At 34.8% G+C, this 144,179-nt stretch overlaps 7 protein-coding genes and 1 long non-coding RNA gene across 56 annotated transcripts in view; 3 read left to right on the top strand and 5 right to left on the bottom strand.

The window, feature by feature from the left end:
* gaa (alpha glucosidase) overlaps positions 1-18,498 on the bottom strand; it is a 23,362-nt gene extending 4,864 nt beyond the window's left edge. The window contains exons 1-16 of one of the 6 annotated variants that reach the window (XR_223280.6): positions 17,748-18,498; positions 14,299-14,450; positions 12,012-12,177; positions 11,843-11,939; positions 11,650-11,769; positions 10,065-10,183; positions 9,630-9,761; positions 9,167-9,277; positions 8,904-9,017; positions 7,369-7,453; positions 7,172-7,289; positions 6,208-6,341; positions 5,780-5,931; positions 3,286-3,434; positions 3,086-3,211; positions 1,992-2,090 (exon numbers count right to left, since the gene is read on the bottom strand). Coding sequence is in view for 4 of the 6 variants with exons in the window: in XM_001921922.6 (XP_001921957.2) it covers positions 1,992-2,090; positions 3,070-3,211; positions 3,286-3,434; positions 5,780-5,931; positions 6,208-6,341; positions 7,172-7,289; positions 7,369-7,453; positions 8,904-9,017; positions 9,167-9,277; positions 9,630-9,761; positions 10,065-10,183; positions 11,650-11,769; positions 11,843-11,939; positions 12,012-12,177; positions 14,299-14,450; positions 17,748-18,233 (2,376 nt within the window). In the remaining 2 variants the exon portion in view is untranslated. Of the gene's footprint in view, positions 1-1,991; positions 2,091-3,069; positions 3,212-3,285; positions 3,435-4,059; positions 4,210-5,779; positions 5,932-6,207; positions 6,342-7,171; positions 7,290-7,368; positions 7,454-8,903; positions 9,018-9,166; positions 9,278-9,629; positions 9,762-10,064; positions 10,184-11,649; positions 11,770-11,842; positions 11,940-12,011; positions 12,178-14,298; positions 14,451-17,122 lie in introns of those variants that run through there. The other 5 variants (XM_073944281.1, XM_001921922.6, XR_012400911.1 and 2 more) reach the window with 5 other exon arrangements.
* Positions 18,499-20,736: 2,238 nt separating this feature from the next.
* On the top strand, positions 20,737-26,509 carry ndufb10 (NADH:ubiquinone oxidoreductase subunit B10). Of its 2 annotated transcripts, none has more exons than XR_012398145.1 (4): positions 20,737-20,964; positions 22,071-22,209; positions 24,393-24,920; positions 25,291-26,509. XR_012398145.1 is itself a non-coding variant. In NM_200730.1 (4 exon segments), coding segments are annotated over 4 exon segments (513 nt in total). In that variant the 5' UTR covers positions 20,740-20,816; the 3' UTR covers positions 26,430-26,509.
* On the bottom strand, positions 22,336-26,725 carry LOC141381170 (uncharacterized). Its single transcript, XR_012400910.1, has 2 exons — positions 24,349-26,725; positions 22,336-24,254 (listed from the first exon to the last, which is right to left on the bottom strand). It is a non-coding gene; the product is annotated as an uncharacterized lncRNA (long non-coding RNA).
* A 1,791-nt stretch (positions 26,726-28,516) lies between these two features.
* rps2 (ribosomal protein S2) lies at positions 28,517-32,820 on the bottom strand. Of its 2 annotated transcripts, XM_005163871.6 has the most exons (8): positions 32,791-32,820; positions 32,240-32,377; positions 31,972-32,061; positions 31,001-31,108; positions 30,743-30,916; positions 28,899-29,058; positions 28,720-28,811; positions 28,517-28,643 (listed from the first exon to the last, which is right to left on the bottom strand). In XM_005163871.6, the coding sequence occupies exons 2-8, from the start codon at positions 32,372-32,374 to the stop codon at positions 28,560-28,562; spliced, it is 843 nt and encodes a 280-aa protein (XP_005163928.1). In that variant the 5' UTR covers positions 32,375-32,377; positions 32,791-32,820; the 3' UTR covers positions 28,517-28,559.
* A 48-nt stretch (positions 32,821-32,868) lies between these two features.
* kdelr2a (KDEL endoplasmic reticulum protein retention receptor 2a) lies at positions 32,869-55,547 on the top strand. 3 transcript variants are annotated; one of them, XM_073937351.1, is made up of 7 exons: positions 43,940-44,136; positions 44,269-44,370; positions 44,768-44,886; positions 48,551-48,651; positions 48,789-48,947; positions 51,980-52,232; positions 53,938-55,547. In XM_073937351.1, the coding sequence occupies exons 4-7, from the start codon at positions 48,646-48,648 to the stop codon at positions 53,970-53,972; spliced, it is 453 nt and encodes a 150-aa protein (XP_073793452.1). In that variant the 5' UTR covers positions 43,940-44,136; positions 44,269-44,370; positions 44,768-44,886; positions 48,551-48,645; the 3' UTR covers positions 53,973-55,547.
* Positions 35,195-47,210, bottom strand: si:ch211-139g16.8. Of its 2 annotated transcripts, XM_073944280.1 has the most exons (8): positions 45,666-47,210; positions 45,474-45,499; positions 42,190-42,342; positions 40,020-40,343; positions 37,743-37,840; positions 36,602-36,655; positions 36,010-36,117; positions 35,205-35,515 (listed from the first exon to the last, which is right to left on the bottom strand). In XM_073944280.1, exons 3-8 carry the CDS (start codon positions 42,314-42,316, stop codon positions 35,456-35,458), a joined length of 771 nt encoding a protein of 256 aa, XP_073800381.1. In that variant the 5' UTR covers positions 42,317-42,342; positions 45,474-45,499; positions 45,666-47,210; the 3' UTR covers positions 35,205-35,455. The 2 variants fall into 2 exon arrangements, with proteins under 2 accessions (XP_005163949.4, XP_073800381.1); XM_005163892.6 differs by lacking the exons at positions 45,474-45,499; positions 45,666-47,210 and having other exon boundaries at positions 35,195-35,515; positions 42,190-42,381.
* Positions 55,548-58,093: 2,546 nt separating the features above from the next.
* On the top strand, positions 58,094-128,668 carry spag9a (sperm associated antigen 9a). Of its 31 annotated transcripts, none has more exons than XM_068217131.2 (33): positions 58,094-58,590; positions 64,805-64,925; positions 70,786-70,856; positions 71,673-71,764; positions 74,218-74,368; positions 75,154-75,234; positions 81,178-81,337; positions 81,599-81,613; positions 81,763-81,853; positions 82,320-82,441; positions 86,844-86,873; positions 88,854-88,911; positions 89,009-89,161; positions 89,406-89,460; positions 90,411-90,541; positions 92,104-92,160; positions 92,252-92,416; positions 93,254-93,383; positions 93,753-93,842; positions 94,056-94,199; positions 98,239-98,404; positions 100,841-101,062; positions 104,728-104,911; positions 104,990-105,112; positions 106,327-106,407; positions 108,551-108,618; positions 108,711-108,859; positions 109,146-109,317; positions 112,021-112,134; positions 112,247-112,279; positions 117,031-117,207; positions 119,317-119,427; positions 128,175-128,635. In XM_068217131.2, exons 1-33 carry the CDS (start codon positions 58,291-58,293, stop codon positions 128,303-128,305), a joined length of 3,948 nt encoding a protein of 1,315 aa, XP_068073232.1. In that variant the 5' UTR covers positions 58,094-58,290; the 3' UTR covers positions 128,306-128,635. The 31 variants fall into 31 exon arrangements, with proteins under 31 accessions (XP_068073232.1, XP_068073229.1, XP_017209858.1 ...); XM_068217128.2 differs by having other exon boundaries at positions 117,028-117,207; XM_017354369.4 differs by lacking the exon at positions 86,844-86,873 and adding an exon at positions 84,738-84,749 and having other exon boundaries at positions 117,028-117,207.
* Positions 120,099-125,990, bottom strand: LOC108182811 (uncharacterized). 9 transcript variants are annotated; one of them, XM_068218848.2, is made up of 4 exons: positions 125,807-125,990; positions 124,962-125,649; positions 124,765-124,859; positions 121,006-121,581 (listed from the first exon to the last, which is right to left on the bottom strand). In XM_068218848.2, exons 2-3 carry the CDS (start codon positions 125,636-125,638, stop codon positions 124,772-124,774), a joined length of 765 nt encoding a protein of 254 aa, XP_068074949.1. In that variant the 5' UTR covers positions 125,639-125,649; positions 125,807-125,990; the 3' UTR covers positions 121,006-121,581; positions 124,765-124,771. The 9 variants fall into 9 exon arrangements, with proteins under 9 accessions (XP_068074947.1, XP_073800375.1, XP_073800377.1 ...); XM_068218846.2 differs by having other exon boundaries at positions 120,099-121,573; positions 124,765-125,649; XM_073944276.1 differs by having other exon boundaries at positions 120,980-121,581; positions 124,765-125,649.
* Positions 128,669-144,179: the final 15,511 nt, after the last annotated feature.

The following is a 144,179-nucleotide window of genomic DNA, read 5'->3' as shown; positions in this document are numbered from 1 at the left end:
TTCAATCATCTTCAGAACACAATATAAGATATTTTACATGAAATCTGAAAGCTCTCATCCTCCATATGAAGTCCCAAGATGTTCAAAGTCCAAAAAAAGAGGAACCAATCAAAACAACCCCTCTGACTTCAGGGTTTCAACTGTGAAGGCCCATTCACACCAATCATAATAACTAAAAACATGCCAAAAATATATTTGCATTTACACTAATGAACAATAATTCATTCATTCATTTTTTTTTCAGCTTAGTCCCTTTATAAATCAGAGGTCACCACAGCGGAATGAACCGCCAAACTTATCCAACATATGTTTTACGCAGCGGATGCCCTTCCACCCCCTTGTAACCAGCAGATGTCCTCAGTTTGCCACTAGTGCCTCTAACCAGTGAATCCAGGTCATGTAATCAGTAAAATCAAACCGTGAATTTAGCGATTACAGTCAGAGTAGTAACGGAATAAAAAAGACAAATTCTTTTTCACAATGTCTACAAAAGAGGCAACACAAAGACTCAGAAACTAGCACTGTGGATGTGGGTGGTTGGGTACTGAGGGTGCTTTTGATTTTTACTTCCCTGGCTTGCATAACTTCCGTGTATTTTTTAACGACTATTTCCCGGGCTTATAATCAATCGATTTTGCATTTAATGCAGAGGAACACTGAAAACCTGATGTCATCACTGTGTACTGGCGCCCATTTACCACCCAGACATTGCATGTTTACCTCATGGTTGTGACGTTGCTTCAAAATTTCTTGTTTTTTCAGAAGGAATTTGCTCTAAACAACAAAAAAATTAAAAAATTTCGCTCGATAGTGAAATATATGTGTCCGAACAATAATGTCTTAAGCAACATGCCACAGATATATATGATATAAATGTGTTTTAGGGTTTCATGACTCTTTAACATCAAGCATGGTCATACCACCCAAATGTTATCCTCTTTATACTGGCTACCTGCTAAGTTTCATATTGAATTTAAAATATTGCTTCTTACCAATAAAGCTTTAAATAATCTAGCTTCTGTTTATCTAACCAACCTTCTGTATCGCTACAATCAAAACTAGATTGAAGACCTATCTTTTTTAGTAAAGCATACACTCAATGCATCATATAGTAGTACAATTCATGAATGTGCTCCATGCATCTTGTTTAAATACACTATGAACAGCAGCTACGCTAATTATTCTCTTTATTCTCTATTTCCACCTGGGGATACTCATCTCGAAGCCCCCAGAGAGTATGCAGTGCCATAGATGCGATCCAAGGCCTGTGAAGAGTTGATCTCAAGTATTCCATACTCCCAGACCAGGCCGTATCCTGAGCACTGACACTGTTCCAATTCACTATAATCTTCAATGTGAAGCTGCTCTGACATAATCTACATTGTGAAAGCGCTATAGAAATAAAGATGAACTTAACAGAATTGAGTCTACCTCTTTATCAATACAGTTGTGGTCTGATCTCTGGTGTTATTTTACATTCAGAGCAATATTTAGATCTCTTTCTCTATTGTAATTGTTATGTCTAGGGGCGTTTTGTATTTTTTAATAATCCTGATTATGTTGTGTGAATGTGCTTTGTATAGTTATCATCATGCTATGTGTAAATGGCCCCTAATCATATTTAAAGCTCATATTATCAGTGTTGTGGATTTGCACCATGATCTGTCATGGAAGACAAAAGAAGGCGATTATTTGTACAGTCTTTATGGTGAACAAATGTGTTCCAGAAGCTTCTTATAGTTACGGTTGAAGTCACATCAAATGTTTTGACAAAGTATTTGGTTCCTTTTCTGGACTTTGACGTTTTCTTGCTTATGAAGGCTCTCGCATTTCATCTAAAATATCTTAGTTTGTGTTCTGAATTAGGAAGGAAGATCTCGGGGGATTGTAATGACTTGAGGATGAGCAATTATTAACATGTTTCATTTTAGGGTGAACTAACCCTTTAATTTGATTTACAAATATTGTTAGGTCATGTCTGGCCCCTTTACCTGCTGTGGGATGATGCTCCTCTCTCTCACGTGAACGATGATGGTGTCCAACGAAGCAGGAAACACAATGTATTGTCCTTTACTGTAATATGTTTGGCCCTAAAGAATATGACAACACAGAATATTTAATATCAGATGAAGAGTAATCATTTGAATGAAACTGTACTCAAATCACACACTATATGTATGTACACATGTAACAATGTGGAGCACGCTCTCTGAAAAAGGCTAGGAAATGTTTAGCTTCAGTAAACTAAAGGGACAGTTTGACTAAAAATGAAAATCCTTTTATTATTTACTCACCGTCTGCTTGTTACAAATGTTTCATTCTACTGTTGAACACAAATAATATATGTTAAAGAATGTTGGAAACCGGTAACCATTGACTTCTATGGTATTTGTTGTTCCTAATATGGATGTCAATGTTTACTGGTTTCCAACATTCTTTAACATATATTATTTGTGTTTAACAGGAAAACAAATCTCATAAAGTTTTGAAACCAGCTGAGGGTGAGTAAATAGTGACTCATTTATTTTGGGTGAACTATCACTTTTAACACATCATGTATGCATTTATTTGTCATAAAAGTAAATACAGTAATGTTCTAAAATATCATTCATACATCTTCTTTTCGGCTTAGTCCCTTTATTACTCAGGAGTCGCCACAGCGGGATGAACCGCCAACTTATCCAGCATAAGTTTTACGCGGCGGATGCCCTTCCAGGTGCATCCCATCAATGGGAAGCACACATGAACTCTCCCATTCACACACACTCTCATACACTACGATCACACCTGATTGTTATGTTGTTACACATACTGATTGGTTTGCATCAGTCATATTCACTAGATATTGTTTTATATGGTAAATATGCTCTGACTTTCTATGCGCATAAATGTATGATGAAGGTCAGGAGACCGAAACGTACATACACAATACTTTTATGAGCATTGACAGTATGCAGAATTATTGGTTCACTTAAAATGAAAAAGTCGGAGAAAACAGCTCTTTTAAATTGTAATGATATTTCATGCCAAGCTTATTCTGCTGGTATATAATATATGAGTAAGGATTACATTGTGCAGACTGTACCAAGTCCCCGGGGGGAGATACGCCATCACCTCCACTGCTCCCTGCTCCAGAACTGGACTGATGAGCAGTGAACTCCCCCACAGGAACTGTCTGTCAATGCTCCTGCAATCTGGATCAGTGGGGAACCTGAAAGAAATGAGCAAATGTCAGTAAAGAGATCACCGCTAGAATCAGATAAAGAGATATTGAACTGCATTTACTGAAGGAAGAGAGGGCGGGCCACGGTGCTGGCGGAGGTGTGCGCGTGATGGAAGAGTGTGTAGAGGAAGGGCAGGAGAGAATATCGAAGATTAATCACCATCCTCATGGCATCCTGGGCTCGCTGACTAAATACATATGGCTCCTGAGGCTGGAAGTATGAAATATGGCATGAATATGCGATGTGTTACTGATAATGTGGAGTATTTTTAATAATTAAAGTTGAAGATACAATTACAAGTCCCCCTGTTGAATTTTAATTATTCTATTAAATATTTCCCCTGTGATGTTTAACAGAGGAAAGAATTTTTTTACAGTAATGCAATACAGTTTTACAGAATTTCTAATGATATTTTTTCTTCTAGAGAAAGCCTTATTGCTTTTAGTTAGGCTTAAAAAAGCAGCTTTTCATTTTTTTAAATTCTCTTATATCCTGTGCAGAAGTATTCACAGCCTTTGCCATGAAGCTCTAAATTGAGCTCACTCAGGTACATTCAGCTGATTGGACATGATTTGAAAAGCCATACACCTGTCTATATAAGGTCCCAGGGTTGACAGTGCATGTCAAAACACAAACCAAGCATGAAGACAAAAGAACTGTCTGTAGACCTCCGAGACAGGATTGTCTTGAGGCACAAGGCTGGGGAAGGTTACAAAAAAATTTCTGCTGCTCTGAAAGTTCCAATGAGCACAGTGGCCTACAGTGCTCTTGACCTCAGACTGAGGCGACGGTTCATCTTCCAGCAGGACAGTGACCCAAAGTACACCACCAAAATATCAATGGAGTGGCTTCACAACAACTCTGTGAATGTCACTGAGTGGCCCAGCCAGAGCCCAGACCTAAATCCTATTGAACAACTCTGGAGATATCTGAAAATGGCTGTACACCGTTGCTTCCCCTCCAACCTAATAGAGCTTGAGAGGTACTGCAAAGAGGAATGGGCAAAAAGTCACAAAGACAGGTGTTCCAAGCTTGTGGCATCATATTTAAAGACTTCAGGCTGTAATTGCTGCTAAAGGTGCATCAACAAAGTATTGAGCAAAGGCTGTGAATACTTCTGTACACGTGATTTTTCATTATTTATTTATTTTTTTTAAATAAATTTGCAACAATTTCAAAAAATCTTTTTTCACACTTTATGGGGTATTGTGTGTAGAATTTTGAGGAAATAAATGAATTTAATCCATTTTGGAATAAGGCTGTAATATTAAAAAATGTGGAAAAAGTGAATCAATACTTTCCAGATGCACTGTAACTAGCAAAAACATTATGCGCTATTATCATGACAAATACAAAAAAAAAACAAGTTACAAATGAATTACTAAAACTATTAAGTTTAAAAATATGTTGAAAACAGTCTTCTCTCCATAAACAGCACTTGGGAAGTGAAGTTTTGTCTTCGACTGTGTCTATTGGCCACTTTATTAGGTTCTCTTTGCTAATACCCTTGTTACAACTTTTGCCTTCAGCAATATTTTAAATCTTTGTGGCATATGCAACAAGCTGCTGGAAGCATTACTCATATTGTTGTTTATTTGAGCTTTGTGACATGGTGCATTATCCTGTCATGAAATGAACACACTGAACTGAACATGGTCAGCAACGATACCAAAGTAGACTGCAGACTAGTTTTATTCATGCTCAATTGGCACTAACAGGCTAAAAGTGTGCCAAGAAAATCTCCCACACTCCATTACACCACCAGATACCTGAACTGTCAATAGAGTGTAGGGTTGATCCATGTTTTCTTATGCCACATTTGACCCTCCCATCTAAATATCACAGCAACAATAGAGACTCGTCCTTTATCCAGTCTTCTATTGTCCTGGTTTGATGATGGTTTTAGCCGTAGACAGGAGTGTCACATGTGTGCTTTTCAGCTGCTGCTGTAGCTCATCTGCTTCAAGGTTTGATATGTTTTGTGTCCGGAGATGATCTTCTGCAGACCTCAGATTAAATGAGTTACTGTTGCCATTCTATTAGCTTAAACCTCATCTGACCTCAGGCAGTTTTACCCACTTACTGGATGACCATTCTCTGTGAACCCTAAAGATGAGAGTGATGCAATCCCGGTAAATCAGCAGTTTCTGAAATACTCAGACGAGCCCAGTAAAACAGCAGCACAGTTGTAAATCATTTACAGTGCACTTGTAAATTTTACAGTATTATATGCAACTAAAATTGCCACTAATACTGTAAATTTACAGCAATTAGAGTGTTGCAAACCCTACAGTTTCAGCATATGTTGTCCTTTTTTCAAAGAGAAAGTCAAACTTTAAAGTTTCTATCTTCCTCATTCTGATGTTCGGTTTAAACTTCAGAAGATCATCCTGATCACATCTGCATGCCTAAATGCATTGAGCTGCTGCCATGTGATTAGACCTTAGATATTTGAATCAATAAGCAGTTGGACAGGTGTACCTAATAAAGTGGCCAATTAAAATACATATCATTTATTCCTTTAGAAAATTGTCAAAAGTTAAGCATTATCTCACAGCATTAGGTCTGTCATTGTGGTTTCTCATGAAGGGGTAAAAGGCTCCAAGTTGTGTCCAGCGCACACACAGCTCTTCGTTAGTGTCTCCACCAAATCCACAAACATCAGCTCCCACTAATGGAATGCCATACAGTCCAAACAGGAGCACAGCTGGTGCATACACACAAAAACACAGCATTACATCAGAGATAAAACATGCATTACTAATAGGAACCAAAAATAAATAAAGTCATTTTTCATCTTATTTTGCAGTAAAATTAAACTTCCAAAACAATTCATATTAAATTTTTTACATTGTGATCTGTATATTTTGTCATGCTTTTTTTCTTTAGCATAAGAAAATTCTGACAAGCTCTTTTCTTAGGGCAAAGAATAAGCTAAACTTTATTTTTATCCTCTTTGAAACCTTCGTTTATCGTCTCTCACCGGGTATTGAAAAGCGCAGTTGTTCCCAGTCACTTCGCACATCTCCTGTCCAGTGTGCAGAGAAACGACCCAGTCCCGGAAAAGATGATCGAGATAAAACAAACGGCCGAGTTTTCTTCACTTTTAGCAGTGCCCTGAAATATCAAACCACATTTAAATGCATCTTTCACTAAACATCTTAAATCTAAAAATAAAAATAATGTACGCGTCAGTCAAAAATATTTGTTCTACGATTATTTCATAAAGCATTTTAGCACAAAAACAAGTATTTTAGCAACAAAGTGTGCGAAACATTAGTAATGAAGAGGACTCCATTCATTCATTTTCTTGTCGGGTTAGTCCCTTTATTAATCTGGGGTCGCCACAGCGGAATGAACCGCCAACTTATCCAGCAAGTTTTTATGCAGCGAATGCCCTTCCACCCAAAACCCATCTCTGGGAAACATCCACACACACACACTCATACACTATGGACAATTTAGCCTACCCAATTCACCTGTACTGCATGTCTTTGGACTGTGGGGGAAACCGGAGCACCCGGAGGAAACCCACGCAAAGGCATGGAGAACATGCAAACTCCACACAGAAACACCAACTAAGTCGAGGTTCGAACCAGCGACCTTCTTGCTGTAAGGTGACAGCACTACCTACTGCGCCACTGCCTCGCCCTTTTGAAGTCCTTTAAGATTAAATAACATTCATTCATTCATTCATTCATTCATTCATTCATTCATTCATTCATTCATTCATTCATTCATTCATTCATTCATTCATTCATTCATTTTACTTCAGCCCAGTACTAGGAAACACCCACACACTCATTCACACACATACACCATGGACGAACTAGTTTATTCAATTTACCCATACTATTAGTGGTAAGATAAATTGCTTTCAACAAACTCTGCCCTGTTATTTGTGTTTTATAAAGTTTTTCTATGAACTGAAGTGGCATTTCTCTGACCTGTGAGTGGCGATGGCTTCGGTCAGCCCATAGAGGTTGTGTAGATTGTAATGATTGGACAGATACTGCTGTGCGGACACACACAGAGTTCCTGAGTTTAACTGGCCTCCAATCACACCTATGAATACAGATGCATGTCACATTAAATCACTAGAAAGAGTGATAGTATTCTACTAAAAAGACTTTAGTATTGTGACCTGGTGTATATGGTGGTTTCTCCAATTCAGAGTCAGGACATCCATCCACAGAGCCCTGGACAAAATTTGAAGGCTCATTCATGTCCTGTAAACAAGAAAATCACAGAAAAAAGTTGCAGTTATCTGTAAGTTATATACAGTGATCAACATAAATGAGATTTGAAAATGAATATCTCAGTGAATATATTTCGGTTCATACAAAACAGATTTATTAAATGGATATAATTATCAAAAAATGTTTTAGTCACCGAACATCTTCAGAAATAGAAAGATAATAGATTTAAATTCATGCAAAATATTGAAAGAAAATAACAATCTTAAACATTTTAACAAAATTGTATAATTTTTGTTTCACTTCATTTTGCTCTTTTTTTTATGTTTAATGAATATTTTACCCCAAACATATAAATTTAGGTGTACTAATTATGGACCGTTATTATGAGTTATTAGGTTACTAACAAAACAAAAATACAAATAAAATGACTGAAACATAATTGTATATTTTATAAATCCAGTTTTCCTAAAAGAACACCTAAAACCTGTTAAAACATAACAAAAATTAGGAAATAAAAAATAAATAACATTTAATAACAACAGTTTTATTTAATTTGTAAAATAAGATGAAAAACAACAACTATGTATATTTGCCAAGCGGCAACCTACCGCTCTCCCTCGTGAAGCTAATTCCGGCTGATTAGCCGCTGATTTCGACATGTACATCGTATTTTTGTTTTGTTCAATGTGGCTTTACACAGTCAGATGCTTTTTGAAAATATTTACTACAATTATCAGATGATATGGCATGTTGTGTGCACTTTAATGTGCACACAAACCCTTCATGAGGCCTCCATCTCCCAGGTGAGTGAAATGATATACCATCTCCATAAAAGTATTTGTTTTATTTAAGATAAATTATTAGCTTCATTTGCATCCTTCAGAAACATATGGGTGACATCACAGACACTATGTCCATATCTTTTACAGTCTATGATATTTGCATGTAAAATGTACATTTGTTTTATGTCTAATGACATTGAATGCAAAAATATTAGTAATATTTAATCAATAAAAATAAATTTTCTTTAAGTACTAAAATCTAATCTTATTATCGACAGCTTCAAAATACAGACAATTTTCCTAAATAATACATCCTTTCATGTGTTTTTATTTTGTGGCTTAATGGGTAGGACGATCAAATCCCAGCAAGAAGGTCGCTGATTCAATTACCGGTTGGGTCAGTTGGCATTTCAGTGTGGAGTTTGCATGTTCTCCCCGTGTTCACATAGGTTACCTCTGGGTGTTCCGTTTTTTTCCCACAGTCCGAAGACATGCGCTATAGGTGAATTGAATAAACTACTGGCCATAATGCATGTGAGTGTGTGCAATAGTGTGTGGGTGTTTCCCTGTGTTGGGGTGCGGCTGGAAAGGCATCCGCTGAGTAAAACATGTGCTGGATAAGTTGGCAGTTCATTCCACTGTGGTGATCCCTGATTAATAAAGGGACTAAGCCGAAAAGAAGATGAATGAATACTTACTATCCAAAGTCCATCCACAGGTACCTTGTTGTAAAAGTCTTTGATCCAGTCCATCCACCAGTCCTGTGTTGTAGGATTGGTGAAATCTGGGAATGCAGTCGGACCCGGCCATACCTGATTAAATTATGAACAAAATCGAAATGTTTTCCACCTTATGCCCTAAAGACTAAAATATTATAAATACTACACTGGAAGAAAATAGATCTTGTAATCTTGTGATCTGTTATAATGACAGTAATATTTCTTTCATGTGTGACACCAACCTTCCCAATAAGGATCTGTCCAGTGGAGTTGTTGATGAAAACTCCTTTCTTCAGTCCATCGTCAAACGGTTTGTATGAACCAGGAGGACTCGCGCTGCTGATGCCTGGATCCTAATGCATAACATCACAAGTTATTTAACATGCTGATTTGTGTCCTGTGGCTAATTTCCCTGCTGATAAAACAACAGAAACCTACAAAGGCTTTATAATGGTTTTAATGTACACTTGAAATCATATTGGTTTTAATGGAAACTATACTGGTTCTTTAACAAATAAACAAATCAATCCTAATGAGAAATGTCCCAAAACACATTAAAAAGGATTCAAATGTGCTGGTTTTGATGGTTTGTAATGTATTTGTAGATTTATTTATTCAATATGACACTGACGTTTTACCACATAACACAAGACAACAAGTTGATCATATTTAATATTTCCATGATAAAAAAAATCATCCACCTACAAGAATGAGCACATATTTCATCCCCAGCTGATGGAAATCTTCCACCATTTGAGGCAAATCTCCAAACCGCTGCGGGTCGAAAGTAAAGACTCTTCTTTGGTCTGCATAATCAAGGTCATTCCACTGTACATCCTACAGAAGCACATTTAAGGTTATTAAGGCTATATTGTAATGGTAGTAGCCAAAAGTGAAAACCATCCTTGCAGAAATAATATTAAGAATGATGACTATTTAGTCTATGAGTATATAATACGTAAAACAAAGTAATAATATTAATTGACTATAATCTATTTACTATATATGTCATTTCCATAGTTGTTGACTTTCTATTTAATATACATTTATATGTTTTGCAAAGTGGAGTAAACTCAGTTTCCGTCAGAAACATTTGCCATATATATGTTATGCAGCTATGTTTTATTTATATTTGCATACCAAAGGTATCTTGGCCTGCCGCATGAGCTGAACTACTGTCCTAGTGATGTTGGTGGAGGTATAACCCCAACGACACAGATGAAAACCCAGTGACCAGTAGGGAGGCATCATAGGATATCCTTAACAGAGAAGATACAACACAATAAGCTGAAGTTCCATTGGAGTTCCACAGATCTGTCCTTGTCAGAAAGAGATGCATGAATGAGAACACTAGTGAGCAGTTAATGAAGGCCATATCGCTAGTGTCAAGAAGACGAAAGACGAAACTAGTAGTCCATTATAATATCTATAAAGACACACAGCAAATTCATTAGTGTTAAGTTTCGAGTGTTGAGGTAATTCAGAGTAAAGTGTTGAAATTCTAGAGTTAGATAAAGATAAAATAACACTCTCAGTGTTGGAAGCTGATTTGCCTCCTTTTCGTACAGAGTTACATTTTCCTAACGCTAATACAGTGTTGACTACTACATCCGGGAATTTATGCAGCAATATCCCTGAAAGATTTTTTCAGATGCCATTTTCTTCTGCCACGAGGACCAATGAGAAGAAGCAACTGGTGAGTAAAAGTAATTAAAATGTTTGTATAAAGACATTTGACATCAAAATCGTTATGTACAGGCACGTGCACACATAGGGCTCAACATGTGCAGTGCACATGCCCTTTTTAGTCTTGGATAGAAAGTGCCCTTCCAAAATGCCCCCGCGCAATGTTCATGCTTTTATCAGCAGCAGGGTAAATTACTGTAATGGACTACCACCGTTCTTCCCAAGAAGACAGTTGCAGCTTATCCAGAACGCTGCAGCTAGGATTCTGACCAAAACCAGAAAATCTCACCTGTCCTCAGGTCTTTACACTGGTTTCCAGTTACATTCAGAAAAGATTTTCAAGTATTACTACTTGTCAATAAATCACTAAATGGCCTCAATACATAACAGGTATGCTCACTGAATACAAACCCAACAGATCACCCAGATCTTTAGGATCAAGTAAATTAGAAAATCCAAGAGTTCAGTCAAAGTTGCAGTGCTTCCAAGCAAAATAAAATAGCCTTCGTAATAGTTCATGTGAAGTGAACTGATTTCCTCCACACAGTAAAAAATATCTGTGTAAACTAGCATTTTTCGATATTTTGTGATTCATGTTTTTTTATTTTTCTCCATTTATTTATGCTTTTGAATTGCATCATGGCACTTGGATCGTTCTTCCAACAACTTTAAATCTTGAAAAGTTAAAAAGGTGACTTTTATGAACATTTTTATTATGGTGATATATTGTTTGGGTTTACATTACAGTACAAAATCTTCGTAATAAACTGCCAGTACAATTTTTGTTATTTTACAGATTTATTTTTTCTATATGTTATATTTTATACAGTAAATAATTTCAAACTACAAAAAGTCCCTTTGTTAAACTGTAGAGTTGAATTTTTAACATTAAATGTCAACAGAGCAGATATCAAGGTCTAAATAATTAATTTACGACTGCAAATAAAATAAAACACTTATTTTAACAATATGGAAACTATCTTAACAAATATTGGGATCAAAACATCAGGATCGCAAAATAATTCAGATTATTTAATACCTATAACCTCCTGATACTGTTGAATCACACTCTGAGGACTCGGGCCCAAGAAGATGAAGAAGTCCAGAATTCCTCCAATGGTCACCCATGTTAATGCTGGAGCAGGCTGCATAAACACTTCTGCAATTGTCAGGTGTTTAGAGTTATTAAACATGTTATATTACATCATGAAAGGAGAACAGGAAAACTGTACCCATTGCATTGCTGTTGAGAAGGAAGACTCCATGTGCCTGTCCATCACCTTCTTGGACCAGGAAGAAAGGGTGGGAGCCATACAGGTTGGCACTTCTCTAAAAAGAGTTATTTTAAAATATAAATAAAAGGAGGTTAAAGAAAAATGTGAAAAGATGTGACGGTCTTACATGTGGTGCCATGTCTCTGTTCCATAATGAAACAGAGCTCCAGTCGAGGTCCAGCGTGATGGGAGTGTAATGTTCACCCAGTCCCGAGACTGTAGAGGAAGCCAGGCTGGTAGAGAGCTGGAGATACTGATCTGCAAACAGCAGAGGGCCTATTGTAGTGTTCAGACTAGGAAAAGAAAGAATATGACGCATTTAGTAAAGTCACTGTCGCGGATTAAATATAACCACAGAATATACATATGCCAATCAAAAGGGTAAATGGTTGAAAAAGGCAACATTTCACTGTTAGCACGAGTGTCAAGCCAAAAATCATTAGTCTGTAAAGTCTGACAGTTATTGGTGCTGATTTAATTGTGCAGATTAATACTTCTATTTACCTTCATATATTATATTATATTATATTATATTATATTATATTATATTATATTATATTATATTATATTATATTATATTATATTATATTATATACAACAGTTCTGTCTGGTTCTCGAATCTCATTGGCTGATAGCTGTGCGATATTTAAGTAATATCAGCACCCATACAGCCTCTTTACCCTTTGTGTATTACTCCGCCCACATACAGCCAGCAACAAGCAGAGAGACACTACAGTTTGACAAATATTACTGCTGTTAGACAACAAAATGTACTTTTGAGGTTTTTTTTAGTCGAGAATGTAGTTGTTTAGATTGCAACTATGCAGTTTATTTTTAAGAATAGTGCCTATTTTAGAATATTTACAATTTCTGAGAGAGGGCATAAGCCTGCCATAGTATAAAAGACCAAAGACAGTTGACGTTTTCTATCCACAAGATGGCGACAGATCCACATAATAAGCCCTTACGCTTAGAACAGGGATCACCAAACTTGTTCCTGGAGGTCCGGTTACTCCGGTGTCCTGCATATTTTAGCTCCAACCCTAATCAAACACACCTGAACAAGCTAATCAAGGTCTTACTAGGTATACTTCACCCAGGCAGGTGTTTTGAGGCAAGTTGGAATATTACATATTCATTTATTTTCCCCCAGCTTTGTCCCTTCATCAGCTGTCGACACAGCGGAATGAACCGCCAATTATCCAGCATATGTTTTACGCAGCGGATGCCCTTCTAGCTGCAACCCAGTACTGGAAAAAATCCATACACACTCATTCACACCCACACAATTCACCTATAGCGCATGTATTTAAACTGTGGGGGAAACCAGAGAACCCAAAGGAAATATACGCGACAAGGGGAGAACATGCAAACTCCACAAAGAAACGCCAACTGACCCAGCAGAGGCTCGAACCAGCGACCTTGTTGCCTTGAGGCAATCGTGCTACCCACTGCACCATTGTGACGCCCCTGGTAAAAATAAATAAAAATCTAATACTAAAAAAAGTTATTTAAATAAATAATTTTTTGAAAATTAATAGTTTATCTGAAACTAATTAATTTGACTATTTATTTTAGGACTTATTTCATAAATTAGCAAAGTAACACTACCATTCAGCTATATGGACTGTTAGCTATAGTTTCAATCTATTTTTATGGAACTTTGGATAATGGGCTATATGCACACCTAGAGTTTTAAAGCCGACGATAATTGTCCCGTGAAAGCTTAATGCGACTATTTTTAATTTCACAAAGTTGTTTTTACAGCATCGATGTTGTAATGTAATTAGATTACATTCAGTTAAATAGACTTAAGCATTCATTCAGTTGTTCAAGCGTAAAACAAGATAAAAGACTGTTGCAACCACTAGCGCCATCAAGATCAGCAGGCAAGAGCAAAAAAATCCTTTGAAAATACTGGGGTAAAATAACCGTCATATTTTAAATACATAATATAATGAAATGAAATTTAATGCAGTGCTTCTTGTCCGATCTGAGACCCATTTCATATCGTATATCTATCAGGCAATGAAGATAGCAGGTTTTTAAAGAAATCAGGTTTTAAATGTGACAATTTTGTAATAAAAAGTCAGTTCACCGGAAGAACTTGGGCTGCCTGGCTGAAAATTTAAAGTCAGTGTGCATATAGGCCACTGCATTTAAATATAAAGTTAAAGCAACCATTTTTTGATTGATTGTTTGTGGCGGTTTCTTGGGTAGTGATGATTTTCTTGAACACATGACACAGAAACAGTGCTTTATACTCAAATATTTTTTATAAACTTGCAATATTTTAAGTTTAAATCACAATTCTGAATGAAAACATATAGGTATTTGAATGAAATAATGGCATTGGTAAAAGCTAAAAATGTACATATGCAATGGCAGAAAAAGTCAAAAGGAACTGCACTCACAGAACACGGCCATTGGATTTTCGCCGTACACTAAACCCAAATGGTTCTGGCTGGAAATCAACATCATAAAGTGGATTTTCCATGCTCTTGTGGCCTTTGGATTGGGACTTCACAAAGGGAACCTCATATCGTGGAGATGTAGGATCCTTCAACTGTGGTAAAGTGAAATTAAAGCAACAGTTCACCCACAAACAAAATTTGCTCTTCATTTACTTACACTCAAGTAGTTCTAAACTTATTTGTATCAATTTATTTCTTCTATTGAAAAGAAAACAAGATATTCTGCAAAAATGTTGGATGAAAGCAGCCAATGACATCAATAGTAAGAACTAAATGTGCTTTGCCTGTTTTTCCTCAACATTCTTCAATATATCTTATAACAGAAGAAAGAAACTCCCAGGAATCTGAAACAAGTGGAGAATGAGTAAATGGTAAATAATGACATACTTTTTGGGTGAACTACCACTTTAAGAAAGTAAAGTATTGGATAAGCAGGTATACTCTACACAGTTGTAAAAATAAACAGATTAGCCATACATAATAATGGTTTACACAAAAATAATGTTATATTGTAAGTAGGGCTCCATGATATTGGAAAATTCTGAAATTGAGGTATGTTGGATGTTTGGAAAGATTTCATTAATTTAGATTGACTGGGATGATCAAGTCATTTTCTATGAAGTGGATCTGTATTAATTATAATCTTTAATAAATAGACAAATAATAATATTTATTTGTATAGCACTTTTCCTACATACATATAACTCAAAGTGCTTCACAAATAACAAACAAGCATTGTAAAATAAACCAATTAAAAAATAAAGATAAAAACAAATGTATAGACAAATAAAGCAAGATAAACAACTATAAACTCAGATAAAAGCATATATGTACGCATATATGCATATAAAGTTAAGGTCAGAATTATTAGCCCCCTTTGATTTTTTTTTTTCTTTTTATAATATTTCCCAAATGATGTTTAACAGAGCAGGAAATTTTCACAGTATGTCTAATAATGTTTTTTCTTCTAAAAAAAGTCTTATTTGTTTTATTTCGGGTGGAATAAAAGCAGTTTTTAATAAAAATAAAAATAAACATTTTAAGGTCAAAATTATTAGCCCCTTTAAGCAATTTTTTTCAATAGTCTACAAAACAAACCCTGGTTATACAGTAACTTGCCTAATTACCCTAACCAGCCTAGTTAACCTAATTAACCCTGTTAAGCCTCTAAATGTCACGTTAAGCTGTATAGAAGTGTCTTGAAAAATATCTAGTCAAATATTATTTGCTGTCATCATGGCAAAGATAAAATAAATCAGTTAATTGAGATGGGTTATTAAAACTATTATGTTTAGAAATGTGTTGAAAAAAATCTTCTCTGTTAAAAAAAAATATTGTGGAAACAAATAAAGAGGGAGGCTAATAACTCTGACTTCAACTGTATATATATATAAAATGCAATATATAAAACTTCACATACTGTCATATTCATATGCAATTTTAAAAAAGTGTGTCTTAACATGTTTCTTGAAAACATGGATGCTGGGGGTTTCTTTCACTTAATTTGGGATATAATTCCACATTTTTGGAGCATAACAGCTAAAAAAGGTCAGATGGCATCAGATTTACAGAGTGAAATTCTAAAAGTCCAGCTCTAGAAAGAGCGTAGCAAAAGTCTTGGATTAAATCTTAATAAGCAGTCAAAAATGTAAGAAGGTGTCAGGTTGTGTGGTGCCTTGTAAACTAATAAAAGAATCTTAAAATCTATCCTTTGGTGCACTGGCAACCAGTGTAATTCTATTAATGCTGGTGTAAAAGGTCCTTGTTTCTTCAATTTTATTAAAACTCTGGCTGCTGCATTTAGAATCAGTTGCAAGTTCCTTATAGAACTCTTAGGTATACCAATATAAATAGCATTGCAGTAATCAAGCCAAGAGAAAATAAAAGCAGGAATTAATTTCTTGGTTATTTATAGTGGTTAAGGAGTCGTCTGATCGGTAAATCAGAGTTAGCTAATGTGGACCAGGTGCAATCAATCATAATGAGGGCGTGCTCCTCTCAAAATTAGTTTATAAATAAACTTCACTTAAAAACTTTCCCAGAGAGACCTTAAAAGTTTTTCCAGTCTGTTAATCAAAAATGATCAACCGTGTTAAATGCTGCACTTAAGTCCAGAAAAATTAAAACTGACGCTAATTAAACAGTGCTTCATGTTTTTTTTCGAGAGCACAACAGTATTAAAGTACAGAAAATGAACAATCAAAATAGCATGATTATCATTGTATAGTTAAAATATATTTAATAACATGGCAGCACGGTGGCCAAGTGAGTAGCACTGTGGGTTTCCTCCGGGTGCTCGGGTTTCCCCCACAGTCCAAAGACATGCAGTACAGGTGAACTGAATAAACTAAATTGACCACTGTGTATGTGAGTGTGTGCAAGAGTGTCTGGGTGTTTCCCAGTGTTGGGTTGTGGCTGGAAAAGCATTGGCTGCATAAAACATTTGCTGGATAAGTTGGCGGTTTACTCTGCGGTGGCGAACCCAGATTAATAATAGGACTAAGGCAAAAAAATGAATGAATGAATATTTAATAACATTTTTTAAGAAATAATATAATAATGTGATTTGATTATTGCAGATATACACATTAAAATATTGATGCTCAAATGATATATGATTGTTCAGACCTAATTGTAAGTGTAACGGAGGCCAGCTAGTAAGTGCTGTGCAGGTAAACCTCACTCCTCTGACCTCTAAAGAAGCTCTAGCGACAGATGCTAGAGGCCATGGTCTTTAGCCTCCTTGTTAGAGCAACCGACTCACATGCGGAAGGTCGCCAGTTCGATACCAGCTCGGAGCGGGTTGGGTGGCGTAGGACCGGCGGGGTTACATTGGTGCCATGACCTGGATGGGAGTGAGGTATAGGGGGGTGAGTGTAACGCAGGCCAGCATAAGTGCTGTGCAAGTAAACCTCACTCCTCTGACCTCTAAAGAAGCTCTAGCGACAGATGCTAGAGGCCATGGTCTTTAGCATCCTTGTTAGAGCAACCGACTCCCATGCGGAAGGCCACCGGTTTGATACCAGCTCGGAGTGGGTTGGGAGGTGTAGGACCGGTGGGGATACATAAGCATCATATAAAGCAGGGGTGTCCAAACTCAGCCCTAAAGAGCCGGTGTCTTTCAAAGTTTAGTTCCAATCAGACACACCTAATCAAGCTCTTACTAGGCTTTCTAGAAACACCCTTGCAGGTGTGTTGAGGCAGGTTGGAGCTAAACTCAGCAGGGACACCAGCCCTCCAGCAGAGAGTTTGAATACCCCTGATATATATAACATCAATATATAACTGCTTGATTAATGTTGATTTGCCATAATTGTATTGCATTACATATTTTGCCCCTATAAAACCACAGAGCTCATTTCATATAGAAGTCAAAAAGAATTGCTCACAGTGAGATGAAGACGATCCTGAGTCTCAGCCATCACATCTAGCTGCAGTGTGTGGATGTCCCGGGGCAGGTATGAAGGTGCTGAACGAGTGAGAATGGCCCTGTGGCCCCGTTCTGTAGGCAACATGGGCCCCATTTTGTATCCTGGGTAGAAGACTGTGTAGAAACACCACGGTGGTCCTCTTAATCCAGACTGAGGCAGGGGCAAATAACAGCATCCTCTGCTTTCACATTCAGCCCGACTCAAAGATCTGTCCCTAGCACAGTCAATGCGGCGCTCCACAGCTATGCCACACTGATCTCTAGGAACAGTTGATACATTATGACTGTACTTCTGTGCTTTAATGATCCTGTATGAGATATTTGAACTATGCTGCCTTTCTTTTGATGGTGAAAATGCAACACAAATAGTGTTGTCTTCATACACAATGATAAGAAGTACACAAGTCAGTACTGCAAATGTGTTTAAACATCTAATTATGGCCATTGAAAAGAGTTAGTTTGACACTTCATGTATTAAACACAGGGCTGTGAAGCACATATGTAGTCTGTGAGCAATGATAACAAGAAAGCTTGACATAAGTTAAGTGAGTAAACATTTTACTGTCAACAAAACAAACTCTCCCAAATCGAACTACACAATAACGTTTACAAATGACGAGTTTCCTTCACGACGACGTCCTTTAGCAGCATAAGTAACCTGCTGGTCGGTGCACAGCTCTCTGGACGCCGCCATTTTCCTGTGATGTCACGTTCGGGTGTTTCTTTTTTTCTTTCAATTTTCTTTTCGGAAATTTATTGCCTCATATATTATATTATATATTGTTATAATTTTTATATTCATTTGTAGCACGGTGAAGATATATTTTGGGTCATTGTGTCTAGAAAAAATCGTCCAGTTTTTGTAACAACACAAATAAAAGTCATACATTTTCAAGAGAAAGCATGTTTATAGTTAAGACAATCAAAAAATAAAATAAAATGAATGGGAAAATGTTTATTAAACATTTCTTTTAAAATTGTAATTTATTTTATTTGCAGCCTAACATTTCTTATTGAACATATAGTAATGTACAACAACTTATCAGTACATATTTGCATTAAAAAAAAGAAACAGGTGCAAATAAAGAACAAATCACCTACATAAGTAATACGTTACTTAAAATAATTATAAGCAAAATACTACACACAAATCAAAATATTTAAAGGTGAAACCAATGTTTTGTGCTTTCTATAATGAAAACAAATAAGATAAGGTAAACAAAAAGTGCAATAAATCTTCTGTCTTTGATAAAAACGTCTAAATTACAGGAGAACCCCTAGTCTTTTTTATTTATTTATTTATTATATTTAGTTATGTGTACATTTATTTAAGCATAAAGATGTTGTTGATTAGAAGGCATTTTCCTTTTTCTTTTTATTAACTCAATGCCACAAGAACGAGAGGTATTACATTTCATATAGTTTCTGAAAGATATATATATATATATATATTATATATTATATAAATATAAACATTAAAGTAAAATAACATTTACATGAAATTAAATTTTTTCAGAGCATTACATGTTGTCAGTGCTTTTTTGTTTCGTAATTGTTTTAAAAGATTTACATATACTTTGAAGTCATTCAGAAAATGGGTAAAGTTGGGTTTACATTGAGCCCACTTTTTCTTATGTATATGGTATTTTCCTAACAGCATAAACAAATTAAAAATATATTGTCCTTTACAGTTCAAGTTCCATTATCAGAATAAAACATCAAACAACCCAATTTCTATCTTATACTTATTATTTTTTTAACAATTCCAAATCTTTCCAAAATATTCTTGAGTAAATACAATGAAAAAAAAAAGATACAAAATTGTTTCATTTTCTTGACCACAAAATTTACACATTAATGAAATATTAAGTTTCAATCTTTCAGGGAGGCATCTTCCTTACTGTCCATTACAAGTCCATAAATAATGTCATTCACATTAAAGATCTTGAGGTGTGGAATCTTTGGGTAAAGCCAGACATAAACATCTGACCATAATGCATCCACAAACATCCAATGAAAAAACAAATGATCTGTTGTTTCACTTGCAAACAAACAATTTCAAGCGCATGCATATAACAACTGACAGAATATGGAGGATGAATCCTATTGAGGACTACACTTGATTTTGATTTTATTAAATATAAAATAAAACAAGTGAATGTGTTAAATGAGAATTTGACATATTTTATGGCGTACTTCAGAAAATAAAGAGGATTTAATAGTCAAAAATTCTTTATTTTGGTTATATCTTTAAATAAATTGGTCTTACATTTTATCCTTGCAGACATAACCGACAAAACCACAAACCAACATATCAAACATTTGGTAGAGGTTGATATTTTAGAAATTATTGGATGTATTGAAAACAAATGCATTGAGCGTGTTAACTATAGCGACATTAGGAGTTAAGAAATGCAACATTAGCTTCTTGCTTGGACAGTTAAAGGGTTAACATTTAAATTACAATAATGAAATAAATTAGATAAATGATTTATAAGAATTAAATCAATACAAAATGACAAGTTTCTATTACATAACTTTCAAGTACAATGTTTAAACGAATTTCTGTGAATACATGAATGGCAGAATTAACAAGAAGCCTTGTAATGACACTAGCTGCTTAAATAAACAATTCAAATATTATATTTGACGTGTTGTGTTTCGCTGTGTTGAAGTTTTATATTTTCGAGGACTTGTTCGTGCCTCGATGAATTAAAAAACGATGACATCTATTGGCAGAAAACAAAACTGCGTGCATAACCTTTCACCTTCAACCTCTCTGTTTAGCAAAGAACGAAGAGATAAAATAGGCAATTTTATACATTTTATACAGTTTTAAAGAATTGTATGTGTTAAAGTTTTGTGAGCATAACATTTTTACAAAGTAATGTTCTCTCGGTTTATTAATCGCAGCTCGGTGACCTTACGCCATGTTGTGAGAAGCGCGCATGCGCACAGTGGAGGAGAGAGACAGACTGAGGTCGACTAAAGGGTTTTAGAAAATTCACCTTTAAATTAAAGGCTGAAAATGCCGCAGGATTACAATAAAGATGCGTATCCAGAGCCTCCCTCTCGGACTCCGATGGAGAATAAACAAACGGCGGTACCGAATCCCGCTGTGCTGATTACAAAGGTCTTCTACTACACGGTGGATCTGCCAGTGAGCACATTCAGAGGTGAAGTACTGCACACTAGCGTACTCGAGGCGGTGTTTACCTCTGCTTATTCGTCTGCTGTCATTTACAGTTGCCTTTGTGGTGTTAAAATCGCACATATAATAATAGACATGGATTTGTGTGTTTATATAGCGCAATGCATTGTGTAAGGTTTGTATTGGTGCTGGTAAATCTTCGATTTCTACTTATATCTACTGTAATCTAATTTCTTAAATACTGTTTAGATTAGCTGGTGCAGGTTCCTAATTGACCATATTTGGATAACTTACAGTACCAGTTATTACGATAAGAATAAAGATTGGTACACAGTAAACCTCTAATACTTCTCACAGGTTACTAAAACGCTTTAATTTCATAATTGAATAAAGACATCTTTATAAGCAGTTAATCATATCGATTTATAAATGTTCTAAACAGTATTATTGGTAGTTTTTAACCTTTCAGATTAAATAAATGTAAATAAAAGCACAATGCCAAGCTGATGGGTTTGATTCTCAGGAAAGTGACCAAAGTACAAACTGATTAAAATGAGTCTTTAGAGCATGGTATGTGTCGTCTTATAAAAATCTTCGGTCAAATGCATACTCTAAATGCCTACAGAAAGGAGAAACTGACATTTTATTTAGTTTGTGCAGCCTCTTTTAAAGTTACTGTTCATCTAAAAATGTAAATTTACTTATGTACTCACCATCAGGCCATACAAGATTCAATTATTTTAATCAGTAGAATAATTTTGCTATCTTGTATTTAATGAATCATAAAGAACCATAGTTTCAGTTTTCTTCAACTGAAGAAGAAAAATAACCTGCATCTTGAAAGTTACATTTCAGAATGTGTGGGTCTGTATTTGAAGATTTGGTCTTTTTCCTCATAAGTGGGGTTTTTTTTTAATAAAAGAAGTGCTTTTTAGTTTACCTTCATTAGCTTTATAGTTGTAATTACAGCCTTAAACAATTAAATTCCTAAATACTTTAAAAGGCTAACATAATACACATCGATATAATAACAAAACACCATTTTGTACTGGTATAATAAATCTAAATATCTTCTTGTCTTTTCTTGTGTTTCTTGATCTTTATTTTATTGTCTGATTCATGTTCTACCAGGCATCGTTGAGAGCTTTCGTGGGGATAAAAAGGCCTACTACTACCACCAGAAGTTTCGCCGTGTTCCTGAACTGACCCAATGCCAGCAGGGAGATTTTCTGTGCTATTATGAGGCTGAAATGCAATGGAGGAGAGACTAGTATGTCAAATTCCTTTTTACAAAAATATTGCAATTATATTGCATAGGGATGCTCATTTCGGTTAATTTCGCCAACCAACAACTGCTGCTCATTAACCGAATATTAACCGTTGACTAGTCAGATTAATATTAAATACTTATTTAAAAAAAATAAGTATGTTTATTGACAATATACATAACATTATGTAGAATGTAAGAATACAAAGAATATCAGGACTTTAAAAAAAAAATTAGCAAAAGACAAATAATAATAACAATAAAAAAAAATACAAATACAACCCACCCCGCCACCCCACAAATTTTGTCAAAACATTTCTCCTTTTGATGTTACGTAAAGACAGTTGAAATGGTTGATGGTAAAAATAAATAAAAGCAATAATGTCCAGAAATGATGCACAAATAAATTACATTTACATATATGATAAAACATTAAATTAAAACAATAACATAAAATAAGAGAAAGTAAGAACAACAACAACAACAAAAAAAGACTAGCAAAACTAATAATAATTATACGAAACAATCAATTATTAAGGTTAGAGAGGTAATGTGTCAATAAAAGATCCCCAAATATAATCCCTAATTTGATGCTATAAGTCGGTGGGTTTTTGTCTGACAGAATACAGTCTTTTCTCAGGAGTACTATAAGATACAAGCTTATTGATCCAGAGTTTTTTCTCAGGGCGGTTCTCAGATTTCCATTTTTGAAGTATACATTTCTTAGCTGCAGTGCTTGCTAGCAAAAAAAAATGATGATAATAAACAATTTTTTAATAAAAAAAATTGACCTGTTTATTTTTTGTCTGACAAGTTAAATATTGCATTTTAAAATACTGATTTATTTTAACGTGAACAACAGCATACAGAACAGAACTACAGGACAACTGTAAGCACCTGCAGCGCTTCCGACAGCATAGAAAAACAGAAAAAACTAAATAAAAAGAATAAAATAAATGGTCCTGCCCTAGATATTTTTGTTTTAAATGACAATTTTAAATTACAAAATGAAAACACTGACAGAATAATTTTTAAAAACCGGCATATTCTGTTTGTCCAATCATATGTTTTTTTGGCAAATAAAAATAGCAGGTTTCCTCAAATCGATCGCTCCACAGAAAATATGCATTCAATCAATGAAAACTCGGCTTTCATTTGATTGTAGAATGAAAAAGACGCGACTGACCTCAACCGCTTTTTCCGCTCAGAGTTTACTTTATTTTAACTGTGAGCACGCAGCGCACAACGACATAAACGCGAGGTGCGCAGGGCGCCACAAAACACTTGCGGCCGTCAGTAAACCATTCAAAAGATTTCCCTCTCAATCCAAAAAGTGTATTCGTTGTGATTGATCCGTTATGCAGCCAAACTTTAAAAATATATAAAATAATATATTTTTTAATCATTTAATTGATACCATTAATCGGTTACAAACGCACCCTTTCGGATAACGGTTAATCGATTATTATGAGCACCCCTAATGTTGCAAAATTAAGCCACTTCAAGTCAACATGAAATCAATGTTTTATTGATTAATTCATTTAAAAAATTGTCAGTTATCAGTCAATATTTCAGCAAATACTAGGCCGTAAACATAAGTAAATAGTGCTATTCCACCTAGCTTGCTTTACTGAGGTGAAAATGGTTTATATATTGTCATTGGTTCTTTTTTAAACAATGACAGTCTGTGACGCGCTTCATATACTGTTTACCATGCTCCTCTGAATATTCATTCTGCATGCCACCGACCAACCACTAAGCATACAGTAGTCCCTTCAGAACAAAGTGTGAGACCAGCAATTCTGGCATGCATGAAATATTTCACATTGCACAAGTTTTGCTTGCTAACTACATAACTGTAAACGTGCAGTTTTCTGTTCAGAATTGTAGTATTATAAAGTACTGTAAAGTTTACTAACTGGCGAATGACATGATCTAGATGGGTTGTCTGCTGTCAGGTGTGCTTGTTCATGATTTCAGGAGGCGTGGCTTTGGACTGTGTTTCGAAGATATTATGCTAACCGGTTAGCATTTTTGCAGATCACCCACTGCACCTTTAAATAGAAGCCATTTATTTAAACATCACAACAGGGTTGAGAAGACAGCATTTTATTTAATGAAAATGTATACGTTTAACTTTACCTGCCTGTATTTTTGCTCACTGTTTGTTGTCTTTTCTTCTGCAGTAAGGTGGATCAGGAGATTGTGAAGGTGATGCAGAATCGCCTGAAGGCCTGTCAGCAGCGTGAGGGTCACAGCTACGTGCAGAACTGCCAAAAGGAAATTAAGCAGTTTAAAGAAACATCCCTGGCCTTTCAGTCACGCTGTGAGTATTTAGTGCAGTATTGATGTGTTATTGGTGACCAAACAGAGCATCTGTTTCCTTTTCCTTCATCTTCTTCTTCTGCTATGTCTATGAAAGGGCTTGCAGGAAAGTTACAAAATTTGGCTAGTAAACTTGCCTAGCTTAAATTATTGAATCGGATTAGACCGTTAGCATCTTGCTGATAAAGGATTGATAATTTGAAATTTTTTTATTTCAAGCTTGTTCAAGTGTAGTTATATTGTATACTAAGATCGATAACAAATGATATTACGCAGCACTGTTACCTACCTGGGGACTATTTTTCTGGTGCTGTGTAATATTGTGCTTTCTGAGACATGGTACGTTGATAATTACCCTAGAATGAGAAAACAAATTTCCATCAGTCTTAGTACGTAATGTAACTACAGAAGGGTCAAGCTACAAATAGGACAATTATCGACACTCTTTTGAGCGAGATGCTAATGTTCTAATACGATTCAGTGATCTATGCTAAGCTAACAGTGCTCCCGCCAGACCCTGAAGTCAACTTACTGGATTTAAAAATGGTACAACTTAACTGTTTAACCCTAGGGCACTTGTAAAATGAGCTTATTTCTAAAAAAACAAACAAAAAAAACAAAAACAAAGTGGAGTGTTCCTTAACTGGGGCAGTTCTGAATTCTCTTTCTCAATCACTCTGTCTGCTACCTGTCCTTACTTTTTTATAGTTGTTTATCCTATCCTTATCCTAACCTTTGTACTGGAAAAGCTGGAAACAGAATCGGTTTTCTCTCTTATTCTATGAATCAGGACAATGTCATTCAACTCAATGACATTTTTCATTATGACAAGTTTTCTCTGACGTTCTGAATTAAAACACGCACAAATCTTCGAGACTATTGGTCCAATATTCACAAACAATGAACCCAATCTTCTTCAGAAAGTGGCTTTACTTAAAGTAGTTATTAGGGTTGTCTTGATATTGGAATTCGATACCAATCGGTACTGAAATGTAAAAATCTTTCATTTGCAGCGCTTATTAGCCATTGTGTTCACGTGCTCAACAGAAGTGACTGTGATTGGGCGTGAAGGTCATCACTTTACCAAACTCACCGCTGATTACGGAGTGTAACCACAAGTATAGGGACACTGGAGCGTTTTAAAGTCACGTCTGGTTTGCTGGTTTGTCTATAAGCTGACATATGAGCAATCCACTGATGAATCGCAGCTTAAAAACGCTCTGCGAAATGGACGTTTTTAAAATTTCAGTACTGATTGGCGTCGAATTCCACTATCTTGACAACCCTAGTTGTTAATTAAATAAACACAACTAATAAAACAAATTGGACAAAGAGTTTACCTAATTGGTTATGACAACAAACATGTGTAGTTTCTTGCTCAGTGGGTGGACACGAGAAACATTGACATTTTTATGTTTAAGTGTGTTACTAAAGCATAAACATATTACTCTGGCCAACAATCATAAGACTGCTGTTTTTATATTTGATGCAGCATACCGATATGACTGAAATATTGTCTTCCTGTGTTCACAATTTTTAGATATTTATTCAGTGTATTTTATCAATGCAAAGTTGAAAGGTTACAAATCTCAATGTATCTTTTCAACATGAGCTAAAGATTTAAACAGTTTTTGGGCCAGCGTTTATCCTTAGACATTTCAAATCAATCCAAATAGCTTTTGACTAGAACGTTGATACCAATTTTGTCTAAACTGGAGGATGGAAAGAGCATTTCAGATGTAACTTTGTACTGAAACCATAACAATGTTCATAATTGTTTCTGTATTAATGGTGTGTCTGTATTTATGGTAGATGGGGACCTGGGTGCATACGGAAGCGCACGGAAGTGTTTGATGAAACAGAAGGAGAGAATGATGAAAGAGGCGCAGAAGGAATAAAACTCCTCTCCTATGGCTTTTCCACTTCAGTCTCTCTCATCTGTGCATCAAATTGTAAAATAAAGTTTATCGGAAAGTTACTTCTCAGTAGCTGTAGTTATTTAATAAAATCCTGTCCGTTTCAAAATACTTTTATACATGGTTCCTTTTATTACTTCTATACAGTGTAAGATTTCTCCTTTTAGTATTTACTTTTTACAGCTTATTTTATGTGCGTTTTATATTCCATTTCCTGCTTATAATCTGTTAGTGACACTATGGCCAGTTAGTAACACATTGTCACATTCATTTTATTTCTATTAAAATCACGAAGTTCAGAATTTTGCAATTAGATGCATGACCTCAGTGAACACTATGCTATTTATTAGGGATTTAAGATATATTGATAATGCAGGGGTGTCCACACTCGGCCCTCGGGGGGCCGGTATCCTGAAAAAAATTAGTTCCAAGTTTCAACCCCAATCAGACACACCTAGGCTTTCTAGAAAATCTTTGCAGGTATGTTGAGGTAAGTTGGGACCTAAAGTCTGAAGGACACCGGCCCTCCAGGACAGAGTTTGGACACCTCTGATTTAATGAGATTTTATCCAAGGTGACTTTACAAATTCATATAATAAAAGTTATTCAACCCGAAAACATTAATATTTTAGAATATGACTGCAATGAGCATTATTAGGATCCATAGTATGGAGTTTAAAATAATTTCTTAAAGTGGATTGGTCCACTAATGCATAAAAAAAAGCTTTGTTTTAATGCAAGTTTGACTGTATTTGACTTTACTCACTATAGTGCTAATTTTAAGTTCCTTCAACCAAGATAATGACAATTAAAATGCATTTTATTCCACATTAAATTGGACAAATATTTTACTCAACTATTTATGATTTAAACAAGATAAAGTTTAAAATGCTATGTAGGTGTAAAATAAAAAGGTCAGTAGTGCCAGTTATTAGATCAGACACAATGTGCATATTATAGGGCTCTCACATCTTGGTTAACTTCAAATTCAGGAATGTTTTTGCAAGAATGGAATTGAAGAGCTTATAGTTTCACATAACCAGAGGTTCAGATATAAATACTTTGTCTCTTTTGCTCTGTGGATTCACATGATCAAATTATTTAGCCAACAGATTAAGTTAAAATACGAGTCATGGCAACAAAGCTCCTAGTGAGAAACAATGTATTAAAAAAAAAAAAAAATTTTTTTACCTTATCAAAAAGCTCGTTTGCAGAGGCCAAAGTGTTAGCAAGACAATGGGTTAGCAAACCTAAGGGAATATGGAATTGTTTTCCAGAAAACATATGATGCATCCCAATTTGCCTACTTGTACTACACTCTAGAAGTGTTCACTTTCCGCATTTGTAAAAAAGTATATACTTGTGCGAGTAAGCTTTGGGACACACTACCTTGTTAACAGATCACCATGTTGTTAAGTTACGTCCAGTCTATCATCTTGACATTTCTTTCATATTTATCTACCTTATTGGAGAAGCAGCAGCAGGGTTATCTGCCATTCGAGTTAATGTCAAAACATCTTTATGAAAGTTCACATTGTTGCAGATGAAATGCAACTCTGAAAATGCAGTTTAAATGCTCCAGTTGGCTAGATATTAAGCCTTCAAACTACTTTACCGAAGCCTCTGTACTTGATGGTTGGTCTCACGTGTCCGCCATGTTTGTTCACTTTTCACCCGTGTTTGTAGTTCTAATAAATTTTAGATCCAATGTGCAGTGCACTGAGGGCATTATCAGCAATTGCTTCTGGATGCTTCTACACTTCTGAGTTTGGTAAACAATCTGGGAACCTTTGGCAAACTCTTTTCAACATACTATTCTTTGGGACATAATATACTATGTTTGAATACTATTTGGGATGGATAGCATGTGAATTGGGACGCAGCATTAAACAAATTCAAGCAAGGACCATTATTAATGCTTATTTTCCAACACTTTCCAGCATCTAATGTAATCAGAATCACAAACTTTAAAAAGATTAAGGAACCATGGGAAAGCCAGTAATATCAGGATATTATTTTGCACCTTTCACACAACTTTAACGCCCAAGAACAGACCATACACTCAAAGATGGTTTTACTTCTGGACTTTTATTTCAATCCGTTGTACAAAATTTAGGAGGTTCCCTGAGGAAGAGCTCCCTGAGTCCTCTGAACGGAGACCCTGGTGTGAGTCTTGGCCAGATGATCAGTGAATTCCTGAAAGACAAAACACACGTCAGCTTCAAGAACAACAAGACAAGTTAGCAGAAACAAACATATAAACAAGCATTACCTGGTAAGGAGACTTGGTGAACACTGTTTCCTTCCAGAGATCAGGGGTCAGGTAGCTGTAGGTCTTTGAGATCGCGTCAAAGGTGGCCTTGGCTACAGATGACAATGCGTCAGTTACTAACAGACTCATTCATTGATTACTGCATCCTGAAATGCTGGCATTCAAACTCAATCTCTTACCAAAGTTGCCCAGAGTAGCGGTGCAGCCCCTGGCAGAGGTGTAGCAGTCGTCAATACCAGCCATCATCAGCAGCTTCTTGGGCACAGGAGCAGACACGATACCAGTACCACGGGGAGCAGGAATGAGACGCACCAGGACTGAACCACAGCGACCGGTCACCTGAACAAACACATTTCAGCCATTAAAGAAGCTCGCTTTCAGAGTAGGACTCACCCTCATCATCCAAGATTTGTAGAGTAATTAAGGTTGAACACACACAGATTGCTCTGGTGGTTCTTCCAAATTGCAGCTTTAAAATGTCTCACAAAGATCTTACTTCGCCAAACTATTGGTTGATTTCATGACCCCCTAATAATGGTCATGCTACTTTTAGAGTTGACACTTAAATTCTAGGTGATGCACTGAGTTTGGCTTATCAAGAATAGTTGAGGTTTAGGCTATTTTTTAAGTATGTACTGAAAAGTCATGCACTTGTGTGAGGGGGATAGTTAATGCTGAAAAGAGTTAAAGAAATTGATAATTTAACTAGAAAAGCTGGTCTGGATATACATTAGTCAATGTTTGAAGTGGATATAAACCTTTTATTAAATTGGTCCTTAAACTACTGAACATCCATTCTTGTCTTTTTAAATCCATCTAAAATGTTGACTGCTGCTTATACAAACACGTTTGCCAGGTGGATTTTCAGTACAAATGTAATAACTCGCCTAAACCTAGACTCACCTTTATAAATATATAAAATGCATACCTAGAATCCACCTAAAATTTCCCTTTGACTATTAAGGGCATAAACCAGCAATAATTAGGCTGAGAGGGATGTTTTTTCCTCATCTGAGATCATGTAAAGCCATTTGTAGCTACAATTTGGAAGATTAAACCAATATGTCCAACAAGGGCTGCATGATTAATCTAAAAAAAAGATCAATCTCGATGTGACCCTACACACGATCTTAATTCAGCTTTTTTATGATTCAGCCAATTATATAAAGGCTGTCACAAATATTCACATTTTATTTTTGTTGCTTAGCAAATGGACAAATGATGTTAAAAGTGTCACATACTGTATTTATAAGGTATAATTCACCCCAAAATATAGTTTCTGTTTCTCTTAATGTAATGACTTATTTCTTGGCTGCGAAATCCCACACAAGCTGATGCACTGTTTACAATAGAGAAGACACGCGAATTCCCACTAATGACGTCTACTTTAGTGAACAGGTAATGAAGTCTGAATAAAGTTCAGTTTGTTGCACAAAGCGATTGTTAGGGAGGCGCGTGGGAAGTATGATTTGCATGCATTTTTTTTTACTTCCTGAAAGTGACGGTAGCTATAAATGCACTCGGCAATGAAAGTGAAACTAAAAGTTCAAACATTTAAATGATCATATCACATTTTACAGTAATGATTAAGACAAGCATTTGATATGGTCTTTTTTCTTTAACAGCAAACAATATATCTACAAAATCCTGAGAAAATCGACATCTTAAGCTAAAAGAAAATCATAATTCCTATTTTAGCAAGAATCGTGCAGCTCTACATCTAAATATAAAGAGAATTTTTTTTGGATGTCAATCAATTTCATTTCTTTTTGACTGGAGCAATAAACAGATTAACAAATGGGGCGATTTGACTTCTTCCAGAATCATAGTAATCCTTTAAAATAAAGATGTATTCCTATTTAATGCCATATCAGCAACAGAAGCTATTTTCATGGCAGAAACACTTCATTGATAAATATTCAATCAAATAAACTATGCATAAAAATAAAATGAGGGAAGATTTTCTTTAAGATTAAGTGCAGAACTCGTCATAATGTGCAGCAAATAGTCTCTGCAGACTGACCTTGCATGGCACGGTGTGTGGCTTTCCGATCTTGTTACCCCAGTATCCTCTTCTGACGGGAATGATGGACAGCTTGGCCAGGATGATGGCTCCTCGGATAGCGGTGGCCACTTCTTTAGAGCACTTCACCCCCAGACCAACATGGCCATTGTAGTCACCGATAGCAACAAAGGCCTGGAAGATGGAGATGCATCAATGATTAAATTAATGTGCATGCAATCGGGCTGCTGCGTGTCAGTAAGGACGAGGTCAAGTCACCTTAAACCTGGTGCGCTGACCGGCCCTGGTCTGTTTCTGGACAGGCATGATCTTCAGGACTTCATCCTTCAGCGCCGATCCCAAGAAGAAGTCAATGATCTCAGACTCCTGGAGAAACAGGCATTATTAAAGTAAGAGTGTGTAAGCTGCGTCTACAAATCTTTTCATACTGAGACATGCATCAGGTCAAAAGTGTGAACAAGTTTAAAAAACATTTTTATTTAATGTCATGGCAGCAACAATACCTATTATCGTGGCAAAAACAACTAATTTTTGGAGAATTTGTTTATTTTTTTTAATACATAAACTAAACTTTTAGCTTTATTGCATTTTAAAAATAATTTTTTTCCCCTTGTAAACCTTTGGTTTGAGAAACAAGTCTGACTTTTTAATAATTCAATTCTATGCCTTGGTTAATTACATTTAGCATATTTGGAGTTCAATCATGTTCACATTTGTTGGAAAATAACTTGCCCAACTTTAAAAATTGGGAAAACTTTATATTTTGATGCTATAGTATTACAATAAACTAGTCAAAACAAGCCTAAAGTAACTCACCAGCTAACAAATAAGAATTAAAACAATAGTTGGTGTCATTTAAAGTGTTACTTGACAATGCACAGAAAACTTTATTCCAATGATGCTTAAATGTTACCAGGGTTTGACAATTTGGCTTGGATATTGCATCAGATCTGATTGTTTACATTATCTACAATGAAAAAAAGCTTTTATAAGAATTAAACTATTGGTCAATGTGGCAAAATGTTCATTTTAGGCACTGAAAATAGTACCCAAAATATTCTATGCATTTATTTTTAATTATGGATGCATGTCAGTCTGGAAACAACCTAATAACATTATTCAATACAAAGTAAAGCTAGTAATGATTATAGTAGGTAAATAGAAAACACTGTAATATATACACCATATTATACATATATAATGGCCAGTTTTCATGTCAACTTCAATACCTTGATTGGCAGAGAATACAGATAGATCTCCTCCAGGGACTTGATCTTCATGTCCTTCACCAGACGACCAAGTTTGGTCACAGGCACCCACTATATACATGATAAGACAAATATAATTTAACACATAAAAACTGATGATAAGCTACACTTTATAGGATTTTACGGTTTCTAGAAGACATTTATTACAATTTGTGTTGCGTGTCTATAAATGTGAATCTTAAAGCATTAATTCGCATGCATTAAAGTATATAATAAAATAATGCTTTACCTCCTTATCTTCGGATTTTCCTCCCCGGGCACCGCGGCCTCTTCCACGGCCCCTGCCGCGGCCACGACCGCGACCCCGGCCGCCAGTGCCGAAACCTCCGCGAAAACCTCCTCTACCACCGGCGTCGTCCGCCATTTGCTTTGGAATAGAAATGTAAACATTTTCCGTTAATTAACACGTTATGAATATCGTTATAGTTATGACACATGCCGATTAACATGCGCTTGTTGCGTTACTATCGTTACATTAACTATCATGTAACTTACACTATAGCTGATAAAATAAAGCCGTACGCATTACTTATTTTAAACATGTTAACAATATCATCTATTTATACGACTGATCACCCGTGCCGCCATTTTTGCGCTCGTCTAGTCTAGTTACGATAAAAATAAAACATTTACACTAAAATCATATAATTAATTTCTTCATCATGTGGTTAAAAATCCACGCGCACACATGTCCTGAACACATTTTGATGTTTTTATTTTGCGATTGCAGGGATAGCAGCAGATGCAGATAATCAGAGCGAGAAACCCATGTTGACTTACGTGATGTGTATTCAGGAAGAAGAAGGCCGCACGAGAGTTCGCGCAGGATTTATACTACGCCAATCCTCGCGAGATTTCATGACAGCCGCTATGATGATGATGATGATGATGGTGACGACCTCTAGCGGCAATGGACAAGTCTGTCAGTTTTGGACCAAAGACAATATAAACTAAGTAAGGATTTTTTGGAAGATAAAAAGTATGTTGTCTGTTGTTTTGTGTCAGTTATGATGCTAATTAGATAAAAAAATAATAATAATAATTCGAGTCAATGTACTGTATGTTGAGTTGTTCAGGGAGCAAATGTGTGGTGTTTTGGAAATGAAAACACATGTTATCCTTGCTTAATTTTGTGATTTTGGCCTGTATTCCCCCTATATAACTCTTCTTTTTTCAATTTAGTGGGAAGAAAACAAACAAAATACGCGTTTAATTCATACATATTTGCATCTGTTGTTTTCGTGTACACGTCTTTAGTAGCCATTTTCTCAAATGTAATATTTTTCTTGTGCAGAGATTCAGAAATCATCACTTCAGTAGTTTTCAGATCATGATACACCAAACATTTACAGTTTTACAATAATTTAAGAAAACAAATCATTGAATATTTAATTAGATAATTGTGTGGTTTACAGTGCTGACAACAATGCAAAAAACAACAACAGTAAATCTACATGAATTACAGCTTTTGAGAACAATGAATACATTTTGTCAACCTATTTTTAAAAGTTATGATAGTTCAACAAAAAAAAAAATTATCTCTTCATTGACCATTAGTTTTTTTTTTCTATTGAACACAGAAGAAGATATCTTGAAGAATGTTGAAAAGCCCTTGACTATTTGTTTTTTTTACGGTCGCTGAGAGAGTCTAACATGCTGCAATTAAAGAAAAAAGGCAGCAAATTGAGAAAAAAAATCTTCATCTGTTAAATCCAAATTTTTAAAAAACACGCTACATTCACTCACAACGCAAACAAATTATGAAAACCCTCAGCATTTTCTCACAACACTTTCAAATAGCACAGAACAAAACAGAAATGTTTCAAGGGGACCGTAAAACATGATAGACCCGGCAATTTAGGTTATGGTTATTTAGGCCAATAAAATACAAAAGCAAAGAGAATCAGGATGTTAAAACAAATAAACAAAAAAAAAAAAATCACCTTTTAAATATCACCAACAACTTCACAGAGCAAAAGTCACGGCACAGTTTTAGGGTCCACTCGAAACATTTCCGTTGTGTTCTGTGTCATTTGAAAGTGTTGTGAGAAAATGCAGCATGTTTTCGTAAATTGTTTGCGCTGTCAGAAAATGCAGCACATTTTAATAATTTATTTGCGTTTTAAGAAAATGCAGCGTGTTTTCGTAAATTGTTTGTGTTGTGAGAAAATGCAGTATTCTGAAAAATGTAAAAAAAAAATTTGTGTGATAGTAATAACGGCAGCAAAAGAGAGAATAACATCAAATTCACTGTCCTGTCCATAAACACTGCATTACAAACCTCTCACATAAGCAGTTTTTTGATGCAAAGATGATATAATACATACGTAAATACACATACATACATTAAAAGAAAGAAAAAAACAAATATATATATATATATATATATATATATATATATATATATATATATATATATATATATATATATATATATATATATATATATTATTTATATATTTATATATATACAGTTCAAGTCAGAATTATTAGCCCCCCTCTGAATTATTAGCCTCCCTGTTTATTTTTTTCCCCCAATTTTTGTTTAACATTGAGCAGATTTTTTCAACACATTTCTAAGCATAACAGTTTTATTAACTCATTTCTAATAACTGATTTATTTTATCTTTACCATGATCACAATAAATAATATTTGACTATATATTTATAAGACACTTTTATACAGCTTAAAGTGGCATTTAAAGGCTTAACTAGGTTAATTAGGTAACTAGGCAGGTTAGGGTAATTAGGCAAGTTATTGTATAATGATGGTTTGTTCTGAAGACAGTCTGGAAAAAAATAGCTTAAAGGGGCTAATCATTTTGACCTTAAAATGGTTCCTAAAAAATTAAAACTTCTCTTATTCCAGCCGACATAATACAAATAAGACTTTCTCCAGAAGAAAAAAATATCAGACACACTGTGAAAATGTCCTTGCTCTGCTAAACATCATTTGGGAAATATTTTAAAAAGAAAAAAAAATCAAAGGGGGGCTATTAGATCTGACTTTAACTGTATGTATATATATATATATATATATATATATATATATATATATATATATATATATATATATATATATATATATATATATGTATATATGTATGTATGTATATACACTCAAGGATTTATGATGCTCATTTCACAGTCTTGTGAAAAGGGTCCAATATACACATGAATTGTTAAACACTTGTGACAGGAAGGTCATCATCAGACATGTTGCAATTTTGGGTAAGCCAACAGTCATATTATGTATTACATAATATTTCAGCAGTAAAAATAGCAATACAAACGTGAACTTGACAGATTTTTAAATAAGGCAGAAGTTTCTACGTTGAGGTTAAATTTACTTTCCCAAAACAGAAGCTTCCATCAGGTTTTCAGGAAGATGTAGGTTTTTCAGATGAGCAGGACAGGAAGGATTGATTAGGGCATTTGTTTTCTTTTACTCATCAAGATTTTGGTAAACATCTTCATTAGGCTGTACGTTTTCATGACCTTTCGGCTTTAGGGAAGATTGAAAATATAAGTTAGCAATTAGCATTTAAAAGAATTGATCAAACATGTCAGCAAAACTCCTCCGATAGGGAGGCAGATCAGTCTCAAAAGAATACATTTATGAAATAAAATTATACATGCACAGCACAGATTACATGTACAAAATCCAATTTTTAAATACAAATAAATACAAAAACACAATTTATAAATTCACAGGTAAAAATAATGGACATTTTTGCTTTGAACTTACAAATTGGATTTGTGTATTTTGGTATTGTGTTTTTAACTTACGAATTGGATTTGTGTATTTTTGAATCAGTTTTGAACTTATGAATTGGATTGGTGTATTTACGAATTTACGTGTTTTGTGACAATGTGTTGTGGATGTATGAATTATATTTTGTAAATGTATTATATTTTCCAATAGGATGCTCAGCACAAACAACCTATGCGCATTTGCTTAAAATCTGCGTGCGTTGTTTAAAGGAATAGTCTGCAAACCTTGTCTTGGGGATCTTTGTAGTGCGTCTGTATTTTGCCATGTTTTGGTAAGTTCCTCTTGTACAGTTCTTGCACCACTCCACTGAAAAGCACTTGCTTAGAAAAATCCTTTTTAAAAGACAAACACTTGTTAATATTAAGCAGTGCAGATGATTTTAACATTGAAAATGGTAGGAAATGTTTCTTGAGCAGCAAATCATGGTTATAGTGGATTTTTGAAAGATCACGTGTCATGATGCGAAAATGCGAATAATAATAATTTACATTTTCAAATGTACATGCATAGAACATTATGTTAATTCTGAATAATATTTCATAATTATACTGCATTTTTAGTTTCTTTTTTTTGCAGGGTTGTCAAACATTAGATTTTCAAAAGCATTATAAAATCAGATCAACCCCAAAGTTAAAAAAAAAAAAAAAAAAAAAAAAAAAAAAAAAAATATATATATATATATATATATATATATATATATATATATATATATATATATATATATATATATATATATATATATATATATATATATATATAATTTTTTGTTTCTTTTATATATTATTTTACTTTTATTTTACAGAACAAAATTAATACCTTGTTCTCATTTTTGCCCAATCTTCTTTTGAAGACTGATTTGAACTGTCCAGTCTGTGGATAAAAAAAATACATTTATACAAAAAATAATTTCATTTCTGTGAAACTTCATGACTGCAGCTGTGTTACAAAACTGACCAAATGTTTGGAAATATTATATTTTCAAAATGCTTTTCACAAAAACTGTGCTGCTTCATATATTTGTGAAAACGGATATTTTAATATTCAGAAATAAGTACATTTCCCAATTTCTTACAATAATATGAAGTAGAAAAAAAGTTTATCAACATTGATAACAAAAAGAATCAGTGTTAATAACAACACCAATGATTATTGATTTATTGACACTATTATGGTTGCTCATATTTGAGCGGCAAATCAACATATTAGAATGAGTTTTAAAGGATTGTGTGGCACTTGAAGACTATATAATAACCATGATAGGAAAAAATTACATTTTAATATTTATTAACATAGATTTCAGCTTTGGTAAGCCAAAGAGACGTCATTCAAAAACATTAACAAATCTTAATGTTTACAAACTTTTGACCAATCTCTTAGCAACTTAACAATCGCTACATGTTTTCAATACACAATTATATAAGCATTTATCAAACATAATTTTCAAATTTTAACTCAGGGTGGCACAGTGGCTCAGCGGTTAGCACTATTGCCTAACAGCAAGAAGGTCGTTGGTTCGTTTCTGTATATAGAGTTTGCATGGTCTCCCTGTGTTTGCGAAAGTTTCCTCCGGGTGCTTCGGCTTCCCCCACAGTCCAAATACATGTGTTATTGGTGAATTAAATAAACTTAATTGGCCGTTGTGTTTGAGTGTGTGTGTGTGTGTGCGTGTGTGTGTGTGTAAGAATGTGAGAGCTAAATTGGCCTTAGTGTGTGTGTGTGTGTGTGTGTGTGTGTGTGAGAATGTAAGAGTGTATGGGTGTTTCCCAGTACTGGGTTGCAGCTGGAAGGGCATCAGCTGTGTAAAACATATTCCGGAATAATTGGCGATTCATTGCTTTTGTGGCGACCCCTGATAAATAAGGGACTTAGGCAAAGGAAAATGAATGAATCTAAATCTGAAAGTTGAGTGTAAGTTAAGGGGGTTAAGAACAGGTGTGTATTGTAACTTGAACTGTACCTTTATGCAAATAAGGATTCCCAGGATGAGCAAACTGTACACCGATAACAGGACTAGCAGTGCAACCAGCAATACTTGACCAGTGGTAAAGCCTTGCTCTGGATAAAAAACACAGAATTTTAAGAACAAGAATATTCAAATAATGTGCTGATACCCTTTTCCTACGACCCATGAAGCTTTATGTGAATTATGGTAGTAACTTGTTTAAAACTGTAAACTTAAATGAAGTATTTAACAAAAACTGTTCTCATTTCCTTTATTAAAAGAAACTTAAAAACTTAAAAATGAATAAGCCCAGAAACTCAAAGCAAGTCTTTCTACAAACATATTATGGACTTGTTGTGTATTACTGAACTGTAAGGAAGACAATGCGAAAATAAACTGGAGGAAAAAAACACAGTGAACCAAAAAGAGCTTTGCCCATGCATCTCTAATACTAATTTCACATAAAATCACCAGCCATAAAGTTATTTCTTTAAAGCAGATTAAAATAACACACACATAAAAATGTATGCTCACTCAATTTTCACTACACTGTAAACAAATGTAATGACAAAAAGTCAACACAACAAATATTTTTATGTTGCTTTAACTTATTATAAGTTAATCAGGTTTCAACTAATTGTTTTTAAAGTTATACAAAGTTTGACTTAAGATTTTTAGTCAGTTTGATTGATGTAAGTTGAGATGACTAAAATTTGATTCAGCTAAAATATTTAAGGCAGCTAGAATTGTAGTTTACATACAGATATGGATTAATTGTAATTAGGGCTGGATGTTTAATCAAAATAAATTTGCAAAGCCATTCTACCAAAGCTGCGACTGTCCTGCACATATTGTCAGCGAAGATCAGTTCTATAATCAGTAGTAAATCTGCTCCGATAAGCCAAAGGGCGCTCTCACACTGAATCTACAAACACCTATAAAGAAAAAATCCAGGAAATCCCCATAGCTTTGCATTATAAACAGATGATTTAACTGCCTTCATTGATTCAGCATATAGGAAACACAGGACAGGACTAAGAATGAATTAAATGGATTTTTGATGTATGGCGCGTAGGGGATGACGTCAGTACGTAATAACCGGTTATGATCTATTACTGAACCGATATCAATAATTTTGTCTCCCCTAGTATCGAGTAACAATGCAGCACATAAAAAATCTATGGAGTAAGAGTCTTAAATTCATGGAAAATATGTACTGAAGTAAAAGTGGAAGTAGGAGAAAAAAACAATACTCCAGTAGAGTACAGATACAGCCTTTTAGTACTTGAGTACAGTAGTGAAGTAGTTCTACTTCGTTACTAAACATCTCTAAGCATGACTAATAAACACACAACATGACTAAGGAATCATCTTACAGAAGTATTTATTTCAGACACTCGACTCGACTCGACTGAAGTTCCGAAGTGTGTTTGGAGTAAAAACGTTATTATAAGTGGTCATCTCATGAGCTTTCAGATGTAGCAGCATTTACCCGCAGTTCACTGAGAAACTATGCAGACTCCTGTCATTATCACAAAATGATTCTCTCGATTTCAGTATTAAATCGATTTGATTTTGAACTTGATTTTGCCGAGCTTGTCAGTAAGCTATGATCCTGTAAATGCTGCTACATCTGTGTAACCTCGGGGAGTGACACTAACAACAGAAGTTTGGATCCACATGCAGGTTTATTCAAAGTCAGGCAAGCAAAGGTCAGCACAGGTGCAAACATATATACAAGGGAAGTCCAGAATCGTTGTCAAAGTATCAGGCGAGTGGTCAGAAGGCAGGCGGCAGACTAAGACGAAAAGGTTAACAAGGCAAGGTTGAAAACACAAGAAAACTAGGAAAACGCGTCATAGTGTTTCTATACAGATAACAAGACTCGGCAATGGGAGTGAGTGAGTGTGCTGCTTAAATAGTGTGTGCAATCAGTCTCTGACAATTCCTCAGGTGGTGCGAGTAATCAGTCTAGATGAGGAAGCATGTGTGAGTGTGACCGGAGTGCATGTATGAAAATGTAGTCCAGAAATGGCGAATTTGTAGTCCATAAGTTATAGTAAGTGAAATCCAGCGATCTTATGGAGTACGATCGCTGGTATCATGACAACCTGAAAGCACATGATGGAGGTTTACAATATCTGGCTTTACTGACAAAATGCACATGAAACCCACCTTCAATTATCTCGTGTAATCTTATACTTAGTTCCAGTTCTTTTAAAAGAAATTCCCCAAGCTGGACGTGCAACACAGAGTTTGAAACACGTTAGGAAACATTGGGACAGTTCTTACCTGAGACTTTGAGAGTGGTTCCCTTTCCGATGGCCTGCGCCCCTTCATTCGTGTGCCCCGACAGAGCCGCAGCACAATAATAAACCCCGCAGTCTGCTTTTGACAGAGACTGAATTGTCAGATCCCCCTGATGCAGGGTGAACTTCTGTGGCTGAATGATCAGATTGATTTGGTAGTGTGAATCTTTCTTGAACACAAACCAGGAGATTTGAGGGTTGAGATTCAGGCAGGATGTGTTGACGGAGCAGGGAATGGAGACGGATTGTTGCTCAGTTTTTCTTATCAGGCTCTTTGACTGTTGGACATCAACCCTACATTCGTTCGCTGTGGACATTCACAATTTAATGTTAACATTTACACCGAACATTTAAGATCAGGCAAAACACTTATAACTGTTATAAATTCACTGTAAACCAAGGCTTGACTTGGCTTATTGCCAAAATAAACCAAAGTAAAACATAAAGTCTCAGGCTGCGTCTGATTTTGCCTGCTGCTCGATTAGGTACTCTATTTGAATTGAATTACTACACGACTATTAGAAAAGTACAGTATGAATGTAAGTAGTATGAATTGATTGATGTCATTTAATTTGATTCAGCAAAAATATTTAAGGTAGCTAGAATTTTAGTTTACATTGTACAGATATGGATTATTTGTAATTAGGGCTGGGTTATTAAACGAAATATATTTGCAAATGGAAACATCATTGGCAAAAGTTATGATTGTCCTGTATATCTTGTCAGTAGCTATGTTTCCATCCACCAATTTTATGCGCATTTTGCAAAAAAAAAAAACATACACAATCTTATTTTAAAAACGTTGTGTCTTTCAAAAGTGCAAAATCAGCCATCTTCAGCAGTAACATGGCTGTAAGCGCTAACTTTTGGGAAATATAGTGAGAGGAAATAGTGAGCTCCCATTGCTGTTGGAAAAACGTTCTGTTGGAGTCAATGGAGTTGTCGCAACTCTTTCTCTCTCTCTCTCTCTCTCTCTATGGCTCTGTTATATAGTTACGTCCTAATTAACTCACTATGCATCCAAAATCTACTACTTAAAAAAAGTACAACTCGAGTAGGTACTACATATAAATTTGAATTTACTTCACGACCAACAGAAAAGTGTGCTCTATATAGTATGAACGAGAGTGTTATGAATGGGATTTGAACGTATATCCACCATTTATCATTGTTTTCAAATACTATGAATTCGGACATATTTCTCGGCACTTGTGATTGAACTATGTGATCAGTACTTATAATTGAGTGGTTGCCAAGCAACAATAACTCGTACAGTATATAGCAGAGCAAAGGAGAAAGAGTTGCGACAATTGAAGTCGTCCTGTGTCTCCCTCTACAGTTGCTTCGGGTTTCCCCCACAGTCCAAAGGCATGCGCTATAGGAGAACTGAATAAGCTAAATTGGCCGTAGTGTATGAGTGTGAGAGGCTATGGGTGTTTTCCAGTACTGGGTTGTGACTGGAAGGGTATCCGCTGCAAAAAACATGCGCTGCAACAGTTGGCGGTTCATTCCGCTGTGGCGACCTCTAAAATAGAGACTAAGCTGAATGAAAATGAATGAATAAACGAAAAAATGACTGCTATGATCATCACTTTAAACACCCTGAAATGATGAGCTGATTTCTGTCATGCTCACACTACAATGTATTGTCTGACTTCTTAAGCAAGGGTCTTCTTGTTTTAGGATTTATTACCATATTGTCTGCATAACTTCATCTTTTTTTTGGATAATGTGTTTTAAAATCTGCTGTGTATATTTACAATGAAGCAACAAAATCAGTGCATTCAATGGCTTCTTTAAAATAATTTCTTTTTAACTTGATTTTAGTCACTAAAGTATTTTATTTATTTTTTGCTCTGCTGCCTCAGTAAGCAGTGTAAGTTGCATTTTGTTTTTATGCTATTTAGAAAGCAACCTGCTTAATTATTCTAAACATAATCAATAATTGATTGTAAATAGATCTCTTTTTACGCGGTAAAAAGACATACTTATGAGGGATATACGATCAGGACGAGCATAACACTCATTTGTTAATTTGTTTTGCTTTTCTTGTCCTCATTTGCAAGTCGCTTTGCATAAAGCATCTGCCATAAGTAAATAAATGTAAAGATAAAGACGTGTGGTATTTCCCTAAAAGCTGAACCTCTGCTTACCTGAGTTGAAAGTGAAGAATATGATGATGATGATGATGGTAAAGGGGAAAGTGATGCCACAGGAATGTGTGACTCCTCTTCCTTTCATTAATGTCTGTTTTTGATTGTTTTTCATCTCGCTAGACATCGGAAACACAGTTATCTCGCCTGAAACTGAAATGACAAACCACATGCAAAAATGAGAAGTAAGACAGGCCCTCCCCTCACTTCTTCCTTCCTTGTGAGAAAGTGTTTGTCATCATTTACTGCAACACTGGTGTAATGGGCTTAATGTTCTACCATATATGGTTAATGTAAGGAAAATTATTTGTTTTAGCAAAGAAGTAAAAAGTAAATAAATAATAATATTTAATAACATGTGGCTGCACGATGGCGCAGTGGGTAGCACGATCACCTCACAGCAAGAAGGTCGCTGGTTCGAGCTTCGGCTGGGTCAGTTGGCGTTTTTATGTGAAGTTTGCATGTTCCAGTTTGCTCCAGTTTCCCCCACAAGTCTAAAGACATGCGGTAAGCTACAGGTGAATTGTGTAAGCTAAAATTGTCCGCAGTGTAAGAGTGTTAATGAGTGTGTATGGATGTTTCCCAGTGTTGGGTTGCAGCTGGAAGGGCATCCGCTGATTAAAACATATTATGGATAAGTTAGCAGATCATTCCTCAGTAGTGACCCCAGATTAATAAAGAGACTAAGCCGAAAAGAGAATAAAGGAATATAATAACATTTTTATAGATTTCTTTCTCATGAAAACCCATCCAGAGTAAAACAAAATCAGCCTGATCAGAAGTAATTTACGTTTTGTCAGTTTTGTGGCTAATTTGTAAGTTCAGTCTTACGAAAATATACAACCATCATTGGGTGATGAGCAAATCGTACTAAATTGTACGAATTAGATCATACGAATTAGCCACTAAATGAAAAAGTTACGAATTGCTGTTAGATTGCATTAGAATATCTAGAGTTCAAATATATTCAAATTTTGTTATTGCATTATTAATTCCATACAATTGCAACAGAAAAAAAATCTACATTTGCAGTTATTACCAAACTAATAACAAAATAATAATACATACCCCTTTTGTGCTGTTGGGGATGTTTTCATCTACTCTGGCTTGAGTTTGAGTCTTAATTTGGCCACAAATTTCTCTGTGTTTCAGCAAACTGATATGAAATATCAGTGTATGTAATGTGGATATGTAATTCCAACACATATTTTGGGAAAATGCTTTGAAATTTTTCAAAAATTCAATAATAGACTCTGCTGGTATGTTGGTGGCTGTTATTGCCCCATTAACTTTAATTATATCGACCTTTTTTTCAATAGAATCTGGATGCAGCCTTTATGATACAAGCTGAGATTGCACCTTGTGACATCATTGTGAGGGGTAGGGTTAAGGCTGGGGTAAGCAGAGCGCATTAAAAAGCATTGGATGCAGCTCAGATTGCATTTGCACCAAGTCTGCAGCCAGGCCCCTTTTACATTTTTAGATTAGAAAGCATGTACATAATCTTATGCTCTTGCCTGCTGCTGGGATTCCCTTTTGGGAAGAGGTAGAATGAGTCATTTGAATTAGTCATTTTACAGTTGCTGTATAAAAAAAGCTTACTTTCTTGACCTAAGATCATATATGTGTGTTTGTGTGTGTGTGTGTGAGAGAGAGAGAATGTGAGAGTGTTTGAGAAAATAAAAAATGACAAGCTAATCTTTTATTCATCCATTTTCTCTCGCCTTAGTCCCTTTATTCATCAAGGGTTGACTGGAATTAACCGTTAACTTATCCAGCATAGGTTTTACACAGCGGATGCCCTACTGGGAAAAATCCATATTCTAAGCTCTTTGCTTCCGCTATAGCAGCAGATCAGCTTTACAAACAATAACAAATCTCTCTTGTCTGTTAGCTTGTGCTTACCGTTGCTATGGTGATTCAGTGTTTGCAAGGGAATGCAGAGATGTAAGTTGTTATATTATGAACAGTAGAAAACTATTAGATTTATTTCTTTTAGTGTTTTAAATGCGTGTTAGCTGTGAAATATTACCATTAATAAGATGCTGAAATGATTTATATCATATATTTTCATTGAAGGATTGAGAGAAAAACAAGATTTGTATCTGAGAGTGAAATCTGCGCACGAGTGCCACCTGGAGTTTTCCTGGTTTTTTGCTTTGATTTTGAATGATTTCCTTGGTGAGTTCGTGTTTTTTTAAATTGTTTTCATTATAACAAGATTGAAACTAGTGACAAAAATGTGTTTCATTATTCCTTTGTTTGGTCTAGTAAAAATCACAACAATGTATATGAGAGTGAAATAAAAACAAAAACAGCAGTAATTATTGTGAAATGTTTGTGTGTTACACAGTATTATACAAGTGATTGTGTAAAGTTTAAGTGAGAGAATCTAAGTAAAATGATGTCATTTGTAAAAATTAATGCCAAATAAGAGTAAGAAATAGAAAAGACAGAAATTCAGCATAGAGAAGAATACATGGTTATTTATTGTTGCTGTTTAATTATAAATGTGTTAAGCTGAGATAATGCATCCACTGTAAAATGCTAATGGTTCATTTGGCCTTGTGTTTTCAAGGCCAGGTTTTTTGCTTGTTTGTTTGTTTAGTTTTGTTTGTTTGTGCATCTTCTTCTGGTGAGATGTTCTATTGACGTCAGTTGCTGAATGTGATCTGCTCTGGATTCGACTTGATTGAGGTGTGAACTCTTTTCCTGGATTGTGGATTGTCTCAACTTTCATCTGTGTGTGTCTAATTGTGGAGTTGGACTGGCGAGCCTCCCGTTAAGTGGATTCTTCGTATACACCTGTCTAAAAGATTCAAAGTAGAACTTATTCAGCGTCATGTTAGGAGTGTAAATTTTACAACACACTCACAAGTTCAACATCCTGGATTTCTGGAACTAAATTTGAAATCTAGTTGTGTTGCGAAGGAATCATTTTCAATGTTCATCACCTGTGCTCTATTTTTGGGACATTTTGAAATCTTTTAAGTAAATGTTTTACTTTCATTTTTATTTAATTTGTACATTGTTTCATTAGAGTGTTCATTCTTTGCAATTTTCGAAACTTTATTGAAAGAAGTTCATTGGTTTAAGAAGGAAAATTTTAAACATATGTTGAATGATAAAACAGTTTTAATATTATATTACTAACTTTCATAAACCTTTAAAATAATATTGTTATTAGTATATTAGTTTTATATTATTGTTTATAATAGTAACCAAAATATAATATTAGATCTTAACAATAGAAAAACTGAAAAATATAACATAATATTACTTACCTTATTAGTGATACAGCCATAAATCCCTGTGAAGAAAGAGAAAAGAGAGTGAAGAGAGTGTTATTAGAGAGTGTAAATAAGACTGAGGTCATTAGATAAGTGTGAAAAAAGCCTAGAACTTGTTTTATTTTTATTTATTTGATTTTATATTTCTGTAAAATTTTTACACTACAGTTATTATTCTTACCTTACCTCTGTGAGTCCTTCACTGTTGTCGTATCTTCTCTCTCTGGAGGAATTTAGACTTCTGAGCATCTGGTCTATTGATTTACAGCTTATAATACATTTGTGTATCGAGGTTATCATAGAGCTTCATAGGTGCACTATTTAATTCAACAAAACTTTTCTTTAAAAAAAACATTACATTTAAAAATATTTATTGTCATGTCTCTAAAATATATACAGTAATCTTTCCTGTCTAAAAGTCCCAGATCACTATAGTTAACTACACATAAACGTGGAGTAATCTAATATTAAAGCAATGTTGTAAAAAAATGATAATGAAACCACATTAACAAAAATAACTAAGCAAAAGAAAGCAGGTGAAACATACCGTGCACATGGTTAATGTTAGGGTGACGCAGTAGCACAGCAGGTAGTGCTATCGCCTCACAGCAAGAAGGTCGCTGGTTTGAGCCTCGGCTCAGTTGGCGTTTCTGTGTGGAGTTTGCATGTTCTCCCTGCGTTTGCGTGGGTTTCCTCCGTGTGCTCCGGTTTCCCCCACAGTCCAAAGACATGCGGTACAGGTGAATTGGCTAAATTGTCCGTAGTGTATGAGTGTGTGTGTGTGTGAATGAGTAAGTGTTGATGTTTCCCAGAGATGGGTTGCGGCTGGAAGGGCATTCGCCGCGTAAAAACATGCTGGATAAGTTGGCGGTTTATTCCGCTGTGGCAACCCTGGATTAATAAAGGGACTAAGCGACAAGAAAATGAATGAATGAATGAATGAATGAATGAATGAATGACGGTTAATGTTAGGCCTGTTAATAATCTCTTCTAAAAATAATTCAAATGAAAACAGTGACTGCTGCTGCTTACAAAAGAATATGTGTACTTTTTAAAATCTTGAGCTCTTGAAAGCAGCAGGACTGTGGGTGCACGATCATCGCTTTGTCCAGTCTATTTCTAAGGGAACCTATCGCACAGTTGCGCTTCCTCTAGGCACGGTTGCTTTGCGCAAGTAAACGGGAGCGCGCGCGCGCTTTTTAACAGTCACGCGTATCACATCAGCAGTTGGCGCGAGTGATCATGCTCTCATTCTGTATTCACCTGTATTCTTTTGCTTGCGCGAAGTTATTTTTGTCAGTTGTACTGCTTCTGGATTCTAATATCACATTTGCTCGAATATTGGGCCATGTTTATTGTCAAACCCTGCTCAAATCAAATCGAATCAAGTAGTTTTAATAAAACTACAATTTAAAAATGATTTCCAACCAGCCAAAGTGGCTGGTGGAGGTGTCTGTCCCCGCCAGAGCTGAAATCTACTAATTTGGCGGGTGTTAATGTAAAGCCCTGCTTACAACAATACATATATTTTTTCAAATAACAATTAAAGTGTATATTTATGCATAACATGTTACTTCTCCGCAAAAATATACACTTAATAATGTACAAAACACAAAACAAAAACTAGCATTTTAGGATTTTTCGTCAAATTTTAGCGGGAGTGGCCAGACTCGACGCGTCGGTCCCTGGTCGGTCCCAATGGTCCGCATACAACTACTCCTCCCAGCATTCATTGCGGGTTCGCAGTTGGCCACGTCACGTCCACCGGCCACGTCGCCCCTCGTTCGCCATATTTCGTGGAGGAATGATCTGGAGGAGAGCGGCACTGAGCCGGTTTACACATTTCACACTCACCGCGAGCTCTCTTCACCGCCACTGAAAGCCGCCCGAGAGGGAAAAAAACACCATGAATATCTTTCGGCTGACCGGGGATCTGTCTCATCTTGCCGCCATCATCATCCTGCTGCTCAAGATATGGAAAAGCAGGTCCTGCGCAGGTCAGAGCAACTCAACAGCTACAAAAATAACATTTCCTCGCGTTTCTCTGATTTAAAGTGTGTGTTTTAAAAAGAGAGAAAATACTGTAGCCTGAAATATGATGTCCTGAAAGCCCATGTTATCTTTTTTATGCAAACACGAAGCGATAAATGAAGTACAATTTGTGTAGCATGTAAGCTAGTGGGTTAGCTAGAGTTATAAGCTGATGAAGTCTTGTCAGTTGGTTCAATTGAAACGCAAATTTGAAGTCTAATAGACTAAATATGGATTTACGATATTAAATGTATCGTGTTTTGACTGCTAATGTTGTGCAAGTGTGTGACTGTATTCATGTTCTTGCTGAAGTGACAGAAATGGCTAAAAACTTTAGGCCTAGTTACTAATTGCAGATCAATTATCAGTGTAAGTTACATCAGATCAGATCAAACATCAGTATTTGTGCATCTATCTATCTATCTATCTATCTATCTATCTATCTATCTATCTATCTATCTATCTATCTATCTATCTATCTATCTACAATCTCGTCATCAACGTAACTAATTACGCTAAATTAGTATGCAGAAGACATGTTGCATCTAAAAAAATATTTGCATTGTGAGAAAAAAAGTGCATTTTATTGTGTTGGAAGTGAAATTCGTCCATGTCAAATTATTTATGCATATCCAAAGTGCATTGCGTTACTTGGATTGACGTGGCAGGTCGGTCGTCCTCATACACTGACATCAAACTTGCTCTGAGAACCTAAATGCAACTCTTTTGCTAAGTTTACTGTGAGTTTAAAGGGATAGTTCACCCCAAAATAAACCGTTTCCAAAATTTTGAGTTACTTTCACTAAAGCAGATATTGTGAGAAATGTTGGAAACCGAAAACTACTGACTTCCATTTTAGGAAAAACAATTACTTTGCAGCATTTTCTCTAGCATTCTTCAATATATTTTTATATTTGTGTGTTTTTAACTGAAGAAAGAATTTTGTAAATATTTGAAACAAGTAAAGCTTGAGTAAACAATGACAATTTTAGCTTTTGGGTGAACTATAACTCTTTAAGGCAATTACTTTGTGCCCTCAGGTATCTCTGGGAAGAGTCAGATACTCTTCGCCTTGGTGTTTACCACAAGATACCTGGATCTCCTGACGTCCTTTATTTCTCTTTATAACACTTGCATGAAGGTAAACCGACATTTACCTGCACACACAAACATATATTTGGTTGGTAAATCAATGATTTGCCACACGTGAGTAAGCAGTTTGTATTTACGCTGACCTTTTATGTGTAATCAATGTTTTGTGTCTGTTCTGTTAATCAGGTCATCTACATTGGATGTGCCTATGCCACAGTCTACCTGATCTATGCAAAGTTCAGGGCAACCTATGATGGGAACCACGACACTTTCAGAGCAGAGTTTCTGGTGGTTCCAGTGGGAGGTCTTGCCTTTTTGGTCAACCATGACTTCTCTCCACTGGAGGTGATTATTAGACTCTGGACATTTGGTGATTTGACTATCAGTATGTGTTTAGACTAGGGCTGCACAATATTGGTAATCTCAGATATTGTGATATTTTATCTATCTGCAATAAATATTGCGACATGAATACGGTTTCATAAGATTATTTGATGATTTTAAGTGTATTCAGGTACAGAAATTGAATATTCATAATGCAAATAGATGCTTTTCTTACTTTGTTACTTTACTTACTTTACTTTGCTTTTTAAAACAAGTACAGTTATTTGCCAGTGGGGTAAGTAAAAATATATATATATATTTTACTTAAAAATGTAGATATTTGGGCAAGAAACAAGAGAATTTTAAGAAAGAAACAGTAGTTAAATGCAGTTCTGTAGCTCCTGGTCAACTATAATCCAGACTCAACATTGCATGTCTTGCAATGTGACTATTGCAGATGCACACATTACGATATACATGCAGAAACGATATATTGTGCAGCCCTAGTTTAGCCTTTGTTTAATTTTTTTTAAATGTCATTAAATTATCAGGATTTTCTTGGACAGACACATTCATGCTAAGCAGAGCCTTCCCCCCCCATACATTAGAATGTTACACGTACAGTTGAAGTCAGAATTATCAGCCCCTCTGAATTATTATCCACCCTGTTTATTTTTTCCCCCTCATTTTCTGTTTAACAGAGAGAGAAAATTTTTTTTCAACACATAACTAAAAATAATTTTAATAACATTTCTAATAACTGATTTATTTTATCATTGCAGATTAGGGGAATTAGGCCAGTTATTGCATAATGATGGTTTGGTCTGTAGACTATCGAAAAAATATATAGCTTAAAGGGACTAATAATTTTGACCTTCAAATGGTGTTTAAGAAACAAAAAACTGCTTTTATTCTAGCCAAAATAAAACAATTAAGACTTTCTCCAGCAGAAAAATATCAGACATACTTTGAATATTTCCTTGCTCTGTTAAACATCATTTGGGAAATATTTAAAAAAGAAAAAAATAATTCAAAGGGGTTTAATAATTCTAACTTGAACTGTTTGTTTTATTTAACACATCCACAAAATGTGATTGACACCATCTCCTAACAACATGCAACATGACAAGATTCCAGCGACAAGCAATTTGTCTGTCGGCAGCAGACATGACATTACAGAAACATTTAAATACCCGTTACATAATGTGAGTGCAACAAAAGTTTAGATGGCAAACATTTTATCAGTCACATAAAAAGAATCAAGTAATGACACATGGATTTAAGATATTGAATTTAACATGTTTTGACAGCTAATGTTGTGCAAGCTTGTGACCGCTTTTATATTCATGCTGAAGTGACAGAAATGGTTAAAAACTTCAGGCCCAGTTAATTATTGCACATCAGTTATCAGGCTACATCAGATCAAATAGCAGTAATAATGTTTCTATGTAAATATAGTCTTGTCATTAACATAATTAGGCTAAATTAGTATGCAGAAAACGTGTAAACATTTAAACACCCGTTACACGGTGTGTGTGTGTGTGTGTGTGTGCAAGAAGTTTAGATGGCAAATATGTTGTCAGTCACATATAAATAATCATTTAATGACATAAAACGGTCTGTCCCAGTGCAGCTGTAAAATATTTAGTAATTGTCATTTAAAATGGTTTTATTTTGCTAGTGTGCATGAATCAAAAAATGCACACATATTAAATGATAATGGAGCAATATTTCACCCATCTTGATATTTTATTTTAACGTAAATTATATGAAATATTAAAGATGGTATAACTAAATAAAATGATTTTTATTATTTGTAAGTCAGTGTGATGCTGAAACCAACAAAATATTTTTGATGGACATGTATACATTTGTAAATAACTAAGGGTGTCATTTGTACGGATCACAACCCATAGTTCGGAACACACGTGACCTGCGGATTTTTATTTTTTTACTTGATTAATCCTAGATATGTAATGATTGAAAAGAGATCGCCTCTCGCATTACTCAATTTACATGTATGTAAGCATTTAGGCTTTCCTGTAAAATATAATGAAGATGGAAGAAGTTGTGGAAGGTTATTTAGGATGTGGTGGGTTTCTTAAGGTATTAAGTGTTTTCTGTCATTACTTAGCGATTCAGTTTTTAGTCTGAGTTAGTTATGAAATTACAAACAGTCAAAAACAGAAGTACTTTAATATCAGTTTACATTTTAATTAAAATCACTGATGTTTATGGTAAAGATTAAAATTAAACTTGACACTCAAATCAAAGTTGTATGCAGAAATGACATTATGTACCCAATGTATGGCAACAACCAGCCGTCAAAAATAATTCTTCAAAAATGATCCATCTATAAGTTTTATGAGTGAATAACAGAATCATTTATTGGAAATGAGACTAAAAATAAATATGGGTTGTACAAATTATTTTTTTAGATTTAGCATTGTCAGCAGGAGTAGTAGTAACAGTGAATTTTTCACAGTACTGAACATCTTCTTGCAGTGCTGTTTTTGTAATACATAGAAAGAAAAGAAAATTGGTGGTCTTCCTTTTTGGCTGATCCAAAAAAATTCCTGATCCATGACTAAAAAAAAAAAAAACAAAAAAAACAATGCGATCTGAACCTCAAGATTCATGATACGTTATAGCATTATAAATAAGGCATTAAATGAAATAATAAAAAAAGATAGCTATACACCTATTGTTCATGTTTTTCCTTCTAAAAATATTGCTGTGAAAAGGGGTGTTTAAGTGAAAGGTTTATTGAAATAATATTCATTATTTTGTGCACATTATTCCAAGCTAAATGATTTATGATAGATTTGTCCAAAATTTGCCAATGGTAAACATTCAAATAATAAATATGAAAAACAATAACATTAAAATAAGCTTATGGTGGTGTTAGCTAATGTAAAATGTTGCAGGTTATTCACCTTTTTGGATTATTTCTTTATATCGCAATAATGCGGTAACAAAAACAAAATATTAGTACACAAAAAAGAACCACCTTGGCCTGAAGTCAATGCATAATTTTCTGATTCTCACGGCAGATTCTGTGGACTTTCTCCATCTACCTGGAGTCGGTGGCCATCCTGCCTCAGCTCTTCATGATCAGTAAGACCGGCGAGGCCGAGACCATCACAACCCACTATCTGTTCTGCCTGGGGGTTTATCGCGCCCTCTACCTCTTCAACTGGATCTGGAGGTTCTACTTTGAGGGCTTCTTTGACATGATTGCCATCGTGGCTGGAGTCGTCCAGACGATTCTCTATTGTGACTTCTTCTACCTTTACGTCACAAAAGGTACATAAAATACACTTGCATCTTAGAAAGGCTGTGAAATACATTTTCTTTAGGGGTGATCTTAATCTGAAAATGAGGATGATATGAAAACTGATTCCGTTTACTTTCATAATACATATGTAACTGTTAAATCTGGACTTAAATAATGTATATACATTTTATAATTATTATTTTTAGATGGATTATTATTCAATTCCTTAGTTATTTATTAAAAGTGATTTAAGAGGCATACAATTAGGGTGTTGCACTAAAATAAATCGTTAAAGGTGCATTAGAATGCAAAAAAATGTCTGTTTTCTATGAAATGTTGGCTAAATTCTAGTTATATCTGACCCAAAATGTGTCGACAGATGTATTTAGAATAGTATTTTGTGGATTTAATGTGTATGACAACAAAAGCAGGAATTAAAATAAACCTCTGTCTAAAAAGATGAGTTTATCAAAGTCAGCTTTATTGTCAATTCATCCACATGTAAAGGTCATACAGAGAACCCAAATTAAATTGCATTACTTTCAGACTCTAGGTGGCAAGAAATGCAAACCAGATGCAAAACAGTATATAGTGCTAAAAAGCTTGTAAATATGATAGTGACAGTGCCTTTATAATATACAGGGAGGTAGTTTGAGGTAACTAGCAGTCCAATGTTACACAAAGTGACCGATGAAGACGTTCTTAAAATTATTGGTTTGCTCAGAAGTTTATAAAGTTATTGGCACCGTTTCACTCTAGAAAAATAACAGTAAGAGCAAAGTGATATGACACGATGCATAAATGTGCATTACATGCATATATTGCATAGTTTACATGTGTTTGTTGCCTCAAATGTACATTTTGCAAATTTTCGCAATATACATGTTAAACTAACCAAAGACATATTTAAACAGACCTTTTGCCTCTTCTGGGGTACTGAATAAACTTATTTGTCTTAGGATGAGCTGTAAACAGATAAGTCTCACAGCTTGGCAGGTCTGCCTTGCGCTTGGAAAGCCCATGCTGTCATGAATAATTAAGAAGCAGGGTTTTCTCATAGGATAAGAAATCTCCGCTATGAATAATATTGAGAAAACGACGCGTCCTCACTCCACGAGCAGATGAGCGCTACGTCACTGATTTTGATCCTATCCTAAAAATTATTTTAAGCCTGGAAGATGAAATTAGCAGACAAAAGCTCAAAATTATCCAGTCTTACACAATTAAAGCTAACAGGTGCTAACGTTGTCTTAAATGATGCTCAACACACACAAATCTGTTCATTAAAAAAAAAAAATACTCTTAAACATTTAAGTTGCCGTTTTTTGCAAACTTTTAAACTGAAATTACTAAAACTCATCTAAAATTTAAAACTAAAATCAAGATGAATTAAAATTTTTATATTTAAAATGATGTATAGTAAAAACTATGATGGATGCTGAAATCATGCTACATTTTACAAAGTAAAAATGACGTTATTAACCAAGAATTTAATTGATTTATTTTCCCGTTTCTATTTAGAATTTGAAACTAAAGATTTAAAAGATTTTGTTTTAATTGCAATGTAAATGTAGTCTTTTTTTTTTAACAGTGTGCTTTATTTACTAGGATACCATCAGTACATACATTATTTTAATTTTAAACACTTGTTAAGCTTCGGTTTGAAAGATTTGACTTTTTTTTTTTTAATTAATTTTTTTTTTTTTATTAAACATCTCTATATCTGTTCCACAGTGCTGAAAGGAAAGAAGCTGAGTCTACCAGCCTAAAGTGCCAAAGAACAGCGAGCTGTGTCTCAATCAGACTTATAGAGGGGGCAGAAACCAATGATGCCACTGCAAGATGCCCAAGACAAAGAACGCAGAACAACATGCCACATTTATTTCTCTCCGCCTGGACACCAACTATCCCCATACAGAAACCAGGACGTTTTCGAAAACTTTTCTTCTGTCTTTAAGCATCTTGCAATACATCTTTTTTTATTGCTTTCAAAATGAGAAAAAAAAGAAGAAATCTTTTCTATATGCAAGGTGTAATGAAATATTGAACGGTGTATTGTACACATTAACTCCTGTTAAATGCGCCATTTGTAAATTTTTCCATGATCGGTTCCCAGAGTGTCGAAAAAGTTTGTGGTTCGGGGGGGAAATGAAGTGCGTATGTTCAATACTTCAAATAATTATATCTCAGTCTTTCTTTTAACTTTTTTTTTTCTTTTCCCCTTAGCTTCAATGAGAGGTTTGGCTGCCACTTTATGCAGTCAGATTAGTCTAAAAAATAATTTATTTACAAAAAAGAATTGATACATGCACAGCACAATTCACATTTACAAAATCCAATTTATTAGTTCTAAACACGATTCAAAAATACACAAATCCAATTTGACATGATTCAGAAATGCACAAATCCAATTCGCTAATTTAAAACACGATTCAAAATTTAACAAATCCATATCGTAAATTAAAAACAATTCAGAAATATACAAATCCAATTCGACATAATTCAAAAATACACATCCAATTTGTAAATTCAAAACACGATTCATAAATACACAAATACAATTAGTCAATTCAAAACATGATTCATAATTTACAAATCTATTTGGCCAAAATATTTATGAGTTTTACTTGTGAATTCACAAATTGTGTGTTGTATTTATTTGTATTTACAAATTGGATTTTGTATGTGTGAATTGTGCTGTGCATGTATGAATCCTATTGCGTAAATGTATTATTTTTGAGACTGATCTAGCTCCATACCATTTTGTTTAAAAAAAAAAAGTCCTTGTCATCACATAAATGCCTTATTTTATTTCAGTTTCTGTACAGAACTACTTGTGTCAAAGCCCCCGTGATAAGAGTTGTAAATAAGAGGAACAATCCAGCACATTTCTCCTTGTGTGACCCACCTTTATTAATAACATGCTATTATTATTATTATAGTAAGGTTGTTTAAATATTCGGTTATTACCTGCAGACATCAGCTTGTTAAAATGCAGTAATTTATATATGGTATAAGAACATTAAATCTAGTGGTGTGGAAACTGTCAAAGCACATTTTGAAGTGAACATGAGTTTTGTAGCGTAGTTTTCATTTAATTTTTTTTTTTTTTTTTTTACGCACTACAATTTTTCTTTTAATTTCAGCATCCCCAATGTTATCCCCTCTCGAGTCATTCCTGTAGGGTTTACAGTTATTTTTCTAGTTTTTACATGTCTCCCAATAAATATTTTAAGGGACACTATTTTGAGTTTTTTTTTTTTTTTACATTTGTGTAGTCAGTTGTCTAGTTTATGTTGACAACAATAAACATTCAAGTTTTCTTACATAAACTATAAAACAAACACCTTTAGAGTATTATTTGCATAAATAAAACTTTTGCAAAGTTCAAAAGGCAAATCATGTAAATATGAAAAATGCTGGGAAACATAAATAAGGAAAAGCTAATGAATGAAAAGAAACCGTTCAACAGTCTAATCTTTAAAATAATGTTAATATTATCTCTTGGTAATTATAGTTTTAGAATCTTCATGAATTATAAATATGGAAAAGAAATGAATGTTTCAAATAACTTGAGTGAAAATATAAGTGAAATTATGGTCTGTCGTTCAGCATAATTACTATATTACAGTAAAATGAACTGTTTCTGATGTATTTACTCATATAAAATGAAGTATTAATTTTGATTTGACTTTAAATTTTTCTAAACTTCATGCAGGCAGGAGGGTAAAACCTAGCAGTTTAAAAGATGTCCTCAAAGGAAGAAGGTTTAAAATTACAATTATCAAATATAAATTTCATAAATATAGATATAAATCTTGTAAATGCAAAAGTTACATCTTCATTTTTATAATTATTATTTGAATACGCTATTCATTGACGTATTTCACACTGATTATTTCATTTAAAAATTCACGTGATTTAGGCACGAGTAAACATTTTGACTAATGCCAATATTCGGATAAAATTAAGATAATGTCAATTTCAACACTTACAACTATTTATTTTAGAGATCAATCACAAAACAAAAAAATGTAAAAACAATTAAATTTTAAAACAAGTTAAATTAGCTAAAGGTTATATATATAATACACACACACTCACCGGCCACTTTATTAGGTACACCTGTCTAACTGCTCGTTAACGTAAATTTCTAATCAGCCAATTACACTGCAGCAAATCAATGCCTTTAGGCATATAGACATGGTCAAGAGGATCTGCTGCAGTTCAAACTGAGCATCAGAATGGGGAAGAAAGGTGATTTAAGTGACTTTGTACATGGCATGGTTTTTGGTGCCAGATGGGCTGGTCTGAGTAATTTAGAAACTGCTGATCTACTGGGATTTTCACACACAATCATCTCTAGGGTTTAAAGAGAATGGTCTCAAAAAGAAAATACCCAGTGAGCTGCAGTTCTGTGGGCGCAAATGCCGTGTTGATGTCAGAGGAGAATAATTAGTCTGGTTCAAGCTGATAGAAAGGCAACAGACACTCAAACAACCACTCGTTACAATCGAGAAATGCAGGAGAGCATCTCTAAACACACAACATGTCCTACCTTGAGGCAGATGGGCTACAGCAGCAGAAGACCACACAGGGTGCCACTCCTGTAAGCTAAGAACAGAAAACTGACACTGCAATTCACAAGAGCTCACCAAAATTAGAAGATTGGAAAAACATTGCCTGGTCTGATGAGTCTCAATTTCTGCTGCAACATTCAAATGGTAGGGTCAGAATTTGGCGTCACCAACATGAAAGCATGGATTCATCCTGCCTTATATCAATACTTCAGACTGGTGCTGGTGGTGTAATGGTGTCGGGGATATTTTCTTGGCAAACTTTGGGCCCATTAGTACCAATTGAGCATTGTGTCAACGCCACAGCCTACCTGAGTTGTTGCTGACCATGTCCATCCCTTTATGACCACAGTGTATCCATCTTCTGATGGCTACTTCCAGCAGGATAATGCTCCATGTCATAAAGCACGAATCATCTCAGACTGGTTTCTTGAACATGACAATGAGTTTACTGTACTGAAATCGCCTCCACAGTCACCAGAACTCAATCCAATAGAGCACCTTTGGGATGTGGTGGGACAGGAGATTTTCATCTTGTATCGTAAATGTTTACGATTGTTTTTTTATAGATATTACACAAAATTATGCACAAAAAATACCATCAACAGACATAGCACACAGTGTTTGTACTTTGTCATTTTAAAGATTATCAGAAGAATAAAAACATTTGTTGTAATATTTTATACATATTTCAGATTTTGGGGTGACGCAGTGGTGCAGTAGGTAGTGCTGTCGCCTCACAGCAAGAAGGTCGCTGGTTCAAGCCTCGGCTGGGTCAGTTGGCGTTTATGTGTGGAGTTTGCATGTTCTCCCTGCGTTTGCGTGGGTTTCCTCCACAAGTCCAAAGACATGCAGTACAGATGAATTGGGTAGGCCAAATTGTCCGTAGTGTATGAGTGTAAAAATGTTTCCCAGAGATGGGTTGCAGCTGAGAGGGCATCCACTGCGTAAAACATTTGCTGGATAAGTTGGCGGTTCACACCGCTGTGGCGACCCCAGATTAATAAAGGTACTAAACAGAAAAGAAAATGAATAAATCTCAGCTTTTTTATTTTATTATTATTATTATTATTTTGCTAATAAACATGTGAACACAATATGCCAACACTACATTACAAATAGAGGAAAACAGCCAGGGGAATAAAAACTAATTCAAATGAAGACAAAACATGTTGTGATGCTACAGTTTACTTTTCAATTAGCAATTTACAGCTAACATGAGAGGTCCTGTGTTTTACGACGATTTTTAAGCGTGTTACGGTACCGAGCGTGACGTCACCGCGCGATTGTCTGGTCAACAACTCAGCTGCTGTGGGGCGACCGCGGGAAAAGATTCCACGTAACACATCGGCCGGTTCCAGGGAGGGACTCCGGGACTCTCTTTTTCGGCATCACCGTGGCTGTGTTTTCGGGGAACATAACGGGAACACGTCTCCGAAAACACGCCGAGACTCGTCTGTCCGGAATAAAGCGGAGGAGGTTTTTCTAAATCTAGGACAGAAGGGGGAAAATGGAGCTGGATGACGGAGTTGTGTACCAGGACGACCCGGGGACATCGGCGGTGATGTCGGAGCGGATCTCGGGCCTGGCCAACTCCATCTACCGCGAGTTCGAGAGACTCATCCGCAAATACGACGAGGACGTGGTGAAGGAGCTGATGCCGCTGGTGGTGGCGGTGCTGGAGAACCTGGACACGGTGTTCGCCGAAAACCAGGAGCACGAAGTGGAGCTCGAGCTGCTGAAGGAGGACAACGAGCAGCTCGTCACTCAGTACGAGCGCGAGAAAGCGCTGAGGAAACACACGGAGGAGGTGAGCTTTAAGATTTATCATCTTCATCATCAGGGGCAGAGCTGCTTTGTTTTGTTGCAGCAGACATGATCGTATGATGCACGTGCGTGAATGGCTTTGTCATCATCATCACCATCATCATCATCATCATCATCATGCCTGCCCTTTGATGATCAATCGGGCCCTGGGTAGATATAAATGCATTTAAGCATCCTCAGTGCGGCAGGCAGTCTTATGTCTTTCGATGATGTTTGTTTGCCCCTTGTCAAATGCTTCAACTTGCTTGCATTTAAAGGCTGCAGATTGTAAACAAGCACAAATACAGCAAGCCTGTTTCTTGTTTCAGCATGTAAACTACATGAGAGTCATGTGGGACAGTAAGTTGTCACAGTGGCTAACTGTAAGGTTTTATATAGAGGTAAAGTTGGCTTTATATTCGGATATTCAGACATTCTCCTTAATAATATAATTTCAGAAAAGTATTCTTCGCAAATTCTAAATAGGAAAATCATATCATCAGCCAATGATTATCAAAGTACGGTATGGTTTTGTTTACAGTCAATTTCGAGAGTTCACACTTACCGTAGCTGATGATTGATTATAAGCAAGTTTGGCATGCTGACCCAGGAGAGAGCCCTGGGCTTCCTCCCGTTTGTAGGGCAAGAGGGGAGCTTTGAGCTCAGAACTGTAGGATATGCATCTGTGGAAAAAAAAATCTTTTTAATAAATGTATGTATGATTACATTTTTTTAAACAAGAACAAAATGGAAAATAAAACAAATAATAATGCAAATAAATAACAGTACAAAATTGTAATTCAGAAACAAAGACCAAAGTTCAACCCACATATTGTACAATAAACAATATATGTAGTAGGTAAAAATTCAGGCAAGTAAAGAGTGGCAGCATGATGCATATAGTAATAAAGGTATAAATAGTGAAAAAAGGATAAAATTATTTGGTTGGAGGGGGGGTTAATTAATAATTATTAATTAAAAAAAATTAAATAAAAATGATCTGGGTAGATTAAAAAATCTGACATGAAATTTTACTTCATTAAACGGAGCATTTGATGAAACAGTCTCCTGATATGCATGATTATTAAGCAGTTTTTCATTTGAATCGCTGTGTAGTATTAATTTTCGCTGTGTCGCTGGTTTTGAATGACATATTCAACCTTTCTTTGTTGGTAACGTGCATGAGTTAATTGTTTAACGCGACTTTAATCTGTTTTAGAAATAAGATTACAGTGTATTGTACAGTTCTGGCCGTGTGTAAGCCTGAGTTTGGACAGATTAATGCTGCTCAGTGGCTTTGTGTGTGGCTGATATACAGTGACGGATGCTTAACTGGGATTATGAGCAATATGCCTGAAACATTCAACTATCAAAACATAAGTGAGCATTGAGCTGCATTAATCTCTCTATTTGTGTGTGTGTGTGTGTGTGTGTGTGTGTGTGTGTGTGTGTGTGTGTGTGTGTGTGTGTGTGTGTGTGTGTGTGTGTGTGTGTGTGATCTGCTGTCATCTCATTCTGACAGACTGTGTGTGACAGACTTCTGCGGTCATTATTCACTGCTCAACATTGATCTACTACTCACATTTCAGATCATTGATAAACTAGAGAAACTTTTAAGATGGTTTAAGGTGACTGTTTCAGACCTGATGCGTTAAACTTTTATGCTGTGTTAAATAATATATTGAAAATTAATTACTGCCTTATTGTATTTTAGAATTTTATTTTTTATATTATAAAAATAGCATAGCTTTTATTAATATGGTGAAGTTAGTTTTATAATTTCTTTATTCTTTTTTTGTCGTCAGTTTTGTCATTTGCATTTTTTAAAATATTCTATTAAGTGTTTTCAGGTTTTAGATTATTTTATTTAAGCTTTATTTTATTTTATTTACATTTGCTTTATTTTATATAAGCCTTATTTGTTTAAGCTTTATTTTATTTTTATTTTATTTTTATTAAAAATTTATTTTATTTGATTATTTGAAAATGTATTTATTATTAATTAAGCCTTATTTTATTATTTTTACATTTATTTTTTATTTTATTTAAGCCTTATTTTAATTTACTTTATTTGATCTAGTTTAAGCCTTATTTTATTTTAATTTACTTATTTTTATTTAAGCCTTATTTTATTTCATTTTATTTTATTTTAATTTATTTTGTTTTATTTTGTTATGTTATTTTATGATTTTAAAATTTATTTTATTTTATTTAAGCCTTATTTTATTTTAACAAGTTAATATTTATCATTTAGCATAGTTAATCTTAACTTGATGTATTAAAATGACTAATAGTTAACCAAAATAAATAATAAAATCTGCATAGACATTAAATAATTGAATATATTTTAAGTCTTTTCCCAAGAAAGAGTTTTTCATCTTCATTTAAGTTCATAAGATAACTAAAACGCTGTGGCACAGTTGGTAGTGCTGTTGCCTCACAGCAAGAAGGTCGCTGGTTCGAGCGTCGGTTGGGTCAGTTTTTGTTTCTGTGTGGAGTTTGCATGTTCTCCCTGTGTTCGTGTGGGTTTCCTCTGGGTACTCCGGTTTCCCCCACAGGTCAAAGACATGTGGCATAGGCAAATTGAGTAGGCTAAATTTTCTTTAGTGTATGTGTGTAAATGAGTGTGTATGGATGTTTCCCAGAGATGGGTTGCAGCTGAAAGGGCATTTGCTGCGTAAAACATGTGCTGGATAAGTTGGCGATTCATTCTGCTATGGCAATCCCAGAATAATAAAGGGACTAAGCCGAAAAAGAAAATGAATGAATGAATTTAGAAATGAATAAAACTAAATGACACTAAAATGAAACCAATGCCAGCAGTGTGTTTGGTTTAATTTCCACCTATTTTTGTAATATATGTTCTGTGCAGATACAATTTTTTTAGCTTTATTTCAATTAGTTGTTATAATTTTAGTTTGTTTATACTTGTTTATTATTATCTCCATAATGGATGTCAAATCAATATGAGATCAAAGTTTAAATTAATATATAGCCTTATCTAAAAATATTTGAGTCCATATATATTTATATTTGGACAGCATATTGTGTGATAATAATGCAGTAGAGTTTAATTTGATGAACTTACTTGCGTCACAGAATATTCACAGTTAAAATAATATAACTGATTTACTATAATGTTAGACTATTTTAAAGTTCATAAACTTTAAATCTCAGACCACGTGTTTATAAGAGTTTGGCATAGCACTGAAAATGAAAGTGAATCGAAAGTGACATGAGCCTTATGTTTGTTGATGTCTGAGCTCTGGGGGGTTGCTGAATGAGTTTTGTGTGCCAGTATGATGGAAACCTAAAGTGACACCGAAACGGCTCCTTTTTATAAGATACTTGCACTGCACCGGGCTCTCCGGGAGACCCCTGTACTCCAGGCATCAAGCATGAGCTCTGTAGTTTAGAGTTTGCTGGAGAGACATTCCAATTAGGGAAAATACGTCAGGATGTTACTTCCAGGCCACGAGGTCCTTTACTGTGTGACCAGACTGAATATCCCTTTCTGTTTTTTTCTTGTTAAATATCACAGATGATTTTGTCAATGCATAATGCACATTTTGCTGTTTTCATATGTTTCTGCTCAGATGTTTGGGGTTTAGAATTTATTTGGTTATTTTAAAATAAAATTAAAAGTAAAATGATTAAAATGCATAAAAAATAATTATAACTTTGGAAGGATACATTAAATAGATTTTTATGTTTTTATTTATTTCAAAGGGACAATGCACATTAATAATGAAGAAATGTGCAATGTTTCACAATTTTGCATCTGAGGGAACATTTGAAATTTGCTGCATTTATAAAAAAAAATCCACGAAATCATACTATGCCTATAATTATACTATAAAAACCAATATGAATACTATGAAAACTATTATAAAACCAACAGAGCACTATCACAGTCATTCAAACACACACACAACTGTGCGAGCATGCAAATAGATTTCCTGACTTGATGAAGAAAGTTTTATTCACATGTCTCATTCTTTTGCATTAGTTCAATTATGAAATTGATTATGAAACACTAAATATTACTTGTGCATAGTGTTGGGGAAAGTTACTTTATAAAGTAATGCATTATAATATTGAGTTACTCTCCAAAACTTACTTTACGTTACTTTTTATGATAATTAATGCGTTACTTTACTTTTGAGTTACTTTTACATTTCTTTTTCTGACATGTCTGAGGCTTGATTTCTTTCAGAACTTGCAGGGCTTTTTCCCTTTTTTAAATAGAGAAGCTCGGCAATTAACAACACAATGTATAACATTCACTTACCTTAAAAAAAAAACACATAAAAAATAATGTAGGATAAAGTTATCTTCGGAGAACTTCCTAACACCAGATCTACATATGCAACCATATATAGATTAATGAAATGTGTTTGCTATTTATGCACTTTTTGTGCATTCAGATAATCCTCTTTTCCTTTTCTTCCATGTGTTCAAAACAATGACAATATTTCTATTGCATAAATGTAAGGCTCTGCCATCTTCACTTCTGTCTGTTTCTGCATTCTCTCATTGCTTGCGGGATTTAATGACACTATTTTAATCCAGCAATTTACTTTTAAAAGCGAATTAACTAAATGATAAAGTAACTCGCATTACATTTTTAAAAAAGTAACTCAAATATTATTGCTTAATTTTGAAAATGAATGCATTACTTTACTCGTTACTTAGAAATGTAATATTATTATGTAACTCGCGTTACTTATACGTTACCCCCAACACGGCTTGTGCATGTCCAGTTAAGTTGACCAAAAAAGAAAATAAAAAGAAACCTCAAGCAGCTAATTAAATAAAACGCCACATTTTAAAGTAAAAAGACAAAATAAGATTATTTGTAAAATCTATACTTGGATTATGCTATCTTTTTTTTTACTATTAGATTACAAAAGTCCAAAAATAGTATGCAAGTGAATAAAAACACGTTTGTACAGTGTAAACCCAAATTATGTTTTAGTGAATGAGTAGAGTAATGTGTTACTTCAATACTCATTCAACTTGTGAATTTGCTGTCATTATATCATATTTGCCTTATTTCAATCAATGTACTTTTGAGATATCAGTGTCTGCTAAACATCAGTAAACCATTTATACAACAGTTTATTTCATAGAGTAGATTTTGTTATACATGTTTGATAAAACTTCCTAAATTAAACCTTTAGAAAACTTTTCTAAGTCTTGATAGATTTGACATTTTGTTCTTCCATTCTTTTTAATCAATCTTACTATCTAACAGAAATCATAGTGCTTTTTCTTCATAAGGTTTTCTAAAGGTTTAATTCCCTAAATTAAATCTTTAGAAAACTTTTCCGCCTTTTACCCAGCAGTCTCTTGATAGATTTAGCATTTCGTTCCTCCATAAAGATCTGGAAGATCCATAAAACTGAATATGATGTACCAGCCTTCACATTTATCCTAGATTCTATTTTTAATCATCCAACAGAAATCATGGTGCTTTTTTCTTTTCAAGGTTTTGTATCTTTTAGTTTGAGAGTTCAATCAATATGCTGTGAATTGAATTAAAGTTAGCAGACACCGGTTTACCATTTTTTTGAAAGAGAACCAAAGTTATTGCTGATTCATCTTTCTAATCCTGAAGAAAAATAGCCACTTTCCTTTTAAGCAATTGTTCACCCTCAAGATTAATAATTACTGTTATGTATCCACCCTCAGGCCATCCAAGATGGTGACTTTTTTTTGTTCAGTAGAACATTAATGACTATTTTTTTAGTTGAAATTAACTTTTGTGATTCATAAAACCCAAGTTAACTGTTACTCGCATTTTGAAGTACACATTACATTTTGCTTAAAAAATCCCACGATTCTATGATAAACACGCGATCATAATCGTGCATCTAAATGCGTTATGGCAAACAACATTTGAACTACTATACTGATCCACTAATTTCAGTTTGTACATGTTTAGTTTGGGTAATACAAACTTTATACATTCATTTTCATTTTGCATCAAGGTTTTCTTTGAAAATGCTAGTCTAAATAAAGAAACACAATGTCGTTTTTCATATTCCATTGGCGTTTTGCATATTAAAAATACATTTTACTACTCATATACTTTCTTTACCTGCTGATATATTGAGATCTTATGAAGCAAAATTAAACTGAATACTGTTTACAGCTAAATCCTGTAATGTCTGTTAAAAACAAGATTATACAATAAATCATTTTTCTTTTGTCAGAGGTTCATTGAATTTGAAGATTCCCAAGAGCAAGAGAAGAAGGACTTGCAGAACCATCTGGAGAGCCTGGGATCACATTCCCGTCAGCTGGAGCTGAAGATCAAAAACTATTCTGACCAGAGTGAGAATCCTGCTTTTATTTCACATATTCTTTCATTATTTCCAAAACCTTCATACATACAGTACTGTGCAAAAGTCCTAAGCACTATACCAGCTTTGTTGGCCTAAAAAATCTGCACAATGTTCAATTAATCAGTCTATTTAATAAAAACGAACAGAAAATATGTAGAAATAACAACAACAGCACATTTCCTCTTCTAGCAAAAGTTTATGTTTAATGTGGCTTCCCTTGGCGCCAAGCACACAACTGTCCTGACATTTTTTGAAATAATCTTCTGTGTAATATCAGCCTTTTTTAGCACTTTCCAGAGTTCTTCTTTAGGTTTAGAGTGTCATATTTTTCTTTTTCTGCCCAGGTGATGTCATACAGCCTCTATAATATTCAGGTCTAAACCTGGTGGAGATCATTTCATGACTGAGTTTCATCAGCTGTTTCCTTTCTCCAAATAGGACTTCATTGCAATTAGCAGATCACTATCATGAAACTATTTCCACAGAAGGCCTTTCCAGAAGGAATGAAATAATGGATGAAAATCTGTCTGTACTAGGCTTGGGGCGGTTTTCAAATTTTAATACCGTCAAACCTCCTCCCTATTTTACCTCGGTATCCGGTATTACCGTGCATGATAAAAATAATGATGATGTAATTCGCAGACAGCGTCGCCAAACTGTTGGCTTGTGCCTAAACCATTCAGAAGATCTGCGCTTGACGATGCTCTCTCTCATTCACACACATACATACACACACACACACAATATTGTCAGACTGTGCGCTCGCTCCCGTTCAAACTACACCAGAGTTACTGACCGCTTCCGTGCTTTATTCTGAAATTTAATCCCACATCACAAGAAATCTGGTCGGGTCCCGCGGTACAACATCGGGTATGCAGATTGCTAGTTCGCATTTAACACGTCTCCCTTCTCATTCGGTCGAAACCGGAAATACTGCCAAACTGCAGAGGTTGTGGACTTTTTCGAGACCAGGTCACTTGGTGCACGACTCGCCATCTTATCTCACCTCTCTTCACACTGTCCCATGATGACAATCAAACATACGCATTTTTAGGCATTAAATAAATAAAATGTATTATTTAATACTTGTCTCCTGTTTAAGTGCAATGTTTTTTATGATGATAATGGTATTGAAACTGACACCGTTGCTATTTTTAGATCCCACGGTATACCATATTACCGCCCAAGCCTAATTTGTACTATATTCAACATTCACATTTCCATAACTTCAGACATTATTGCTATCAACACTGGTAGAAATGCAGCTCAAACCAGAGCAAACAGCCTCCCTCTCTCCAACATCGTCTTAAACAATTAAACCGAAATAATTCAAACTCTAACCTAAACTGACTCCTATCCTAACAAACCATACATAAACTTAAAGATCATTTATATATTACCGTGTAAAGAGTCACTTAGTTATATCCATTATACCATCAGTAAAACAACAGTTGGCCTAAAACTTTAGCACAGTACACTGTATGTCCATGCATCTGCTCTAAAAGTCCTCATGCTTGGCTATGACATGATATATTCCACACTTATATTAGCTGTTAGGTGAAGTGTCTTCACATTTTTATTTTTATTCACATGGTCCATAATGGTTACTGTGCCACAATCCACTCTCTCTCTCTTTATTCCTCTCTCTCTCTTCGACCCCATTAATGGATCACTGATGATGTGCAATGGGCCATTTACACAAGAAAGCTGTGACATTTTCTTTGGGTTCGACATGTAGATTTTTGATTCCTCTTGTTCTGCCATTCATTGAAGTAGCTGGTTGTTGATTTACGGCAGGGTTCACTCTATTAAATGAGATCCCAAAGCACTTTCGATCTGGATGTAAATGTAAAACATGTTTGTTTTCTGTCAGTATTCCAGTCCCTGCAAGCACATTTGTATTAATAGATGGACAATATATTAGTGCATCATATCGCTTCTCAGGGACAAGTTTTTTGTTTGTGTGTGTGTGTTTTTTAATTAGGATATTTACTCATGGGATATTAATGAAATATGGAATATATACTTATAGTTGCATGTTTTAAGATCAGTTACTTAATTTAGGGTTGATTTGTAGTAGTGTTATGTATTTTACACTTAAAAAGTCTTTAGATTGTTGCTGTTTGATTAGAAAGTAAAAAAAAGCTCATACGCCACACTAAAGGGGGTATTGTGTTATCAGTGAGCTCTGCTTCTTCATCAAATGGCCACATTTAATCCTGAGTTTTCTTAATTTAGCTGAATTTAAATAAAATGTCAAAAAATGGAGCCTTGCTGCTGTGCTGTCATGGCAACGCTGGTAAAATGATGCCTCTAGACTTTTGTTTGCTGTAGGCGTGGGATGATAACCGGTTTCAAGGTTTACAGCAGTTTGGAAAAGTCAACGTTTTAAAACTGCTTAAAGTTTCTGTTATACCATTTCTAAGGTATATGTAATTTTTTTAAATGTGTTTTTATGTGTTGTAAAGAAATCTGTGCTTTTAAAACTAATAAAGAGAGCAGAATTAGAAGAAACTACATTTGTTTTAATTGTTTAGCCTGACAGGCTTACTGTTCTAAAATATTATAAATGTTTTCTAAAATTAAATATATTGTGTTATATGGGAGAAAATTTGTTGTTTTCACAATACTGTGATACAGTGATATTTTTATTCAAGATTATTATACTGTCAGAAAGGTATACCGGCCCTTGCCGCTATTTTATTGGTTTTTTTTTTTTATCTGAAACTTTTATTATTATACTATTATTTTATATAATAGTATTTACAAAGAATTTAATAAGTATATTTTGTTTGTATATGCTGTCAGTTATAGTTCCTTGGAAAGTTCTATTTTATATTATAGAAAATCGGAATCTGCAAAAATCTGTTTGCATGTCACACTTGCCAAAAAATCTGAATTGGCCAAGAAAATGGAACTTCAAAGGGGACTTTTCATCCTACAAGATGATGTAAAATAAGTCTCTGATGTCTCTAGAGTGTGTATGTAAAGTTTCCATAAATAATGTTTTATAACTCTTTAAAGCTGCCCCTTTTAGGCTTTAATCCTTCATTTTGGTGACTATCGCTTTAAATTCAAATGAGATTGTGCTCTTTTCAAAAGAAGGCGGAGCTACAAATGCCTGTGTGTCAGCATAGTGGCAGATTCAAAAACAAATGTCCTATGCTGATGAGGGACAGATTGACACTGATGGGCGGGGTTTTTCCCCTTTGATGACACATACAAAAGGAGAATGTCAGTCAAAGAGTTTCTGTTTTTATAAAGTATAGTAATAAAAAATAAAATTAACAACTGTGTTTAAACCCCTTATAAATGTGATTTTTGCATAATAGGTCCCCTTTAAATTATTATAACAAAGCATTTTTGGCTTTGGCCAGATTATTAATCTTGGCGCGTCTCCTTCTAAATCCTTAATTCAGTTCAATTCATCGTTATTTATATAGCGATTTTACAATTTAGATGGTGTCAAAGCAGCTTAACATAGAAAATTATAGTCAATTAAAACTCTGTCAGTCCAGTTTTCAGAGCTGAAGTCTAGTTTAGTTCAGTTGAGTGTGGTTTAATTTTCCATGCTGAAAGTTCAAACACTGAAGAGCAAATCCATCGATGCACAGCTCCCCAAGTCCCAAACCAACCAAGCCAGTGGCGAGGAACAAACTTCACCAATTGACCAAAGTGAAGGAAAACACCTAGAGAGAAAGCAGGCTCAATTGGGCATGACCATAAACTTAAGCTTTTGAATTATTTGTTTAATAACTTTAGTCTAATTAAACACTATGTTTCTGTGGCCCTGAATCACATGACTCATTTACTGTTGTTCAATCACATTTGTAAAAATGCTAAACAAAGACAATTCAGACCAAGCATGTGCTAGAATCGTGCTTGACAATAGTCCCATGGGTGATAATGAAATCAGTCAAGCACCAATACATGCTAATTACAAACATCTGCTGTTTTAATCTGGCACTAATGAATTAATTCTGGCATCAATTAATACTGTGCTGCCAGCAAGATTTGAAAAGGATATCAGTTGCACTAGAAATCACTGTGCTGAAGTGATAGGGAATTAGCAGTTTTGATGATGGGAAAGAAGCATCGGGCAGTTCTGCTGTAGGCTTACATTTAAACCTGACAGCTAAAAGTGGATTACGTCTTTGTGTCACCTCTTAAATCAAGTCTGTTTAATATCCTCAGCTCATCCTCTTTGCAGAACTTGCCAGTGTTTTATGGGCCCCACTGAAAGCATTATCTAGACTAGCTTTCAGGTTACTTTAAAGGGGTTTTACAGTGCTGTACAGCGAGTTGTCATTGGTCATTTGGGACCGTCTAACCTGTTACGAAGACGACTGTGACGATTAATTAGCCTCATTTCTCTGTCTTCATTTAGTTCTAAGAGCTTTTGCATGGCTTGTGTGTAACACATGCTTACAGGACACTACACATGAACATTTTGCACACTGTAAAAACAATATCCGTATTAAATTAGCAGTTTTTCGTATTTGGTGATTCGTGTTTTTATTTTTTTATTTTCCCCCATTTATTTATGCATTTGAATTGCATTATGGGACTTTGGTCTTTCTACCTAGAGTTGGGCGATATGGCAAAAAAAATTATCATGATAATTGTTTTCATATCAGTCGATATCGATAATTATCACTATAAATGTAAAATCTTTATATCTATCAATTTTGTAGGATTTTCAGCATACCAATCCCTTTGTGCAGCTGATTTAACACATTTTGTGAAATGTTTTAGCTGTCTGACAATATAAATAAAATAATAAGCAAAAGAACAATCTTATTTCAGCATATACTGTTCAAGTTTTCAACAACCAAAGACATAACAGGTTATTGGATATTATTATTCAACACCAGAAAAAAATAAATAAAACAAGTTTGGAGCAAGTAAAAGGTTAGTTAATGTCGACAGAATTTTCAGCTTTGGATGAACTCTCCTTTTAATGGTATGGTGAATTTAGGCTGAAATATCCTTTAATATATTTTATTTAGGGATGCTAATGATTACTTGATGATCTATTAATTGTCGATAACGCTTTAATCGATAGACCTTATCAATGACTGAATAAGCATGGACATTCAAAAGTTTAGTTATGCTAACATCAGTGGACCTAAATCTAAAAATGGGTTTGTAAAACCAAAAATAAGCAAGGAGGAGAACGAGACAACGAATGACAACAATAAACAGTTACTTAAAAAAAGAACATGGTGCCGAAACTTTGCGAGCAGTGAGAGCACTCAGCAAGGACATCTCCGAACTGAAGACTGATTTTAGAAAAGAATTCCAATTCAAAGAAGAGTTTAAAAATGATATGAAAACTGAAGTGGGAATTTCCCCATGGAGATTAATGCAAAACTAAAGGAATATAAAGAAGTGAAAAGGAGAACAAAATCTGATTTCAGACACCCTACCCAGCCAAGATGCGAACATACTTTATAGATTATTTCTTATACATTATATTACTTCAAACTACTAAAATGTCAATAAAAGTCACTTTGTTAAACTGTAAAGCAGAATTTTCAACATCAAAGTTCGACAGAGCAGAGATCAAAATTCCATAATGCAATTCACAACCGCAAATAAACAGAAAATAATTTTAAAAACAACAAAATTTTTTTAATTTACAGATATTTTTAAAGCGCATAATATTGCATGCAAAGAGTAGCAGATTAAAAGTTTTTTTAAACAGTTCATTTCTTTTTTAAAAAGCAAAATAATTAACTTGTAAATGTTTGTAAATTTTGCTAAGTAAAGTACTGAACCTAATTCTTTTGTGATGTTGAACTAATCAAGGTTCATTTAATTCTTTTGTCATTTTTCCCTTTTTTCAGTAAGTCGATTAGAGGAGCGAGAGGCTGAACTTAAGCGAGAGTATAATTCCCTTCACCTGCGACACACAGAGGTAAGAAAGTGCTATTCCAATGCCATGTATTTAACAAAACTCATGCCACTATTAATAATAATAATAACAAATTTAATTTATGGTGTGCTTTTTTAAGCTCAAAGCACTACAAAACAAAAAACTGAACATCAAACTTGCATAAAAATCACTGTGATTATCATCTGAAACAATAAATGATGCAAAATCACAAATTGATGGTGCTGGATAACAAATTAAACACTTGACATGAATTTACATGATTGTAGAGCTCTTTTTAAAAGTGAGGCTTTTCATTTTATTAAAGAAATTGGTACTTTAAGGATCTGTTGAATTAGTGAAATGCTGTTCTTTTGAACTTTAAATTTAGTTATAATTTTCAGTTTCGACAAATACCTTAAGATTAGATTAGATTCAACTTAATTGTCTTTATGTACAAGTAGAAGGCAACAAAGTGCAGTTTAGTTCTAATCAGGAGTGCAATATCAGCAAGTGCAGGATGTATGTATAAGTTATAAAGTGCAATTATAGAAAAACTAGGGTGATATTTACAGATGGATGTACTATGAACATTATATACAGGTTGTATTAACTATTAAACTAGATCAAAATTAAGCAGCATACTATTAGAGTGATAGAGTAATGATGCTGGAAATTCAGCTAGAAATCATAGGAAATAACTACTTTTTAAAATGTGTTACCATCTGAAGAAGTTGTGAAATTGTAATAATATTTCTCAGTATTAATGTTTTATTGTATTTAGTTGAGCAGAAGGGACTTTTGTTGTCGTTAAGACGGGCTTTTAGACTGAATAATCCATCTGTCTTTTTTTATCTTCAGATGATCCACAATTACATGGAGCATGTGGAACGTATTAGGATGCAGCAGACGGTAGGAGAGGCTTCTGACACAGGAACAATGGGCAGAGTTCGGTAAGATATACATTATGTTTGCCTTTTTAAACTTTATTGTCCGTTCTGCTTTTCACATTGTGATAATTTGTCTTTAACACATAAATAAATACATAAGTGATAAATACATCCGTACAAACAGTTAAAATGCATAATGTAAACAGTACATGATAAGGTAAACATTGAATAATTAACTTGCCGAATGCTTGCCGTAATGTGTAGGCGCAGTTTTAAGGAATAGCCATGTCAATAAAGGCTTTCCACATTTTTCTAGTGCCCTAGGGTTACCTTTGCTGTTTTTTTCTGATAAATCTCTTACCCAAAGAGCACCAACACATTAATTAAGCTACCCCTGAACACTTTTTGTTTGATTTTGGATTTTTAATAAGCATTTCTTCTGGCTTTATGGATTTTAAGTCTGCATCCTCGTTGTAACATTTCACAAGCTGAGTAGAGGCGTTGTGTTTGCTCTTTAAAAATGGCCATTGCTGTTTTTTTTTTCATTAAGGAATGAAATAAAATCTGATGTGAATGTTCAACCAGTGATCTTTATTTGCCTGATTGATAATTTAAGAGAGTTTGTTCTTCTGCTTGAGTGTTGTGTTACCAAACTGCTGTGTAACATAAGTTAGATTTTCTGTCTTGTTTCTAGTCCAAATATCTAAAAAACTCTTGAAACAAGAAGCGTTTTGATAATAAGTCAAAATAAGAAGTTTTTCCCAAATACACTGCCAATGGGGCTAAGCAAACTGATCATATTTTAAAGTGAAACAAGATTAATTTGCTTAATAATAGTAATAAACTTAATTTTTATATAGATTTATATACCTTTAAAAGTAGCATCTCAATGCACTTTACAGACATAAAATGTACTGGAGTAAAAGATGTACTCAAAAGTATGAATGCAAAAATATGTAATTAAATAAATAATCAAAAACACAAAAAATTATAATAATAGATCTAAAAAAAAAGAAAAAAAAAGCTTTAAGAGATGATTTAAAAATACTCAGGGATTATGCATTGTGAAAATCAGAGTGTGAAGAGCTCCACAATTTAGGTGCCAATGAAGAGAATGCCCGGTCTCCCATAAATGTTATCCACGTTGACTGAGCAGTTAAAGGACCAGCATCAGACGAGCGTAAAGCATGTCTAGGAGTGTATGGGATTAAAAATTCAGATAAATATTGTGGTGCTAGACCATTCAAGGCCTTGTACGCAAACATGAGAATTTTAAAATCAATTTGAAAACTGACAGGAAGCCAGTGCAGATTTTTCTAAATAGGGGTTATGTGCTCTCTTGCACTGGTCCTAGTCAGAATTCTAGCTGCTGAGTTTTGAACTAATTGTAAGTTTTTTAGAGTAGCTTTTTGAACTCCAGGCAGCGAAGCGTTACAATAATCAGTACGGGAAAATACAAAGGTGTTCATTCATTTTTCAGCAACAGAAAAGGGCAGCATGGGACGAAGTTTGGCAATGTTTCTCTGATAAAAAAAAATGATGTCCTGACTGTGTTCCGCATATGCGGTTCAAATGTAAAGTTAACATCAAATACTACACCCGGATTTTTTTGTTTTGTTTGAAATTTATAGCAAAACCATCCAAAGGTAGGGAAATCTGCTATGCTTTGTGCATCTGATGTTGTGAGCCAAAAAGCATTACTTTACTTTCCGTCTTATCCCTGTTTGTTTAGGCATAAGAAATTTTCTGGCATCCATTGCTTACCCCCCCACTGGCAGATTATTTAGCTTGTTTTAGGGAAAAACTTATATTATTTCTTACATTATATTTCTTATATTCTTATACAAGACAATATATATATTTTTTTACTTGTGTAGAAAATTTTAGATTTAAGATTTAATTGATGCGGTAACATGATTGCTGTGTGGTTACCACTGTCGCCTCACAGCAAGAAGGTTGCTGGTTCAAGTCCTAACTTGGTCAGTTTGAAGTTTGAATGTTCTCCCCGTGTTCGCATGGGTTTTCTCCGGGTGCTCAGGTTTCCCCCACAGTCCAAAGACATGCACTACAGGTGAATTGAATGTGTGTGTGTGAATGAGTGTGTATGGATGTTTTCCAGTTCTGGGTTGTGGCTTATAGGGCATCAGCTGCATAAAACATAAGCTGGATAAGTTGGTGGTTCATTCCACTATGGCGACCCCTGATTATTAATGAGATTAAGCCGAAGAGAAAATAAATTAATGAACTAATCAATTTTATTGATATTTGCACTAGAAACCAATCTGTTTTTAATTTGCACTAGGTGCCAAAAACATAGGTAAAGCTTTTTTGCAGTATAGAAAGAAACAAAAACATCCTGTAGTTGTTTACAAACAACCGACAGTACTTTCACATTATTGAGAAGCACTTCACCATTAAGACTATTTGATTTTCATATTTATAATAATATGTGATGCAGATCTACTTGATTGTATAAAAAACATTTTAATACTCATGCTCTCCATCTTGCTTGACAGGAAAGAGCGGCCTCTGTCTCTGGGGATCTTCCCCATGTCTGCCGGAGGCTCTTCACTGACGCCTGATGTCCAGGGCCGAGCAGAGACTCCTGGGATGGAGGGCTGGAGATTCAACAATCTCAGCCATCAGCGCTCTAATGCCAGCCTCAAGGTATGAAAGATATCGATCTAAAGATTGAAGTGAAGGGAATTTACACCAGGCCATGACAACTGTGTAGACCTGTTTACATTTACAATAAGGAATATACTACGCAAATAATAAATGAAAGGGCCCTGGTAAAAGTAAGTGAATGATGGATATGTCTTTGATTCTTTTGTGTGGGACATCTTCTGAAATGAGCTGTCCGCCTGATGATGGATGTTTGCTGGTGGATTTGGAAGACAATATGAGCAATGGTTGGTCGACAGATGTTGCCATGGAAACGTTAGGCAGTGATGAGGCATTCTTAAGCATAATGCAACATCCACTGTGACCTATTTTAACAAATTTATTACAGGTTTAAATGAGATTTAAAGTGATGGTTCAACCCAAAATTAAACTTTCCTCATTATTTACTTCATGCGATTTCAAATCGTTAATTTAGGTTCAGCAGAAGAAAGAAACTCAAACAGGTTTGGAAAATGAGTATCGTGAGTAAATAATGGTTGAATTTTTCATTTTGGGCAGCACTTCAGATGTTCTTCATATGAACTGATTTGATGCTTCAACATCCACATTCACCAGCATGAAACATGGCAACCATAAAGAAAATGAAGCTCTCTTGAATGGTATCTTGCTGCTTTAAACGCTCTCATTTACAGTGATAGTTGTTTTTCCATCCACCAATGCTAAATCACAGCACAAACGAACACATGCGAGAGCTGTTGTGTTTTTGTGTTGTGCCGTTGTTGCAAAGAAATACACAATGCCACATCCCAGTTTTCTTGTCCAAGCAGCTGGAGGCCGAGGACCCTCCTAAGAAAAGGGAGGGTAAGGATGTTCTGGAAGCTTGGGATTCGCTGGCAAACGACTGCAAGGTAGCAAGGCTTCTGCGCCGGCGAGCAGTGTGTAGTGCAAAAATCATTGTTGTCCTCCAGTAGTCGGAAAGTTTGTCCACGGAAAGTTTTCTGGTGTCTTAGCCGCATGCAACTGCACATATACAATATAAATAATGTCAAATTAGTGAAGTAATAGAGCTGCATGATTAATAGAGATGCACCGGTCATCTGGCTTATTCCAGACAGTATTTATTATTAGTGGCGATCATGTCACAGAGATGCTCGCAGTCATCATAACATGTCTTCACCCAGGAAGTTTTTCACATGGTTAAAAAAATCACATGACTGTGAGATGTTAGTTGTAAAGAAATACACAATAAAATGCTGAGGTTAAAGCAACTGCTCTCCTCTTCTGAGAAGAAACTTTGACAGATTAATACTGTCATTTACAGATTAAAATGTAATTTAAGTTGTTCATTTTCAGTTTAAGTTAAAAATTCTGCTAGACTGTCAGTCAAATTTGCTTTCAGAGAGAAAGTAAAAAAATAGATTTAAAAATTTGTATCTATAACATAATCATGCAGAATGATACATGCAACTATTAATCTAAACATATTTCATTTGCTTATAATCAGGGGAATTTGTGAAATGAGAAAAAGAGAAGATGTAAAATTATAAGCAGTGGAAATGACTCGTTTTGTTAGTGTTAATGCAGTTTGGGGGAAGCTGAAATCTTTTTTTCTATGAAATCTTTTTTTCTAATAAGGATTGTTTACATTAACATAATATATGCATTAAACGGAATCTGCCAAAATGGTAAAATAATAACAATAATAATAATAACAACAACATAAAACAGAATTTGCCAAATGGTAAAAAAAAAAAATTGTAAAATGGAATCTGACAAAACGTTAAAGAAAAACAAAAATGTAAAGCAGAATCTGCCAAAACAGGAAAGAAAAATAAAAACTTAAAATAGAATCTGAAAAAACGGTAAAGAAAAACAAAAATGGAAAACGGAATCTGCCAAAACGGTAAAGAAAAACAGAAAACGGAATCTGCCAAAATGTTAAAGGAAAAACAAAAACGTAAAACAGAATCTGCCAAAACAGAAAACAAAAATGGAAAACGGACTCTGCCAAAACGGTAAAGAAAAACGGAAAACGGAATCTGCCAAAACGGTAAAGAAAAACAAAAATGAAAAACGGAATCTGGCAAAACGGTAAAATAATAAATAAAGAAAACAACAACAACAATAATAATAATAATAATAATGATAATAATAATAATAAGTGTAGCGAATAATAATAGTGAAAACCCCACTAACAATAATAATAATAAAAAAACTGAAAACAGAATTAGCCAAGGAAACTGCAATTGGTGCATCTCTAATGATTTAATCCGCAAATGATCACAGTCTTTTCGAGCAAATACACAAATGTCCCCAATTTTGGATTTAGATGTGTGATTGGTTAAGAGAGAGCAGTTATCATATGGTTATGAAACAACTTTAGTGATTTACAAACACATTATCATTATTGATGTTCCTAGTATTACATTTACAGCTAAATAAAATGCTTCAATATAAGCACTAATTTCTGTAATGTCTTTCAAAATACCCAGAAGTAGTCACTGAATCACGAGTCACTGAAGCATTCGAATCAAATAAACAATTGAATTGACTATATTTAGTGTCATTACAGATGCTGACACTGATTTTAGTTCGGTATTTGTAAGTGTGGAAAGATTGTGATTTTAAACAACAATTGCAATCTTAATTTAATCACAATCCTGCAGCTCTACTATTTAATAAGAGCATGTGCAAAACTGAGTAATTCACAATTATCTGTTTGTCATCAGTAAATGAAGATGTTGCACACAGCTAATGCACAGTGTTCATTTAGCTCTCACCGCATGTCATTTCAGCTTCATGCTGTTTTAGATTTCATTCTTCATGTACACTTTCCTCACTTTGGCAGCTGATAGTAGGACTTTTCTTTAGTTGTAACTTCCATTGTTATGCTTCTAATCATTAATAATTAAAGTTTTAATCAGTGTTGGGGTATGTTACTTTTGAAAGAAATGTTTTGTTATTTCTTTTCTTCTCATAAAAGTAACTGTGTCGCATTGTGTCGTGTATGGTGTAGTTTTTCCACTGTACTGTGTAAATGTGTGTGGGTACATTTATGCTAATTGACCTCATTTGTTTCTTGTAACTCTTGGCTTACACATAGCTTTTCTCAAATCACTGCATTCATTTCAGTTGTGTTGTGTTGTGTTGTATTGTGTTCACAGTAGTGTTTTCAACTCGTTTTGATTGTGAGTGTATGGAGCTGATAGTTATTCAAGGTGTGAGAGGATTTATTTTGTAAAGAGGTTGACTGATAATTGGTATGAGTATTTTCTTTTAAAGAGTAGACACCAACACATTTGCAATCAGTATATTCAATCAGTTTCATAAAACGTAAAGAGTGCTAAACATGTTTTCTCTTTTTCAACATTTGCATTAAACGTAAGACATATTAAAGATCTAATTTTAGATTCTTATTCTCGATAAGTAAAAAAATAAAGTGAATACACATTTTCATCCATTTTTTTTCAAGTCCACATATTTACTTATAGACTTGAGAGTCACTCACTGTGTTAAAAAAAAAAACAAGAATTATCCTCTTGGTGAAAAATCTTTCATGATATTTTAGTATTTTGGCTTTCATAACTATTTACTTACTTAACTTAATGCACTTTATTGTGGCCTGTGGGGATATTTGCCTTGCACTCTAGGGCTGCACAACATTTTAGGATTGAAATCTCAATGTGTGCATCCGCAATAGTCACATCACAGGATCTTCAATGTTGACTTGGGATTATAGTTGATTACAATCAATGCAGAGTTGAATTATAATGGAGTAATAGTTTATCAGATACATGCGTTTTTAAAGAGTTAATTCACCCAAAGATCAAACTTTACTCACTATTTTCAAACGTTTGTAAGTTTCATTTTATGTTGAACACAAAAAGCAGATACTTTAATAGCTCATAAATGTTTCAAACAAGTAAATAGTGAGTACATTTTCATTTTTGGGTCCCTTTAAGGACTGTGACTGTGTGAACATTTCAACATTTCAGTTTAAAACATCTGGCCACAAGAAATTGTAATGTTTGTAACTTCAGTTCAATCATATACAAAAAAAAAAGACTATGCAGTGTTGATCCGCTTGTTAAGAGGTAACGTGTTTGTTACGTATGTAATACTGTTTCCGGGTCCAAGCTGCCATTCATTTGAGTGGAGAAATCATTCGTTTATGATCACGTTTTATTTCTATCACACATTAAAGTTAATTTTACATAAATTCATAGTGTACACATTAATCTCTAGGCTTGCTGCATAACAAATACCAAAAATTTTACAATTTATAAAAAATTAATCACTTTCTGGCCATCGGATATTAGGCATGGACATATATACTGCCATCGTGATTTTCGAAAGTATTAAATCGCTTTGTAAACATTTATTATTACCATTTCATGAGTCTCCCCATTCAGTTTAATAGAGCGCTTGGACCCAGAAGCCGCTTCGCGTGACGTCACACTTAACAAGCGGATTGCTCAATATCTGTACCTGAATACTGTTAGACTCTCCAGAAAAGTATAATTCACTTTTATCTTTGCTATTTTTATTTATCTATGCTTGTAAGTTATTTGTTATATATTATTCGATCCTATCGCCTACAAAATCACCCCAATCATTTTAAAATGAAGAAATCTTTGCAAATAAAGCTGTATTCACATCTCAATCTATATCGCTGAAATAAAAAAAACTACTTTTTCAGATTTTTCCAATATCGTACTCTAGGCCCACATTTGCATACACTGAACAAAACAGACATAACAGAAATCTTCATAAACATTCAAGACGAACAATTGCGCATTTAAAAGTCTGATTGATTTTGGGAAAAAATATTTTTGTTTGTCTTTTTTCAGAAAAACAAAAATAAATCCAAACATTTAGGCCATTTCTGAGCTCTGAAGTTTTTTGGAATATGGTGTATTTGATACACATCAAGCCAACATTATTTGAAATTAATTTACCATATTGGTTATTAGACAAAAAAAAATCTTATAAATCAAATAAATCAGTCAATCTCATTTTTTGGTGCTGTTCTCTGTCGTCTTGCTGTTTTCTTTCTATGTAGTAATCTGTATTCCAACTGTAGCATCAGTAAACTGTCAAGTATTGTTTTTGTCTTTCTCCTTTCTTTCTTTTATTTATTTATTTATTTATTTATTTATTTATTTATTTATTTATTTATTTATTTAAATAATAAATGAGTTACTTGACACCCTGTTCAGATGAAGTAGGATGACAGATTCAGTACTAGCATTTCTGAGGATTATTTCACTTGTGTTTCTATGTGTGTGTCCTATGCAGTGTTGGGGAAAGTTACTTTTGAAAGTAATGTATTACAATATTAAGTTAATCCCTCATAAAAGTAACTAGTTGTGTTAGTAAGTTATTTTTTACGCTAAATATGCGTTAGGTTACTTTTTAGTTACTTTTGCTCCACATTTTTTTACCTGGCCGATGTTTGATCTCTTTCAGAACCTGCAGGTTTTTTTCCTCCTCCCCTTTTTTTTATAGAGTAGCTCGGCAATTAACAATGCACAATTTAACCTACACCTTCAATGCCTTCAAAATAATTAGAATACTTCCATCTCTTTATCGTAAGACTCTGCCTTCTTTGTTTCTCTCTGTTTCTGCAGGGAGCTCATTCTCTCATTGAGTGCGGGATTCAACGTGGTTTAATTTTAATTCAAATTTTTTTTAAAGCTAATTAATAAAACTAATGAGGAACTCGCGTTATATTTTTTAAAAAGTTACTTAAATATTATTGCTTAATTTTTAAAAGTATTGTGTTACTTTATTCGTTACTTAAAAAAGTAATATTATTATTACGTAACTCGCGTTACTTTGTAGATTGTAGAATATTTATCATTAATCTGACTAAAGTAGCCTGCAGCTAGCTCTCTGCAACTCTCACATGGCCGCCCACCGACGCTAAGCAGGGCTACGCCCGGTCAGTACCATGGGAGGCCACATGGGAAAGCTAGGTTGCTGCTGGAAGTGGTGTTAGTGAGGCCAGCAGGGGGCGCCCAACCTGTGGTCTGTGTGGGTCCTAACGCCCCAGTATTTTGAAGTGGACTCTATAATGCTCAGTGAGCCTTTCGTATGAGACGTTAAACTGAGGTCCTGCCTGTCTGTGGTCGTTAAAAGTCCCAGGATGTCTTTTGAAAAAGAGTAGGGGATGTAACCCCATCATCCTGGCCAAATTTGCCCACTGTCCATCATGGCCCATATATCATAATTGGCTTCATCACTTTGTCTCCTCTCCACCAATCAGCTGGTGTGCAGTCCGTCACGTCATCCAGGTGGATGCTGCATACTGGTGGTGGATGAGGAGATTACCCCATTGTGTAAGACGCTTTGAGTGTCCAGAAAAGAGCTATATAAAAATGTAAGGAATTATTTTTAATTAGTAAATTAGTATCGGACTCTTTTTCAGGGTTATTGTAATTTGTATGTTTATTTGTATAATAAATGTTTATTAAGAAAACAATATAAATGCATGTTTTAAGTTGCATATTTAATATAGGTTTTGGCATTAATATATTCAATTCAATTCAGCTTTATTTGTATAGCGCTTTTACAATGTAGATTGTGTCAAAGCAGCTTCACATAAATGGTCATAGTAACTGGATAGAGCAGAATAGAGCAGAAAACCTGCTGACATGGCTTTAAAACATAAATGAATGAATGAATGAATAATAAAATAAATAAATAAATAAACTTGTAATGCATTACCCCCAACACTGGCCCTATGTGTGTGTTTGTGGTCAGGTTGTCTGAATATCTGGAGTTTTCTGTCCTCTGTCCTGGAGCGCTGTCCTCTGCTCTTCAGATATTGATGTGTTGAATGATTTCAGGATGAGCTGTCTGACCTCAGCCAGGGCGGCTCCAAGTCTGTGACCCCCATGTCCACCACAGCCTCTGACCTGGCCCTGGATTCACACAGAGAAGACGGAGACGCTTTCTGGAAGAACACAGAGGTGCAGGCTGTTCCCGGGACCAGAAGCGTCTCTGCAGGTCAGACTGTGGTTCTGTCAATGAAAGTAGGGCTGCACAATATGCAGTTTCATCACTTATATCTGCAATAGTCACATGGCAGGTTATGCAATGTTGAGTTGGGATTATAGTTGAAAATAGTCAATGCAGAGTTTGATAATAACGGAGTAGAAGTTTTTAAATTGATAATTCACTTAAGAATTAAACTTTGCTCTCTATTTTCATTTCACCCTTCACAAGTTTCAAACGTTTATGAGCTTCTTCTTTATGTTGAAACAAAAGAAGTGCGAGTAAATAGTGAGTACATTTTCACTTTTTACAGTGTATAATGCCATACATTTATTCATTTATTAAACATTGCTTTGTCTTAATGCGATGCATCAAATCATGCATGATCATCCACTGACCTGTAAACAAGTATGCAATTGTTCATTCTGATGATTCAGGTTTGACTGATAAAGAGGAGAAGTCAGATGTTCAGGCCATTATTGAATCCACACCGGAGCTGGACATGGACCTTGGATATAAAGGCCCAAGGTAACTGATGTGCCATAAAATCAAACACGGCAAATAACATGCTGGAAAGTGTCTATAATGATGCCCAGAACTGCTGTTTAGGTAGTCAAAGTACCATGGTTTAAAATTGATATAAGCTTAGAGCAAAAATGATGCTTAAACAATATAAAGTGCCCAATACACTGTAAAAAAGGTGACAACTTAAAAATCATAAGGCAGCTTGCTGCACAGCTTATTTTTAACCCAAGTACTGCACTTGACTTGATTTGAGTCAACTAAAAAAACTCTGCAGAAAGTTGCCCTACAATTTGAAGTTGAGTCAACTAAAAAAGTAAAAGGTAAATGAGGGAAAAAAGGCTTTGGAGGTCAAATTTAATTTACAAATTCATGCTAAAGCTCATGACTAAAGTTAAAAAGTTCATGCTAAAGTGTGTTATATTGGGATATGTGTGAATGATGTGGTAAACTGTGTTGCGTTGTGTTGAAGTACGCCGACCCGAGGGATTGAGAACATGGCGTTTGACCGCAACACAGAATCCCTGTTTGAAGAAGTGTCATCGGCGGGCACGGGACTGATCGGAGATGTGGATGAAGGGGCCGATCTGTTGGGTAGGTTTGTTGCTGTTTGTGTTTAGAAATGTGGAAGGGAGTGCAAAGGGAGTATATATAGAGCAATAAAATAAGTCTGTCAAATTTCAGATGCAGGTTGTAAGGCTTGAAGCTTACGCAGCTATTCTGAACCAATAATCGGAAACAGAAAGCAGTTGAAGGAGGGCGTGTTTAAATCCATTATTTATCTGACTCCATTGTAATTAATCTGACTCCATTAAAGTTGTTATCATCATTGATAAAGAGAAAGAATCTCTACGTCTTAAAGCAGGCAACGTTTTTATTAAGTTACATGATCAAATATACAGACATTAGAATGACACAAACTAACATACTGTATAAAGAAATTAGCTGTAACATATGCACTGCTGAGCAACAAAGACAGTGCAACTGCCTTTGTTAGCATATGAGGCTACGCACTGGTGTGCGGGAGATGCAGAGTATACATATGTATATGTATATGTATGTGTGTGTGTTTGTGTGTGTGTGTGTGTGTGTGTGTGTGTGATGTATGAAAAATGTGGCCCGGGACAACGTTGTTTTTTGCATCTGGCCCTTGGCCCAAAAAGTTTGGACACCCCTGTTCTAAATTAAAATGACATTTAGAAGTCAGACAACATGGTTTATTAACAGTTTAGTTCATGGTAACTGAACTTTTCCTTACCCTAACCACTGTTTACAGTATTTGTCGTTTTTACTTTTTTATTTCTATAATTTTATACATTTTGTTAAATGACAGCAAAAAATATTGTTTATTTGTTAGTCTTGGGGATTTTTTATGATTTATCTGTCACTACTTGTGTATGTTAACAAATAAATACAAATTAATTATAATTCCTAAAATTGTATTATAGTTCCTAAAAATGTGGGTCGCGGCTTGATGACCATGTAAAAATGTGGGTCCCATGGCCAAACCAGTTGAGAACCCCTGCTTTAAGGGATAGTTCATCCTAGAAATGATCATTTAAATTATGATTTTTAAATTATATCATTTAAATTATGAACTTTTTGAGTTTTTTCCTTCTGTCGACCATTGACTAAGAATTATAATAATAAGGATATGATGTAATACAAGTTGCATGATCTACATAAAAGTTTCTACACTAGTGAATAGAAGCGGAAAACAGAGAACATTGTAAAATCCATGCCAGAATTACCAGCATCAGCTTTTACTTAATTTTGTTATTTTTATATTTACTCAAAGAATTAGTTTCAACATTTAATTTAGTGTTTACATAAATTATTGTCTGACCTGAACTAATGTAGAAATTACATGTTTTTTTCCAGTGGGATGTAATGCTTTCTTAACTGCAGTTTTCTCACTGAAGTCTCTCTATTTTGTGTTCATTTTCTTATTAAAAGTAAAATGTGTAGCACATATTTACATACTCAGTCGACATCTACAGGGTTAATACGGTCATGGAAAACCTGGAAAAGTCATGGAATTTTGTCATGGCATTTTTCAGGCCTGGAAAGGTTAAGAAAACAAAGAAAAACCCACAAAGTTTTGGAAAAGTCATCGAAATTATTTGAACAAATATCTGTATACGTGAATATAGGTTAGCTGTCGTTTTTCTTTCCTTGGTCAAAAACATGCTCTCACAGTATGTGTCGTGTAAGCATTATCTAAATCAATTTTACAAGGATATAAAGGTAAATTGAAACTAAATAGATTGTTGCAATGTTTTATGATATGCAGTAATAAATGTTAAATGTGCATTGTTTTGCTTACTATTAACCACATATACATACATATACATATATACGTAGACATTATATTCTGTAAGTTGTGGGCAAACTCTGTCCGGAAGGGCCGGTGTCTTGCACAGTTTATCTCCAACTCTAATCAAACACACCTGCTTATTGGTTTTTAATGAACTTGAAGACACTGATTAGCTTGTTCAGGTGTGTGTGATTAATGTTGGAGCTAAACTATGCAGGACACTGGCCCTCCAGGATCGAGTTTGCCCACCCCTGGATTACATGAAACATTTGGTCATGACAATTTACTTGAAAGTCCTGGAAAAGTTAGTACACTGAAAATGTCTACTATGAATCCTTTATTTAGCAACATACCGCAATATTGATCTTTGAATTACTTCTAAGTAAAGATACAAATATAGCTGTATCATGTTTTTATGCATGTTCTTTTTTACTACCTGTGTGTGATTTTTTTATCATATTGAGATAAGCTGTGTGATGCTGGCACAGTCCCATGATGCTCTGTTGTGCATGTTAAACTGACCCAGATCTATTCCTCTCTATGCCCTGACGTTCTGTTCTTCTCTAACCGCAGTGGAGTACTCTGGTGTGTATCACATCCTTGCTTTCTTCTGTCCTAAAATCAGCATCTTTACCTCTGTTTGTCTTCTTAGCATCTAAATCTTCCATTCATGCTTCTGCATTATTTAAACTCGATCACTCAGCTCTACTGTATAGGTTTGGACCAGTGTTGGGTAAATAACTTCAAATATTGTCAAGTAATTAATTACTTATTGCATTATTTGGATTGTATTTAAATTACTTTTCTCATTACCTATATTCCGAAAAGTAAATTCATTGCTTAAAATAATTGAGCTTCTTGACTATTTAAAATTCCTATAAATCGCAATGCCTAGACAATAGAAATTAAACTCTTTCATGTCTTTACATTGGAGTCACACCAGACTTTGGTTTTATTTTTAAAAACACATTTAAAAATGTGTTCAAATTTATATGCATCAATAAAATGTTTTTTTTTTTAAATGAATAACAGCATATTTTATATATACCATATTTTGACATACCTTTCTTACTTATTTAGTTGTTTCTTAACCATTCGCATAGACCATATTAAACAATAACAATGACCCTAACCTATTTCCTGTTTGACATTTTTAATTTCTATAACTTCAGAGAATTTAAAAAAGGTCCACATATTGATAAATAATGTTATGATAGTTGTTTTAACATTTATGATTGAATTGCTTCTTGTTTCAGTTATATAATAGTGTGACAACAAGCAGGAAATGTTCATGGGCCAGTCACATGACCACATTAAATATTATATATGGTCTATAACTGTCATTATTTCACCTAAAATAAATAGTATGCCTTTAGTGTAACTTTAGTTCAAAAAGTAATTTATTTACAGTATCTCTACTATATGTTACTACCAATCACACCCAAAACTGGTTTAGACTGAAACACTAACATGATATGAGCAGTTTCATCTACTGTCCTTATTTCTTAACTAGCGGTAGCATTAACAATTCCACACAGAATCTGCTAACGTTTTCATATTTTCTGCTCTGATTATGACAAAAAGAGTTCTGTGGATGTACTTTGGATAATGATTAGAGGAGAGTGGGCACTTTTTGAAGATTTTGTAGACCACTACAGGTTTACCAGCAGTACCATTCATTTTTTTCAGTTCCCAATTGTGACAGTGCCTTTTTCTCCTTATTCCTGGAATCTCTGAAAGTGTTTCTGTTTGCTCTGGGCTAAATTTTTGAATGGAAAAATAGATGGTTTTGATTCAAATATATCATTGTCATATGACTAGGCATGGGCCGGTATAAGATTCTGCCAGTATGATAACCATGAAAAAAAAATCACAGTTTCACGGTATCATAGTATTGTGATTACTGCTCTAAATTATATTCTATTTAAATGTCTGGGTAAAAAACTAAAACTTTTTGCCCCTTTGAAAAAAATATGTTTTATTTTTTTTTACATATTTATAATATTTTGGAAATGTAAACATGTCAGGGTAAATAATTCAAATGAATCATTGACTTCTCAGGGTGTCCGGTGGGTTGAATGCTAAAGTTTGCCTGAATTAAATATGCGAATATCAGGATGCTGTGTAGCTTATGAAACCAATGAAGTCCTACTAGATTTGACATTATGCTGCTTTGTTTACTACAGTAACCAAGCCAACACCATTATTTCTGCAGCTCTTTAGGCGCTGACCTGCTGAATTAGCTCGATTTAATCGATTTGTATTCAGTAATGAACAATGTTTCAGTTTTGGATTAGTTTCTTCCATTTAATATTTAGTCAATATACATAAGTTAATATCTCACCAGTGTTTCCTGTTGAAAAGTGGTTATAACTATTGACTTAAAATGTTGGAAAGAGTCTTAAAAAAGGTCTTAAAAGGTACTGAATTTCAGTCTCTGATTCCTGTATATACTCTGCTTCTGATGAGTAAAAGTATGAATTAAGTCTGTGTCAGATTCTGTGTGGAGCTAGTTTAAGATGATCCGACTGTGTCTGAATGGTGGTGCTGATCTGTCTGAGGTCTTGCCACTCTCTCCAGCATCTCTCTTGTTTTTCTGTGACCTGTTAACTCTCACCTCACAGCTGTCCATTCGTGTTTCACTCTCCATGTGTCTGTCTCTCTGTCGAACACACGCAGTGCATGCGCTTTCACACCCGAGTCTGTCCGGTAAGAGCATTCATACTGCCCGTCTAACCTACAAACATCAAACTCTGCTCTTTACTGTTCAACAATCATCAATCAGATTTGGCTAAAATAGATTTTGAATGTATGCCAACAAGTATGTTTGGTAACTTTAACGATCAATGAAAAATTTATTTGTAACACGGTGGCTCAGTGATTAGCATTCAGCAAGAAGGTTGCTGGTTCGAGTTTCGTCTGGGACAGTTGGCATTTCTGTGTGGAGTTTGCATTTTCTCACCGTGTTAGCGTAGGCTTGCTCCAAGTGCTGCAGTTTCCCCCCACTGTCCAAAGACATGTGCTGTAGGGGAATTGATTAAACTAAATTGTCCGTAGTGTATGTGTGTGAAAGTGTGTGTCTGGGTGTTTCCCAGTACTGGGTTGCAGCTGGAAGGGTATCCGCTGTGTAAAACATGCTGGATAAGTTGGCAGTTCATTCCGCTGTGCTGACCCCTGATAAATAAGAGGCTAAGCTGAAGGAAAATGAATGAATGAATGAAATAGATTTAATTTCACCGCTTATAACAAAAATGTATTGTATGAAAAAAAATGATGGGTTTTTATGCCAAAAAGATCATCTTCCATAAGGATATTTTGTAAATTTCCTACATCAAATATTAGTAATATGCATTCCTATAAACTTTATTAGACAACTTTAAAAGGGGATTTCCATAAGATACATTTCTAATCGGTTTCTTTATTTAGATTTAACATTTAGATCTAAAACCTTTTAAATTTAGATTGTTTTTTTTTTAATTCAGATTTTACATTTTTAAATAGTTGGGTCTCTGCCTAATCTTAACATGGAAAAGCTTATTTATTCAACTTTTAGATCATGCCAAAATATTTTTACTGTTCTGGTTTGTGGTCCAGGGTCAAATATATCAATATATATATATTTTTAAATGTCTTTCAGGGTCAAGTAAATACATTAACAACCTTACAATAGAATGTGTTTGGAGATCTAAAGTATCATTCATTCATTCATTCATTCATTTTCTTTTCGCCTTAGTCTCTTTATTAATCAGGGGTCGCCACAGCGGAATAAACTGCCAACTAATCCAGCATATGTTTTATGCAGCGTCTGCCCTTCCAGCCGCAACCCATTACCGGGAAACATCCATACACACTCATTCACTCATACACACTCATACACAGCGGTCAATTTTAGCATACCAAACTCACCTATACCACATGTCTTTGGACTTGTGCGGGAAGCCGGAGCACCCGAAGGAAACCCACATGAACACAGGGAGAACATGCAAACTCCACACAGAAATGCCAACTGACCCAGCAGAGGCTTGAACCAGCAACCTTCTTGCTGTGAGGCGAATGTGCTACCCACTGCGCTACCGCATCACCCATCTTAAGTATCTATAGTTTAAAATTATGATTGCAATTTAAAATATAATATAGCTGTGCTTTTTCTTTTTTATGGCAGTCAAAAAGAGTTTTTAATTTATTAATTTTTTTAAAGTTAAATTTGTTCTTAAAATGTTTAAATGTAAAGATTTTCTTCAAATGATACATTAATATATTAAATATGTATAGAAAAAATATGAATAAGTATTAAAATCTATAAAATATATAGACATAATAATATAAAGATTGCTCTTTAAAATTTAATACATGATAAAATTGATTTATCTTTTTTAATTTTTTTAATTAATTTATGTTTTTATTAAATGTAAAGGTTCTTCTTTAACTGTTTAAATGTAAAAAATTGCTTCAAATGTTTTATATATATATATATATAGATTATTTATATATATAGATAGATATTTTTTTTGTTAAAATATACCAAAAAATGGCCAAATTAAATATATTTACGTAAAACTATTTGTAAAATTTTTGTTTTTATCTGGCTTTTTTTATATTTTGAAATGAATAAGAATAAATTATATATATTTTTTATTATACAGGATTGCATTTGTATCACTTAGATCTTGTTGTCTTGCATTTTTGCAGGCATGAGTCGTGAGGTGGAGAATCTCATTCAGGAAAATGTGCAGTTGCTTGAGACAAAGTGAGTAATATTTTTGACTTATATGAATAGTTTCTACTTTCTATATCTGTGTCCATTGTTGCCTTCAGTGCTTAGTTTTTTTTGTGTCTGTATGCAGAAATGCATTGAATGTGGTAAAGAATGATCTGATCGCTCGCGTGGACGAGCTCTCCTGCGAGAAGGAGGTCCTTCAGGGGGAACTGGATGCGGTTTTGCAGGCCAAAGCCAAACTAGAGGAGAAATACAAGGAGCTGGAGGAGGAGCTCAAAAAGTGAGTCACTGTTTTGTTCACATATTTAAAAAGTGCCATCGGGATGCTTTCATATGCAGTTATTCAGGGTCAGCTCATAATGTGGCTAAAGTTTGTAATAAATCAAACAAGACACATTCAGGTTAGTGGCCACAGGTGATGTTTATCACATTAGTGAGTGTGTATTTTTCACGACATGCTAATACTACATGAACTGTGATTAAATGTGCAATTGCTCTGAAAATATGGATATTTTATCACACAGAATAAAAACCGAGACAGAGGAGGCCAAACAGAACAATAATAAAGAAGAAGATGAGGTGAGTGTTGTTAAATATGTAGTATTATAATAATTATTCTCTTTTATTCTTGAAGACCATTTGGGACTTTTCCATAGTTTTTTTTTGTACAATTTTTTTCCGAGTAACCAACAGTAAAGACATTTGAAATTTAATAATAATTTAATGTTAAAAAATATTTTGATTTTATTTTTGATAAAGGAATAAATTACATTTTTAAAATATATATATATATTTAAAATATTTTAATTGTTACAATTAAAAAAGTATTTTAATTTGGAATATTATTTAACTTTTTTTCTTTTTAATTAAACAAACCTGGATTATAAACATTTAAAAATATGTATTATTAAATTATCATTATTAATTTATTATTATTATTATTATTATTATTATTATTGTTGTTATTATTTTTATTATTATTAATAATAATAATAATAATAAATTAATTATAATTTATTAAATAAACATTTTTTTATTTAACTAATTGCGTGTTTTGTTCTAGTTTGCATTTTGTGATGTTTTGTGTTTTATTTACTTTACTTTAATTTAGTTTTAATTTAATTTAATTTAATTTTACTTAATTTTATTAGAATTGTTTTTATTTTACTTTTTAATTTAATTTAATTTAATTTAATTTTATGCAGCAAGTACCTCCATGATGAACATACTTTATTCCGTTCATGCTGTTGTTTTTTAAAGGAATTATATCACTTTTTTACAACTTATTTAGTTTTTCATAACTAAACCAGCTCTCATTGTAAATATAGTTGTTTAAGATTGTGTTTAAAAATTTTAGCTTTGTGTAAAATAGAAGTAGTTTTTTCACAGACACTTGCTGTTGCTCTCCAGACCACATTTAAAGCACTGCTAGTCTGGCAGATTACATTATAATCTTAGAAAGTGCAGATGACAGCTACTGTATGTCAGAATGATAATTATTTAGCTGAAACTAGTGTGTGTTTCTGCAGAGTGATGTGCCCACTGCTCAGAGACGGAGGTTCACGCGGGTGGAAATGGCTCGAGTGCTGATGGAGAGAAACCAGTACAAGGAGAGACTGATGGAGCTGCAGGAGGCCGTCCGGTGGACCGAAATGATTCGGTAAACTTTTCAGCCCTTTCTTTTATTTGCACATTTTTTTACAGATGGTTTTGTGCATGTTGGTTATAGATTTACAAATTATTTTGTAATATTTTATTTTAATGAAGAATTTCTTATATATTTAGTTAAAAAAATTTTTTTCCTAATTTATTTATTTAAATTGTATTGATTCAGACATTTGTTTTTCTTTCTTGCATGTTATAGTTTAAAATTATGTTTTTATGTTATAAAGTTTTTTTATTGAAGATGTTTATATATATATTTTTTATTTAATATTATTTTATTAATTCTTTTTTAATTTAATAATTTAAAAAATGTGTTGTTATAAAGAATATTCTTGCATGTTATAGATTAAAATTATATTTCATGTTATAAAGAATTTTATTTTATTTAATATATTATTTTATATAAAACATTTTTATTTTTTCATGAATTTAAGGATTAGTTTTGTTTTATTTTTATATTTTGCATTTTTGTTTTATTTTACATTTCCATTATATAATTTTTTCATGTTTATTATATATCATGCTATTAAAATGTCTTTTTCTTATTGTATTTTATTCATTTTATAAGTAAAATAAATTAATATCTAAAATATAAATTTATTTGACACATTATTAACAATTTAATTTACATTTTATTTGCACAGCAGCCAAGCAAAATCATATTTATATAAATTTAAATATTTTATTAGATGATGCTCATGTTTTATATCAAGAGCTTTCTACATATTTAGTTTGTTTCATATTATTTTATTCATCTGTTTTTTTTACTTTAATAATTCAGATTTAATAATAGATTTCCTCACATGTTATAGTTTAAAAATATATATTTTATGTTATAAAGAGTTTTTATTTATTGAATAACTTTATATATATTCTAAAGATATAGACATAAAATATTTCTAAAGATGATGCTTCTGCTTTATATTAGGAATTTTCTATATATGTAGTTTTTATTTCATATTATTTTATTCATCTATCTTTTAACTTCATTAATTCAGACATTTGTTGTTATAAAGAATAGATTTTATATGTTATAAAGGATTTTATTTTGCATGAACTAATATTGTTTTTCGTGAATGCAATAATTTTTTGTCTTGTTTTTATATTATTTTAACATTTTAGTTTTGTTATAAATGTTATCTTATTCTTTAGTTTTTAAATTTCTTTTGTTTTACATATTAAAATTCTTTATAATTTGTACAATAAAACAAATTTTATAAGTCAAATAAAATAAAATCTTAAATGTAATTTGTTCAACACATTATTAACAATTTAATATTATTAAACTTATTTTTTATTTTCACAGCAACCAAGCCAAATCATATTCATAAAGATGATGCTTCTGTTTTATATTCAGTTTGTTTGTTTATTTCTGCTGTCTTGTGTTTCTGACCAAACCATCTTTTTTACGCTCAGCTTGAGATCTGTTCTTATACTAATTGTCCAAGAAAGTAGGCCAGTTTTTCTGGCTAATGAACAGAAAACCCCACGGCACCGCATTGAGATCGTCTGCTCGCTCATGGCTTTTCTGCAGTGATATGTTTTGTGTTTCCTCAGAGCTTCAAGAGAAAATTCAGAAGTCGCAGAAAAGAAGAGGTCAAGCATCAGGCAATTGTAAGACTCATTTTCCAGAAAAGCTGTAAATGCATAGATGCTAGCAACACAGATCAGTAATGTTCTTCTTTGTGTTTGTGTCCTCTTCCAGCTTCAGTCGCCTCTTCAGTTCTTCCAGTTCTGCTGCGTCCAGCAGCTCGTCCAGAGCTTTACCGTCCAACGTCAAGTACAACCCACCCAGCATCATGAAGAAGAGCAACACCTTCTCCCAGTTCCCCAGAGAAAAGTCCAAAGCTTTCGACTTCCTCAAAGAAGAGTAGGTTTTAACTTTCAGTCAAGAATTGTTTTTGCATTAGGGTCAAGGTGTGACCCAGCAGAGCAAAAGAAATGTAGTAAATCAAAATATCTTTAAACATGTATTATTATGTTAGTGTGAGCTAAAAAGTAATATATTAAACATGCATTTAAATTTTAAAGTATAAATAAATATATTTGAATAAAAAAGATAAATATATAATATAAAATTTTAAGCCAAAAATGTACAGAAGTAATTGATTTAGTTTCTTATTCTTATAGTTTTAAAAAAAAAAATTTATTAACGATTGTGTATTTGTTTAGATCAATGTATTGTTAAATGCTTTTTTATGCATTATAGTATTGCTTTTTCACATTGTCGACGTGAAAATTCAACTTTTGTCTACAATTATTATTGAAATGTGAATATTCTATGCAAAGTGTAAAGCTTATTCGTTGTTTCTTGTCACATGACTCCCTAGTTTTTGCTTTTCTTTCTGGTAAGTTGAGATATCTCTCTATTTAAAATAACTTAATTTGTACATGCCAATGGAGCAAATTGTAAAAATGTAAAAATGGGGGAAACAAATTCTGGAAACTTTGTGTCTATCAAATGCTTCCTAAGACGTTCATATTAATGATCCTGTGTGGATCAATGACCAATGGAGAATCACGATGTGATCTAAAATATAAGTAAGTATAAATGATGTAAAAGTGTATAAAATGCACCTCCAACCAAATTGGTGAACCACCAAATTATCAGTATTTTGAATTATCAGCTATTAGCATACGCTGAGAGATTTACTATCAGTCACAAACAGAACATAACGTCTTATATTCAAACCTTTTTTGTGATCAGGGTGGACTCGAGTGGCTCTCTGTCCCGCCGGGAGCAGAAGCGGGCTCAGTATCAGCATGTGAAAGCACACATGCAGAAAGAGGACGGCAGGGTGACCGCACATGGCTGGAGTCTGCCGGGAAAATACAAGGTAGAGTAGCTTATTTTATCTAGTTTCGTTTACTACATATAACGATTCTTTGCAAAAAAAAAAAAAAAAAAAAAAAAAGAATATTGATTACATACTACTGTAGTATTTTGTAGTTTATAGCTATTTTGTTTTTAAAAGATAGTTCATTTAACACTGCCCCATAATGAAATGTATGTGTCCTTCACTCTTAGAATGCTGACTTTTTGAGAGTGACAAGCTCATTTTTGTGTGTGTACTTAATTAAATACATATTTTTCATACTTTTCGTTTTTACATTGGTTTGCTTTTTTAAATTCAATTATTTATTGTTCTGTTCATTCTGATAATGTAATATGATCTTAAGTGAAATTGTCATCCTCTTCTGTACAGGTTGCCAATGGTGGCCCTGTAGAGAACAAAATAAACCTGCCGGTTCCTGTGTGTCTCAAGCCACTGGAGCAGAAAGATGCTTCTATGAAGGTGAAGACGTGAAGGAAGGTCATTTTGTGAATAAATATCAAGTACAAATCACCTAAAGATCATAATTACCTGAAATCAGCGTTTGCAGTACTTTTGTTGCATTACTTCAGCACTTTTATACACTAAAATGTAAACATTCATGAAGCCATTTTCAGCTTGACTCACCTTAAGCAGTTCTGACTGTCTTATTTTTTGCTGGTTTGGTCTGTGCAGCTGCTGTGTGCCACTGGAGTGAATCTCTCTGGAGGACGCTTGTGTGACAGAGGCTCTGCTGAAGACTCCACAGTAGAGACAGACTCAGCCAAACAGAGGAAAGGCTCTCAGAGCAGCCTAGATCAGCTGGAGCACGATCCTAAGGTGAAATATTGAGATAAATGTTCCATAAATACTAGGGTTGGGCATCTAAGCTATAATGCCGATCCGATACGCATCTCGATACAAAGAATACGATCCGATATATTAGCGATACATTTGTGACATATTGCGATGCAACACGATACGATTCACACCCATATCACGATACGATGCGATAATTCAGCACTAACTAATTAGATCAAGTTTATGAGATGATGTGAAAGAGGATGCTGTGCCATTGAATGAGTTTGATTATTTATAAACCAAGCAAAACCAAGACTTTTTTTTACAAACTGGCTTTTCTCTCAGAGCCAGAGTGTCAGTTTACAGTAGAGGGCCATTTTAGAACATATAGCACATATTATTTAAGCATTTTCAAGATAAACAGAATGTATAAGTGCAATATATATTAAAAAAATATGTATATATTTGCACTCTTTCAACATAAATAAATTTAGCATTGCACAACAAGAATTGTGATTTAACTTTTCAACTATGAAAACAAGTTTTACAAAGATATTTTGCCACTGATTATTCAAAACTTAAGGTTGTGAACTAGCAGTGTTATGCTGCTTTGAAACATCACTGTCACTGTAAACAACAGGCTAATAAAAATATAACAAACCAGCAATCTTCTTGCTGTGAGGTGGTCAAACTACCCACTGTGCCACCGTGACACGCAATTATTTTTATCATTATTATTATTAATATTATTATTATTATTATTAAATAAAAATTAACAGGAGGAGGTGTTTAAAACCTTCGTTCTCCGTGACACTAGGCTGAATATCTTTGCAGATGAACAATGCAATAGCATTCGTTATTGGCGTAGAGCGCACAAAACTGTTGCGCATGGAAAAAAAACTTGCAATGCTTTTCTCACCACTTTTGGAGCTGGTTGAAGCAGTGCGAAAGCCGGGGATGCAGAAACACTGGAAGATGCTTTCACAACAACACCGTGGCGCCGCTTCAAGTGAGATTTCAGATTAGTCGTACTGCCCGCGTATTTTACAGATGCGCGGCACATTTTGCAAATTGCATCTGTCCTGTCATGTCGTCCATCCTTAAATCCATAATGTTGCCATACTTTAGATTTAAAACTCAGTGGGGAATAAAATGTTTGTTTTGCTTCTCGCTCTTTCTGAGGGCGCTCCACTAGCTTCATCCGCACACCTGATACACTGAGTTGTAGTGTGTGCACATCCGCAAATCCGTTGCTAAGGCTTACTTTATGTAGGTCGATTCAATTTTTCGCCAAAAACAGGTTGACAACACTTGTTAATAAATAAAAAATACATTCTATATTAAAAATATAAGCTGTATCTCGGAAAAATCGATGCATCTTGCAAAAACCGATGCATCTCGATTTGCTTCCAAAATTTCATTCATCCTCTGCTGCTCAACCGATGCACTCGCATCGTGCACGCGCATGACCGCGTATCGATACATATCGGTTAATCTTCCCATCCCTAATAAATACGTATACCACTGTTATATATATATATATATATATATCTGGGAGCCGTATCATCTACTCTGTTGCAAGCCCAGAGTGAAGCATAGGGGGTAGATCAGTGATGGTTTGAGCTGCAATTTCATGGCTTTCCCTAGGCCCAATACTTGTGGTAGATGGGCGTGTCACTGTCAAGGACTACCGAACCATTCTGGAGGACCATGTGCACCCAATTGTTCAAACATTGTCACCTGAAGGCAGTGCTGTGTATCTGTATGCTGTGGATGATAATGCACCAATACACACAGCAAGATTAGTGACAGAGTGGTTTGATGAACATTAAAGTGAAGTTGAACATCTCCCATGGCTACTTTGGGGTGTTTTGGAGTAGCAAGTTAGGAAACTCGTGTTTATATATATTTACCTAAATTAAGACTAATTTTAGATTAACAAACATTGTGATTTAAGTAATAAATACAATAAAAATGCTGGAAGAAAGAACTGTTTGCTTGCGTTCCATTGGGGAAAATGTTGATGTATGAATATCAGTCTGTAAGACAATCTAATTTCCACCATTGGGACATTAATTTATAAGCAATCTTTGTATTTTATCTTATATTTTTTGTTATTAGTGATTTTATATTTGGTTTCATTTCATTACAGAAGCCTAACTTTTTGACTAAAACATTGTGTGTGGATTTCAATGAAATTGCTGTATTACAGTGTAGAAAATGGATATTTGGTAGGTGTTTAGATCACTATATTTCCTCCATTATCAAAACAAAAAAACAAAAAAAAACATGCAAACAAATGAGCCAAGTAAATTCAGCTAATAGAGCATACAACCAATGGACGAGCCCCAATTTCATGTTATGCACCGTCTAGGGATAGTGCACAACATGAAAGACAAGACAACAAATATAAAGTCAAAGATTTTTTGGGGTTTGAATTCGGGAGCTGACAAGGCCAAAATAACAAACAAAAATTCCTTTATGTTAAATCTCGAACTTACCTGATCAAAAACAAAAGAAAAGAAAGTACAAATTCACTACCCTAACTACCTAACACAAAAGGTCAAAAGGTTTTACAAAGAAAATGGCGTCAAACTCCTTACTATCCCAATATATATACACTATTTTCAAACTATTTACAAAAACAGGCAACCATATTTGAAGGACAAGCCAAAATCAATGTCAGCAGGCAACAAAGGTCAAACAAGCCAGTGGAACAAAGTATCATAAACAAAACAAACACTAAAACAAAAAGTGCTCACAAATCTCAATTGAATCTCAGTAGTCACCCAAAACCAACCGTCCTCACAAATCTCAATATTCCCAGTCTTAACACATCTAAAAACTAGGGATGGCTGACGTGAAACTGACGTTTCGACACAGTGTCGAGATCCCGAAGCGCAAGTGTTTCGAAGCATGATCCGAAACACCCAGGTCACGTGACTAAAGTGTTTCGAAACACTTGGTCACGTGACAAAAGCGATTCAAAGCATCGATCATTTCAGAGGCGTTTCAAGACCCGGAGAATCTGCATTTGACTGGCATGATCTTTAATAAGTCTCCGTCTTGTATGGCCTAGTGGACCGTGCGTGTGCACTATGGTACTGTAATTAAATTTTTTTTTTGGGTTCGAATCTCGACTATTACAAATACTCCAAAATCATGATTTTATGTATTTTAATCATGTTACTGTTTTATGGTGTAGCCTAGATAGGATACAGCTGCGGATACACCATCAATTTAGCATCATTTTTGTAACACTGTAAAACAATAATTCATATTTTTACAGTACTGTGATGGGTTTAGGTTTTGGATAGACGTTAATAAAATACAATGGGAAATTTAATTAATAATATAAATAATTATTGTTAACTTCTGGCCACAACTGTATCTGATCTAGTAACAACCCTGTTATATGAACAAAATACAAATTTATTTACAAATGTTTATTCGTATGTCAGAGCAATGTTGAAACAAAACGATACAATAACAAAGCATTACCAACTGGTAGTAAAGCATTTCAGCACACTTGTGACAGTCTGGATTCGAACCCATTATTCCCGCATTATAGTCACGTACTCTAACCGCTCGACTAAATCATTTGATGATTCAAGGCTACAAAGTGGGGTTTGATACATCAATTTGCTCAACTGTTCTTTGCTGAAGCTGTTTCAGTGAAATACAGATAAAATGACCACTAGGTGTCACCGTAGAGTGGTGTTTCGAAACGTTTCGAAGCTTCGACACATTTGCTTCGATAGTTTCAGTGTTTCACGAAGCCTCGCTTTGCCCACCACTACTAAAAACACTGCACTATATCACATACAAACGTTTCAACAAACACAAAGCAAGTGACCAAAAACAAGATTGCTGCCAAGGAAGTAGTGTCATGGCTTTTTAAAACACTGTAGGCCAATCAGGAACAAGCAAGCTGGAAGTGGCCAATTAGATGTGTTCTAAGCAAAACAGATGAGACAAGACAAACATAGGATTGTAACAGTGGAACACACAGCACATTTGTTAAGTGGCATATTTCTTTAGTGATGCTGTGACAGAAATGCTGTGTGGTTGTTGGCAGGAGCGGGAGCAGACGCTGCATGTGGAAATGTCCAGTCGCGTCTGGATCTGCACGAGCACTCACTCCTCTACTAAGGTGATGGTCATAGATGTGACGCGACCCGACGACCTCCTGGACAGCTTCTACGTCTGTAACTCATGCGTGCTGTGTATCGCCAGCATACCAGGTCAGAAATGCATCTTCCTAATGTTTCTGTTAGTCACTGAATTCAATATCTAACCCTTATGTCTTGAAATATCAATGAGGCATATACAGATGATTAGCGATGTAATGATACAATGTAATATCAAGATCTTCCTAAATGCAGCAGTGCGAATCACTGATGTAAATAACATCATTAGAGATATTGAGCTTGTTTTATCCAGTAATCAGCTTACTGTTTTAATACAGTAAAATTCTTATCCGAAATTGTCATAAACAATGTCCATTGCATTCATAGATGGCAACGAAATCACAAGTGAGCTGATGCACTTAGGTTTGTAGTGTAGCCTTTTAACCAACAGTAGGCATACATATTGTAATATTATGTTTGTATGTATTAACAATGTATGTAACAACAAAAATCCCAATAATAAATCCTTTTTTAGTATACGATAAAAAGACAATATCGTATCATGAGTTCAGTATAAAGATGCGTATCGAATCATGACTTGACTGTATTGTTGCATCCCTGGAGATTACTGTTCTCAGTCTACTAGTAATACAGTATATTAAATAAAAATAGTGCAATATTTGGTCACATGTTCAGATTTCTCTTTCAAATTATGATAAGATTGAAATATCACAAACTTAAATATCTTGAAAATATCTCCAGAGTGCTGCTGCTGACACATTCAGGTAAATTTACAGAGATACTCTTGTGGAAAAAAAAATACTTTTAAAGATGCAAATCAAATCAAACCGTTTACTTTTTTATAATTTTATTTTTTTTATTTAAAGATTTACAATGACAGAAAAGTGGTATAGGTGTCTCATGTCATCATATACAATAATATAGCAATCTATTATACAATTGTCCATCTGCTCATAATTCAAGTCTTTTGTGAAGGGTAAAATTAACAAAAAATAAATAAATTAAATAAAAATCAAGATACATTCTCCAAAAACTCCCATAGAGGATTCCAGATATGCCAGAAATCATCAGATTTCTCACGCAAGTCATAAGTTAGTTTTTCCAAGGGTAAGAAAATGGCAACTTGATTTATCCACATATTGACAGAAGGAATGTTAGGAGAGGACCACAACAAAAGAATACATTTTCTTGCAAGATATGTACAAAAGTGTTTCTAGTCCATGATTAAGTTGTAGAGCAGTTTTACAATTTAGAAGATAAACAGCTAGAGAAAGGGCAAAAGGTTTACCTATAATCTTCTGGACTAATTTTCCAATATGTCCTAATCATGTCACAGTCCCAGAATACATGCATCACAGTACCAACATTGGATTTGCACTTAAAACAACACTGAGAAACATTAGAGAATATCTTATTTAGACGAACTGGCGTTAAATAAGTTCTGTAAAAGAATTAAAAATTTTGCTCATGGTTTGATATTGTGGCCCCTTTGAAAAATATGCCAGAAGAGACAGAAAGCCAGTCTTCTTCACTAAAATTTGTTCCACAATCTTTCTCCCATATAACTTTAAGGAGGTAAAGGAAGAACATCAAACCGTTTTCAGTGTCCAACTTAAAGACTGAACTCAGGAGTAGAGAGTTAGAGGGCTGTCATATTGGACTTTTCGGTACATTGAATTTACATTTTGTTACATTGAATACACAAATGTTCTGCATAAAAATAAAATTACATGATATAACCTACCAAAAATGAAAGACATTTACCGAATTATAATTTTTAGACCAGGCATGATCAGACTGTCTATACCAGATATCGAATTGGACATTCTAGGTTGACACATTAATATTTCCTGAATAACCAAGCACCACCTAAACGTAATTACTGCCGGGCTGCTCTTACCATAAAACATATTCTGTTGGAATATGGAAGTTTGAATTCCGTTAGACAATTTTTTTTTTAGGAGAGTACTTTGATGGACATTTTTAAAAAGGTACCACCAGGTAGAATCTTGAATTATTTATCAAAAATGTAACTTTAATAGATAGGAAAGTATAGAGCATTGACAGGAAGGTGGAGAATTTAGCATAGGATCGTGAGGCTTTAGCACACAAAGTTTGCGTGAGCAAATATAGAAACACACCACTAAGCAAAATATTAAGTATCATTTTCAAAAAAATATAGAGTGAGATATTTTTTTTGGTCTGTATCGCTTAACCCTTACACATATAATCTGGTGTATTACGACTGCAAATCTTCAACATTTAAGTCTTGAAAAGTTTTGAAAGGTCTTACATTTTACATTTGTAAAACCTCCAGAAAGGTGTTTTTTTTTTTTTTTTTTTTTTTTTTGCATATGCTAGGCTACGCCTAACTAAATCAGGTACAAACACGTTTTGTTCCTTAACTTTGGGAGAGAATTATATGCATCTTATAGTAGAGTGTAAATAAGATGGAGTGTACTTAGCCAGCATGTTGATTTAGATGTGAATAAAAAGCAGTGATGTAGTTGATTATGGTTTGATCTGCAGGAGTGTTGGAGACAGATTATCCTGCGGGGGAGGAGATTCCTCAGGATCTGGAGGCGGGACCAGACGCTCTATTGGCCAGCAGCAGCTCTCAGGGCAGTGAGGGAGTGTTGAGTGACGTGTCGGCGGTTGGCTGTGGTGTTGAGGAGTCCAGTTTAGGCTCCCAAGCGGGCAGCACAGGAGCCCACGAACAGTCTGCTGAACAGAGTCCCGCCAGAGGAAGTGGTAAGGAGGAGTTGTTATACTTAAATTGATAGTTTTTAAATGTTGTCATTTCGTCAGGGGAATGCCCCCCCCCCCCCCCATCCCAGTGGACAAAACATTATGTAAAACATTATCTTCCCCTGAATGCCAAGTCGCGGGCTAAGTAATTTCTCTTTTTTGCCCCCCAAAAAAACTCAAAAACCAGATAATTGTTGTGCAATAAGAGATATCGTTAACCTGACATAAGGCATGGCTGGGAAATACTTAAGAATTCCATCAGGGAAAGAACAACCGTAAGGAAAACATTTATGGATTTGGGCCGAAAAGCTAGCATCATTCCCCCATAACAATCTGAGTTACCTACATTGTCAGTACGCTTTTTTATAGAGTTTCTATTCTAAATTGCAGGTTAAGAGCAATTAAATTATAAAATGAAATGCAAATTTAAAGTATAAACAGCAAAAAGGAACAAATAGATTTTCCCTACCGCCAAATATTAATCCAAGCAAAAAAAGGACACTAAATATAAAAGCACACACTTACAGCTGTAATGCTGTCAATAATCACAAAATCGCTGAGGAATTTCAAAATGATAGATTTAAGAACAAGCCAAATTGGAGCTCTGACAAGGACAGGAGGCTTTTAAATGACTGAAAACAGCTTTGGGTGCAGTATGTGGATCGCAAGTGCCCACATTTTAGTTTGTGACCGGTTTGTGCTGCATTTCTATGGAGATCCCAGTGTAGCTGCTATTACTGCCCATTGTTTTGTTTTTTTGCCCGCCAGTCTCTGCACGAGTCACATGACTGAAAACTATCAATAGGTACACGGAGTTAAAAACAATCACAGTTTTCATTTCAATCATGCTAAATTTAATGAACTTGGGTCAGATATCGAATGTAGGTTTTAATGTTTGGTCAGGTTTTGATACTAATGAGTGTTGAGGCACTAAACGTAATACGGTTTTATTAAACTATCCAAAAACCACTAGAACTGTGTAATATGTTTTCTGGCTCATGTCAAATGTTTCAAAGAATTTTAAAATCCAGAGAAATAAGCAATGTTAGCGATAATATTGAAGAAATTTTATAGCAGGGGTGCTCAACGCTGTTCCTGGAGATCTACATTCCTGGAGAGTTCAGCTTCAACCCTGATCAAACACACCTGAACCAATTAATTAGGACCTGAACAGCACTTGATAACTACAAGCAGGTGTGTTTGATATGGGTTGCAACTGAAACCTGCAGGACGGTAGACTTCCAGGAACAGGGTTGGTCACCCCTGTCCTATAGAATATGGTAGATAAAATGATAACTCCTATGATTCCACAGAGAGTCATCAAACTACACCTTTGTTTGCTGTGAATATGTGCAATCTATCAGTAAAATGACATAGTGCCTTCAATAAAAAGGAGAGGAATATTAAATTGTTCTAATGGGCTATGCCAGGGGTGTCCAAACTCGGTCCTGGAGGGCCGGTGTCCTGCAGATTTTAGCTCCAACTTGCCTCAACACACCTGCAAAGATGTTTCTAGAAAGCCTTGTAAGAGCTTGATTAGCTAGCCCAGGTGTGTCTGATTGGGGTTGGAACTAAGCTTTGGAGGACACTTGCCCTCCAGGACTGAGTTTGGACATGCCTGGGCTATGCAGTATGCACAGCAAGTGTTTTTCCACCACCAATAAACTTCTGGTAAAAGTTTAATGTGTCTATTTAATTTCATAAGGCTTCTTTAACAGCATCGATAATGTAATTTAATTCAAGTATAATCAGGTAAACAGACTTAAGCATTCATTTAATTGTTAAAGCGTAAAATGGGATGAAAGACGGTTTAAATGCAAGCACCATCAGGAGCAGCAGGCGAGCACCGAACTGCCATTAAAAATTCTGGGGTAAAATAAATTTCCATATTTTAAAGACACGGCGAGGAACAAAGGGATTTAATTCAGTGCTTCTTGTCTGGTCTGAGACCCACTTTTTATTGTTTATCAATCAGGCAGTGAAGTGTGTGAATTAAAGTTCAGTTTTCAGTCAAATTCAGTCAATTAAATTCAATTCACCTTTATTTCTAGAGCGCTTTTACAATGTAGATTGTGTCAAAGCAGCTTCACATACATGATCATAGTAAACTGAAACAGTGTAGTTCAGTATTTAGTGTTTAAGTTCAGTGCAGTTTAGCTCAGTTCAGTGTGGTTTAATAATCACTACTGAGAGTCCAAACACTGAAGAGCAGATCCATGCAAGCCGGTGTCGACAGCGGAGAAGAATAAACTTTACTAATTGGCGAAAGTGAAGAATTAAAAAATCTAGAGAGAAAACAGGCTCAGTTGGGCATGACCATTTCTCCTCTGGCCAAACGTCTTGTGCAGAGCTGCAGTCTAGGTGCCAGAGGCTGGAAGCCGGACCTCCGCGAAGACTCGTCTGTCCCTGGCTCGTCTGTCTCATGCTCTCCGCTCCTCCATGACCACCACAGAAGCTGCTCAGCATACGGCCTGGTCCAGGATATGGAAACTTTGGGATCATCTCATCACTGGTCTTGGATCGAATCAGTGGCTCTGCATAGTCTGAGGGCCTCGGGATGAGTATCCCCAGGTGGAAATAGAGAATAAAGAGAATAATTAACGTAGCTGCTGTTCATAGTGTATATAAACGAAATGCAGAAACCTGTGTGGAGCACATTCAAGTATCATACCGCTAAGTGATGCCCTGAGTGTATGCTTTACTGATAAGATAGGTCTTTAATCTAGTTTTGAACTGCGAGAGTGTGTCTGAGCCTCGGACATTATCAGGAAGGCTATTCCAGAATTTAGGAGCCATAAATGAGAAGGCTCGACCTCCTTTACTAGACTTTGCTATTCTAGGTACTACCAGAAGCCCTGAGTTTTGAGATCTTACAGAGCACGTTGGATTGTAACTATGCTATGCATCTAATTTGACTTTGCTTTTAGGCTATATCTTGACGCAAACATCTATTTTACTAGAAAAGTGTCTTCTGAACTCTTACGATGTCTGTCAGTGCTGCCGGTTTTAGACTGTTAATTTTTTTTTCACATAGACTGATTGGCGCCATAGGGGTGGTAAAATGTAGATTTAATTTCTGTATTATTTTTATTATTATTATTTAAGATACAACTCAGAGAAAACAATTTTTCACTATTAAAGGGATGACAACATCTTGTTTTGATGTTTTGAGTTAGAGGCGGGAAGTTAAAAGGTTAATTAGGGGGGTCAATCCCCCCCCAAACCCTCTTGTGATTTGCACCTTGGTGAAGATCATTGATTTTTAAAGAAACCAGATTTTAAATGTCATGATTTTGTAATGGATTGATTGTTCACCAGAAGTGATTAAGCTGGTTTACTGTGAAGTAAAAGTCCCTGCGACTAAGCCCTGATTAATAATACTCAAAACAAGCACTGCAAAAAAAAAGTCACAAATCTCACTGAAACTTCATATTTAGTTGTATATCAGCTCTTGCAATTCACATTTGGTAGATTATACGTTTAATTTATTAATTTATATGAAGTGTAATTCATTATCTATGTTTGGGCTGAATTTTCATAGCATTTACCATGTTTGAACAACAGGCGGCGCCAACCTGCTGTTTTTAATGCATCAAAACGGTGAATCATTTTTAGTAAAGCACTCAGTCGATTTGATTCAGAGTTTTGAAAAGCTGTGTGTGTTCCAGATCTCTCTAGAGCTCCCAGTGAAGATGGTCTCCCTGCCGCTGAGGAGGCTATGGAGGCCACTGAGGAGGACCAGGAGAGTCCGGGACAGGACAGCAGTCAGCCGGGTATCTACACGGAGCATGTGTTTACAGACCCGCTGGGACCCGAGTCTTCTGGGGCGTCAGCAGGCCATGATAGCCAGAGGTGAAGCAGACGCTGTGTCTTGTTGTTGATTTTCTACGCAGGTTTAGATGGGAACTCATGTTTAGTTGGGGTTTTCAGAGAGTCCGATCGGGACAGGGATGACACGAGCTCAGCAGGGGGCAAGACGGATCTGGCAAAAGAAGAAACGCAGCGGATGAGCAGTGCACTGCCCACCATGTGGCTGGGGGCTCAGAACGGCTGGTGAGATGCACACTGAAACACACACACACACACACACACACACACACACACACACACACACACACACACACACACACACACACGTATATATGGGTTATGAGTCTCCACTTTATGTTTGTAATATATTTTATACTGTACAAACCACTTATTGTATGGCCTTACTCTTCATTTAAACTTAACTCTCACAAGGAAGCCTGTTACTGTTATGATTTTTAAGCGTTTTGAATTACAAGAAACAAGGCATGTCCCTGTAAACCACCTTAATAGAGTAAAACTAGGTCATAGCCTTGCCATTATACAATATTGTGTCCCCGTAAACCATGTAAACAAGTACACACACACACACACACACACACACACAAAAGCACAAACAGAACACAAACAACATCTGGCTAGAAGCACCAATCATTTTGAAAAATAAATAAATGAAAATTTTCCAATTTTATTAAGGTATAAATAATTTTGTAGTGTTTTTGGTAATTTTCTGAGTTATTTTTTAAATAAAATCAATGGATCAAATACAAATTATACATTTTATTTCAGTTTAGTTGCTAAGGCAAAAACAAAACATTTTCATGTACAACTAAGTCCAGTTAACTTTGTTTGCCAGTTTTATTTTGGCTATTTTGTATTTTATTTTGTGTAATTAACAAGTTTTATTGGTTTTTATTAACTCTAATAACTGTTAGACACCACAATAAAATAGTTTTTAGCTGTGTTCATTTAGAAACATTATTAATTGTTAGACTATCTTTAATTATAATTGTTTATTTATTACAGGCAGACTATAATTTTACACAAATGAGCAAAATTGTTTTTTAATAGTAATAATATTTTGTTTAAGGTTTTGTTTCCATCTTACAATTTTAAATAATTTCATTATTTGTTCATTATAAGATTTCCCTTCAAACTTAATTTAAAAAAAAATGCTGTGGGGCTTAAATTGCATCTTCATCTTACCCAAGACATGCTCAATAATGTTCATGTCCATGACTGGGCTGGACAATCCTGAAAAAAAATCTACCTTCTGCCACTTTTCCAAATGATCCACTAGAAGTCAAGTTATTATTTAATTTTATTTAGGTGCCATTTTAGAAATGTTTAAATTGAGTAGTTCAGTCTGTATGTATGCTTATATCAATCTGAGCCTCATTTTTTAAAATTGCACAATTAAAAACAATCTGACAGTTTAGCGTTTCTTGTCTTGTGTGTAGTTTATATGTGCACTCATCTGTTGCTCGATGGAGGAAGTGTCTTCATGCTGTCAAGCTAAAGGATTCCATCTTGAACATTGTGTAAGTAAAAATATGTGACTACAAATTCATAATAATACAGTCGAACAGCTTCGTTTAACTTATGTGTAATTTTATTGTGTAATTCAGAATAAACTCTGATTTCAGTGGACAATGAAGCATTTTGCTTTGTAGTTGTACTTTTTGTATTACATTGTTAATAAATCTTGGGGGTAAGAGTTTAAAACAATGATTCATTGGTTAATGAATTTACTAACATTAGGTTTATTCAAAGTCCCTTTAAGGCAAGTTATTTTACTCGGCAGTCATCTTTGTAACGTCTCTCAGGCAGCATGCTCTGTATGCTTGGGCATTCTGTTTGAATGGGGAAACATCAAATTCTCCAAAATTACTTGCCAAGCTAATGATTATATTTCATATTACGAATAACCAATAAAATAAAACAACAATTGTCATTTTAGTTTCATTCCTAAATGTTCTTATCACACAAAATCTGCAGAAACTCACATTTGGTCCAAACCCCTCCCCCGGAGAATTGTCATTCTATAGTGATCGCTGATTGGCTCCTGTACTAAAGGCGGGGCTTCATTCGCCATATTGACAGTTGCACTTTTCCCTATTCAAAAGTATATGAGTGACACGTCATCTGTATTCTATAGTCTTTGGTTTAGTTTTGTTTAGTTTAGTTAAAATTTGACAGGACAGAGTATTGCAGCACAAGTCCCTGAAATGCGTCAAACACACACTCAAAAAATAATTGACTAATAAAAATACTAAAATATAACATTTATTGACACACTAATTAAAAAATATCAAACACTATAAGGGTGCTTTCACACCTGTGAATTGATTCAGTTGTTCCGAAACAGGGATTGAAATTGTTACACTGTTGCTCTTGGTGTGGTTTGCTTTCACACTGCAAAGTTTCTAATCGGACCAAAAGAGCTAAAACAAGTCACGTGCGAGTAAACTCTCCTCACATTGGTCAGAGTTTCAGGTTTTTTTTGCAGAGTCCCGCTCAGCTGCCAGGAGAGGGTGTGGATTGGTGGTGTTTGACAAGGTACGTGCGACGTCTGAAGAGTGAGGAGAGATGCGGTGAGAAGGGTGCGCGAAGTACCCTTTTTGAGGACCGGGAGGGAGACGCGAGATTGTTTGTGGGCTTCCGGAGACTGGGGAAACTTCCCGCCCTACTCATAATTCTCTCTTCATATAGCCCTATGCCTATTACATATCCATAAAACAAAGTAATATAACCGCGCTCGGATCGGATCGCTTTCTCACTGCAATCGATCCATTCCAGGGTTTGTTTCAATCGAGCCGAGACCACCTCCTTCAAGCGATCTCGGAACGATTGATTTGGCGCGGATCCGAGAGCGATTGGTGGTTTTACATATGCCAAACGAACCGCGCATACTGGGCAAAAAAGACAGGTTCCGAAGCAAAACTGTAGGTGTGAAAGCACCTTAAATGATAAGTTTTCTATACAACAATTTCAGAGCATGAGAATAAAGGAGAGTTCATGATGTTTAGTTTTACTCCTCTAGGTATAGCAAATGTTTTGTCGCCAAAGAAAGTTGGATGACACTGGAGCCTTAGTTTGAATAATTATGTAAAGCATTTATTAATCGTAGTCCAACATCAACTAAAGCAATAAAATCTAACGTTGTGCTTGTTAACATTAGTTATTGCAAATGTATTACTACTATTATTAGAAATCACTTTCCTGAACGCTCGCGTTCAATCTGCCTTATTGGTGGAATGAACTCCCTAACTGCATCAGAACGACAGAGTCACTCGCTGTCTTCAAGAAACGACTAAAAACTCAACTATTTAGTCTCCACTTCACTTCCTAATCTGCAATTGCCACTCTGGATATACCACTAACTGTACTAAAAAAACAAAAAAAACATTTTTTTTACTAATGCTTTCCTTCTTAGATTTTACAGACCTGAAGCTTGCCTATAGCACTTATTCATTGTTGCTCTTATAGTTGTGTAAATTGCTTCCTTGTCCTCATTTGTAAGTCGCTTTGAATAAAAGCGTCTGCTAAATGACTAAATGTAAATGTAGTAGTTTGTTCATGTTAGTAAATACAATATTTTAAAGTGTTACCATCTTGGTCTTACAGGAGTAAATGTGAGTATACTTAAGAACTGGTAATATTTGATAGTATTTCTTTGCATAGACATGTGAAAGGCCGTGTTTTGGTGGCTCTAGCTGACGGGACACTGGCCATCTTCCATAGAGGTCTTGGTAAGGCACAAGTTTTATTTAACTGATAGTTCAGATACTCGTTCCAGCTTCAAATGATGAAATATAAAGCCACATTCCATGTACTTTTACAGACAGCCAGTGGGATTTAACCAACTACCATCTTCTGGACCTGGGCCGGCCGCATCACTCAATCCGCTGCATGACTGTGGTTCACGATAAAGTGTGGTGCGGCTACAGGAACAAGATCTACATCATTCAGCCCAAAGCTATGAAAATCGAGGTTCAGCATTATGTTTTAGTCTTCAGTAGTCTTAAAATTGTTTAATTACATTTAAATGTGGTTTCCTCAGCATGCCTAAAGTCTGTGTGAAGTTCCTGAGACCCTTATGTCAGTATGTTGATGTCCTTTCAAGTGAAACGGAGTATTGAGTAAGGGCCGGGACTTTGTTTATACGCATCATTCTCTCATAGCAAACCAATGGGAATGTACCTCCGTCATCTACTTGTTATCAACGCTTCTTAATAGCAGATGTAATCAGGGCCTTTGTGTTTGTATGTGAAAACAGAGGTCTTTTGATGCCCATCCGCGTAAGGAGAGTCAGGTGCGTCAGCTGGCCTGGGTGGGTGACGGGATCTGGGTGTCCATCCGGCTGGACTCAACGCTTCGCCTATTCCATGCTCACACCTTCCAGCATCTGCAGGACGTAGACATTGAGCCTTACGTCAGCAAAATGTTAGGTGAGGATGTGTTTATGCTGTTATGTACTTGTCTCCCTTTTTGTTCATTAGTTCATTTTTCTCCGGCTTAGTCTATAATTTATCAGTGCTGACCACTGCGCCACTGTGCTGCCCTCTCCTTTTTGGTATAGTTCGTTTCATATTTAATTTCGTGGTGTTTATTTTTTTATTTATTTTTTTAAATCTCATGTGTTTTGCTCATTTATGTACTCCACAACCGTGATTTGGAGGCCCAATAATGCAGGCTTTTGAAAGCCGGTTTCAAAGTGCAGATTTATAAAAACAAAAGCGTAATTGTTTCCACTACATAAACTACAAAAATGTGATTTAAGGATAATGGTCACATCACTTGCATATCGGTTATATGTTCAGTCTGTATGTGTGAGAACTTGATGATAATCATACTGGACCGCATATGTGTAGGTGTGCAGCGTTTTTTTTTAACTAAATGACATTGCTGACCTGAAAGTATACTCTACTTTGATTTTTCACAGATATGTGAATTTAATTTTAGGAAACGGTTCCATGATTATGCACTGAATTGCAGAACAGCATATAAGCATACATTTTCTATAATTACACAAGCCTCAAAGAAAATTTTCTCCTTTTAAATTATTAATTCACATCACATTAAATAAATATCGCCCCCTGTTTATTTTCCCCCCAATTTCTGTTTAACTGAGAGCAGATTTTTTCAACACATTTCTAAACATAATAGTTTTAATAACTCCTCTTTAATAACTGATTTATTTTATCTTTGCCATGATGCCAGTAAATAATATTTAACTAGATATTTTTCAAGACACTTCTATACAGCTTAAAGTGACATTTAAAGGCTTAATTAGGTTGATAATTGTAACTATGCAGGTTAGGGTAATTGAGCAAGTTATTATATAATGATGGTTTGTTTTGTAGACTATCAGGAAAAAATATAGCTTAAAGGGGATAATAATATTGACCTTAAAATGGCGTTTAAAAAATTAAAAACTGATTTTATTCTAGCCGAAATAAAAACAATAAGACTTTCTCCTAGAACAAAAAATATTATCAGACATAATGTGAACATTTTCTTGATCTGTTAAACATCATTTGGGAAATATTTAAAAAAGAATATAAAAATCAAAGAGGGGCTAATAATTCTGACTTTAACTGTGTGTATATATATATACATATATATACAGTTAAAGTCAAATGCACTGTACATCTGTACACTGTGTGTATATATACAGTGTACAGATGTACAGTGCATTTAGAAAGTATTCATTTTTTCCACATTTTTATATTACAGCCTTATTCCAAAATGGATTAAATTCATTTTATTTCCTCAAAATTCCACAGCCTTTGCCTTGAAGCTCTAAATTGAGCTCAGGTACACTCTGTTTTCACCGATCACTCTTGAGATGCTTCAGCAGCTTAACTGGAGTTTATCTGTGGTAAATTCAGTTGATTGGACATGATTTGAAAAGGCAAACACCTGACTAAATAAGGTCCCAGGGTTGACAGTGCATGTTAAAGCACAAACCAAGCATGAAGACAAAGGAATTGTCTGTAGACCTCCGAGACAGGATTGGAAAGGTTACAGAAAAATTTCAACTTGTGCAGCCATCCACCAATCAGGCCTGTATGGTAGAGTGGCCAGTAGGGTAGACTCACCATCTGGAATATGCCAAAAGGCATCTGAAGGACTTCCAGACTATAAGAAACAAAATTCTCTGGTCTGATTAGACTAAAATTGAACTCTTTGGAGTGAATGCCAGAAGTTACGTTTGGAGACAACCATGATATTGCGTTTATACAACAGTTTGACGGTATAATTGTGTATATAAAAACAAAATCAAACATGGAGAGTCTCAAAAACCCTTTTGTATGAGGAACTATTTTCTTCCGGATTCAAATCATAATCTGACAGTTAAACAGTTGAGCGTGCATCTTTTAAACTTTAGATCTGTAGTGTTTGCTTTTTGCTGGCTGTATGTGGGCGGAGTAATACACAAAGGGTAAAGAGGCTGTAGGAGTTCTGATATTGCAGAATATCTCACCGCTATCAGCCAATCAGATTCAAGAACCAGACAGAACTGTTGTATAAATGAATTTAATAAATTTTGGAATAAGGCTGTAACATAAAAAAATGTGGAAAAAGTGAAGCGCTATGAATACTTTCCGGATACACTGTGCGGTAAAAGTCTGGGGTTGAAAATGTTTTTGAAAATCTTTTGTGCTGAGTTTACATTTTCATTCCATTCATAATTTATTAGTTAAGAAACATTTCAGAATATTAATATCTATAATTTTGTTGAAAACAGTTGTGCAGCCTAATAATCTTTGGAGAAATCTAGATGCAGTTTGGTTTCCAGGATTGCTTGATGAATAGAAAGTGAGTAAGAACCACATGTATTTGGAATTGAAATATTAATGTTTCTTTCAAAATAAATATATTATTTTTGACTCTGAAATTTTCTGAAATCTTAAAAAAAAAAACAAAGTTACAAAAAAAGAGATTTTGCTGCTTGTTTAAACTACTTGTGAGCTGAAACAATGCCATTTTTGAGAGGGGCAACTTAATTTTTTTACGTTCAATCCACTTAAATTTGTTACGTTAAAGGATCAATTTGTGTTGGTACAATGTGAATAAATTGTGTGCAGTCCTGCATTTTTTTACAGTGTATGTAGACTATTGAATGGACTTTTTCTTTTCCTTTACAGGAACTGGAAAACTGGGCTTCTCTTTTGTGAGAATCACTGCTCTGATGGTTTCTTGTAATCGGCTGTGGGTGGGAACAGGAAATGGTGTCATCATCTCCATCCCTCTGTCAGACTGTAAGTCCATACCATAACACTCAAGAACACTCGTGGAAGGCAGCATTAGTTTGGGTCTTCATTGTTCCTCTCTCTCTCTCTCTCTCTCTCTCTCTCTCTCTGGTCTCTGTAGCTGTAGGTCAGTGTGGATATCTAGGTCAGAGGGGTGAGTGGGTAACACAGGCTAATTCTCAGACCAAGATGTCCTGCTCTGCTTGTTTCCTTTTTATGTCTGCATCACGCTCGGCTTTGTTCAATATTTCATCAGCAAGCGCTTGGTTGCTCTCAGATCTCTCTCTCTCTCCACTTTTCATCATCTTTCTGATCAAAAGAAAATCTGCTTCAAGCCAATCTTTGCTTTAAAGTCCCCCTGAAATCAAAATGAAAGTGTTTTTGAGTGGGTGTCAGTATCAATATGTTAGTCTGAAGGTTATCTATAAGTCAAAGTGTGTTCCAAAATGACAACAAAAATCCCATTTAGATAATATTAGCATTTAAAGCTGGCAGTTTCTCACTTCCACCAATAGGTATTTAGCTTCTCATTTAAGCTTCTGACCTATCACATGCCCTCTAGTGTCTAAAATGTTCCTCCCCCTTCAAGACACTTTTGCTGAAGCTCTGTTATTCACATATAATCAAAGACCTGGAACACTTGGATACACTCACCGGCCACTTTATTAGGTACACTTGTTCAACTGTTCTTTGAAATCAATCACCTGGCAGCAACTCAATGCATTTAGGCATGTAGACATGGTCAAGACGATCTGCTGCAGGTTAAACCGAGCATCAGAACGTCTGGTGACAGACGGGCTGGTCTGAGTATTTTAGAAACTGCTGATCTACTGGGATTTTCACACACAACCCTCTCAAGGGTTTACAGAGGATGGTCTAAAATTGAGAAAATATTCAGTGAGTGGCAGTTCTGTGGGCGCAAATGATCAAAGGAGAATGATCAGACTGGTTCAAGGTGATAGAAAGGCAACAGTAACTCAAATAACTACTCGTTACAACCGAGGTATGCAGAAGAGCATCTCTGAACACACAACACGTCAAACCTTGAGGCGGATGGGCGACAGTAGCAGAAGACTACCGGGTGCCACTCCTGTCACCCAAGAACAGGAAACTAAGGCTACAATTGGCACAGGCTCACCCAAAATAGACAATAGAAGATCGACAAAACGTTGCCTGGTCTGACGAGTCTCGATTTTTGCTGCGACATTTAAATGGTATAGGTCAGAATTAGTACGGTGTACCTAATAAAGTGGCCAGTGAGTGTATAAAAAAAAACACCAAACATAGCGTACTATGTTTGTTAGTCATAACAATGCAGGAAGGAACCCCAATTGCTGAGATGCTGAAACCCAACACTCAGAGTAGGAGATGAAATCTGTCACACACACACGGTGCACTTTGGGACTGACATTGATGAGAAGCGCTGCGTGCAACAGTTAGAATTCTTTTAACTGCACACTGTGTTTTAAAAATAAGCAGCACTCATGCGTGAGGCGCTTCAAAAGTCATGAGTGATGCAGTCATGCACATCCATCAAGCAATAGAAAACCATTGAAAAAGCAGCGCATTGGAATGGCCATTGTGTTCTCGTGCTCAACAGTTAAGACTGTAATTGGCTACAGCCATCATCGCTTCATCAGGAAATAGATAGACTGCGTCCGAAACCGCCTACTACTCAGTAGGTACTGCATTTGAATTTAAACGTACTACTCGGTCGTTAGAAAAGCATGTTCTATACAGTATGAACGTAAAAAGTATGATTGGAATTCGGACGTACTACATCCACCGTTTTGTCATGGTCACGTGACCTACCTGCGTCAGTTGCGTCGCTGCACTCTCATTCATGAATTCTCTCGCGGGGCATTATGGGATAGCACAGAATCTCGCCGGAAGTAGTAAGTCATCCGGGTACTTCTCGCATACTAATTTTCGAATTCTATGATTTCGGACAGACTACTCGGCTCGCATACTGATTTTAGCATACTGTATAATATGGAAGTATGCGATTTCGGATGCAGCCATATTTTCACATTTTCACTACCGACTGCTATCAAATTTTTTCTATTTTTAGGCAACAAACAAAACTTCACAATTTGGAGAAAAAAAACCTGACAAATTAAGAAAATAACTAAATTCAAATTCATGAATTTTATGTAAAATCTTATAGTTGAAGTCAAAGTTATTTGTCCCCCTGAATTATTAGCCCCCTTTTTATTTTTCCCCCATTTTCCATTTAACGGAGAAAAGATTTGTTCAACACATTTATTCTAAACATGATAGTTTTAATAACTAATTTCTAATAACTGATTTATTTTATCTTTCCCATGATGACTGTAAATAATATTTGACTAGATATTCTTCAAGACACTAGTATAATAAGTATTAGTATTATAGTATTATAAGGCTTAACTAGGTTAATCAGGTTAACTAGGCAGGTTAGGGTAATTAGGCAAGTTATTGTATAGTGATGGTTTGTTTTGTAGACAGTAAAAAAAAAAAATATATACATATATATATAGCTTAAATGGGCTAAAAATATTGACCTTAAAAGGGTGTTTAAAAAATTCTAAACTGCTTTTGTTCTAGCCGAAATAAAACAAATAAATCTTTTTCCAGAAGAAAAAATATTATCAGACATACTGTGAATATTTCCTTGCTCTGTTAAACATCATTTGAGAGATATTTTAAAAAGAAGAAAAAAAGTCTAATAATTGTGACTTCAATAAATTGCATATAAAGATAAATAAAACTATCTATAATGATCTATTAAAATATATGACTCATATTAAAATAAAGTATAAATAATAATATTAAGTAAAAGGTATAAGTCTGTACTTTTGACAACAATACATTGAACTAAGCTGCACATTTCAAAGTATGAAGTGGGACTCAGCGGAGTCCCAATAATATCAAGTTACTTATGTCACAATATAATCGTATTGCAATATAAAATATGTTGCGATATTCTCTCAATTATAAATGACCTTTTTCGGGTTAAATAAACAGAAAGATTTCTCAGTGTGTGGACTTCGTCATGGGATCGTTAAGCAGACAAACTGAGCAACTAACTTACTGCATGCTGAAGGTGACCCAGCTCACCAAAAAACAAAGAAACTCAACAGCACCATTTACTGTAATGGAAGGTAAAAAGAAATAGCTTTTAATTTTCAGCCAAGTAATATAATAAAATATTGACGATATTTAGGTATGGTCATCAATATATCGATATGAGATTGCGATACCATAGTGCAGGGGTCACCAATCTCGTTCCTGGAGGTCCGGTGCCCTGCAGGGTTTAGCTCCAACTTGCCTGCCTGGGAGTTTCCTGCCTGGGAGTTTCAAGTATACCTAGGCTGTTTCTCAAGTCCAAGAACGCAGAGAACGGACTTGTGTTCTTGTGGAGAGCGGTCTTGCCAGGTGTCCTCGGAAGAACGAACTCAGGAGACCGCGAGGGCAGAGAACGCGTCCTTTGAGAATTGAGATGCTGCGTTCTTCCTGATGGTCACATGACCTTCACGTGTTTTAAATGGTAAATTATTTAAACATTACAGCCTTCATACAACGATTTATTGTTTTTTCCCCTTTTCAAACTATATACTTTGCATAAAAACATTATAAATATATGTTGCACAATATATATTAAACAGATTTTAATACGAATTTCAGCAAACAAACACCCTTAATGTGTTTATTCCTTTATTAAGATGTTCATGGTAATGTTTACTTTCACCATTTCATTCAGGGAAAATCCTGAGGTAAATAAGTCATATCTCTGAACTTTAATAATAAATCTAAATAAAATGCAGCGCTTCCCACCTTCAATCGCAATGACTTTTGGGACTTCCAGAGCGAGTTCGGTGCTCAAGATCACATCTGGGAAGTTTCACGCGTCCTCTGACTTGCTGTCTTGAGTATTGGAACTGAACGAGGCAGCTGATGATGACGTTGCGTTAAAACACGAGGACGCAAGACCGCTGAAGAACGCATATTGAGAAACAGTGCTAGTAAGACCTTGATTAGCTTGTTCAGGTGTGTTTGATTAGGGTTGGAGCCCAAATCTTCAGGACACCTGCCCTCCAGGAACAAGTTTGTTGATCCCTGCCATAGTGTATCAATATTTTTCTTCGACCCTAATTTTAGAGCACTTCAGGGGACCTTTAATGCTTGAATATTAACAACCAGTGTTGGGAAAAGTTACGTTTGAAAGTAATGCATTACAATATTAAGCCCCCCCCCCAAAAGTAACTAGTTGCATTGTTGAGTTACCTTTTATGGTAAGTAATGCGTTACTTACATTACTTTTTCTTACCTGGCTGAGGCTTGATCTCTTTCGGAACTTACAGAGCTTATAGAGAAGCTCTGCAATTAACAACACACTGTATAACCTTCATTTACCTGAACAAGTAATATAAGATAATGTTTCTGAGAATGTTCAGACCCCAGAGATATTCATGCCGTATGTACTGTGCAGATTAATAAATAAAGTTTAAAGCAATGTGTTTGCTACTTTTTGTCTATTAGTTAAGTAAAATCACTGTCCAGACAATGCCCTTTTCCTTTTCTTCCATGCGTTCAAAATAATAACAATATATTTCCATCACAGAAATGTAAGCCAGAGCCATCTTGGTTTCTGTCTGGTCCCACGGGAAGCAAATTCTCTCATTGAGTTATTGTTAATTTACATTGTTAAAAAGTAACTCAAGTATTATTGCTTAATTTTGAAAAGTAATGCATTACTTTACTCGTTAATTAGAAAATTAATATAATTACACAACCCCCAACACTGTTAACCACTGTATCTCAGTATTTTCAGCAAAGGCACTGCTTTGAGTTTAACAGGCGTCTGCTCTGCGAGATAGTGAGATGCGAGACAGCATTGTTTAAGCACGGTTTGTTTTCCAGCAGCTAATAAGACGGTGGGAGCGATTGCCTCTCGTCCTGGTGGAGCAGTGCGTGTATACAGCGAGGACGCTGTGGACGGTGGGGTGACCGGCTCATACGTCCCGTACTGCTCCATGGCACATGCTCAGCTCTGCTTCCATGGCCACAGGGACGCTGTTAAATTTTTCGCTACAGTTCCAGGTGAGATGCTGTTATGCTGTTGACTCCATTTCCACCTGGGGATGCCCATCCTGAGGCCCCTAGAGATACACTTTAGTAAACATGTACACATAGACATCACATATATGCTATACAACTGCAGGTTAACTGTGCTTTTCTATAATAACTTTAACTGTTAATAGCTACTAGTTACTAGATAATTAGTTAGTTATTAGTATCTCATAAAGCTATGGTAACTAATAACCACAACTTTTTCGAATTTTAAATGTAATGCAATAGTGTGCACCTTTTGTAAAGCTGCTTTGGATCGGTAACACTTTATAATAACTACACACTATCAATCATTTATTAAGCATTAGCAAATAGTGAATTCATTATTTAGGCATTGACTCGACATTAATAAACGTTAGTAACAGTTTAGTATAGTTATAGTAGTTATAAACGTAAGCAGTTTGTAACTACATCTACTAATACTTTTTATTACTAAATTAAGTAACGCATTATTTACAAACTGGTTGTATTTAAGAGTAGTCCATGGTTTTTAAGATCATTCAGAATGAGTTAGTAAATGATTAATAAACTATTGATATCAACATTTATTTATATTAATATTCAGGCGTATATTAATGGCTACTATGTATGTTAGTAAATGCTCTATTAACTCAACTTCATCCAGTTTTGTGACCCAATTTCAATTGAGGACTGTTTATGCTTCGTAAATCCCTTATAAATGCCAATTAAAGGCTTGGTACAAAATGAACAATAATCATTGCAATCTTATCTAAAAAAATAAAACTATTGTAAAATTGCTGTAGACATTGGATAAAACAACAACAATAAAATAATTTAGCAATATATTATGATACAACATTTCAATGTTATTTAGCGAAGTCTAAATTAGTCTAATATTATTTTGAATGAGGTTGCGAAGGTTTACTATTCATTTGATACAGTTTCATTTGTGTATCTTCAAATGACTAGAAATGAATAATGTTGTTTATGTTCTTTTTTTCCTGTTTAGAATATAACAGCCTTTAATTGTCATTTATAAGGGATTTATAAAGCATAAATAGTCCTCACTTTAGATTGGGTCACAAAACTGCATGACGTTGACCTAATAAAGCATTTATTAACATACAAATTAACTATTAGTATATGCCTGAATAATATGAATTCTAAATGTTAATTTAAATAGTTTATTAATTATTTACTAACTCATTCTGAATGATCTTTAAAAACCACCAACTATTCCTAATTAATTGGTTTAAAATAATAAAAAAATACTGAATTTAGTAGTGAAAACAGAATTATTAACAAACCATGAAAACACAATCATTAGGCACATTATACATGTGCTTATAAGTCAAGAATACAGCATTTGTAGCTGCAGTTATAAGCGGCTCACTAACGATTATTAATTTCAAGTTAATGCTTAACAGATAATGAATTTACTATTTGCCAATGCTCAATAAATGATTCATAATGTGTAGTTATTATAAAGTGTTAACGAGTTTCTTTCTTCTGCCATTTAGCCATTGACTTCTCTAGTAAGAACTAAAGTAAATACACTATAGTGTATAGTACAATGGCTACCAGTCTCCAACATTCTTCAGAATATCTTTTTTTATGTTCAGCAAAAAAAGGAAACTCAAACGGGTTTGGAACAAGTACAGAAAATTATAATATAAACGTGTTATTTTATTCTGTAAAAAAATAATATCTCCATAATATTATGTACATATTGTACATTCGTTTATACATATACATTAGTCAGTGCTGAAGCCAAATTTAAAGCTAATCCAACAAAATAACTTATGATAATGGTCCAAAAATGTGTACATGCAAGTTTTTTTTAGGGAAAATATTAAATACAAAAAAAGGAAAAATCAAGAGAAACAAAACATACATAAAATTTTGTTGAATTACTGTTATTTAAAAAAAAAAAATCTATTTTCTTTCTATTTCTAAAGTTGTTAGGTAACAAAAAAATTATATATTTAACATTGTATTTTTATGTAAAGTAATAAACTGCACACGCTTAGTAAAGCTAAACAGAAAAATGGATGATGGTAATAAAAAGGCTTCTGCAGAATGTTTTTGAGAGCTGTTGTTGTTGTTGATGCTCTTCAGGTCAGGTTATTGTGCCTGGAGCTGAGGGTGTGACTGAGAGCTCTGAGTCTTCAGATGGAAAGAGCATGTTGATCATGAGTGGAGGAGAGGGATACATCGACTTCAGAGTGGGTAAGAGCTGCAGATCACAAATCACCGACTGTAGGACCTGTGCTTGTGCATGTGTGCAAATGCCAGCCTGCACATTCTGCACTTCATAGCCTACACATTCATAAGGGGCTCATAGCATATTCATAAGTCATGTTGTTAACCTGCCCGAACGTTATAAAAAAAAACCCTTTTATTGACACTGACAGAACAGTATATTGGACTTGACACAATGCACAGATCAAGAACAAATTTGCAAATAAAATTATGCTCACATATATCAAAAAGCAAGTCAAAAGAGTAAAAACAGGAGATAAAATGGGACATAAAAAAGTTTGATTTTTATAGATAATATTACAGACCAAAGAATTAATTTGAGATACAGTGTACTTTTTTTACTAACCCTATTTACTTTATTTAATTATTGTGGTTTAATTGTGCTTCATATTTTTTACATGTTGTCAAATAAATAATTCTAATTAAATAAACAACTTCTGTTCATGTAAATATGGTTGACTGGCTTGGAAAAATGATTATTAATCAATATTATATGGAACCAGATCAGTCTCAAAAATACATGTACAAAATATAGTTCATACCTCCACAACACAATTCACATTTACAAAATCCAATTTGTTAGTTTAAAACAGAATTTAAAAAACACAGAAACAAATTTGTTCATTCATAACACGATTCAAAAATACACAAATTTAATTTGTAAATTCAAAAATACACAAATCCAGTTTGTAAATTCAAAACATGATTCAAAAATACACAAATCCAATTCGTAAATTCAAATAAAGCTTCATAAACACTAGTGGTGGGCCGTTATCGGCGTTAATGTGCTGCGTTATCGTGAGACTCTTATCACGCAATTAAAAAAAGATCGCTGTTAATCTATTCTCACAGTTGGGTTGGGAGCTGGGTCTATTCTACGCAAGCTATGGTGACTTTCACCTTCATATTTTAGCGCGGATGTATATCTGACCGGTGAGCCGGCTGACAAAAAAGTGCCCTTCTGAATCAAATAGGCATGATGCCCTTCTGGATCTTTCACTTACTTCGAAGACACTACTGACTACGCTTACATGGACATCTGTAATCTAGTTATTTGCCTTAATAGACAATAATATAATTAAGGTGTTTGCGTGAAGTGCTTTCATGTAAGAGTTTCCTGTCATTTTGAGTGACTTGAACTGCAGTTCGGCAGTTTCACTTTAACTCATGAACTCATTCATGCTCCCGTGACAAACTGGGGTTTTAAACGCAAGTAAGGAGTAAGGACTGGTGAGAGTGTTATGGAATTTAATAACGCACGCCGAATGGAAAGAAAAAAACTTCAGCATTTTACAATGTGTGTGTGTGCGTGTGTGCGTGCGTGGTCCTTTACTGACAGTCGCGCATGTGGATCTTGACGGAAATATGGCGAAAAGTCCTACATGACGGTAATAGTTTGATTGCGGTGTTTACGTCAATAATGCCACTAATATATGCATACTTTTTTCAGTCATGACTTTAGTCGGATTAAAGTGATCAAAAATCGCTGTTTTGAGCTCATGTTGGCCTACAGTTCAAAATTCATGTTTAACTGAATAAATTCAATTCAATTCAATTCAATTCAGCTTTATTTGTATAGCGCTTTTACAATGTAGATTGTGTCAAAGCAGCTTCACATAAATGGTCATAGTAATTGGAACAGTGTGGTTCAGGTTTTAGTGTTTAAGTTCAGTTCAGTTCAGTTTAGCTCTGTTCAGTGTGATTTAATCATTACTGAGAGTTCAAACACTGAAGAGCAAATTCATCGATGCGTAGCTCTACCAATCCTGAACCATGCGAGGCAGTGGCGACAGCGGAGAGGGAAAAAAAACTTCACCTGATGGGAGTGAAGAAAAAAAACCTTGAGAGAACCAGACTCAGTTGGGCACGACCATTTTAATTTCTCCGCTGGCCAAAAGTCTTGTGCAGAACTTCATTCGCCGTGGTTTATGCTGGAAGATGGCCTCAATGAAGACTCGTCTGTCCCTGGAGCGTCGCTGGAATCAGACTCATGTTCTCCACTCCCCACGACCATCAGCGCAGCAGCAGCTCAGGATATGGCCTGGTCCCGGATATGGAATCCTTGGGATCATCACGTCGCTGGTCTTGGATCCAATCAGTGACTCCGCCTAATCTGAGGACCTCGGGATGAGTATCCCCAGGTGAAAATAGAGAATAAAGAGAATAATTAGCGTAGCTGCTGTTCATAGTGTATATAAGCAAGATGTAGAAGCCAGTGTGGAACCTGCTAGGTGATGCACTGAGTGTATGCTTTACTAAACAGATAGGTCTTTAATCTAGTTTTGAACTGGGAGAGTGTGTCTGAGCCTCGGACATTACCAGGAAGGCTATTCCAGAGTGTAGGAGCCATGAAAGAGAAGGCTCGACCTCCTTTACTTGATTTTGCTATTCTAGGTACTACCAGAAGCCCTGAATTTTGAGATCTTAAGGAGCGAGTTGGTTCGTAGCGAGACAGAAGGTTGGTTAGATAAACAGGAGCTAGATTATTTAGAGCTTTATAGGTGAGAAGTAATATTTTAAATTCAATACGAAATTTAACAGGCAGCCAGTGTAAGGAGGATAAAATTGGGGTGATATGATCATATTTTCTAGACCTGGTCAGAACTCTGGCTGCTGCATTTTGCACTAATTGAAGTTTGTTAATAGAGGATGCTGGGCAGCCAGCAAATAGAGCATTACAGTAATCCAGTCTCGAAGTCATAAAAGCATGGACTAGCTTTTCTGCATCTGAGATGGATAGCATATTTCGTAATTTAGCGATATTTCTCAGATGAAAGAAGGCAGTTTTTGTGACATGGGATATATGGTTTTTAAAAGTTAGATTGCTGTCTAATATGACACCCAGATCTTTTATAGTAGAGCTAAAGCTAACTTTGTATCCTTCTAATTGTAAATTGAGTTGCGAGATCTGCTGTGTGCAAGATTTATGCCCAATAAGTAATAATTCTGTTTTGTCTGAGTTTAAGAGAAGAAAATTGTTGGTCATCCAGTCTTTGATGTCTTTGATACACTCAGTTAGTTTAGAAAGTTCAGACGTCTCGTCAGGTTTAGTGGAAATATATAATTGAGTATCATCTGCATAGCAGTGAAAGCTGATCCCATGTCTTCTAATAATGTCTCCCATAGGTAGCATGTAAATTGTAAACAGTAAAGGGCCTAAAACTGATCCTTGAGGCACCCCATACTTTACTGGGCAGATTTGTGAAGGCTGTCCATTAAGATTTACAAACTGGTAGCGGTCAGTTAAGTATGACTTAAACCAATGTAGAGCCTGTCCCTGGACACCTGTAGACTTTAAGCGATTTATGAGGATATTGTGGTCAATGGTATCAAATGCCGCACTAAGATCAAGTAAAACTAATAGCGAGACGCACCCTCGGTCAGCAGCTAAGAGTAAATCATTGGTTATTTTCACTAAGGCGGTTTCTGTACTGTGGTGAGCCCTGAAACCTGACTGAAACACTTCAAAAATATTGTTCGTCTGCAGAAAAGAGCATAATTGAGTGGAAACAACTTTTTCTAGTATTTTAGACATAAATGGAAGATTTGAAATAGGCCTATAGTTAGCTAAGTTGTTGGTGTCTAGTTGCGGTTTCTTAATAATAGGCTTAATAACAGCTAGCTTGTAAGAGTTTGGAACATGGCCTATAGATAAAGAAGAGTTGATAATGTTAAGAAGAGGTTCTCCTATAGCAGGTAGCAGCTCTTTCAGTAATTTTGTTGGAATTGAGTCCAGCATACACGTAGCTGGTTTAGAGCTATTTATAATTTTTACTAACTCTTCATGTTCTATGATTTTGAAGCAGTGTAGGTTATTATTATGATTTAATGAAATATTTACAGGATTTGGAGTATAAGCCGCTGCAGAAAGTTTGGCATCTCCTATTTTCTGTCTAAAGCCTTCTATTTTATTACTGAAAAAATTCATGAAGTCATCACTACTAATTTGCGGTGGAGTAGTTTGTTCCAAGGATGACCGATTATTTGCTAATTTAGAGATGGTGTTAAATAAAAATCTAGGATTGTTATGATTATTTTCTATCAGTTTGCGCAGGTGCTCGGTCCTGGCAGATTTTAGAGCCCTCCTATAGCTGGACATACTGTCTTTGTACGCAATTCTAAAGACCTCTAAATTAGTTTTTTTCCATTTACGTTCCAGGGCGCGGGTTGCTGTTTTGAGCGCACGAGTATGACTATTATACCATGGTATAGTTTTAATCTCTCTAGCCTTTTTTAATTTTATGGGTGCCACAGTATTTAGTGTGCTAGTAAAGATGGCATCCATACTGCTGGTTACTACATCAAGATCATTTGAGTTTGCGGGTGCATTACGAAATAGAGAGAGATCAGGTAAGTTATTTATAAATTCATCTTTAGTTGACGGAACAATAGTTCTACTAGGGCGGAGTATTGGAGCGGGTTTGCTGATTTCAGGTAAACATAGCTTATATAGTAAGAGGTAGTGATCTGTAATATCATCACTTTGTGGTATAATGTCTACGTCAATAACCTCGATTCCATAAGACAGAATTAGATCTAATGTATGCTTTAAGCGATGGGTTGGACCCACAACGTTTTGCTTTATCCCAAGTGAGTGTATTAAATCCATAAACGCGAGCCCTAATGTATCATTAGCGTCATCTATGTGGATGTTAAAGTCACCTACAATTAGCATTTTATCAGTTTTGACTAGTAAGTCAGAAATAAAATCAGAAAATTCTTTTAGAAATTTGACATAGGGTCCTGGGGGTCTATATATGGTGATTAAAGCGAGAGATAACATAGGTTTTTGTATAGTATCTGGAAGCTGAACATTAAGCGATAATACTTCAAAGGAGCTAAACATAAGTCCGTTTCTCTGTTTAATATTAAGGAAATCACTAAAGATTGATGCAACTCCACCACCACGACCAGTTTGACGAGCCTCATGTTTATATAAGAATCCTGGAGGAGTTGCTTCATTTAAGCTAATATAGTCATTTTGTTTCAGCCAGGTTTCAGTGAGACAGAGTGCATTAAGATTGTTTTCTGTTATTATTTCATTAATGATAAGTGCTTTAGGTGCAAGTGACCTGATGTTTAGGAGACCAAGTTTTACGAAATTTGTATTTTCACTTTCTACTGGTTTTTCTGGTTTGATTCTTACTAGATTTTTCCTGGAGCACACAGTACGTTTATTTCTTAATCTAATAATACGAGGAACAGACACAGTCTCTATAGGATTCGCCAGATATGCGTTACTGATGTTTAAGTGGGGTGAACAAGAGTCTAGGTGGCTATAGTGTGAATTTTGTGAATTTTTACCTGCTAGTCAGATGGTGCGAAGTAGTCTGGAGATGTTGTCCGACAGGAGTTCAGCTCCGGCTCGACTGGGGTGCAGGCCGTCAGGACGGAAGAGCCTAGGACGCTCCCAGAAAAGATTCCAGTTATTAGCAAAGAGCAATTTCTGTTCTTTACACCATGTTATTAGCCATTCATTCAAAGCTAAAAGTCTACTGAACCTTTCATTTCCTCGGCGGTAGGTAGGAAGCGGCCCAGAAACGATGATCTGCGTGGCGGGCGAGGTGCGTCGAACCGTCTCGATCAGGCTCCTGAAGTCCTTCTTCAGGATCTCCGACTGCCGGAGCCCGGTGTCGTTTGTCCCCACGTGGAGGACAACGGCACCAGGGCTCTCGGCAGCGCCCAGGATGGTTGGAATCTGTGTAGAAATATTTTTCACACGGGCACCAGGAAAGCAGAAAGTACGTACTTTATTACCTTTTGAGGAGGCGGCACGGACGTGACGAACGATCGAGTCACCGATGATGGCCACATCGGGACCCGACTCGCGGAGAGGGGAGAAGCGGTTCTCCGTGGAGATCTCGAACACAGGCGGAGACGTTCTGCCCCGGGATCTGGGAAGCACCTTGCGCGGCTGCACCCAGGCGCCGTGGTAGCCGGGTGTCGGCGTGAACGACGCCTGGCTGAGCCGCGCCCCGGGTGCGCTGGGCCTGGACAGAGAAGGACGCGGGGTTGAGGTAGAGGGAATGATGTGGTTGTAATTTCCACGTACCTTAGGTGATGAGACGGCCTTAGCATTAGGTACGGCTAGAAGCCGTTCCCGTAGCCGCGACCGTCTTACCACCAGCGCGCGGATCTGGGATTCCACTTCTTCCAGCTCCAGCTCCAACGCCTCCATCGATGCTTCTCCTGCACACAAGGACAGAGACGGAAGCGACATTTTACGGGGTAAAGAGCAAAGCCAGTAAGTCAAAAGTGTATGGTTAAAGAGGTCGGTAGCTTTAGCTGACCAGCGGCGCTAGCAGGCTAAAGCTACAAACAACAGGCGGATGCTCGAGGGACAGACCGTTTTTAAAGCAGCTTTGTTTGTATAAATGTATTAAGGGTTTGGTCACCCTAAGTAGGAGAGACAAATACTTAGCGAATGAGGAAGAATTTAGTGATTAAGATTTAAATTGCGAGTAAATAGCAAGTCCAAACTTCAAGCACACAGTGTGTGACCGAACGGAGACAGTGACGCCAGTGACGTCACTCGAGCATGCGCGAGATGTGGGGGAAACCGGAGCACCCGGAGGAAACCCACATGAACACAGGGATAACATGCAAACTCTACACAGAAATGCCAACTGACCCAGCCATTGTATATACACAAATACAATTCATAAATACAAAACACAAATAAAAAAATACACATCCAGTTTGTAAAATCAAAACATGATTCAAAAAGACACAATCCAATTCATAAATTCAAAACAAGCTTCAAAAATATTCATAAATCAATTCATCTGTTCAAAACACGATTCATAAATGCACAAATCCAATTCATTTGGCCAAAATATTTATGATTTTTACTTGTGAATTCACATATTATAAACAGTAAACACAAGTACATCTTCATTCATTCATTCATTTTCTTTTCGGCTTAGTCCCTTTACTAATCAGGGGGTCGCCACAGTGGAATAAACCGCCAACTTATCCATCACGTTTTTACGCAGGTGATGGCCTTCCAGCCGCAACCCATCTTTGGCAAACATCCACACACACTCATTCACACTTCTACACTACGGACAATTTAGCTTACCCAATTCACCTGTACCGCAGGTCTTTGGACTGTGGGGGAAACCGGAGCACCCGGAGGAAACCCACATGAACACAGGGATAACATGCAAACTCTACACAGAAATGCCAACTGACCCAGCCTAGGCTTATACCAGCGACCTTCTTGCTGTGAGGCGACAGCACTACATACTGTGCCACTGTGTCACCTATAAGTATATCTTGTTGTACATAATTTATTTTCATCACTAATTATTATAGTAGAACAGTTTCTCAAGCAGTTTGTGATGCTTTTGGAAACAGGAGTTGAGCCCCTGGTCTAACGCACCACCTGGCAGAAACCTGTTCTCAAAGACTTATATTTAGTTAATTTTTGGGTAACGCACATATTCTGAATGCCTTCAGATTAGTGAGATTAATCTAGATAAAAAAAAATTAATCCCCAACTATATGTGTGCCCACCTATAATAAATACACTAATCCTATTCGTAAATTCAAAACTACACAAATTTCAATTTCATAAATTCAAAACACGATTCAAAAATACACAAATCCAGTTCGTAAATTCAAAAATACACACATCCAAATTATAAATTCAAAACACGATTCATAAATACACAAATACAATTCATAAATACAAAACACAAATAAAAAAATACACATCCAGTTTGTAAAATCAAAACATGATTCAAAAAGACACAATCCAATTCATAAATTCAAAACAAGCTTCAAAAATATTCATAAATCAATTCATCTGTTCAAAACACGATTCATAAATGCACAAATCCAATTCATTTGGCCAAAATATTTATGATTTTTACTTGTGAATTCACATATTGTGTGTTTTATTTATTTGTATTTACAAATTGGATTTTCGTAAATATGAATTATGCTGTTCATGTATGAATTCTATTTTGTAAGTGTATTATTTTTTAAACTGATCTGCCTCCATAATATTATCTGCCTATTTTTTTATGTTCTTAGAGTTCAAATCAGGTCCTGTTTACTCGAACATCACTTTTTCTTCTTTTAAAGACTTTTATGTTTTCCCTCATTCTTCTGACAGTGTGTTCTCTAATTCTGGGTTCACACTAAATGACATCAGCCCAATTTGGGTGTAATGGTAATTCGTAAATTTTGTAAATCATCTCCATGGTTCTTACAGCTTTTCCAAAGTCAATTTTAAGCAAACATTCCCAGCACTTTACAACTGTAGTAAACTGTGACAGGTCGTTTACACTCTTGTTTCTGAAGTCAGTTGCAAGTTCCACCCCTCAGAATGACAACATTAAAAACGGCAAGTTAAGATTGGTTGGGAAGGAACGTATAAAGTCTATCATGTTTCTTTTCCTTGACACAACAACCCTTAATATGAACCCAGCTTAAAACTCACAAAAAGCTGCTACCTAACTGTATGTGGTTTACTGACTTATACACTGTAGAAATGGCTGGGTTCCTCACAAATCCTTCATGTTGTCCCAACACAGATTGATTAAGTTAACCTATTCGTTTTTACTCATTTAAGTGGATCGAACATAAAACAATTAATTTCTCAAAAAACCCTTAACAATTGTGTTGTTTCAACTCATTTTACAAAAGCAGTTTGAACAAGATAAAGTCATTTCTTTTGAATCTATGACTGTCTCTTTCCCTGTCAGGTGATGAGGATGGAGGATTGGGACGAGATGAAGATGAAGAATCAGCTGAACCCACACTGAAACTCCAGTCGGCTCCTGCCAAACCTGAGCGCAGTTATGTTATAGTCTGGCAGGTTGCGAGTGACCGATAAACCGCTGATCAACAGAGAACTCTTGGTCAAACCCACACATGGGCGTATTATTTTACAACATATTATTATTCTTATTAATACAGATATTATTAATAGCATTGTTCTTAATACTGAATCACTATGAGTTCTTTAATATTTGTGCTTGTTTATTTAATGATATTCTTTTATATAAATCTGGCATTGACTGACAGAAAAGGGATCAATGTTGAAAGGAAGGAACAAAGCGATGACTTGAATTAAGTCCGTCCATAACTATATTGCAGATACACCGGAGATCAAATGTTTGGAATATTTAGGATTTTTTTTAATGTATGTTTTTGAAAAAATAAATCCAGTTATACAGTTTTATTATATTAATTGATACATTTAGTATGAATTTATTAAATTATTAGCCCCTCCTGTGAAATTTTTATATATATCTTTATTTATTTATTTTTTTAAATATGTGTAAGTATTTTTATTGGAAATATACATAGCATTATGTAGAATGTACTGTAAGAATACAATGAGTATCAGGGCTTTTTTTTTTTTAAACAATTAGCAAAAAAAAAAATAATAATTAAAATACAAAAAATTACAATAAACAACCCCCCTCCCATCCATACATGGTATAATTGTCACAAATTTTGTCAAAACATTTTTTATATTGATGTTACTTTAAGATACAGTCACAATGTAATATAAATAAAATGTAAACATAATTAAAAACAAAAATATTCAGAAATTATGCATAAATATATTACATTTAAAATATGTTAAAACATTAAATTTAAATAATAACATAAAATAAGAAATAGTAACAAATCCAATTCGTCAATTCAAAACACAATTCAAAAATACACACATCAAATTCATAAATTCAAAAATACACAAATCCAATTTGATGCATAAATATATTACATTTAAAATATGCTAAAGCATTGAATTTAAACAATAACATAAAATAAGAAATAGTAACAAATATTTAAAAATATTTCTTAAGTGGTGTTTAACAGAGCAAGGAAAATTTTACTTGATTCCGCATCATGTTGTTTCTTGTGGAGAAAGTCTGATTTCATTTAGTTTGGCTGGAATAAATCAGTTATTATTTTTTCAGCAATCAATATTCAAGGTCAATATTATAAGCCCCCTTAGGAATTTTTTCTATTTTTGTTTGGCTACAGAACAAACCGCTGTTGTCCATTGGCTTGCCTAATTAACCTAGTTAAGCCTTTAAATTGCACTTTAAGCTGAATACTAGCATCCTGCAATATAACTTGTATTATATTATGCACTGTCATCATGGCAAAGACAAAAGAAAGTAGTTATTAGAACTATTATGTTTAACATGTCATGATTTTGCCAATGCGATCTTGGATTAACTTCTATGTTGATCTTGGAATATCCTTTTTGTTGGAAAATGTAATCCATACCTATTCCCTACCCTTAAACTCAACTATAACTGTCAATTATTCCCAATGTCAGAGGAGAACAATAGTTGGAAAACAATCATGTAGAAGTGCATAAACCTAACCGTAAGCCTAAGCTTAACTTAAATGGTAAACGTATCCCTTAATTCTGATTGGAATGTTGTTCCAGGATCAACATAAATGTTACTCTAGGATTCTACCTGGTGAAATCAGATTAGGGTCTATGTTTACAGATCTCTCTAATAAACATCACTTATTGGAACTATTTGAAAAGAATTTAAATTTCACAGGAGGATGAATAATTTCATGCCTTTAACTGCAAGTTAAACATTTTATAGCATTTATTTGGTCTAATTAACTATAATATAATATATACATAACTGAAATCTGTCTGATATGCTGATTTGAAACAAACATTTTTTTTGTCAATTTATGTTGTTTGAGCATAAAAAAAAAGTTTTGCGCTACACTGATAATGATAATAAACATTATTAATAAATGTGCACCAATCATAATTAAAGGTCCTATGAAATAAAAATAAACCTTTTTTAGATGTTAGTATCAGTATTGCTAGTTTTTAAGATATCTATAAGATAGTGCGCCCCAAAACAGTGACAAAATTCATATTTAGAAGATATTAAATCAGTGGTGGGCAAACTTTTTAGACCCGAGGGCCACATCAAGTTTTGCCAACCAAGTGAAGGGCCACATGTCAAATCCTTAAAAAAAAACAACTTTTATTTATAGTGGCAGTATGCATGAAACATGTAGTATCGGACAGAAACATGTCACATTAACGCTTTTTTTTTTTTTATAGCTATTATCGAGTCATATTTACAAGTCAAATTAATTTGCACTGCTATTTATATTTACTTATCAATCATCATAAAACAATAAAAAAATCCTTATAAAATATAATAATAATAATAATAATGTAATATTTTTAATGGGGAGAATAGAAAAGATATTGTCTGATATCAATATCAATAAAAAATCTCATATTAACACATTAAAAATAGTTAGACTTATAGACTTTTAGTTTATAGACTTTAAAAACAGCAATACTTTCTTGGCATTTTAGACCTACCGCTTTCTGTCCGATATTGGTGAAGAAGTATTTTGTTGTCCATTCTTCCCTAAACACATGACATTCAGAATAAATTTTTCTCTGTTTTTTTTTTTTTTGCCTGACTCATTTTTAGTCATTAACAGTCGAGTACATTTTAATATCCGAGAGTGTGTTCTAATTCTCCTGGTTGCTCTAACTGTACCGCGAGTAATACTGCCATCAAACAGCGTTCACTTGTATTGCATCATTAATTTACTAATTCTGAACCAAACCGTTACTCAGAAGCAGCATTTTAAAAACTCCCTCGCGGGCTGGATGAAAGTGTTTAGCGGGCCGCATATTGCCCGTGGGCCGTAGTTTGCCCACCTCTGTATTAAACTGATATAAACATGTAAAGCTTGCAGTTTGTCACTTCCGCCCAAATTAATCAAGTTTTATTCACCTCAAACACTACTGTGTCTCATCACATCATAACCAATCAAATGCTCTCTAGTATCTGACATGCCCCGCCCTGCCCTGCCTCAAGGCTCCTTTCATTTGCTTTTTATTTGATGCACTTGAGCTCAATCACTCTCACTGGCAGAGCGGTTATAAAACAAAACCCTATTAGCTGTTTTTTTCTTCTTTTTTTTTTTTAAAGGGAGGAGCTACAGTATGTCCCACCCTCTTTTCGTATTTCGGTTGAGATCAAGTCAAACATCGAATAAAAATGCTCATTTCAAAGCACTTCATGGGACCTTTAATAACATCCAAGTACTAAATCAGCAGGTCCGAATAATTTCTGATGGATCATCTGAGGACTGGAGTAACATGACAATAGATACATTTTAAAATAATTAGAATAAAAAGGCATTGTAATTATAGTAATCATACTCTTTTCTCCAAACTTTTGATCACCGATCATCTGTGTAAAAAAATCCTGTGCTTAAAGTCTTGACCGTTTACCTTGATGATTACTTCATAACTGGCTGCTTGATAATTGTTTATTTTTTTGTGTGTTTTTGACAGCATTGATCAGAGTTTTCTCTGCGCACTATCGGCAGTGGTAGCATTGTGTAGTTGATGTATATAGAAATTCAGAGAGCTATTTTTGCTATCTGTCCGGCATAGATCTGGCAAGCGGTGTCTCTGCACCTTATGGCATGGTTTGTGCGCGTCTGTATGTGTATTTCTAGCTTGCATGAGTCCTCTACCGTTCCTATCCAGAGGCCCGGAGCTCTAGAAATGTGGGCTTCACTCACGCTAGAGCTTGCTGGCACTTTAAAGAGCGAACACGGACAAACCTAATATCCGGATAGAACAACCTAAGTATTGTATTTAAGATGGTCTGATCATTTACCAAAGGACAAAATGTCGAACAAATAACCAATACTTAAACAGCCTAGTAGTTCTTTTGCATTGCCAAGGCTTCTGTGATTCTTTCTGAATGGTCGAACAATGGACAATATAATGTTACAAATTGACAGGGATTGTATAATAAACTTTGTATTTCTCGTGCGGGGTTTAGTTTTGTCTGCTTCAGCACTAAGCATCTTTAATGTGGGTTTTTGTCTGTGTTGTATGTCCCAGGTTTGGGTTCGAGTGTGTTCAGTTTTCTAATTCTAATCAGAGTTCTGCGCTCCTTTTGTATCTGGTCCGTACGACACTTTTATTGTACCTTGCTGTCTGTTGAAACAAAATGCAACCTGATATTTGACTTTTTATGTGTAAACCGGGGGGGATCGGGTCGGGTTTGGGCACATTTGGTCTTTGTTTCTTTTGAATTCGGACACATAAAGGGAATCTTTCTATCATTGTTGTTGCCATTCCAGGTGTTTATTTTTTCATAATGAACTTTGTGGTTCAGAATGTAACTTTTTACATGTGTTTGTGAACATGGATGAACTTTTTTGGTTTTGTTTTAGCAACATCTGACACCTTTTTCACGTTGGAGGAACTAACCGATATATGTTGACAGTATTAGGAATGGTTCTGTGAAAGCTTGTTTACATCATTGAATTAAAAAAATAAATCGGCAGTGATTTATTTATTTTTATTTTTATAATTCAGACTTTTTTTTTCCGTGCAGTTCGCATCTCATAATTCAGAATTGTCTTCCTCAGAATGGAGAGTTTATTATTTATTTAGGTATTTTTAATGTTGCAACTGCAAAATATGAACTCTTATTTGTGGCATGTAAATTTGATTTGTGACTTACTTTACTTTTACCTTATGCACTTTTGTTTATTGTGGAAATTTGTCTTGGACCCTATGCTGTCATTTGCATATATTGACCACAACACAAAAATCACATAAAAAGAAGAGAATTACATATTTAAAAGTATAATTGACGTACTATAGGTAAAAAAAAAGATTTCTTAAAATGATTGTATCTGCATATAGGCAGCCTACATAAACTTTCAGTTGAAATTTGCAAGTTCATATTCGTTTAGTATGGCGTGGTTTGGTTCATACTATTACCAAAACCTGACTTCACTACTTAATAAATACTGATTACTTCACTACCAGCACAGGGTGTCTGCAGGGTCTTAAATCGTCTTAAATCTCAAAAACAGTAAATTTAAGACTTTTTAAGCCTTAAAATGCAGACATATCGTGCTGTCGGTCTTAAATCGTTTTTAACAGGTTTTAATTTTCCCTTGTTCATCTATAGCTACCAAATATGGCCATTAATAGCTATAAAATCACCAACAATCATCTCAATAAAGGTTTTATTTTTTTTCTTTTACCTCTATTTACCATAATGGTTTAATTGTTTTCGTTACAATAACATTTGTTTAAAAAGTTCTCCATGTATTTACTGCTGAAGATACAGTACATACAGTACCTGACCTACAGTATATAATTATTATTATTACTATTATTTAACATATTAAATTATACTCAGTTTTTGATCGGGCCACTGGAAATCTTTTGCAACTGGGATTTTCGAAAGAAAATCCTTAGTAATTAGCCCTGTATAAGTCTAAAATTTCACTCAGAATAGTCTTAAAATCCTAAAATGTCTTAAATTTAACTTAATCCTGCCAGCATTGTTGTACCTGTGACATGAGAGCCCAAACCCACACTATTTAAAGGGATAGTTCACTAAAAAATGAAATTTCCCTCATCATTTACTCCTTTTTAAACGTTCTTCTGTTAAACACAAATGAATCTGTTTTGAAGAATGCTGTTTGCTGGTATCCATTGACTTCTAAAGTAGGAAAAAAAATTACAATGAGGGTTAATAACAACAGGCATACTTCAAAATATCTTCTTTTGTGTTCAACAGGAGAGAGAAACTCAAATAGGCTTTGAACAAATGAAGGGTGAGAATGTGATGACAATTTTCCTTTTGAGTGAATTTAGAGTTTACTTTCACTTTAAATAGTCAACTGCAGAAGGCTTTACATGACTAAATGATTTTATACCACTAAAAGAAAAGACACCTGAAATGATAGTATTGTAATAGAAGAGGTCCAGATGTTTCTCTCATTGGTACTGGAGCTGAAAAGCGAATGGGATTATGCAAAATGAAAAGTTTTGGCAGTTGAAGCTGCAGAAATGCAACGGAAATTGAGCAAAATGAAAGCAAGCTGAGTTGTGCTGAACTATACTGTACCAAGCAGTGGGAAATTGGCTCATGTTTAAATGCTGCAATTCTAAATTACCATTTAATTTAAATTCATATAGACCATTTAGGCATGTAAACAAAAACAATGGTCTTCACGTATTTTCTGTTTTACATTTTTTCATTTCTATATCGCTTCAGAGAATCCAAAAAGAGCCACATAAGGATGAATAATGTTATGATAGCTGGTTTAACATTAGGTTGTAAGTGAATTGCCTGTTATTACAGTTATGAAATAGTCAAGTCAAGTCAATGTTTATTCAAAGCACTTTTTTTAGCAACAACAAGTGTTCATCTGAGTGTTGTACAGGTATGAGACCAATGAAAGCGATACTACTACTACTACTACTCCTACTACTACTACTAATAATAATAATAATTATAAAACCTTACAAATAGTGAATGAAATAAAGAAAATAAATATAAAATAACTGCTTTCACACAGTTAAACTGCAGACTAAAATGATACATTTTAAACTAGACTTAAAAAACCGAAAGTGTAATCTCAGAACTCGCAAGGAAACAGTAATGTAACACTGTAATGTAACACGTAAAATTGAAACTACAATATTTTAATCCAGAATTGTGATTTACATAAAAAACAATAAAAAAACACTTCACATTTAACATTAAAAATATTATTGATGAAGTTAGCTTAGTCTCTATTTCAGAGGTCGCCAGAGTGGAATGAACCACCAACAATTCCAGCATATGTTTTACACAGTAGATGCCCCTTTCAGCCTCAACCCAGTATTGGGAAATTGATGAAGTTGTCATTGTTATTATTATGTAGCATGGTTTTGCCTGTATTGATCCTGACATGAAATAGCCATTAGTTGCTGACATGGCAATAACTAAACATACAAACAAAGTTTACTTATCACAATTCTGAATATACGTGTCTCTCAGAACATATACACTACTTGACAAAAGTCTTGTCGACCATTCCAGTTGTAAGAGCAGCTAATAATAACTTGACCTCTAGTTGATCATTTGTTAAAGTGGCAGGAGGTTGAATTTTCCAGTGAATCGTCTGTTAGGCTGCATCCCGATCATCACAAATACTGTAGAAGACCTTTTGAAGTCCACATGGACCCAAGATTCTCACAAAAATCAGTCAAGTTTGGTGAAGGAAAAATCATGGTTTGGGGTTACATTCAGTATGGTGGTGTGCAAGGGATCTGCAGAGTGGATGGCAACATCAACAGCCTGAGGTATCAAGACATTTGTGCTGCCCATTACATTACAAACCACAGGAGAGGACAAATTCTTCAGCAGGATAGTGCTGCTCTTACTTCAGCTTCCACATACAGTAAGGTGCTTTAGGATTGGCCAGCCCAGTCACCAGACATGAACATTATTGAGCATGTCTGGGGTAAGATGGAGGAGGCATTTAAGATGAATCTTGATGAACTCTGGGAGTCCTGCAAGAACACTTTCTTTGCCATTCCAGATGACATTAATACTAAGTTATTTGAGTCATTGCAGAAGATGTATAGATAGAGTCCTCCAAGCTCATGGGAGTCACACACAATATTCATTCTGTTTCCACTGCACCATGACTTTATATTCTATACGGTACATTATTTCTGTTAAGTGACAAGACTTTTGTCTAACCAAAGTCAAAGCTTACTGTCTTAATTAAATATTTAAAAATCAAGGCATGATCATAAGCCACTTCTGATACCAAATGATCAACTAGAAATGATCAACTAGTTACTTGCTGTTCCTAAAACTTGGATAGGCGACAAGACTTTTGTCAGGTAGTGTACATGTCAACTTAGAATTGTGACATGTAAGCAGAATTGTGACGTACTGTATACTCTAAATTGCAACACACAAACTGAATTGTAACATGTGAACCCACGATTGTGAAATGTAAAACCCAGAATTGCAATGTGTAGACTTCTTGCAAACCTAAGTCTACATGTCCCAGTTATACTGTATGACGTGCACTGAAATTATAAGGGGGAAAAAAGTGTTCATATCACATTCCTTCAGAAAAACTTTGAACTGAAGGATAAAAAGTTAGTTATTTTTTTAATCCTGTGGTGAAAACAAGCTTTTATACCGTACACAGAATTAGTCTTACCATTTATAATGCAAACTGCTTTGAGAAACGCAAGAAACGAGCAGGAATGTGTAAAAAACCAAGGCCTCAAGACATTTTATTGAAGTTGATCTATTTTATCTGCAGCGACACATTTTTAAAGCGATGATTTTTTTTTTAAAGTGTGAACGAGTCAGCATATGAAGTATAACCTGTGAGGATCATTCAGAAATCAACACATTGTATTAATGAACACTGCATTTTGTTCATTCATGTTCGTTTATCGCCACCTTTTTGGGTGGTTGTGTGTTGTTTAGATGTGAGTGTGTGGAGATGACTGAGAAATATTACTGCATTTGTGTGTGTGGATGGGTGTATGTGGTCGCTATATCCCTTAAATCTGGACTCGCTGTATGTCCCACAGCCTGTCATTACTGTGTTTTTTCTTGTCCAAAGTTTGCTAAAACTGCATCATAGCCTTATTTTTAAACTCTATTAAACTCGATTTCATGGGGATTTATTTGACCTTGTGGCTCTTTTATTCTGTAATCCGTTCACATATGTAGGATTCCATTCTGTCAGCATAACGATGGAAACTGATGAATGTGTTTTGTTGTTTTATTAGAGGGTTTATTTTAATTCTGAGTAAAATCCACCCCCCACACATAGGTAGGCCGATTTACAAACAAGTTGGCCGATTCTTAATACATTTTCCCCAAAGTATTTCTAAATTAGTTTTTACTTTTGTTGAATAAACTAATTTCAATTCCAGAGTTAAATGTTTTAATATATTTGGGGAACATATTAAACACAATTATTAAGCTGAACATGTGTAGCATTTGTAAAATAAGACTCCTAATGCAATCATGAGTTTTGTTGAGAAATATTTCAGGTTTTCGTCCCAAATGAAAAAAGCTAATTAAATGTGCGATCCAGGTGCAATACATTTCGCCATTAAAATATTGTTAATACTTAAATTTGTAGTCATTTAATTTTCCCAGTATTCAATCTTCAGTATTCAATCTTTTTTCATACAAACAAGCAGGAGTAGCCTAAACAAATGAAATTAAGGAATGTGTTGAATATGGTAAATGTATGCTTTATAAGTCATTTTAATTTTGTTTTATCCTGCCAATATTTTTACATCTATCCCTTTATTTATTTTTTATTAACAATTTTTTTATTAACAAAACAAAGACCGAATTATACAGTGATATACAAAAATACATACTGTATGCCAGAGTGTACATACAAAACATTTTATAATTAAAAATCATATATCCCTTAAGAATATTAGAGGTTTTTCTTGTTAAACGATGTTCTCCAAACTGGGCGGCACGGTGGCGCAGTGGGTAGCACAAATGCCTCACAGCAAGAAGGTCGCTGGTTAAAGCCTCGGCTAGGTCAGTTGGCATTTCTGTGTGGAGTTTGCAAGTTTTCCCTGTGTCGCGTGGGTTTCCTCCGGGTGCTCCGGTTTTCCCCACAGTCCAAAAACATGTGGTACAGGTGAATAGGGTAAGCTAAATTGTCCGTAGTGTGTGTGAATGAGTGTGCATGCGGATGTTTCCAAGTGATGGGCTGCAGCCAGAAGAGCATCTGTTGTGTAAAACATATGCTGGATAAGTTGGTGGTTCATTCCGCTGTGGCGACCCCAGATTAATAAAATAAAATAAAAAAAAAAGAATGAATGAAACTTGTGCAATAGTCCTTGGTCTCTAAAAGAACGTGAACAAAATTTGGCTTTGATTCAGTTAATTTTATTTATTTATATGAAACTTTCTCAAAATAATAAAAACCTGTACAAGGAAGATAAATTTGTTACAAAAATTTACATAATGCAAATATCAAAATTTTGCTATTTAAATATAATATTGGTTTTCCTTCTAAATAAATTTCCCATATCCACCCAAAAAACACTGTGTATACACAGTCACAAAACAGGTGGACAATATATTATTTTTCCATGGAACAAAATTCACAAGAATAATCAATATCCAAAGTCAATCTTTTTAAAACCTCTTTAACTAGATATATAAAATGTAAAATTTTTATTTTACTTTATTATTTAAGCAATATATTTCACAAGAACGCCAAGCTTTCTTCCAATTTATATTCATAAATACATTGGTCCATCTTAAGTTTTTATATATAACTGTATCACCTGTTATAATATTTCTAAATCATTTATTAATATAACTTTGTTTAATGATATCAAGGTCTCCTGAAAAAAAAAAAGGTTTTCTTTAACATATTTTCCACACTCATTTCCATACTCTTTTATAAAATGAAGCTGTTGTAATTGGAAAACATAACATATCTAAATATTCACTGTAAGATATTAATTTGCCATTTAAATTTAGAAGTTGCCTAACACAATATCATTTTCATACCAATTTTGAAAGAAGAGAGATTTACATCTATTTATCCAAATAATAGCCTATATTTTTGGGGGGAAAATTTGTGCTTAAATACCAACATCCAGGACAATAAAGCTTGTTTGTGAAATTTAGCTAATTTCACTGGAAGTTTGTCAATTTAAAAATCTGAACAGAAATTCTATGCCCCCTCACCATGTCAAATATGTTTCGGAAAAGTAAATACAGTTGAAGTCAGAATTATTAGCCCCCCATGGATTTATTTTTCTTTTTAAAATATTTTCCCAAATGCGCAAAGGGAATTTTCACAGTATATCTGATAATATTTTTTCGTCTGGAGAAAGTCTTATTTGTTTTATTTAAGCTATATTTTTTCAGATAGTCAGAACAAACCATCGTTATACAATAACTTGCCTAATTACCCTAACCTGACTAGTTAACCTAATAAACTTAGTTAAGGCTTTAAATGTCACTTTAGGCAGTAGAAGTGTTGAATCATATCTAGTAAAATATTATTAACTGTCATCATGACAAAGATAAAATAAATCAGTTATTAGAAATGAGTTATTAATACTATCATGTTTAGAAACAGAAATTGGGGGTTAATAATTCTGACTTCAACTGTACATCAATCCCTTTAACTGACAAGACCAGCTAATGACCTAACATCATGCTCCCGGAAGTGACCAAATTTTTGGAGGGAAATCACTAAATTAACAGAGCAAACACCCGTGAGTACTGACAATGTATCTGATTTATTGTTTGGTATTAGTTGGTTTGTCTTAATCTGAAACATCAATCCTGTTTGCTATAACAAAAAAAAACAAAAAACAAAAAACTTATATTTAAGTATAAAAAGTCGTTAAAGCCGTTTGTGTTGTTGAGTTCATGCAGTAGAGCTGTATTTGATTATATACAGTATTGATATATACATATCTTATTATGTGTTGAATGGTTCGCTTTAGTAGTGAGTTTAGACGCCATTTCGTACTAATTTGAACATGTTATTATTTACTCACCATTATCACCGCTTGTCTTATGAAATACAAATGGAGATATTCTAATTCAATATTAACCGCTTGAGGCGTGTTTAACAAACCGTGTTGATTCTTCTCGCGAGAGACCAAGAGTGAATCTCGTTGGTTCTTTCTCAAGCAAACGTACTTGAACTTAACGTTATTCGATTTGCTGCTCAAAGTTTATCAAATGAAATCTTTTCATCGTTTAGATCAATCACAGTTCTTCAGAAGACTTCAGACAGATTTATAAAACTAATACGTTCATATTTTATGTTGGTATATTCATCACGAACACTTTGAAGTGTTAAGAGTTTTGTGGTAATGTTAAATAGACTTTCAGGTGGGGGACAGAAATCTCCCAGATTAAATATTTTATAAATTTGTGCTCCAAAGAATCTCTCATGATTGAAAGGACATGATGAGGGTGAGTTAAATAATAATAAGAGTTTTTATTTTGGACTCAATAAAATAAAATAATAAAGATCATATTATGAAGGTATTTTTGGCCAGCAGGTGGCAGAACTGCACTGTTCCCGAAGGCCCATAGAAACTGAAGGACATCACATCACATCACACACTGCTGACGGTGAGAGAGCGAGACATAAACAGAGCTGGAGCCCTTACATAACACAGCCAGATGCTCTCTGAGTATGTGTGTGTGTGTGTGTGTCCGTGCACGTCTATCTACTTCGAGTACACCATCCTGCAGCTCAATTTTTTGTTACATTTATTTTAGCTGTGCTAATTTTAATATTACCTGCAAAACGTTTTTAAGACATGTAACTTTGTGGTTAAATTGTGACAGGCAACTAGTATATTATCCCATTAAATAGGCTACTAGCAGTTATTCTGCTTAATCTTTTTGTAGTACCTTTTTAAAAATTACTAGTAATTAATTATTGAATAACAGGTCTTAATTAATTAATTAATTAATGGTATTAATTATTAATTAATGGTATTTATACTGGTACCTATTAAATAGACTTTAATACCAATTAAATGGATGACATGCAATCAATTATTAATTGGGGATTTCTCTTGAACTTGCTAGTTAAACAATATTACCTATTGGATATATGCCAGAACTTTTTAATTACATGCTAGTCCTTATTTCAGAGGTGAATGGTAGCTATTTTCTTGTTATATTTTTGCCACAGATCTGTAATAATAGAGATATTCTAATATCTCTATATGCATTTTATTTATAATGGTTATATTAGAATAATTGTTGATCATTAGGTACTAGTTCTTAATCATTAGACGCTGAAATTATTTAATGTTATACTGTACGTTTTTATACCACAGTTCTGTCTGGTTCTTTAATCTGATGGGTTGATAGCGTACGATATTCTGCCAGTAACAGCACAAATACTGCCTCTTCACCCTTGTGTACCACTCCGCCCACAAACAGCAATACTGTAGGCTGTAATAGACTTTATAGTAGACTGTACAGATACTGTATAGAGATATCTCTGTAGACTGATGGCATTTCATGCAGTTCAGCCTTATAATCTTAAAATGTGAGCAAAATCAGCTGTTTTGTCATCACTTCAGACATTACGCTAGAGAATCATTCAAACACTAGCTCTAAAGTGACGTTGGTGAAGTAGTAACTGCTTTTGCTGTTCTGATGTCAGCTGCAGATGTGAATGAATGGTGGAAGAAAGTAGTTCCTAATACAAAAGGTTTTTAGACTCTCTGTGTTTGATTTTTCTTTTTTATACACACGATTATGTCGTCGAACTGTTGTATAAATGCAATGTCACACTCGTAGCAGTGCGATGTGGCTGTATATCATCACTGGTGGGACGCATACCTCCCACCACGCCAATACACAGCCACATTGCACTGCTACTCGTGTGATATTGATCATTAAACTAATGCCACTTTTTATTTATCTGTATTAGATACTTAAATAAAAATAAAAAAAACTAGTATATAATGAATATGCACTTGTCTATTTAGTAAGATTTAATAAGTAAGACTACTGAGCAATTCCGGCATTATGGATGTGACATTTGCTGTAAAAACTCAAAACATGAATACATAGAGGAAGTATATGTTAACATTACATTGAAACATCTGATTATATTTTCTAAAACAACTCACCGCAGAAGTGTGGTATCAGAAAAATATTAATCTGTAAACATTTTTTATACTTTAAATGAGAAAAACAAGCATGCGTTATGGATGTGACCAAAAAAGTTAGCGAGTTTACAGTAAACAACATACTTTGTAGAATTTCTGTGAATTAAACTGCACAACCCAAAAGAAATAATGCTAATGAAAAGGATAAGAGTCGGCTCATTATAGAACAAAACATGATTGATTTTATTGTATTTGACATTTTTGCTTTTATGAGGAAAAAGGTTTGTTATGGATGTGACACTTTTCCATTATGGACGACAGATGTGAAATTGGCACTTTTGTGACATTAATATATCAAATATAATTGTTTGAAAACACTGACAGAGACATTTTTGAGTATTTTTAAAGTACTGTAAAATACTTGCTTGCACAAAAAATGTAGAAACAGGTTCTCTATTTTGGTGAAAAGTTATTTTTTTCATGGCAAGGTTGACATTTGCATGGAATTGCTAGTATTCATTAAATAAGTACTAGTTTCTTTAAAAAAAGTTCTAGTAAAGAAGGGTACTGGAGCATGAATATGGATACAGTTGAATTCAGAATTATTAGCCCGCTTTAATTTTTTTTCTTTTTAAAATATTTTCCAAATGATGTTTAACAGAGCAAGGAAATTTTCACAGAATAAAAGCAGTTTTAAATTTTTTTAAAAACATTTTAGGGTCAAATTATTAGCCCCTTTAAGCTATATATTTTTTCGATAGTCTACAGAACAAACCATCATTATACAATAAGTTGCTTAATTACCCTAACCTGCCTAGTTAACCTAATTAACCTAGTTAAGCCTTTAAATGTCACTTTAAGCTGTATAGAAGTGTCTTGAAAAATATCTAGTCAAATATTATTTACTGTCATCATGGCAAAGATAAAATAAATCAGTTATTAGAAATGAGTTATTAATACTATCATGTTTAGAAATGTGTGTAGATATCATGTTCAGAAATTGGGGAAAAAAATAAACAGGGGGACTAATAATTCTCACTTCAACTGTACTTGTTTATATGTAAAATGTTAAAATGGATATCAAATCTCTTTATTTTCATAGCATATAAATATTGGAATCATTTAGGTTCTTGATTTGACCATCTGTTACCATATTTATACCGTGGTAAGGTCAGTTATTTTTGTGAGAATACACAGTGTGGGGTTTGATTTCATAATGTCCGCAGGCCTTTCGGCAGCTACACTGTTATTTAACAGCCTTCAGTCTCTAAGCTCAAGGTTAGAAAGTACCAAGTGTGTATATGAGTATCATAATCTTTTAATGTGATTTAGACTGTGTTAAGGCCGTGCACGCTTCGAGTGTACATGCAGTTCTTGTGTTGGCTTCTGAAATATGAGTACACTTTAGCACACTTTTAAAAAAAGAGCACGCTTTTGCAACAAGGTTGTGTTTTGTTTGCTAACATTAGCTAACCTACATGTATACAGTTAAGTTAATGCAAACTAAAATGACATTTAAAATAATAAAAAAAAATAATAATTTAAAAAATACAATAAATATAATGATTTATTTTTATTATATTAATATTTTTAATTAGATAAGATTTTAATTAGATTTTATTTTAAATTTGCATTACATTAAATTTTCAAAATTTAAATGTATTTTGTTCACGAACATTTTGCTGCTGTACTATGGCTAAAGCAGGTGCAATGATATTACTCAGTGCTATTACCTAGCCGGGACTATTTACTCCATAAAATCATTACTCCTGCTTCAGCCATGGTAAAGCAGCAAAGTCCCTAGATTATTACTCTGAAATGAGAGCCATATCGATCTAGAAAATTACACTTTCTACCAGCCTTTGTACACAATGTGACTACAGAAGTGTCGAGCTATGAATTAGAAAATTGTAGAAAATGTCTTTTAAAATTGATTAAGGTGCTAATGGTCTAATCTGATTCAATGATTTATGCTAAGCTAAGCTAAAAGTGCTTCTGCCAGACTTGGTGATTGACTGAATGGTTTCAAAAATGATATCTCAGCTGTTTAGCACTAGATCACTTGTAAAATGAGTGTATTTATCTATAAAGGAAAACTGGAAAACTCCACTTTTACATTTAGATAAATATACACGTTTTACAAGTCACCTAGTGCTAAGAGGAGAGTTATCATTTTCAAATCCATTCAGTCAATCTATGGGTCTAGCGGAAGCCCTTTTACCTTAGCTAAGCATAAATCATTGAATCGGATTAG

The sequence above is a fragment of the Danio rerio genome, chromosome 3 (assembly GCF_049306965.1).
Source record: "Danio rerio strain Tuebingen ecotype United States chromosome 3, GRCz12tu, whole genome shotgun sequence".
NCBI lineage: Eukaryota > Metazoa > Chordata > Actinopteri > Cypriniformes > Danionidae > Danio > Danio rerio.
Note: the sequence above shows the minus strand (reverse complement) of the source record. Positions and strands in the feature narration are given on the sequence as shown.

Excerpts from the sequence above, each read along its gene's own strand:
- rps2 (XM_005163871.6), bottom strand. The coding sequence starts at position 32,374 with ATGGCGGACGACGCCGGTGGTAGAGGAGGTTTTCGCGGAGGTTTCGGC. Across the intron at positions 29,059-30,742 it reads CACACACCGTGCCATGCAAG|GTGACCGGTCGCTGTGGTTC; the intron begins GTCAGTCTGCAG and ends GTGTTTGTTCAG. Across the intron at positions 28,644-28,719 it reads TCACCAAGTCTCCTTACCAG|GAATTCACTGATCATCTGGC; the intron begins GTAATGCTTGTT and ends TTTGTCTTTCAG.
- si:ch211-139g16.8 (XM_005163892.6), bottom strand. The coding sequence starts at position 42,361 with ATGTGGTTTGTCATTTCAGTTTCAGGCGAGATAACTGTGTTTCCGATG. Across the intron at positions 36,118-36,601 it reads TGGGCAAAAATGAGAACAAG|GATTTTTCTAAGCAAGTGCT; the intron begins GTATTAATTTTG and ends TCTTTTAAAAAG. Across the intron at positions 35,516-36,009 it reads ACAAAGATCCCCAAGACAAG|CCGAAAGGTCATGAAAACGT; the intron begins GTTTGCAGACTA and ends TCTTCCCTAAAG.
- kdelr2a (XM_073937353.1), top strand. Across the intron at positions 48,948-51,979 it reads ATGACTTCTCTCCACTGGAG|ATTCTGTGGACTTTCTCCAT; the intron begins GTGATTATTAGA and ends TTCTCACGGCAG. Across the intron at positions 52,233-53,937 it reads CTACCTTTACGTCACAAAAG|TGCTGAAAGGAAAGAAGCTG; the intron begins GTACATAAAATA and ends TCTGTTCCACAG.
- spag9a (XM_068217128.2), top strand. The coding sequence starts at position 58,291 with ATGGAGCTGGATGACGGAGTTGTGTACCAGGACGACCCGGGGACATCG. Across the intron at positions 109,318-112,020 it reads TTACGTCAGCAAAATGTTAG|GAACTGGAAAACTGGGCTTC; the intron begins GTGAGGATGTGT and ends TTTCCTTTACAG. Across the intron at positions 112,280-117,027 it reads TGGATATCTAGGTCAGAGGG|CAGCTAATAAGACGGTGGGA; the intron begins GTGAGTGGGTAA and ends TTTGTTTTCCAG.
- LOC108182811 (XM_073944274.1), bottom strand. The coding sequence starts at position 125,680 with ATGTCGCTTCCGTCTCTGTCCTTGTGTGCAGGAGAAGCATCGATGGAG.